The 144,179-nt window shown below is 45.3% G+C and overlaps 4 protein-coding genes and 1 pseudogene across 6 annotated transcripts; 2 read left to right on the forward strand and 3 right to left on the reverse strand.

Moving 5' to 3' along the window:
- Positions 1-13,086: 13,086 nt before the first annotated feature.
- On the reverse strand, positions 13,087-18,378 carry LOC127303016 (potassium transporter 18). 2 transcript variants are annotated; one of them, XM_051333758.2, is made up of 10 exons: positions 18,074-18,378; positions 17,703-17,868; positions 17,271-17,496; positions 16,493-16,738; positions 15,715-15,765; positions 15,175-15,432; positions 15,035-15,087; positions 14,746-14,860; positions 14,418-14,672; positions 13,087-14,318 (listed from the first exon to the last, which is right to left on the reverse strand). In XM_051333758.2, the coding sequence occupies exons 2-10, from the start codon at positions 17,820-17,822 to the stop codon at positions 13,303-13,305; spliced, it is 2,340 nt and encodes a 779-aa protein (XP_051189718.1). In that variant the 5' UTR covers positions 17,823-17,868; positions 18,074-18,378; the 3' UTR covers positions 13,087-13,302. The 2 variants fall into 2 exon arrangements, with proteins under 2 accessions (XP_051189718.1, XP_051189717.1); XM_051333757.2 differs by having other exon boundaries at positions 18,035-18,378.
- Positions 18,379-23,884: 5,506 nt separating this feature from the next.
- On the forward strand, positions 23,885-27,433 carry LOC127303017 (WD40 repeat-containing protein HOS15). Its single transcript, XM_051333759.2, has 2 exons — positions 23,885-24,038; positions 25,587-27,433. The coding sequence occupies exons 1-2, from the start codon at positions 23,978-23,980 to the stop codon at positions 27,197-27,199; spliced, it is 1,674 nt and encodes a 557-aa protein (XP_051189719.1). The 5' UTR covers positions 23,885-23,977; the 3' UTR covers positions 27,200-27,433.
- A 6,442-nt stretch (positions 27,434-33,875) lies between these two features.
- On the forward strand, positions 33,876-40,938 carry LOC127303018 (probable protein S-acyltransferase 19). 2 transcript variants are annotated; one of them, XM_051333762.2, is made up of 10 exons: positions 33,876-34,012; positions 34,096-34,202; positions 37,372-37,485; positions 37,597-37,998; positions 38,076-38,144; positions 38,223-38,294; positions 38,452-38,577; positions 39,025-39,105; positions 39,197-39,385; positions 39,518-40,938. In XM_051333762.2, exons 2-10 carry the CDS (start codon positions 34,158-34,160, stop codon positions 40,481-40,483), a joined length of 2,064 nt encoding a protein of 687 aa, XP_051189722.1. In that variant the 5' UTR covers positions 33,876-34,012; positions 34,096-34,157; the 3' UTR covers positions 40,484-40,938. The 2 variants fall into 2 exon arrangements, with proteins under 2 accessions (XP_051189722.1, XP_051189721.1); XM_051333761.1 differs by lacking the exon at positions 33,876-34,012 and having other exon boundaries at positions 34,034-34,202.
- A 756-nt stretch (positions 40,939-41,694) lies between these two features.
- LOC127304434 (senescence-induced receptor-like serine/threonine-protein kinase) lies at positions 41,695-47,600 on the reverse strand. The gene is made up of 14 exons (XM_051335123.2): positions 47,510-47,600; positions 46,848-47,403; positions 46,544-46,768; positions 46,172-46,449; positions 44,203-44,341; positions 43,866-43,937; positions 43,715-43,786; positions 43,514-43,594; positions 43,267-43,430; positions 42,926-43,131; positions 42,706-42,832; positions 42,552-42,620; positions 42,241-42,433; positions 41,695-42,133 (listed from the first exon to the last, which is right to left on the reverse strand). Exons 1-14 carry the CDS (start codon positions 47,598-47,600, stop codon positions 41,737-41,739), a joined length of 2,670 nt encoding a protein of 889 aa, XP_051191083.1. The 3' UTR covers positions 41,695-41,736.
- Positions 47,601-50,024: 2,424 nt separating this feature from the next.
- LOC127303019 (putative leucine-rich repeat receptor-like serine/threonine-protein kinase At2g19230) lies at positions 50,025-81,465 on the reverse strand (annotated as a pseudogene).
- Positions 81,466-144,179: the final 62,714 nt, after the last annotated feature.

Genomic DNA, 144,179 nt, shown 5'->3' on the forward strand with positions numbered 1-144,179 from the left:
TCTTTTCAAGTCGGAGACCTAGTTTTGCGACTCAATCAAGAGCGCACTGAAAAACTCGAGTCGCCATGGCTTGGCCCCTACGTCATAACGGAAGTAATTGAAGGAGGAGCGTACAGGATAAAGGACAAGAAGACAGGGATTCCCGAGAAAAACCCCTGGAACGTAGCACAGCTCAGGCGGTTCTACGCCTAGAGTCGAAATATAGTCCTTTTCTGTAAAAATACAATGTACTGAAACGCCCGCGAGTTTTCAGACGCACTCTTTTCCTTTTCGGGGCACCGAGTGGGGCCGGAAAGGTTTTTAATGAGGCGGGCTCGTGGTGCTGCAATATAATAAAGATAGTGGAGATATATTTCTTATTCTTCGACACGCTCGGGGGCTCAACGCCTTCAAGTTTCAAAATACGTACAATATAGACATATTAGACTTACCAAAATATTTCGCCTTGGTACACTAAATACCTCGCCAAATATCGGAAGTTAATAAAATCATAAACATAGTGTATGCGCCAAAGAAACTTACTGCTTTGGTCTAAGAACCTCGCAACAAAAATATAGAACTGTGATACCACGACACTCGGGGGCTTCCAACCCATCAATGAAAAAATAGAGATATCTTATTATGACAGGAGGGAAAACATCCGAGATAGAAAAACAGTATAGACTCCAGCCAAAAGCTCGGGGGCTCAGTGATCAAAAACACAGTTTGACAATATAGATTGTGTTTACAAATACACAAAAATGTATCAATGATAGAAATACAGCAAAGAAGAGGAAAACGTTTTCAAGGGAAACCTAGCACATGATCTATAGTTATCCGCTCAGTAGAAGGACGAATACTATGTTCAGCATAGCTTCCCTTCACGAAGAACTCAGAATCCATCCGAAGAAGTTCATCCATCATATCTTCAGCAACAGGAGTCACCAAATCGTCAATCTTGCCCATATTTCTCTTTTTCTTTGCCATCTTCGCCAAACAAGTAGGAACAATTCGATCTATGGGCAATTTTGGATGACAAATTTTTATCATCATCATGGCAAATCTTGCGCCAGCAGAAAGTTGAGCTCGCACAAAGCCATGGATTCGAGGAGCATCTCGAAATTTCTCCATTAAAGCTGGAAGGGTTTCTGGCATTTTGTTCCGAGGGAACATGGTCCCATAAACTAAGAATAAAGTCTTCGTACAGAAGTCAAGGAAATCGCGGACCTGAGCCACGCGATCTTGAAATCTGACGATTTGGCGGGTGCGCTCAGGAGTAACCCAAAAATTAGACCCATGTTGCGCAGCCAGTCTCAACAAAGCAGTGGTTCGAGCTTCAACACGTTGGTCTTCGGCAACGACATCCGAGAAACAGGCACGACACATCAAACAAAAAATCAAGTAACGAATGGTGAAGAATAATACCTAATATGGTTACGAGTGGGAAACATACCTGTCATGTCCAAACTGGCATCAGTCATCAGCTGAAGCATATAATTCTCGCGAGAAGAAGCTTCAGCAGACTTCAAAGATGCAGCATCCTTCGCAGCGATGGCTTCCTTTGCCTGTTGAAGAGCAATTTCCTCTCTCTCGGACGCTTGTCGAGATTTTTCCATCATCGCAAGAGTTTGTTTCTTCATGGATTGAAGTTGTTGTCGAAGTTCTTGCAAATCTTCTGACGAATGTTTGTTTGAAGAACCTTCGAGAGGGTTATCAGCGATTGGCATTTTCTTCGAGAAGGAAGAAGCGGGAGAAGCATCGGCAGAGCAAGGATTGGTCGAATAGTTGTCAAATATTAGCGGAAAAGAAAGCGCCAGGATCAATGATAGTGCCAGAGGAAATTTCATTAATTTCTAGAAACATTTACATAGGCATTACAAAAGAAGTTTCTCCTAAAGGACTACCAGGATAATTGTCGCCACAGCTAAAATTGGCGACAAGGGCAAAAGAAGCAGAGAACGAAAAAACACAGAGGCATGCAACTAGACCTCCGGCCTTGATGAGCTAGGAGTTGAAGCTGGTCTGATCCCAAGATAGGCCAGGATTTTCTTCGTGTTGGGCTTGGCTGCCTTAATCAACGACCTCCATCTTGACTGCTCTATCTGATCGGTGTCGCCAACCTTCATCCAATCAACAGATTGTTGGCTGTCAGCGACCAAGGCAACAGTACTCTCGACAGCAATCTTCATGTTTTCCTGGCGCATCTTCAGTCCAAGGTCCTCTGATGAATTGAAGCTCTTGGCAAGGGTAAGGAAAGTCGGGGGCTCCTCTTTCTTCGGGAAGAAGTAGGGGAACATCGCCGACAGTCCCGCACTAGCATTCGCCACGCCTTCACGAATTTTGGCTCCATGAAGCTCCAGATAAGAAAGTGCGTCAAGGAGAGGATCATTGTCGGGATTTTCCAGGTCAAACTCTTGGTTTGTTTGGTCTGCCACATGAAACAAAACGTTGGTCAAAAACAAGAAACAGCGGGTAGCACAAAAATAGAAGGAATCAATAATATTACTTTGAGTGCGTCGACTTTGTGATTTCAGGCGCTTGAGGATCCCCTGCTCACGATCAGCCTGTGCAGTTTTGTGCTCGTTTAAAGCAGTTTCAGCATCCTCAAGACTTTTCTGCAGATCCTCGACACGAGCAGTCTTTGCTTTGGCTTCATCAGCCTCTGCTTCGGCTTCGCTAGCAACAAGTTCGGCTTTCTTGCGGGCCGCTTCACTTTGCTCCAGGTTTTGAGCAAGTGCGTCGGCACGTTTGTTGGCCTCTGCAAGTTTCTCTATCGAAATAAAAAAAAGAGGAAAGGTCAAAAATGGCGACAAACGACAAGAGCAAGAAGTAAAAAATTATTACCTTCAGTTCTGCTGGCATATTCACGGTACCCAATGAATTGGGATCCGATGCGGATAAGCTCTTTGATCATGGGCTGTCAAAAAAGAACAAAGAAAGAGAAATATTGGTATGAAAAAAGAGTGAAGGCGTGAAAAAGCAAAATAGAGGAAATATAGATATTGGCAAGAAAATTCAAAAACTTACATCATCCAAGAGCAAAGTGGAAGAGCTACCCAATTGAGGGGCAGGCTCAATGATCGTCTCAATCCTCGTCCTTTTTGGTGAAGGAGCAAGGGGGCTTGATGGCGGAGTAGTGGTGACGACGTTTTGTTGAGGAGGCGAAGATTCTTCTCCTTCAACTAGCGTGTCCGAAGCAAGTAAAGTATGTGACGTGCTCGTACGAGGAGCCACGTCAACAGTTCGTACTTCTTCCTCGTCATCGCTGTAATTAAAAGAAGACAGCATAAAAAGCAAGACAAGACAAACATTTCAGGTACAGAAATAAGGAGAAATAAAAATAACTTACAAGCTGACGAGGGATTCAAGATAAGGATCGTAAGCTGCCTTCTGACGCGAAGGATCAACTTCTTCGGCTCTGGAAGTGCCGGAATTTTCGACATCTTTCCTCTTCCTTTTGCCTATTGGGGAGACAGCGGGAGGAGGAGATTGTGCCGACGCAGTGCCTTCGGAAGAACCCGTAGATTTTCGAGAATCCACGGGTTCATTCACAAAAGATGGGGCTTCTTGATTGTCATCAGTGACAATCGCCCTTTCTTCGACTTCTCCACCTTCAGGGAGAGGAGGAAGCGAGACAAGATCTGGATGATCCTGTGCACAAAAAAGTAGGGAGAGACGTTAGATAAGGAGTTACAAAACAGTTAGCAAAGCAACAAACAAGACAATAAGCAAAGATTACCTGGGGGAGTGGATTGGCGGCACTGAAAGGTTTTACACGACAAGAAGCAGGGATAGGATCTTTTTTGTTGAGAGATGAGATTTTTCGGACAAGCTTTTCCAAGTCTTTGACTTCCAAATCCACCGACAGACGATCTACATCCTCGCTGCCAGCATATCTCCATAGAGGATATCTGCGAGCCTGAAGCGGCTGCACTCTAGTTCTAAGAAAATATGCAGTAATTTGGATACTCGATAACTCCTTGCCGCGAGTATTTTGCAACTCGTGGATACGAGTCATCAAGGCTTCTGTCGACACCCGTTCTTCTTCGGTGGCCTCCGCGTCCCAGGAGCGGCGGCGAAAAATTTTCTCGGCACCATCAAAAGGCGGGATGTTGTCCTCTGCACATCCATGGTTTTCCTCCTGAATGTACAACCACTTCTTGCGCCATCCTTGAACTGAGTCAGGAAGCTTAACATCGAAGTAGTTGACAGTGGGTCGAACAGAAATCACAACGCCGCCTATATTATAGGCGACATTGGGCGAGCCATTACGGCGGCAGAAGAAAATGCGCTTCCAAAGCGCCCAGTTAGGCTGGACGCCAAGGAAGGCCTCGCACAAAGTGATAAAAATGGAAATGTGGAGGATTGAATTTGGCGTGAGATGGTGGAGTTGCAGACCGTAGATAAAGAGAAGTCCACGGAGAAAAGGATGAATGGGGGCGGAAAGTCCGCGGATGAGGTGGTCGACAAAACTTACCCGGTACCCCATTGGAGGGGTTGGGTAGCTTTCCTCGCTGGGGAAGCGCAATGCCTGGGGTTTCTTGCTGATCCCCAGCTTCCTCAGCATGTTGATGTCCTGAGCGGAAATCTTTGATCTTTCCCACTCCGCCGTTCCAAGATCCACGCATGGAGGATTCCGGCGTACTGTGCCTTGTTAATCGACGCGGTGGCATCAACAATGGCGCAGGATTTGCAGCTTGGAAGTGAGGAGCTTAGGAGATTGTGGATTGCAGGAGGAAATTTGCAGATGAGAAAAGGGGGGACGGCGCGAGCGGAAGTGCTCAAGGAGGAAGACGATGATCTTATATAAGGGTGCGGCGAAACGACGAACCGTTGGATAAGGAATATGTGTGACAGATGATAACCACGTGGCAACAAGGGTAAAAAAGTAACTTAACACTGGGGAAGTTACGGTGCGTGTGCCCGAAAAAGCGGAGGACGTGTGTCCCCCACCTGCACGACGTGTCAAGATGGTGAATTAATTGGGCCCGCATGGCGGCGAGAAAAGGCTTGTCGCAAATTTTTGATAGACAATCGTGGCTATCGTCAGCAACAACGTCATCTTGACAGAGGAAAAAATTCGACTCAACAGCTTTGTAAAAGGCGACACGGAAAAATAATGATGGAGCTTTTGATCAAATACAAGTTTCCGATGAAATGCTCGGGGGCTACTTTGGAAAAAAGAAAAAGATCTAGAAAGAAAAAAATAGAAGTGGCATGAGCCTATGACCAAATATGAATATTTGGTCATAGCCTCGGGGGCTACTCCCATCGGGAGCGCTGTTCGCGCACCCAAGAAATTGTAAAACTCCGGGAGAGAAAGGGAAATATGTCGGCATAAGGCGTGGAGCCTACACCCAAGTACAAGTCCTTGGCTGTAGCCTCGGGGGCTACTCCCATCGGGAACGCTGTTCGCGTGCCCGATGAAATTATAAAAGAAAGAAAGACAGAGAAAAAAGAAAGATAAAAGAGCAAAAGAGTATATTTCGAGTTATAACTAACTCTACATATACTCCCATCGGGAGAACAATATAAGTCATCTTTGAGTCGATAAAATGTGCCATTCCAACAGCCGGAAAAGCACTCGACAATATATTCTCAGAACGCCAAAGTTGCGATCAATTTCTGAATGCCGCAAATTTGCGAAGGTAAGACTCCAGATCCGTTCTGCTGGGCGTGGCATCGCCGAAGAATGCGCTCTGCTACTTTTATCCGTATCAACAGATACGAAGAAAAATCCTAACGGACGCGTTAGGTACCTGATAAATTTTACTGGGACTCGACAGAATGGTAAGACCTTAAGCGGCACCTATCGAAGTTTACACCAGTATCCCGAGGTCATGTCCAGGGACGTGATCTTGAAGTAGGTTTTTGCGGATTGCCACTAGAGCAGTTAACTAGTACCTGATCCGTCAGATGAACTAGCCCCAACTACCATTATCCCTGTACAATATAGAATTTTATGTAAAGAAATATAGAAAAGTTGAAGTTGTCGAATAAAAGTAAACAGTGGAGATTTTCCCTGACTCTACGATTCAAGAAAAATCTCGGGGGCTACTGACATAGGCATCCCAAATGGGCCTGCTGAAAATAGTACCCGGGGTTTGCTGAAGGCCCACTACCCGAAGAATAAGAAGATTCGGGAGCCCAAGATATATTAAGGAAAGTTAGAGTTGTAATAGGAAGTGTTATTTGTAATCTGGCGGGATGAATTAGAAACCGTCCCGGACTCTGTAACTTGTACAACACGAATCCCTCGGCTCCGCCTCCTATATAAAGGGGGAGTCGAGGGACGAAGAGATCATCGAATCATTGTTTCAAACCCTAGTTTTCATAATCGTCGAGTACTTTTCGGCTGAAACCTTCGAGATCTACTTGCCCTCTACTTCCAACTAAACCCTAGCCTACAATCCATAGGCATTGACAAGTTGATACCTTGTCAACAGCTGAATCTGATGAACTTACTACAACAATGTCATCAACATACACCAGCATATAAATAGTTACTCCCCCTTTGTTGTAAAAAAACAACGAAGTATCAGCCTTGGATGCAGAGAAACCAAGATCCTGAAGCTTAGAACTGAGACGAGCATACCACACACGAGGAGCTTGTTTGAGACCATAAAGAGCTTTATCAAGCTTGCAGATGTGTCCCTTTCGAGAAGGATCAAAATAACCAGGAGGTTGCTGCATATACACCTCTTCTTCCAGAACACCATGTAAGAACGCGTTCTTCACATCAAGTTGCATGAGCTTCCAATTCCAAGACACTGCCAATGACAGAATTAATCTGATAGTAGCAGACTTGACCACAGGACTAAATGTGTCCTCATAGTCTATACCATACTGCTGTTTAAATCCCTTAGCAACAAGCCTAGCTTTGTAGCGATCAACAGTACCATCAGCTGTAAGGGTATTTTACCCTTATCCATTATTTTGGTAACGATGACACCGTGCTAAATTATTTGGCCTAATATGTTTATAAGGACAATCTCAGGTATTAGGCAATGAGGCGTAAATGGTGTATCAAAGGAACAAGAAGGCTAAAGGAGACCCCCCACTTCGACAACAATCAAAAAGGGTCTACAGGAGAAATCCCGTCTGCAGCCCGGTCCAACCGGGCCAGCAACCGGCCAGTCCGGCGTGCTGGCCGGTCAACCGGGCGCCAACCGGGCTTCAAACGAAGAGCCAGCAGATCCGGTTGCCGCCCGGTCAACCAGGCTACTGACCGGCGGGTCCGGCGCTCCGTCCGGTCGACCGGGCGCCAACCGGGCGCCAACCGGTCACCAACCGAAGGAGCGCCAGGACGACACAAAGGGGATCCGGTCGCTGATCCGGTCTGACCGGCCTCACGACCGGGCTGTCCGGTCTGTGGTCCGGTCAACCGGGTTTGTCGAGGAAAATGCTGAGGTGGCAAGTTGCAACGGCCAGATTTTGAAGAACACTATAAATACCCCTTCTCCTACCTTGGAAGGGTTGGGCAACATACTACAAGCTGTTCTTGAGCTCTCTCTCTCTTACTCCATTATTAGAAACACCAAAAGCCTCCGATCTCCCTCCTCCTCCACCCAAACTCAAATCCCTCCGGGGAATCACTAGAGGAGGACCCGATCTACTGTTCTACCAAGCCAAATCTCATTCCCCCTTGTATTCATCAAGAAGCTTGCTTCCTAGGGTTCCTTGGAAATCCTAGGTGGGCAAGAGGAGTCCGGAAGCATCCGGGCTGTGGATTTGCTCCGGGCAAGATTGTGAAGGTTTGGAGGCTACCTCAAAGTCTACCACAAGTGAGTGAGCTATTCCTTCGTGGGATAGGCTCCGGAGAATAGGGTGAGCCTTCGTGGCGTGGGGAATCCTTCGTGGGACCTCCACCCCTCCAAACGTGACGTACCTTGTTGCAAAGCAAGGGAACACGGGAATACATCCTCGTCTCCGCGTGCTATCGGTTATCTCTAACCGAACTCCTTACTTGTGATTTAAACTGCCTTAGAGAGCCTTCGTGCTCGAGATAGTTGTATCTTCATATAGGTTGCTTCACCTAGTTTGCATTAGGCTCACCTTTATATGCCACAAAGCCTAATATTGCAAAGAAAGGATTAAAATCTGTAGAAACCTATTCACCCCCCTCTAGGTTTACCATCTCTATACTTTCAATTGGTATCAGAGCCTGGACTCTTATTAATTAAGGGCTTCACCGCCTTAAGAGTGAGATGGAAAAACTATTCGAGGGTCTAGATGAAAACTCTAACCTTTCGGTTAAAGAGATGAAATCTAGATTCTTGGCATATGATGCCGAGAAGAAGAAAAAGGAGGATGAGCTACAAAGCCAAATGGCAGAGATGTCTACCATGCTTAAGAAATTGACTAGTGGGCCTCCTAGTACGGCTTCGGCCTCACTAGAGAGCTATCGCGAAGTCAACCATGACTATCCCAAAAACACTTCACCCATGCCTCATATAAACCATAGTGGGAATGTTCCCCATTTTGATGGAACTCACTTTCCTTTTTGGAAATCTTCTATGGAATCTCATATTCGCAGCTGCAGCGTGGAGTTGTGGGAGATCATTGTTCATGGATACCGGGAGCCACAAGATGCCATTCGGTTGACCTCCACCGAATTCTACAACCGTCAACTCAACGCCTCCGCCCGTGACAAGATTAGGAGTGGCATCAACCGCAAGCTCCTTGATCAAGTCAATGACATAGAGTCCGCTAAAGAGTTGTGGGATCGAATCGTAGTACTCCAAGAGGGAACCGATTTGATCCAATCCGCTCTTTATGAGACCGCAAAGCAAGAGGCTCATCAATTCATGATTCGAGAAGGGGAGTCCGTGGCCGATGCTTATGCAAGACTCGGTGCCCTTAGAGTAAGGGTCAAGGGACTCGGTGCCCTTAGAGTAAGGGTCAAGGGACTCGGTGTTTTTGAGCTGAAAACTATGATTGGGGGTATGATATAAAGTTTGGCCAATGTGATGTATATCCATACCTTTACCATTCGGACCATGGATTTGTTCTTGGCCATTATAGCGCTCTCTGGTGGTCAGCTTATCCAACTCTCCAGTAATATGATCAGTAGCGCCAGAGTCAATGTACCACGTCGGATCAGCTCCATGAGTCCCTGTTGCTGAATTCGCCGATCTCTCAGGGCCTTGGTAGCCTTTATTAAACCTCTTCCAGCATCGATACGCAGGGTGCCCCTCCTTGTCACAAATCTGACACGTTACAGAGGGTCTGTTGGTCATTAGAGCGGCCTCCACCTTGGCGCTGCTGGTAGCCACCTTGATAGCCACCGCCGCCATAGTTGCCATAGTTCTGGTTGCCGCCATTGTACTGTCCACGACCACCAGGGTTTCCTCGTCCACCACCAGCGTTTCTTCCTCCCCTATTGCGGCCTCCATAGTTGCCGTGGGATGCAGCGTTGGCAGACAGTTCACCACCATCGCCGTTACCAGGTTGCTGGTCATCAAGACGGGACTCATACGCAAGAAACTGCGAATATAAATCACCAAGACTCACAGATTGATGAGCCCTAATCAGTGCGGTAATCGCTGCAACAAAGCCATTGTATTGATCATCTAGGCCGGCCAGAACATATGAAGCAATATCGTCATCGTCCTGAGGCTTTCCAGCAGTCGACATCTCATCAGCCAGAGATTTGATGCGATCAAAATAGGTTGCACCAGAGGCAAAGTTCTCCCTCTTGGTCTTGTTGATCTGGGTTCGAAGATGCACAATCCGCGCCTTCGACTGCGACGAAAACATCTCCGTCAGCTTTGCCCAGACAGCCGCGGACGTAGTCAGACCGACGAGTTGTGTAAGAATCTCCCTTGTCATGTTCCGCAAGAGATAGGAAAGCACAGTTTGATCTTGAGCGATCCACCGTGCGTAGTCTGGATTGAGGACCGAGATTTCCTTCCCGTCCTTGTCCGTGGCCTTGATCATCTTCTCAGGTTCCTTCGCCGATCCGTCCAGGTACTCTATCAGCATAGCACCACGGATATCCGGCAGCACCATAGAGTGCTAGATGAGGTAGTTTTCCCTCGTGAGTTTCTCTGAGACAACACCGTTCAGAGAGCCGCTGGTGCCGGCCGCCGACGAGGAAGAAGACGAGAAGCTCATGGCGATTTTCAGATGCGATCTAGGAAGACTAGCTCTGATACCATGTAAAAGTTTATGCTTGCGGCGTTTTTTCTAAACCGGGTCGCAAGGTGTGTATTTATATTGGACAGATTACATGATGCCTTGCAGGACAAGGACTTGTACAGATTACAGGAGATCTTATACAACTCAACTTACAACAGATATATACCACATCGAGGTCGCCCTCGCCGCGCAGCGCCTCCACTCGCACGATCAGATCGACCAGCTTGTGGAACTCCTCGCATCCAAAATCTTCAAGGAGTGCCGCATCATCGACCTGGGTGCCCGCATCGACGGCTTCATCAGGAAACCCTGGAGCGCATCATCAAGATTCAAGAAGCACGTGAAGCTCGCCGACAAAGCTGCCGCTCGTCCACCGGTCGCTGGTCCGGCGAACTGAAGCTCGCCATCAGTAATAAGCTGCAAGTATCCAATCGAAGGAGCGCGTCATCGTCTACTACTTATCTATGTACGCTATGCCTGTCAGCGATCTAGTCTATCTTAGTTACTACTAGTAGTTTTTTTTTTTTTTTTGGAAATACTAGTAGTTGCAATGGTGTTGTGTTATTGTGTACCATTGCACGCGCTCATGTGAGTCCTATTATGATTTTTCTAATGTGTGTTTGGCACCAACTTCACTTTAGTTATTAGTAATCTACTATATATTTTACAGCCTTTTCGTACTGGATTAATATGCTTCGACTTTGTGCACCTCTACTGTGTGATGATGGAAATACGCGTGTTTGGCACCAAGTTCAGCTCTCTTACTAGTTAGCTACTTTGCATGTACATTCTACGTCTCTTGTGTTCTGATGACGGCGACGCGTTGACAGAATCTAGTACATACTTGTTTCATAGTATGACCTAGTTGCCGTTGATGAACAAATGTGCCTTTATCTTTTCGCAAAAAGTAAATGTATCTTTGTCAGACATTACTATTTTGATTTGAAAGAACCAGCAACCACTGGCTTTCATTAACTAGCAGGGTGACATATTTTAGATAGACCATCCGATAAATCAATTATTATTGCGATGGATGGAAAAACCGAGAGAAAGAGAAAGAGAGCTGACCAACGGACGCCCCAGATGATCAATGAGGGCCGAGGTTAAAAAAATTCTCAACTGCAATTGCATTTTTCTCGAGCAACTTAAATTTAAGAAAATCTCATTTAACAAACTTCCAGAATGTTGGCCAGAATTATAGACACTGTCATAAAAGAATCTTATATTACTATGTTAAGGTATTAACGTGAAATAATTAACAAATTCAGGTGACGAAATATCTATCTATGAAGAAATTGCGGCAAACAAATATACATTTCAAAATTAACTTTTTCATCAACAAATATATTGCCTCGGGGGTAGGTGATCTCTGAGCTCCGCCGTCCATGTCATCTGCTCCCACCCACTGGCCACACACTTATAACCGTGTCCTAAAGAAGCACATTTCTCGCAAAGCCGCCGGTGCTTCTCCCGCCTGCCGACCACCGCCGCACAGCCGAGCTTCACCTGCAACCTCTTGTCCTCAATGCAGGCGTCATCGTCCGGCGCCACCTTGGGGACGGCAGCGAGGCACTCCTCGTGGAGGCATATGTTGATGTGCAGCCGGGCCTCGCTATGGCAGACGGGGAAGCCGACGTAGTCCTCCATGGAGAACACCTTCTCGACGGCGTTGCGCGCCGCGTGGTACGCGAACACCTTGTGGTGGCCCGTCGCGAGCAGCACGACCTTGCCGCCGGCGGTGGTGCAGAGCGGCACGACGATGTGCAGCTCATTGTCGAGCTCGTCGCGCACCGGATTGGGCAGGGTCGCCAGGTCGATGCGGCAGCGCGTCTTCCACGACGATGGCGACGGCGTCCACGTGAGGAGCTCGATCAGGCGTTCCTCGCCGCCGTGAAAACGGCGGGGGACGCCGTAGGCGACGGCGCACAGGGACCCGTCGAGCTCCGCGAGGTGGCGGATGCGGTGGTTGCGCAGCCTCATCGATACTCGCGGCGGAGTGCGTACCCAGCCGAACCGCTCGTCGGCGACGGAGAACGAGAGGATGAGAGGGTCGTGCGGGTCAACGCCGACGTTGCTGTGCGGCCAGAGGAGCCAGTAGAAAGACCCGCCGACGACCACCGGAGGCAGGCCGGAGAGGTACTTCATTAGCCCCGGCCAGGGCAGCGACGGCACGTCGCCGGCGCAGGGCCGCCACCCCCGGGACCCCAGCGTGTGCACCTGGCACTTGAGCTTCGTCTTCCGGTTCGCAAACAGCCTGACCACCTTGTGCTCGCCGGTCGCCGGGTCGAAGCCGAGCCCGGTGCTCGAGTACTCGAAGGGAGACCATGGCGCCATGGTAGGGTGGAAACGAGAATTGTAGGGGAGCTGAAAGGTCGGGAAACTGAAAGTCTTGGCCGGCTCGCACCGCGGCAGCACGGCGTGGTCGCCGGTGGAGAGGTTAAAGACGAAGTGCTCGGACGACCGGGCGTCGCGAACGAGCGTGAACCCGTGGCATGGCCTCCGGGACAGCACGACGTACTCCGCGGCGAGGTTGCCCACGGTGAGGAGCTTGCGGGAGGCGCCGCCGGCCTCCGCGACGGAGCGCGTGTAGAAGGACGTGGAGGGGCCCTCGGCCGGCGGGAAGAAGAGGATCTCCGGCTGGCGCGCGGCTGCTCTCCTGGCGTGCGCGGCGACGAAGTGGTCTTAGGTGATCGCCGCGTTCCACGCCCGGCAGACCTCCCGGAAGCGTGCGGCGGCGGCAGCCGGCAGGCGCGTGAGGATTTCATCGGTGACGAGATCGTCGGGCAGCCGCTGCTCGCTGTCCGACATGGTGATCGTGGATTCTGCAAGCTGCTCGCTGTCCATGGCTTTTAATTATGAACGCCGGCCGGACACTGATGCATATATGTGTGGAGCGCACGTCCTGTACGTAATCCGATTAGGACAGGTACATATTCAGAATTGTAATTTGACATATACTCGTATCCAGACTTCATAATATGACTCGAGTTATATTAATTTTCTGTAAAACAAGTAGTAATTTGATTCAAACACGTATTTGAATCGCAGTGGACTGAAATTTGTCCAATTTATTTACATTCTATAGCTTTCGGATATGCATAATTATCACTTCAAAATTCATCGCCGTCCAATTCCCTGTACACAATCTACACACATTGATTTACATTCGGTTTGAAGTTTGAGCTACACATAGAACACCTGCCCAACGTTCAGCAGGCTCTCATGGGGAACGTTGAAGATGGCGCTGTTCTCCCTGCAGATCTTCCTCAAGAAGGCGTACAGGTAGTCGATGGCGAACTTCTTCACAAACCCCGAGTCCCTGCGCGCCCGGATGACGGTGTTCCCAAGTATGTGAACCACCCCGGCATCCCGGCACGAGTTCAAGAACGCCACCTCGTCGCCCACCGTCTGGAACCCCGGCGTCATGGTCATCGTCGTCTGCCCCCCTGAGCCGTGGTTTGGGGTGCGCACCGGGACAATGGAGTCACGGGATGCGTAGCTGAGGTCGGCGTCGCTGCTAGCTTCATGGATCAGCTCCTGCTGATCCCGGGCGCTGTACTCGTCGGAGTCGGTGTACTCCTCCATCATGCTCTCCAGCCGGACGAAGAGCAGCAGGCTGCCGAAGAGCATCTTCTCGAAATCGTCATCCTTCCGGTGGACGTCCTTGTACCCGTACCGTGCCACACACCGGAACATGTGGAAGCTCTTGGGCCCAATCCGCTTCACGAGGAACCGCTCGTCTGGCGGCACGGTGTACACGGGCAGGTACTTGACGCAGACGAATACCAGCGTGGAGTGGATCGCCGGCAGGTTCGTGATGAAGTGCGAGAAGATGTGGGGGACGCCGCTCGCCAGCTCCGTGTACACCAGGCCCATCCCGGGGACCCTGACAAGGCCGAGGCTCGGCCCGAGGCCGAGGATCCACGCCATGGAGACCTTGCTGTGCATCTCGAATTCGTAGCGCTTGAGCGTGCCGTAATGCCACACATACATGATGATGAGGATTGCCACGGCGAACACAAGAGGAACCCAGCCTCCCTGGTCGATCTTCTGCATGACAGCAGTCAGGTACGGGATCTCGACCGCCAGTGACAGCACGGTGAAGAGGACGACCAAGCTCCAGTGGCTGCGCCATACCAGCAGCATTATGGGGATCATGAGAAATGTTGTCACGAGCATAACTATTATGACAGCAGTACCTGTTTACGCCAGAGACAAAACTCGTGTTAGGACAGAGGATGAGCGCATACCGCAATAATGAAAATTCTATATTAACAGATATACAACAGTTTGTTTACCATATGCATTTGCAATCTGGGACTGATTCTTGAATCCAGCTGTGACTGCGATGCAGAGAATCATGAGGATCCAATTGATATCTGGACTGTATATCTGGCCAAGATACTTCTTGGAAGTATGGATGATCTTCACTCTGGGGAAGCATCCCACAGCAAGTGCTTGCTTGATAATAGAATACGTCGCGGATATAGTTGCCTGGCTTGAAACTATTGCAGCAGCTGTTGCAACAACGAACGCTGGCCAAAGTATACTTTCTACAAGAAATAACTAGGTCCTTACGCGTCCTCCGGGTATGGTAACTAGGAAGTTCCAAGGTATGAATATTACCTGGAAGAGAATAATAGAAGGAATGGTTGACCTTTTTCTTGTACGTAGCTATATAGGCAGCTTGACCAGTATACTGCAGAAGAAGGCATGGGAACACAACCGTGGTGAAAGCAATCTGCATATCGAAACAATAAAAATGTCAGAAAGCAAGCAAATAGACTGATTCTAAAAGAATGTAGCTCTGACTGTAAAAAGATCTATCGAATGGATGTCTCTAAGAAATGTAATTTAGAATACTAATAGTGCTTCTGACTGTTAACAGTCACAAGTCACAACCAACAAATGGTACCTGAATAGCTTGTACAGGAAAAAATGAAAGGTCGGCAAACAGTGCTTCTGTCCCTGCAGTGTAAGCAAAAGAGTCATGTCTGGTTGTTGGCCAGTTTACAGAGTACAAGCAACCCTATAAAATTTTGGAAGATCTCGGACCTGTTATGCTGAGCATGATTCCTCCTAGGGAAGCCCAGCTAGTCTTCCCTCGCTTAAAGTAACGATATACATAAATAGGATTGAACGCCTTAAGAACTGACTTATCATATTTATAAATGTTCACCGCTCCAAGGACTCCAATAAGTATGAACCAAAGGAATACTATCGGTGCAAAAAGCCAACTGACTTTATCTGTACCATAGTGCTGCATGCTGAACAGTCCAATCAATATCACCACAGAGACTATTACAACCACATCTGCAGAAGAAACATAATTGTTCCCAGAAAACTACCATTAACAAAGTTCCACACGTAAAATAAAAATGCTTCAACTGGCAGTTAGCATGGTAGGTTTATCATTCCACAGACAAAACAATATGTTGACTTATATAAGGTTGGTATCAACAGTGCTGGTTAAGTGAACATCAACGTCAAATTTGACATCCTCCTCTGAGAAGCAATAGCAACTTGATATGAAAGAGGGCATGGTAAAGCTAACGAAAGCTGAAAACAGTACTAACTTTAACATTGCACACATACCATTTCTCATCCCAGGTACTTCAACCTGTATTCCACCAGTTGCTGAAAGAACTGTGAATTGTAAGGCAGTCGTTAATATCTATTCAATTGGGCAGAAGTTAACAGCAGAACTATGAAACCACAAACATCAGGAGCAAGATATGAAGAATACAGAATACTAAAATAGATACAAAAATAGTAAAATTTCACTGGTCTCTTGCGCTAATAAAAGGTTTAGTTGGTATGTCAGAGGCTCGGACTAATAAAGTAAGAACAGAAAGGTGCAGATAAATATCAATATAGCACAGAACGGAAGACAGAAAGTCCCTGGCCTAAGCTTTTCATCTTATTCAAGGGCATAAAGGGCTCAAGTAAGTAAGGATAAACATTAGTTACTTGTGTTAGGGTTAGGGGCAAGAGTCTACCACATCCTTTGGTTGAATTAACTAGAAAAATAAATAAATCTATTTCACAAGAGTCTCCCTCCTCTCTGCACTGGTAAGGCTGCAGCTGCGTCAACTGGGTACATGGTCACCTCGTGGACCCTAGGGCCATTATCCAATAGATTGCTGTCAAGGTAGCCTCTAAAAGGAAAATAATTGGTTCAGTGTACCCAAAGGAATTACCGACATGCATTTCTTGCCGAACGTTTCCGATAACTTATAGGCAAGGACAGGGTGTTATGACTGAAGATGCTGGTTTACCGGTTCATGTTAGGCTGATATCTCCTAGTTACGCTATGAATATGAACTTTGAGAAAATCTTACATTAAGGAATGATAAAACATGCAGGCACTCACCTGATATGGCAGGAGTGAGAATTCCATCTCCAACAGCCATGCAAGTACCAAAGAGTACAAGAATAAGAATGACATTCTTTCTGAATTGATGCCCCTCTAACCATATTTTTATCTTTGCAGCAAGAGATTTCTCGTCATATGTCTGACGGCTGTATGTTGTTAGATCTTCATCTGTTCTGTGTTGGTTGGGAATAATGTTTATCTTTGCATGCCGGCAAAGCAGCGAATAAAGAGCAAATGTTCCACCTGAAGTAACAAATAAGCCATGAGCATATTAATATTCATAGTGTAACACAGCAGGTGAGATTGGAATTGCAGTAATTTCCTAAGCATCACACCACTTTGGGACAAGGTGAGGTACTGTATCAGGTATCATAATTGTACTGTGGTGCACTAAACTTCTGTCCCTACATGAGGCAGCTGCATAGACAAAAATGCCGGAACTTACATTGATGGTTTCATAGTCTACATCCAGCATTTTCCTATGAATGGATTTCTTAAATATACAAAACGCTAATTAGTTTCGAAGAAGTTAGAATCTCTTCATATTGGGCAGGTCTAAGTTCAGAACCTAACTAACAAAGAGCCTAAGCAGCTGTTCTGTTAAATGGACTTCAGGAAGAATGTGACCTTGTCCTAATTCCCTAACAGACGAGCTTTTCATTTTCCGGTGATCTCCAGACGGTCATAGAACATGCTGTAGGTATTTACTGCATTATCTTATAGATATACGGAGTAGTTGACGCAAAACTTTTGACAGAGCAAGAAAGATTCTTACCTTGGCCGTTATCGTTCGCCCTCAATACAATGAACACATATTTGACAAGTGGAATCAGGGTAAGGGAGTAGATAATAAGCGAGAGCGCTCCAATCACTTGCTCCGTGTCTTCTATGTCCTGAGGAAAGATGTTGTAGAAAACGTAAAGAGGCGATGTGCCTAAGTCTCCAAATACCACGCCAAGGCTTTGGAAGGCTAGACGCAGCAGCAAAATTGTTGGGTATGTCTGCAAACACAAGAGAAGAAAACAGGGCAAAAAGAGAGTTAGTTATCATATACCTTAGCTATTCATTTCAAATCAACCGTGCATCTCAGGCAACATCTGGCCAGTGTTTCACAACCTTTGCGGATGTGTTAAACAAAAAAAAAATCCTAATTGGCCAAAACTGGCATCGAAACGACGAGCGTTTTTTAAATGACACTAATAATCACCTTTTCTCTGTACATATTCCTCAGTCTCCCGGCCTCTGCATCCATGGGCTGGTCGAGATTCCTTTCCAGCTCCCACATCGCGCCCTTACCGGAACCCTCGTTCGTCGAAACGGTCTCCATGAGCTCAGTTCAGACTTCAGACCAATCAGCAGCAGTATCTTACGAGCTGTAGAAATGAAGAAACTACCTTAGCTTGAATTAATCTATCTAGTGTACATAGAAACAAATGAGCAGCACATGACATAATTAATCGATCTTAAATCTGGGCACAGCTGCGCAGCTACATATAGGAGAGAACAGTAACCAAGACATCCAACTTTTTGCAGGCTTACAAATGGTCAACACTCAAATATCTACTAGCAATCGAAGACCTTCAGAAGCTATAGCACAGATATCCGTGACCAGTGACGAGTGGCAAGACGGTAGATTCGTCTGACCGGGACGGCGAGCGCGCGCCGCCGGGGACCGCCAGTGCCTTCTCGCCCATACGTGGTAAGCAGGGGAGGAAAGGAGAGACGCCGGCGGCGATAAGGATCGGTTCCGGCGGGGTGCGCGCCGCCCCTGAGAAAGAGCGAAAAGACTGGATTTTTAGGATGGAGAAAATGGAGTTCTCCTCTTCCGCTGGCTGGCTGGCTGGCGGCGCAGCTCGGCGGGAATTTGTCGGATAATGAACTAACTGACTGATTGGTTGATGTGGATCGGAGAGGTGGATGATTTCGAATTGGAACCTGTCGCTGTACGGTTTTGTTCGTTCGTTCTCAATAATTGAGGAGTAAACTGGATAACAATTGGCTAATTTGCTCGTGCGCTGTCAGAATCATACTCATTGTTTACACAAACCTTCGAAGTCAAGACTGTATTTTTTTGCGATGTCGACGTCACTGGTGTTACAGTTTAACAACACATTATCTTGTCTTAGTTTTGCACCAATGTCCCGCAACTTTGATCTCACAAGTGTAGTCGTGGCATGGCGTACATGTATCAACTTTAGGATATCTTCAGCGACCGACGCAGACAAAATAAAAATAATCGTTTATATTTGCACGGTTAAAAAAATGTGTTGCCCCTAGGCTAGTGGCTCATTTCAAAGTGACCGGCCTATCCGTGGGAACGCATTCGCGGTCCAAATTTGAGGAGGAATTGCATTGTTCGCGGATGGACGCTGTCGTATGTCCCCTCCGTGCCGCCTCGGGCCTGCTAGTAGTGGAACATGGCTTGAACCGCCGTCTCTTCTGCTGTGGTCTTCGATGGCACGCTTCTCGTTGGTTGGGGTTCTGCTCCGCCATTAACTGCACGCAACTGGATACTCGCGTCGGAAAGTGGACAACCACCCCTCGGCCGTCCTTTTTAAGCGCAAAACATCGGCAACGCTCCCTACCATCGCCCCATTGCCATCGGCTGGCTCGCGGCATCTTCGACCATCTTTTGTGACACCATTGTCCTGAATTTGTAGCATTAGAGGTCGCCTTTTGCAGCAGCATTGAGGCCAGCAGAACTATAGAGAGAGAGAGAGAGGGAGGATTTGGCAGTGGCGTTTCAGAGCAGCTCCATCGCCGCACACATAGAAACTGATGATATTTGATGGATTTGGGACCTTGGACCATAGCGGCTTCCAACGATGTGTGTCACCTTGGCTAAACGGCGCATAGCGGCATGGGCAACGACGGCCTCGAGCTCTGCGTGTTGGGAGATAATTTTCCAGCGCACGGGAGGAGAAACGAGAGGATGAGAACATAGTGGGACCCATGTTGGCCACATTCTATTCGTCCATGGCATGGACCCCAGTAATAAATATTATATATTATACTTCCTCTGTTTCATAAATCTTATCGTGGTTAGTTAAATTAAAACTACGTTTAAGAAAAGAGGGAGTACCGTAGAGTACTTAGTAGCTCTGATCTTGGTGGTGACTTTTTTTGCTTGATTTTTTTGTTCTGGGAATCCATGCCATTAATAATAGTTAACTTAAATTCGTTGTGGGTGCCTAGGTGGCGTGTAGCTAAACTTAGGCTTGGTTCGTCTTGAAGTTGTCTTGGTCGGTTAGTTGCAACTTGCAAGTGATGATGACCTACCTCGGCATGAAACAATATTTCTACCTAAAAAGGATGTAGGTTTGTTAGAATATCCACTGATACCGTCTCCGAGACGGTAACCATCACTTTCAATATAATATACACATGCCGATTCATAGACATGATAAGTACCCCTGCAAAAAAGGACATGATAAGTAGTACTAGTATGTTTTACAATGTATTAGCAATACCAACTTGATATTTAGATGCTAGTAGTAATTATTTCCGACACAGAATCGTCTCACGGATTAAGAAAAAGCTAAAATACACCTTCCATCCGTGGGAAAGAGTGTCGGCAAAATTTCTATGAGATGACTACTAAGCTAGAGCACACTAAAAATATATAACTGCAGCAGTTGCACCATTATTTTGATCACCTATTTTATTTACCTTGCATGTAGGACAAGACAAGACGGATGGAGAATCAAGTATTCAGAATAAGGAGAGATACTCACTACCAAGGTTGTCAGCAACTCAGCATCACGGTCCAATAATCAAAACAGCCTGATAACGACATTACACCAGATGAAGGACTCCACTAGGAATCTAGGATTACAATGTCTAGATGTAAAATAAGTAAACAACTATAGTCATTCACTAAGTCTAGGACGTTGATGGTCATTCTCTTTCCGCCCTAAAAACGATTGACTAATTAATCTTATCAAAGTTCTCATGGTAACACAAGAAAGAGAGAAAAAAGGGTGGCAAGAGTTTTTCCCGTGTGGCAAGAGAAACCCAATTGAAATAGTTCAGAGCGGCAAATCCGTAAATAGACAGCAACACAAACCTAATGGCGAGCATAGAAAATATCGTTCCATTTTTTTCTTGTATTTAAGAACAAGATTGGGTGGGTCCACAAGGCATGGACATGAGAACAGGCTGTTTCCTCGAAAAAACACACTGAATCCTACCACTACGTACTGCGGCCCCTGTTTGCGGCGACGCACATGGGTGATAAGTATGGCCGTATGGGTTATCTTGTATGAAACACATTTGGTTTTTCTTCGGCATTTCTTGTTTCCACGGTGTTTTCGGCTTTCATTGGTTTTAGGTGAGTTTCAGCTACATCTAGTTTCCAACTAGTTTTCTCTAGTTCTCCACGAGTTTCAATTTTTGTGAAAATGTTTAGATTTTGAAAATTTTAAATATGTTCATTTTTTAAAACCGTTCATTTTTCTGAAAAAAATTGTTTTGCATATCCAGAATGTAAAAACATTCATTTTTCAGAATGTTCGATCTAGCTAAAAGAATGCTTGGTTATGAAAAGATGTTGGAAAAATGTGCGAGTTCCTTTTTAACAGTATAATGTTTGGGTGCGTAAAATCCCGACGCAGATATGGGATTTGAAAAAGGTTCTTCATAATAAATAATTATTAAGAAGTTGAAATTTCACATGTTTGTGGACCATCAGAAGAGGCATATGACAGAGTGGAGTGGATTTTTCTTGAAAATATGATGCGCAAGTTGGGCTTCCATGAGAGATGGATTATTCTTATGATGGCTTGTGTGAGATCGGTGAGATATCAGGTCCGGTTTAATTCTGAGGAGATGGATATGTTTATTCCTACTAGGGGTCTCCGTCAGGGAGACCCTCTTTCTCCTTATTTGTTCTTGATTTGTGCAGAAGGTCTGTCTAGTCTTTTGTTGCATGAAGAAGAAGTTGGTGGCATTGATGGGGTTAGGGTGTGCAGAAATGCACCGTCAGTTTCACACCTTTTATTTGCTGACGATTCCCTAATTCTCATGAAGGCGGATATGAATAATGCGACTTCCTTGCAGCGAGTTCTGGATACCTATTGTGCGAATTCGGGACAGATGGTGAGTCTACCAAAATCTAGTATATTTTTCTCGCCAAATACTAATGTGATACTAAGAGCAGAAATTTGTGAAGAGCTTCATATCAATTCGGAGGCCCTTTCAGACAAATATCTGGGTTTGCCTGCTTTGGTTGGAGAAAATAGGAGTGATAATTTTGAGGAGTTCATTGAGCGGATTATTAAACGCATTAATGGTTGGAAGGAGAAACACCTTTCAATTGGAGGAAAGGAAATTCTGTTGAAAGCAGTGGCTCAAGCAATTCCGGTCTACGCAATGTCTGTTTTCCTTATCCTAAAGGGGGTGTGCAAAAGAATGATGGATGCAATATCAAAATTCTGGTGGGGAGATGATGATAATAGCAACAAAATGCACTGGTATGCTTGGTGGAAGCTTTGTTATCCGAAGAAGGAAGGGGGCATGAGCTTTAGGGATTTCCACTCCTTTAATTTGGCTATGTTGGGTAAACAAGTTTGGAGACTTATTTCGGACCCGACCTCACTATGTGCCCGGGTGCTTGGGGCTAAATATTTTCCTGATAATAATGTGTTGAGGGCAGGGCCGAAAGGAGGCTGTTCATTCACTTGGCAGAGCATCTCTGCTAGTATACCTACATTCAACAGAGGATATATTTGGAGGGTTGGAGATGGGGATAAGATTAACATTTGGTCTGATCCGTGGATCCCCTCAAGTCATGATCGAAAAGTTACTACTTTAAGAGGAAACACTGTTTATACAAAAGTAAGTCAACTTCTGGATCCCCTTACCGGGCAATGGGATGAAATATTGCTCAGAAGTATTTTTAATGAGCTGGATGTTAACAGAATTCTGCGGATCCCTTTGAATGTCCATGACTTTGAGGATTTTATTGCTTGGAGTTTTAGTAAGCATGACATGTATACTATCCGATCTGCCTATCACCTTCAATGGAGATATCAGTTTGGGTCCACGGGAAGACTGCTCACTAGCCCAGGGGTTTCAGCTACAAATCTAGTTTGGAAAACTGTGTGGAAATTAAAACTCCCAAGCAAAATTAAAATATTTATCTGGCGATCCTTGCATGGTATACTCCCTGTGAAAAGTACATTGGTTAACCGTCATATTGGAACGTCCGGACAGTGTCCGATTTGTAGTTCTGGACCGGAGGATATTGCCCATTTATTATTTAGATATCCAAAAGCAAAGGAAGTTTGGGTGTCGCTTGGTTTGGCTAATTCAGTCGATGATGCGACTCTGGCTGATATAGCGGGGTCTGCTATTCTTGAGCATATTTTGTGTAAGGAGGAACAAAATTTTCAAAACTTTGATCTTGGGTTGAAGGAGGTTATGATGGTCACCTGTTGGTATTTGTGGTGGCTGAGACGAAGGCGAACACATGATGAAGAGACTCCTCCGGTTAACAGGTGCAGGCTTTCCATCCTATCTATTACTTCTAATGCCAAGGGTGCTAACTCAAAACTGAATCCATTAACTGCTACTTGGGTCAAACCAATGCCTAGATGGATGAAGGTAAATGTTGATGCGTCATTTCATGTGGATTCTGGAACATGCTCGACGGCAGCAGTTCTTCGTGATTATCAAGGTCGTTTTGTTGCAGCGGCTACCAGATTTCTCCCAAGTCAGCTTCGATGGCAGAAGCCCTAGCGTTGAAGGAGGGGCTCGGTTTGGCTACCAGAAAAGGTTGTAATGCGGTTATTGCAGAATCTGATTCGTTGGAGAATATTGAGGCTCTAAATGGCGTAGCTGTCTGGTGGACGGGTTCGGCGGCAATTTTTGCTGATTGTATCGATTTGGCCCTCTCTATTGGAGAGGTATCCTATGTTCATTGTCCAAGAGAAGCCAACAAGACTGCGCATGAGCTTGCTAGAGTTTGCCATATAGATAAAGATTCTTGTAATTGGGACGATGATCCCCCTAGTTTCCTTCTCTGTAAGCTCATAGAGGATGTAACAATACATTGATGTGGGTCCAGCAAGTTTCTGACGCACTCTTTTCCTTACCAGGGTACCTAATGGGACTGGAAGTCTTTTAATGAGGCGACTTGCTGGCGTATAATATATTATGGTTTCAAAAAAAAGAAGAGGTTTCCGAGAAGACAGCCTTGATCGACTCTTGTTTTTTCTTTGGTTCCAGCGGGTCCACATGGCATGGGCAGGAGCAGCAGGCCTGCAGGATATACTCAGTATTTTTTTTAGTGGCCCGCGATATTTACCCAGTTGCCTAGTCGGCCCATGTGAGACAGCCGGCCCAATTTCTCTCAACGTAAAAAAAGAGACCTTGCAGCGATTAGTTTAAGAACAAGTCAACCCGGTCGGGGTCCCGTGAATCCATCGCTTTCCTTCCTTCACCCGACCCGAGTCCCGCTACCGCCGCCGGCGTGCTCCGGCGATGGGAGCCATCACCTCGGCGGAGCTCAACTTCCTCGTCTTCCGCTACCTCCAGGAGTCCGGTTCGTGCCTCCATCCGCCCCCTTTTCGATTTGCTTGGTTATTATTAGGTCGAGAGGATCTGGCGCGATTTGCGCCGATTTAGGGTTCAGGGTTTCTTGGTGGTGGATTCGGTGCGATTTGGTGGACGGGGTGGGTAGGGATCTGGTGATTCTTGCAGGAATCCCTTGGCATGTGGCGCCGCCGCCGTCTCCGGCGACGGTCTCGTCCCATCTAGAGCTTGGCCGGCGCCTCCGACACCCCAGGCCTCGTCCCCTCCGTCGCCACCATCTCTAGCGGTTGCCCCTCGCCTGCGCCGTCCCGTCCATCCCCGACCCCTCCCTTCCGGCGGTGGCCCCTCTGCCCGTTTCCCGTCGCTGCTTCCTATCTAGTTTTGCCCCCATGGCTGGCCCTTTCTTTTATCTCTCTCTCGTTCCTTGGGGGTTCCAGGTTGCAGCGTTCACGAATTTGGCTTGGTTGATGTTGGTGCTGTACGGGTCTGGATGGACGGGGAATCGCGTTTTCTTTCTCGAGTTCAAGCTACATTAGCTTCTGCACGTTTTCCTTCAGAGCTCAGCTTGCAGGGAGCGCTGGGTAATTGATTTAGAGGAATTCGTCCGCGTTCAAGCCCACACCACTACTTGTTCAGAAGTTCCAGCAAGCCAGTAGTAATCCGTACCAAATCAATCCATTGGCACCTGACGAACAGTTAATAATTGATGATGTTTGAAAAGGAGACTGGAAAATGATATGCGTGGTCTTTGATTTTGGTTGATTCCATCACTTCTTGTAACAGCTATTAATAATTTTTTGGGTACACATAGCTGATGAGTATAGCCTGTAAGTATCTGGAACGGATGAGTACATCTTCGAGATAGAGTACGGAAAATAGTACTTCACACGTAGAGTAAAGTAAAAACAGGGGTTTTGTGGCACTTCCACACAAAAAAACCCTCTGTAATGTGAATCTGGAGCTAACGTGCTACCCAAACCTTTTAATAGCTTCATCAGAGCTTAATAGGTGAAGTGGAGTTTAGAGACGGAGTGGAGCTCTCTCCCAAACACACCATTAGATTGGGATCCGGTTCTAGGTTATGCAGTGTTGTTTCCCTTACTAATTTCTTTTTGGAGTTTGCTTCCCTTTACATACTAGCATGTGTTAGATAATAACTTTTGCTCATGGTGGAACATGACCCCTTTTAGTTTCGTCCACCTCTGCCCTGGTATTGGTTTTTACTGCACCGCAAATGCGGAAATTCATGGACCTCATAAGTCAAACCCAGCAAGAGCTATTGGTGATTTTTTTTTATTTGGGTTCTGTTGATTTTCTGTAAGCATTTGGTACTCCGTGCATTGAGGGAAGTTTTTTTTTTCTCAGGGCCTCTCAACTTCTGTCCCGTTCTTATCATTCTCTACCGTTTCAGCTCTTTCTTATTATTCTTGATGATGTATTCCGTGCCATCTGCATTTCCATTGCGCGCTTCTAGAATTGCTATCTGTAGTAGTTATGTTTGAACGCATGGTTTTCACCTTTCACTGATAATATTGTTTCTTCCAACCAACATTTCCAGGTTTTGTTCATGCCGCGTTTACTTTAGGGTATGAAGCAGGGCTACATAAAGGTGGGATAGATGGAAATGTTGTCCCCCCTGGTGCTCTTATCACTGTCGTGCAGAAAGGCCTCCAGTACATAGAGTTAGAAGCAAATACTGATGAAAATGATGAAGAAGCTGAGAAGGATTTTGCCCTTCTGGAACCTCTTGAAATCATCACAAAAGATGTTGAAGAGTTGCAACGGATCGTCAAGAGGAAAAAAAGGGAGAGGCTTCAGATTGACGTTGACAAGGACAAGGGAAAGGAGAAAGAATGCATGATCGAGGATCATGAAAATCGTCTTGCAGGTGAACGGGAGAGAGAGCGCCATGGCAAAGAAAAAGACAAAGAGAGGGAAAAAGACAGAACCGAAAGAGACAGGGTGGAAGAGAAGGAGAAGGAAAGGGAAAAACAGAACACAGAGCGCATTGATAAGTTTAAGCATGAAGAGGATTCCCTTGCCAGTGCAGGTCCTACACCAATGGATGTAACTACAACTCCTCAGGAAATTCTTAGTGCGGATGTAACCGTTTTGGAAGGACACAGTTCGGAGGTGTTTGCTTGTGCATGGAGCCCAACCGGCTCCCTTCTAGCTTCTGGGTCAGGAGACTCAACTGCTAGAATTTGGACAATTCCTGATGGTCCATGTGGTTCCATTCAACCATCTCCTGCAAGTGTTCATGTTCTAAAAAATTTCAAGGGCAGGACTAACGAGAAGAGCAAGGATGTCACCACGCTTGACTGGAATGGGGAAGGAACACTGCTAGCCACGGGCTCCTATGATGGGCAGGCAAGAATATGGAGTAGAGATGGGGAGTTAAAGCAGACTTTGTCCAGACACAAGGGACCTATATTTTCTCTGAAATGGAATAGGAAAGGCGATTGTCTCCTAAGTGGCAGTGTGGATAAAACTGCTATTGTGTGGGATACAAAGACATGGGAGTGCAAGCAGCAATATGAATTTCATTCAGCTCCAACACTAGATGTGGATTGGCGAAACAACAGCTCTTTTGCAACATGCTCAAATGACAACATGATCTACTTTTGCAAGATTGGGGATCCACGCCCAGTTAAAACATTTGGCGGCCACCAGAAAGAAGTTAATGCTATCAAGTGGGATCCAACTGGTTCTTTGTTGGCATCTTGTTCTGATGATTGTACTGCAAAGATATGGAGTGTGAAGCAGGACAAATGTGTGTATGATTTTAAGGAGCATAGTAAGGAGGTATACACCATTAGATGGAGCCCAACAGGTCCAGGAACAAGCAATCCCAATCAACAGCTGCTTTTGGCGAGCGCATCGTTTGACTCGACTATCAAGCTATGGGATGTCGAGCAAGGACACCTTCTGTACAGCTTGGCTGGCCACGTGCAGCCAGTTTATTCTGTGGCATTTAGCCCAAATGGCGAGTACCTGGCCAGTGGGTCCCTGGACCAAAGCCTGCATATATGGTCCGTCAAAGAAGGCAGGATCGTGAAGACCTTTAGAGGGAGCGGTGGCATTTTTGAAGTGTGTTGGAACAAGGAAGGCAGCAAGTTAGCAGCCTGCTTCTCCAACAACACCGTCTGTGTCATGGATTTCAGGATGTAGCTTCACTGGAAGCTAAAGTAGGAAAGGCATGATAAGTTTCACTGAAATGTATTAAGCTGCAAAGCTAATATCTGTTCTTTCCAGTAGTGGGTCACTGCTAGCGTGCTCTAGGTGCCAGATGACTTTATATTTTGCTTGTACATGGGTTTTCTGTCGTTATGGTCTGAGCTAATGCACTCTTGCTATGCTTTGTTACTTGAGTTTATTTTCTGTCATTACATTCTGAAGCTTAAATACTGCTCTAGTATACTGCACGCTCAGCATTTTAATTTTAGATATTCAATCTTGCCTCCTGTAGGGTTTTCCTTAATATTCGAGTTGCTGATTCTGTAGAACTGATATCATAAGTCCCAGTATAACGGTTGAACTTTTTATTTGTGCTGTCAAGTTGATTGGAGTTACGATGGGGCAGCAGAGCAGTTGTATCAATTGGCTGGTTTCTGCTGATAATGGCGGTGGTGTGACCGGTCGCCGGGAGCGATAATGTTCAGCAGCAGCTTCACACGCAGGTTTCGCGGAGGAGGTTCGCACCACTGCCGTGAGCTGGGGCCAGGATCAGAGCAGTGCAGCGGCAGCTAAGTACCCACTAAACATGATGTTCTATGATTAGTACCTTGGATATTTATTAGTACTTCGACTGTTCGACACCAGCACTCAAGAGCGGTTCATGCTTGACATGCTAGAGCTTCTGAAACATCATGTCTCTATTTAGATACAACACCAATATTCGTATCAAATTATTTTTACGTTTAAAAAAATTCTTCTCACATTCCGAAATGCAAAGTCACTTGCCAATGGTCATGAATAAAATAAATTGGGGCAGTGCAAAGACTTTTGTCTTCATTTATAAATCTACAAACACTAATAGTTCATTTTTTCAAATTAAGAGGTAACTGCCTCACTACTTAAGGAATTACAGCTAGAACTGATTATGATCATGGATAAACAAGGTAAAGCTCCTGCAACTGCGCTTCAAGAATAACATGAATTACAACTAGAACTCTGACATAATGCAAATATATTAGTGTCCTTAATATAAAAAGGTAAATCACCTGAAACTGCTTCAGGTAATGTGTGACCTCTAGTATACCGCAGGCTTAGTATTTTAATTTTTGATATACTACCTTACCTTCTGTGCAGTTTTCCTTAATTTTTGAATTGCTGATTTTGTGGAACTGATATGACCAGTCTCGTTATAACGGTTGAACTTTTCATTTGCGCTATCAAGTTGATTGTCTATACCCCACGGTCCCCGCCAATTTGCATTTTTTTTGTTTGTCATCTCCATTAACAACATACATTCTGGGTGACTGATATTAAGACACTGTCTATAATGTTCATTAGCAGCAGCAGCAGCTTGGTGTTCCGTACGTGCATAACTCTTCAGAGGCAGGAGGTTCGCACCACTGCCGTGAGCTGAGGCCGTGAGTACCCTGGATATTACTTTGACACCAGCGCTCAGGAGCGCGTGGTTCACGCTCGAGGCATATCGATCGGCAAGCTGAGGCACAAGCTGCAATCAGGGCGTCAGCTTTAGATGCATCTGCTGGGGCATGGAGGTCAAAACGTAGTCCGTGCAGGGCATATTCAGGCATGATTATGATCAGCAGGGCCAATAGCAGCTAGCATGGTTCGTTGGTTAACAACATACATTCTGAGGAGTTCCTACAGTTCCGGTGATCAGCATGTTGAGAATCATGATTTACGCCGAGCCTCTGAAACCCTCTACGTACAAATTAGTTATCACGCCTAGCCTCTGGAACTCAGCTCCATGGATTATCAGACTAATACAACACGTTCGTGCCTTTTACATGTTAATACAGTAAGTGGTGGTGTGGGTCACAGCAAGGTTAGTTACAAATGTCTCGGACCTGCTAGCTATCAGAGTGCTCACAAGTGTTTTGAACCGTATAAAAGCAGTCAAAGTAGCTATGACAGTGAGAGCAAGCTGGGCTAGAGTTTGCAAAAAACATGATTTTAGCCTAGTTTGGGCCAGGTTTGTTGGGCTAGGCTAGGCTTCTCTCTGCTCAGGCCGGATTTGGGCCCGATTTGTAAGCTTGAAGGTTGGGCCAGGCCAGGCTCGGGCCTAGAAATTTATGGTCTGGCTTTTTTTTGGCCCGGCCCGAGGAATACCCAGGTGTACATCGAAGGGAAGGGCTGGGCACCCTGGGATCCCCGCCACGGTGACACATGTCCAACTTTGTCTAAAACCTGCAACAGTTTATATGTAAAAAAAACTCCTGTTTTTTACTTTTATTGTAGCAAAATAGGATTTGTCCAAGAAAAAAGTCTTCCTATGATGCAAATCTAGGGAAGATATGGTGCAAAAACCATAGAACAATTTTAAATAAAAACATTTCCTATGATGCAACAAAACGGTTGTAGCAAACATTTTCTTTCTATGATGCAAATTTAAATAACGCTTGTAGCAAAAATTAGTCGCCTCTGATGCAAATCCCATAGAATGGTGGTAGTAGCGTCCGCTCCCGCTCGGAACACCTGACTTTCGTGGTAGAAGCGCATAATGTCGTCAATGGAGACCTCGCATGGGAGCACCAAGAATTTCGGTGGGAGGAGCGGCTTTGACGGATGGAGTCATCGCCAGTAGATGCGAGACCTTAGTGGCGTCACAGTGCCTCGGCGGCGAGGCATGTGACGCTGGCGGCGGTGCTGTCGTAGCAACCATGGACGCCCTCGCGACGGCGGCAACTCCCAACCGTGCGAGCGCCCGCCCTAATCCACCACCCACTGTCGCCCCCCTAGACCGCCACACAAACCTACTACAAAACTATCATCGCGCCGCCTGCCTTCGTGCTCGCAATCCTGAATACACCGATTCTGCTCGCTACCCTGCCTCCTCTAGCGAGCAACCCAACTCAAGGCTTCACCAGCCGTGCCAAGCCGCCCCTCTTAGCTCCTCACGCACCGAGCACCAGCGATGGGAAGAATCGATTTTGGTGGAGGCGTGATGGATACGATCATGCGATGGGGACGAACGGTATTGAGTGGATAAATCAGTGCATTTTTGTGTGTGGGCTGTTGGGGCACTAAAATGATGGCCACCCTCCCCCACCCACGCGCTCGGTGGAACGCAACACATGATTCTCCAGCTGTTTAATAGTACCTCCTCCATCTTAAAATAAGCTGCTTAAAATTATCTAGATACGGTTTCATCTAAGCATGTTTTAGTTTATAGATATAACCGTTTTTAAAAACTATTGAGCAAGTTATTATTTTAAACAGAGTTGGTAGCATTTTCCTATATCGAAGCTGTCGAGATAGGGCAAGTGGATACTATTTTTGGAACAGCAGGATTTGGACACAACACTACCAGGTTTCCTTCGTGCTCACTCAAATTCTATTTCTTGGATTTACGTCATTACGTGAGTGGCTGTATGCCCGTATTATTCTGGCCCGCTCGTGTCAACTGCTCTCTCGTGATGATGTCAACTCCGTTAATTATTGTTAAGAGAAGAATGTATCCAGCTAGGTTTGGTGAGATTCTTTCTACCTGTCATCACGTGGAATGATTGGCTTAAACCTAATCCTCTTAAATTCCAAGGGGAGAAGGTGTTGCATGGCCGCTTACAAGACACTTAATTTCGAATTTTCCCGACAGTCAAACGATGTAAACTTTGATCAACTTTTTAGAAAAAACTACCAACATGTACCATGTCAAATCAATATTATCAGATCACAAGAAATGATGAAGATTATGGAATATGGATTTAGAGGCTGATCACCATCGCAGACCTTAGGGCATAATTAATTAAGGTTCAAACACTCATTGCATCATGAAATTAGACTAAAACTTTAATATTCTACATAGCACTATTTAATGAGCAAGAAAATCATGTCCTCGGTGGGAGGGCACGACCCCTCAGTGGCGACTGGTGAGACCTAGGATTTGAAGATTCATCACTCGGTCACCGAAGGCCATATAGGGAGGATGTACCATGCTCCGCCAAAGGACGTTGCCCTACTAGTTCTACCACTGTGTGCCCTAGCGGGTCTTCACTAAGCTCCGCCTTGGGTTGATGAAACAGATCTCATAGGGAAAAAAATCAAGACGAAAAGCTTAAACTTTGACAATCTAAACACACATTGCATCTTCTCTTAATCATCTACAATCATGATCCTAAATAGCTCTCAACACCTTGACACTCTTGCCATTATTCCATAGAGTATCTTCCAAGAATCCCTAGAACTAGGGACGAAGTTAGGAAAGAATCTGAGTGGGATCAGCTCAATATTATCTCTAATTCACTGGTGTCATCTTATGCAAAATAACACTACTTAGTACTACCTCCATCCCAAGGCTTAAGGCTTTTTTTTTCAGAAAGTCAAACTATGTTAAGTTTGACTAAGTTTTTATAAAAAAACATTAACATCTCAAATACAAAATTAATATTGTTAGATAGATAATAAAATATATTTTCATGTGCTATCTACAAAATATCATATTTATTGATAGTTTATTCTAAAAGTTTGGTCAAACTTTACTTGCTTTAACTTTTCCAAAAAAAAATAAGCCTTAAGCCTTGGAATGAAGGTAGTACTAATTAGTGAGTAGTTTTGCAACATTCACTAGGGTCAGCTGACCCCAATGACAATATGGCAGCTCCGTCTCTACCTAGAACCAGCCCTTTATTGACCCGACCTTCCCAACAAACCACGCCTCAGAAAAGGGTATCACAGATCACCGAGAGAGAAAACCACAGGGCAATGAAAAAGGTTAAGAGAGAGTCTAGAGAGAGGTCTGTTTCCTCCAAAAAAGAGAAAAGACATGTAAATTTACCCGAAGCATGAGAGCCCAAGTCCTGGTCGTTCCTACGCCGAGAAAGATCGTTCCGGCTATTTTTCCTATACATAAAAAATAGAGAAATACTCCAGTTTCTACGCTACCCCGTACCCCGTACATGTACAGAAGCCGTCCGGACCAAACGCAAATGCCAAGAAAATTTCGTGCAAGTGAGGACACGCAACCAATTTATACGGTTTCTCTTGGAATTACGTGAGTGGCCTTATTATCCTGACCCCGCTCACGTCACCTGCTCTCCTGATGTTTTTTCCCGATAAAGAACCTGCTCTCCTGATGATTGGAAGCATAAAAGAGATGGATGAAGAATGTGCCCGTTCGGTTGAGATTCTTCTTGCTGTCCTCCCGTGGAATGTTTGGCTCAAGCCTAATCGCCAAATTATTCAGAGAAAAAAAAAGAATAAAAGTGTCGCAGGATCACTTATAATAATCAACGACCTAGCACATTGGAAACTAGTGCCGCATGTGGCAATGTAACTAGTGCTTTTTTCTTCTTCTTCAAAGTAACCGGCGAGAGCACTATTTTTTTGTTAATTAATAAAGCTAGAGTACATACCTCCTCCGTCCTAATTATAATGCACGACTTTTTGCACGGTCTTTGATACATGACTTTCACCACTAATATGTACTACCTCCATCCCAAAGCTTAAGGCCTATATTTTATTCAGAAAGTCAAACTATGTCAAGTTTGACCAAATTTTTATCAAAAAATAGAAAGTACAAAATCAATATCATTAGATAGATAATGAAATATACTTTCATATGGTATCTACAAAATATCGTATTTATTTATAGATTGTTCTAAAAGTTTGATCAAACTTTAATTCGTTTAAGTTAAAAAAATAATATAAGCCTTAAGCCTTGAGATAGAGGTAGTATGAAATTATATGGAGTGCATATGTTTACATTGTATCCTTGCATTTGTATTGGAAATCTCTTTCATGTCATATATATTTATACAAATTTCCTGAACATATTGTAAGCATAAATCATAGTCAAAGTTGTAAGTTGTCGAGTAATGAAATTTAAGGAGCTCCTTATATTTTGGGACAAGAGTATTTTATAGAGGGGTTTATGTTTTAAAGGGAATTTCCAAGAAAACTCGCCGATGTGAATCGGGTTCCTCCTTATGCCTTTTTTTTTCTCTCACGTTCATGCTTCAATGTACACATTATTGTTTACAAAAAAAATATTTATTATGTTTTAAATATCTTATAATGTCGACGGAACGCGTGCCTTTCTGATAGAAGAAAAAAAATCCAGTCCACTAGAACACGACTATAAGGAGGGTGGAAGCGGATGGCTTGATGTGGTCTGATACTTGCCATCGGCAATAAATGACGAAGATTACAGATTATTAATTCATATGAGGCCGATTCCAGCGACGGAGCTTGGATCATAACTAGTGATGAGCCATATATTTACTGCTTCATAAATTAGACTAGAATTTCTGCGTTTAATTAGCAAATATAGTATGCTCTTTACAATGGCATTCAATACACAAGAAAATCAAATGCTGGAGGGGACTTTTCGCGCCCAATTTGCGAACCTAGGGTTTTTTAGGTTTCCCACGTTAAAACCTTCAACATGGACATAAAATCTTCGACCTAGAGCTCCATGGCCGACACCTGTTGCTGGGTTCCTTAAGGCGATACAAAAGGGGAGATGCACCTTCTCGCCACTGTGGTAGGTCCGCCGCCGCGTGTCCCGGTAGGTCCTAACTAACCACCACCTCGGATTTATGCGACAAATGCTACCAAAATCTTTTTATGACCAGAAGCATAAGGTTTGCAAATCACCAAAAACACACCTTGTATCTTCTCCAAACCCCCAAAAATCCAAATCTCTAGAACCTAGTTGACCCAATCTTCCCCAACAGACCAATAATCCCACAAAACAAACCAATACTGAAAGGGCATCACAGATCACCATCATCACTCTAGAGAGAGAAAATCACTCTGGAAAAGGCAAGCGAAAACCCAGTCTAGAGAGAGGTTTTATTTATAATTCTGTTGAAATCTTTGAGCCTGTTCTTCTCTCGTAATTACTGACACTACCAAACCCACCTCCCGAAAAGCATTTTGGGAGGCGTCCGCCGCCCGCCGCCGGCGACCGAGGAGAGAGGGAGCGCCGCCAGCCATGGCGAGGAAGCACGGGTGGCAGCTCCCGGCGCACACCTTGCAGGTTCGCCCACTCCCCTCCCTTCTCCCTCTCCGGGTCCCTGGATCGGCGCAGCCAGGACAAAGTACTGGACTTTACTCTGGTCCGTCGCCGCGATCCCGTCGCTGCGTCGTCGGTAGCCGTAGGAATTCTCTGCGCGATTCCGTCCCAGTGAGCTCGCGCCGCTGGGAATTCTCCGGTCGAAGATCTGTCGGAGGGAGAGAGCCAGCTTGGCGGTGGTTGGTTTCTCTCATTCTTCCTTTTCCCCCCCTCTTCTTCTGGTGTGTGTGTCTGCCTGTGTGGAGGCGCATGGGTAACATGAGTTCCAGAGGGGTTGAGTCCGGAAGGACTGCGAAATGGCTCAGAAATCTGTCGAATTTGTGTTAGATTTGGTAAATATTCGTCGAGCTATCTAGGGTTGTTCGTCGGTTTTGACTGGTCTGATGAAGCAGGGTTGATATGTATTCTCTGCAAAACACTTCTTTGCTGAATCACCCGTTTACCCAGGAGCGAGGTCTGAAACATGTGGTTTTTTTTTTGTCTATTTCCGGCTGCATGTAGGAAGAGGCTCCCAAAGGGATAGTTCGGACCTGGAGTGAACCAGGTTGGGTTTGCCTGTTTCTTTTATTGTACTTGTGACTAGTGATTGCCGAGAGGATATGCTGAAATGTAGTCGATCCAATGGCTAAAAATAGGTGCAGTTTTTAAGTTGGCTTGTGCACTAGTAGTGGTGCAGAATCACAATGGTTTTGTCTACTTTGTGGGTTCTGTTGCCTATGGGAGATTTAGCTCCGCGCCTCCTAAGCTTTATCCTCAACCATGGATCTTGTCCTGATTTAGCGTCGAACGTCAGGAACCTCGCGCATTCGGTAGAAAACTCTTCCTAGTTACGTGGTAGCAAAAACATTTCTCACTACATGCTAATGATAGTTTAGTTTCTATTGGGGCGAAGGGTCACCTGCGAAATATATTTGCGTAACGGTGTTGTGAGTTCCAGAGGGACTGAGTCTGGATGCAGCGGTTGTGAAATGGCTTAGAAATCCGGCGAATTCTGCCGTCTGTGTTAGTTAGATTTGGTATGGTTCGTTGAGCCATCTGGGGTTGCTCCTCAGCTTTGGGCCCTTGCGGTTGGGTAAAGCAGGGTTGATAAACTGTACTTCTGTCTGAAATGGTTGCTTGTTAATTCAGCTGGAAGTAGTAAAACCCTTTTTGCTAAATTATCCACTTATGGAGGAGTCGTGTCTGAACCTGTGAGCTTTGTGCTTATTTCGGTCTGCATGTAGGAAGCTTCCCAAAGGGACAGTTTGGCCGTGCCATTGGTTTGTTTTGTATGTCTGCTTGTTCTCCATCAGGATTGGGGATTCGGAATAATTCGGGCCGGGTGATCCCGTTGACGTTTGCCGATTTTTTTCTCGTACTAGTGGCTAGTGATTGCCAAGAAAATATGCTCAAATTTAATTGATCTGCTGGTTATGGGAGATTTAGCTCAGTAATACCCATGCTTTTTTCTTTAAACCTTGGAGATCACTGTTTAACCGGGCCGGGTGATCCCGTGAACGTTTTGCCTGTTTCCTTTCTTGTACTGGTGGCTAGTGTTTGCCGATACATTATGCTAAAATGTAGTCGATTCAACGGCTAAAAATAGGTGCAGCTTTTAAGTTGGTTTGTACACTAATAGTGGTTCAGAATCACAATGTTTCTGTCTACTTTGTGGGTTCTGTTGGATGTGGGAGATTTAGCTCCGTGCCTCCTAAGCTTTATCCTGAAACCATAGATCGTTTCCTAATTTAGCATCGGATTTTAGGAACCTCGCACATTCGGTAGAAAACTCTTCCTGGTTACGTGGTAGCAAAAACATTTCTCCTTTTAAATGCTAATAATAGTCTAGTTTCTCTTGGGGCGAAGGGTCACCCGCGAAATATATTAGCGTAACGGTGATGTGAGTTCCAGAGGGATTGAGTCTGGATGCAGAGGTTGTGAAACGGCTTAGAAATCTGGCGAATTCTGCTGTCTGTGTTATTTAGATTTGTTATGGTTCGTTGAGCCATCGATCTTGGGTTGTTCCTCCTTTTGGGCCCTTGCGGTCGGATAAAGCAGGGTTGTTAAACGGTGTACTTCTGTCTGAAACGGTTGCTTGTTAATTCAGCTGGAAGTAGTAAAACCCTCTTTGCTACATTATCCACTTATGGAGGAGTGATGTCTGAACCTGTGAGCTTTGTGCTATTTCTGTCTGCATGTAGGAAGGTTCCCAAAGGGACAGTTTGGCTGTGCCATTGGTTTGTTTTGTATGTTAGGGGTGGGGATTTGGAATAATTCGGGCCAGGTGATCCCGTGGACGTTTTGCCTGTTTTTTTTTCTGTTCTAGTGGCTACTGATTGCCAAGACAATATGCTCAAATTTAATCGATCTGCTGCTTATGGGAGATTTAGCTCAGTAACACCTAAGCTTTTTCTTTAAACCTTGGAGATTACAGTTTTTCTAATTTTGCATTGAATGTTATGGACCTCACAAATTTGGTAGAAAAACACTCATCCTGATTAAGAGCAGCGATAACTCTTCCGCTTGCAGGCTACTAATTTGGTTTCTCTTGTGGCAAAGGCCAAAGTGTCACCATTGAAATATCTTTGTGTATGGCGATTTTTGGCAACATAGGCAACTTTTCCATCTGATGTAGTCACTTGATGTTGTCAAGTGATTGTTTCATGGTTTTGGTTCTGTTCAATAAAAGGATAGCCAGTTGTTCAGGCCTCAGAAAAATATTACTGCCAAGCCGAAGCTTGTCAATCTTCAGTTACATTCCGAGAAAAATATTATTGCCAAGCCCAAGCTTGTTAATCTTCAGTTACATTTCTGTGATACATTGCTAATGTTTGTTCATATCTGCTTGTTTTTTGTAACAATGTCTGTTGTTGTATGGTTTGGAATCTTATGATTTTGCACCTACAGCCTATGCCCATCCAAGTGATTGAACCATATGAACAAACACTAAAATTGGAGAGGATCATTACTATTTAACTGTTGCAGAAGCCTTGGATTTGTAGAAAATCTAATATGCATGTAGAGAGAAGAGAAGTGAATGCACTTGTGGAATTACAGTCTATTATATAGTTGTGGGATCAGTTCTCGTACAAGTTTCACACTTTTAAGGGCCTGTTTCACATTTTTTACTAATTTATAATGTCTTTTTTGGCAGATTGTTGCAATCACTGTATTCTTCCTTCTGGTGGTTGCATTTTATGCCTTCTTTGCACCATTTCTGGGAAAGCAAGTCCTTGAGTATGTTGCGATCGGCATTTATACTCCCATTGTAAGTCTTCAAAAGTGTCCTTATTTTTATGTCTTTCTGATTATCTGAAGTGAAGAGAGGCTATCTTGTAGTATTATGAAAGATCATTTCCACTCTCCACATCATTTCCAGGCATTGGCTGTTTTCATCCTTTACGTCCGGTGCACAAGTATTAATCCTGCTGATCCTGGGATCATGTCAAAGTTTGAGGATGGATTTATCAATGTACCTGTCAACAACGATGGATCGGGAGGCATAAACTTACCCCAGAAAGCAAACAGTGGTGTTGGAACTCACTCTCCAACATCTACTTGCAGAAGCTCTCTAGATGGCCATTCTAATCAGAGAGGTTCGTCTATAGGGGAAGCAAACATAAATCTGAGCTCACAACTGCCGAAGAAAAGATCAAACTGTTACTTCCTTGGTGGGATCGTGTGCGCTTTATTTGTCAAGGAGGACTGCCGAAAGCCTGATGATTCAGAGCAACAAGCTAGTGGCGAAGAAGCTCTTTTTTGCACATTATGCAATGCTGAGGTATGCTGATTTTAGCATGCAGTAGGCTTATTTGAAGCTAATGCCCATTTAATTTTTTTAATAAATTAATTTTACAGGTTTGCAAATTCAGTAAACATTGCAGAAGTTGTGACAAGTGTGTGGATGGATTTGATCATCATTGTCGGGTGACTTTCTTGGACTGTGTTAGCATTCTACCTTCTGATATTTTAATTGCATATAGCTGATACGGGCATCTTTTGCAGTGGCTGAATAATTGTGTTGGGCGGAAGAACTACTTCACGTTTATTGCTCTGATGGCCATCAGTCTCTTATGGGTCTGTAATGCTGACCTGTTATACATATCATGTTGTTCTGAGAGCATGCAAGAGAACTGCAGTAGTTAAAACATATCATTTTTATTGCCTGTAGAGGTTCGTATAAAGTTATTATTTTCTCTTTATGGTACTGAATATTTACTCTCCTGTGTGACAGCTTGCAATTGAAGTTGGAGTGGGCATTGCTGTTCTTGTCATCTGCTTTGTCGATAAGAATTCAACAAGAAATATCCAAGAAAAGCTTGGAAATGGCTTGACTCCTGCTCCCTTTGCTGTCATTGTAGTAAGTACCATAAGGATTTGTTGCACTTTTTTATCCCCTCTTGTTTATAGTAAGTTATCTGAAGCAGGCAAGCAGCATCTTTTATCATCATCTGATGCGGTATTCCAATACTGTTTCCTTTTATTTTGCTGTAGTCCATACATGCTGATAAAAAGTTATGATGTTACTTAAGTTATTGTTTCGTATTACAGTTGCAGTCTCTTGTAAGAAACTTGGAATACAACGAATTTTTGATGTGCTTGGTAGCTCATTATTTTTACCTTGTGGAAGTGCATTAATTACTGTTTAGGATTCTTGAACTATCTTCTTACATTATCATTGCAATACCTGTGGTACATACAAATTGGGTCTAATGTATACTGAGTAGTACTCACAGGTTCTTGCTTTTTAGAATTTTTATGTCTTCTTAACCTATAATTAATTGAATTGTAAAATTCTTATGTCCAGGGTTTATTCACTTTGCTTTCATTGGTGGCCTGCGTACCTTTAGGGGAACTTTTCTTCTTCCACATGATATTGATCAGAAAGGTTCGACTCACACCTCGCACCAGAAATGTAATATATATGCAAAGTTTATCTTGCTTGCTCAGCTGCGTTCTTTGTCTATATTCTGTATCAGGGGATCACAACCTATGATTATGTGGTTGCAATGAGAGCTATGAGTGAGGGACTTCCAGAGGATGAGGAAGGAGCAAATATCATCTATTCCCCATCAAATTCAGCCACCACAGGATTCAGTGTTGGAAGTTCTCTTGGCCTTCACCACAAGGGTGCTTGGTGTACACCTCCAAGAATATTTATTGATCACGTAAGTTGCGTACTTCAAGTGCTACATCTTTGAAAGTTTAGTCATGACTTTGAGATAGAAAAATAATAATTATATTGTTGGAAGCAATCCTATGGTCATACTAAATTTAGTTGTACTGAAACCTTCAACCAGGATGAAGTGATTCCACATTTGGACCCTGGGATGGTACCTTCAACTGTGGATCCTGATGCTGCTGGATATGCTGAAAGAGCAAACAAATCCAAGAAGCCAGTGAAGATCAGTGCCCGAAGCCTTGCAAAGCTGGACAGGAACGAGGTAATGAAAGCTGCAGCCAAAGCTCGGGCATCATCCTCTGTTCTCCGGCCAATAGATGCCCGCCATGGCCATGAAGCTGACATTAGCTCCAGTGGTAATGCCAGCGTCAGGAGTAGCATGAGTGTCGACTACAACGGTACAAAGGAATCCCGGAGCGAGATGAGGCTCTCTCCTCTTCAGAACTCATACCCGCAGAGTCTTGCAAGCATGGATGACTACGAGACAGGCACACAGACTGCGAGCAGTTTAAGCAGCCCGGTCCACATCCACAAGCTCGCCACTCACTCTCAGTCTCGCGTAGCGCCTCATCCAGCTCCACCTCCCGAAAGGCCTGCGCTAGGGATTACAAGGCCACCTGTTCCCACCACACAGATAAACAACCCAATGTTTCAGTCAGCCACATCTTATGTCCGGGAGAACCGAAGAGCATCTGTTGTATGGGATCAAGAGGCTGGGCGGTACGTGTCAGTACTTGCGCAAACAAGAACAGGACCTGGTGTCGAGCTCCCCGCAAGAAACCCAGGTTTCTTGGCAAACCCAAGTGGCGAACCGGGCAACCATGGTAGAAATCTTGCGCCTGCAAACGCATCTTCAGCAGCGATTCCTCCAGGGCAGCCCTCTGAGAGGTTGACATACACAGGCCAGTCGATATTCTTTGGTGGGCCCATCTTGAGTACCACTGGCATCAACGCTGAAAGGAGTGAGGCGGGCACAAGAGCGCGCCCCGAGGCAAGCAGAGATCCGAGCGCCCAGCAGCGTGATATCCGTGGCGAGAGGGCTCGCACGGGCTCCTTCCCGCTGTTTGAGCCTGGGAAGTTTTAGAGGATCCCAGTTTATTGACGAGTGACTTTTACCTGCTGTTTTACTGCTCTATGTCACCTGCTCAAGTGCCACCGTGACAATGGGTGATGTTGTTGCACTGCACCCCACATGAAAAGCGTCAGAGAACCGGGGTTGCATCGAGGAGTGGCAGTCCTCACATGCAGGGATTACGATAATGGTTAGAGCGAGGATGGCAACTTTGTTGGATGTTACAAACTGATCGATACCTGTCGGTTTCTTTCATGTGCGTTAGGTGTCGAGCCGTGTGGTGCGCTAGACATGTAGTAGAAGGGGCCTGATCAAACTTTTCCTGATGTAAAAACCATTGGATTGGCAGCTCGCTTTCTTGCACATTGCAGGCCTTGGGAGTGTTGGTTTTATTGGTTACAGCCCACATGTATGTCTTGGCTATGTAACAACTTCAAGGCTGCCAGTTCAGGTTTTGATTGGTTTTACTTCATTTGTTCAGTGAGATTTAACATAGATGATGCTGGTTGCTGCGTGACACGTTGTGTTCATTTGATTAGCATTTTATTAATATTAACATAGTATACATATTTTTGGTCTCATGGCTTGTAAACGAGCATTAATTGCCATAAAGCCCATAAGATTAGACTAGTTTCAAGAACGGGATGTAGCTCGCTGAGCAATTGACAGAGCTACCAGCATTCAGGGATAGTGTTGGCGATGGCGCACTATTCCGCTTCAGCGCTTAAGTCAAGATGTAATATTTCAGCACTTAAGTCAAGATGTAATATAACGATCGGGGGAGCTGAGCCCTTAACTCTATCAATAGAAAAATCTTGGCGAAACTGCTTGCCCCTCCAAAGGCTGACGTACCTCATAGTTGGGATGTACCATCCTGAGATGTCCTTTGTTTGCTTCTTTTCCACCAAGCACAGAAGTTTAAGAAGAAATGTAGGTCGGTCATGTCTCAGCAACACAAACAAGGGGTTCACCGCCGAGGGGACATCAGCCTTCCTTTGGGATTTGCCTACCGACGTTCTAAAAAAGAATTCCGGCTCAGCCCCTCTACAAAGTGGGCCCCACCACAGCCCCATGCCCGATGGGTTGGTTTGTACCTTGTCACTTGAGTGTTATGTTCTTTTTAAGGAAAAAATAGAAGTTTCTATTACAGTTGAATAATACATGGCGTGTTTGTATGCCTAGAGAGTACAAGACCGGTTGTGGGAGGTGATGAAGGCTGTAGTCCTCGCAAAAGACTTTGGCCATTGGAACTAAATGGCCCTTTGTCACACTGGTAGACTATAGTCGCCAATGCTTCCATTATTCATGTCGACCCTACTATTAGCATTGCTGCTGGTGTGCCCTTCGCTCTCTAGCTCGAGGCACTCTTGGATCTGGGTCGCCACGTCAGTCATTGTTGGCCGCTGTGCCGGATCTTGCGCGGTACACTTGAGTGCAACATCCATGATCTTCCATAGGCCATTAACATTGTAGTCACCTTGCATGTGCGCATCCACCACTTCCTCGATATTTCCCCCCACAAGGTGTTGTCGTGTCCACTGGACAATATGGGTGGGCTCTATGGATTGTAGGATGGCGGAGTGTCCTGTGACCACCTCCAGTAGCACGATGCCGAAGCTATACACGTCACTCTTTTCCGTCAGTTGTCGGGTCATCGCATATCTTTACAGTTGATTTGAGTCATGTCACAAGAAGATATATATATAATGGTCAAAACATTCCATAATAAAAGGTCAAATCACACTTAGGAAAAGGTAGCTATCACTTACTCAGGTGCAATATAGCCTGGTGTGCCAATCATTCTGGCCGTGGATACATGAGTATCATCGACGTGATTGAAAGCTTTCATCAAGCCAAAGTCGGAAACCTTAGCCTCGAGATTTGCATTCAGTAGGATGTTTGATGTCTTGACATCACGGTGAACGAAGGGCGGGCTACAGGCCTTGTGTAGATACTCAAGCCCTGCATACACATCATATCATGGACAATGAAATTGTACAGATTAGCGGTATACTACAAAGTTCTAGCCAAACAGAGATATAAACATAGAAACAATATGATATTCTAAATTAAAATATACCATATGCGGATTCCAGTGCAATACGGAGTCTCTGTCTCCACGTTAAGAATACCATGTTGCCCTCTCTCCCTGGAGAAGATCATTTGACGTCAGTAATGTCTCGAACGTTGGACCAAAGTAAAAATATGTCGTTCATACAGATGGAGTAGGGCACCTCTAAGTTTATCATTGAGATTTCCTTCAGACATATGCTCATAGACAAGAGCCAAATACTCTCCATCCTTGCAATAACCAATCAAGGAGACAAGGTTCTTGTGATGAATCTTCGTTAATGTCTGAGCCTGAGCGAGACAAAGAATACATGCCATTATTTCTAAAATTTAATTGACTGAAATTGTGGTTGCTCTAGTTAATTACATTTTACTAGACAGTACCTCTGTCAAGAACTCTCTGATGCCTTGATTGGAAGACTGGGACAACAGCTTGACTGCCACATGAGTACCATCCTGCAAGAAGCCGTCATAAACAGGGCCGAAGCCACCTTGGCCAAGTACTATCTTGAAGTTGTCCGTCATGACCTCCAGTTCCTTGTATGTGAACTGGCGGTTGTCCAGCTGTCCATTGATGCCCGGGGCCGATCCTTGGAAATCAAAGTACGTAGTTGAGTGTTATCCACTATATACTGCTCTGTTCTTTATTGCAAAATATATATTGATTGCACTATATATGGAGAACTATATATATAAAACGATGTAGTGTTTATGCCAAGTGTCACCTTTCTTTTTTCCCACCCTGAAAATCAGCAGTACTATCAGTACTGCTATCACAACCACTGCAGCTATCGGAACAGCAATATAGACGGCAAGCATAGAGTTGTTTTTCTTTCTTGTGGGCTGGCAGACGCTATTGTGGCTGCAAAGGTTTGGATTTTTGTCATATCTATCAAAAAGAAGAAATCATTAACAATTTCGACCAAGCAATTCTGAAAGCAATGATAGAAGAACTAAATAGCATGAAGTTGCCTTAGAGTTAGGGTGCCATTTTGACTTCTCTTCAGAAGACCAGAAGGAATTGATCCATTAAGCTGATTTCCTGTCAAATCTCTGTAGAAGCATGTTGCATTGATAACAAAAGCAAAGGTGTCAAAAATGGTTTTAGCTAACAAAGATATCATATCTTTATTAAAAAAACAAAGATATCATATAGTAATAAGAGTTTCTTACAGCACAATAAGAGCAGGTAGTTGTGCTAGGACATTAGGAATTGATCCTGTCAAGTTGTTGTACGACAAATCCCTGAGATGAGACAAAATACACGTGAACATCTTCCCTAATAAACTTCAATGAAAAAATGGGTTTGTAATATCCTGCTTACAAATAATGGATGTCTTTGAGTTCTCCAAAATGATTTGATATGTCGCCACTTAAGACACCATAGGACATATTTCTGCAAGCGTACACAGTGATTCCAACTAAGGATTGTGTTTTGAGGATACAGCACGACAGACTGTTTATTTCTAAATGGTGCCAGACAAAAAATGAAAAAATATTTAAACAAAACACCGAATGTGATAAACTAGATTTTGGGGATCAGATCATATCATAGATTATCGACACCGGAACAAATTAAGGTACATCGACACTATGAATGCAAAGTATCTCCTCAGCCGTGAAAATTTACATGAGTGCTATCAAATTAGAACTACACTTACATGTGTGTGATTCTTGGGTGGTCAGAAATAGCATAGCTGCAGGTCAACCCATCCCACACAAATTTCTTTGGAGCGCACGGGTCACCCATCCAATTCTTCTTCACCTGATACTTAATTTTGATTGCATTGATAGCAGAAACTTTTTTCCCGCGGTAGCACACAAGACAAAGAAGCGCAGTTTTATTAGACCATGCAGATATCAAGTAAAGGCCTATGACCTACCAATGGGATGTATTCAGATCCAGTAGTTTATTTAATATGTTATATGGTGCTCCCGTGATATCTATTCGTGTCTAACCACCACCAAAAAAGCATAACAATATAAATATTTTATATGATACTGTTATAATGTGTATCCGCCACCGAAAAGTCATTTTGGATCTGGGCACCAATGCTCTTATCGTATTTAAAAAATTCGAAAATTATATTTATGTGTTTTAAAATATTATGTAACAAAATTCTAAAAGGATCCGATGATGTATCCCACTAACGTGCAAAATCTTAATTACAAATGTTTTGTTTGCTACACAAAAATGAAAAGTCTTATTTCTTTTTAGAGATTTGAATCACTATACTTAGATCCACACATTTTTTTATTTTTGTGTAGCCCAAAATACACACTACTTCTAGTTGAAAGTTCACATGATTGTGGGATACAATACTGGCTACATCATGATTTATTTTCAGATTTTTTTTCCAGAAATTTAGAAATATGATTTTAATTAATATAAAAAAAGGATCACTGGTGCCCATGTGACGGCGACTAAGGCGAGTTTGAGTTCTATTAGGTGTGGATAGGTACAAGTAGTGTTAGAGTCAGACTCTTGTGGTCTAGGCCTCCTATATAATGTGAGGGGGGTGCCACACATTGTAATCTATAATGACTTGATAGTAGCAGGCATGCAAGGAGAGTCGACAGCTTGTGCCGGTGACTAAGGAGGCCGGTGCAGCGGTAACAATGGGGATGAGCGCTCGTAGTCATGCCCCATAGAGTATGCAAGTTGCCAAATTGCGTTAGCAAATCTCGGTGTTGTCTTCGTGCTATCATTACTTGATTTCTGGTAGATCGACTATGCGCCTACGATGATAACACATAACAATATAAATATTTTATATGATTTATAATGTGTATCCGCCACCCACAAATTCTCCAATCTAAATTAAATTCATGACTCTAGAAATATTATAAAAAAGATAACTCCAAGCTAGACATACTTTTTTATGAAAGAAATGCGGTAGGATTAGCCTCTACAAGACTACAACGATTTTTAAGGAAATAATAAGAATTCAAATATGTCTCACCCCCAAATACTACCCGGTGGCACATATGGTGGAAAAAGACTGTCCACACCGGTTAACCCCCATAGCATGTGTCGGCAACTAATGGTAGAGGAGAGAGAGTGTGTTTGGTAGAGGAGAGTGCAAAATTTAAAATGTGAGAGGGAGGGTAAGTAGGGGGGGGGGGGGGGGTGGGCGAGGTTGACGCGTGGGCCGATGGCAAACTTCTTACGTGAAGTTTGTTGCTGATAGTTGCCGCTGACCCCAATGGAGGTCCTATGTATCGATGCGGTTGGGGGTTGCCGATTATTCTATTGGACGTGTGATGAGGTGGATTTTCTATTGGAGATGCCGGTGTGAGCATTTTGTTTGTTTGGACCACAATAGCCATATGGAAAACACTATGGGGGTCGCCGGTAGAGATGCTCTAAAATTGGGTGGCTGGAGAAACTATACTACTTTTCATAGTTTGATATGTCCTTTTTTTTTTCTAGAGTTGTTGATTGAATTCAATAAGAGACAAATTCATATTGTGTCAATGTTTTATCTTTGAAAGAAAATCATACTATTTTGTGGCTGAGACCTAATTAAGAGTAAAAAATGAAAAAAATAGCTGAAATGCATACTCTTTACTTATGAACCGACATCTCATAGACCAAATAAAAGTCCATAGGTAATTCGGTATACATACCATCGCGGATGACCGTGCCAAGATTGGCCGTGGACATGACAGAGAAGTACTCGAAGGCGTTGAGTATTGGCGGCAGTGTGGAGTTTTCCCCGGCTTTGATGGTGATGTTGTACCGGCTGGAGCATGGGTGAGGTTCAGGGTTGTACATGGCGTTGGTGACGAGGTACTTGGGAACGGTCACATTGTTATGCTTGCCCCCATCAGCGGCGACACTGATCTCACGGACAACATTGCCGAGCAGGATCTGTAGCTCCGCGAAATAGACAATTGCAATGCATCTATAATTAATGGGAATTAGTTCCTCGTTAATAAACCACCTCCCCTTCCACAGGCATGCATGTTACGACAATAAACGAAACAAGTGATGCGTACCCGGGCATAAGGTCGAGATGGTCCAGTTCGGTGGCCAAGGACACCTCGATGGTCTTGGACATGGAGCCGTTAAGTGTGGTGATGGCAGTCTGCATCACTGTGGAAGGGACGTAGTAGCGGAGGTCCCAGATATTGCCCAGGACCTTCTCCGTTGTGGAGATGTTGGTCCAGAGGCTGAGGTCGTTCCACGAGATCCAAGCCCGGTCATATGGGTCGTACGGGTACCTGTACATGATCATCATACTACGTTAATACCAACACGTACAAGATGGATGTGTACCCTGCTTGAGATCGAGTCACCCACCTAATTGGGTATAAGCCGGTGCCGCCCATGTTGAGTCTGTCGATGAGGATCAGCCCCTGCGTGCGGTTCACTTGCGGATACAGCGTGTTCTCGAGAGGCCTCAGAAACAGCGAGGAGATAAACGGCGTCCCCGAGCCGGTGTTGACGAGGCAGACCTGCACCGATTCGTCTGGGATCACAGCACTGACCTCGGCCATCACCGGCTGCTCGGCTTCGGAGATGTTCACCGTCCGCCACCAGTTGACGCCGAGGTAGAGGTCGAAGATGGGGAGCTTCTCCAGCCCGTCGTAGTTGCTGTACCGGAAGAAGGCCCGGAGCAGGTACTTGGAGCCGGGCACGAGGGACGGCAGCGTGTAGCAGCTGCGCTCCGTGTCGGGGAAGCTGCGCACGTTGTGGTAGCCCCTCGACAGCTGCGACTCTGGCTTCATGTACTCGGCCGAGATGTTGCGGTTGTAGCCGGCGTCTACGAATCCGGCGTCCGAAATGTGAGGTATCTTGGTGATGGGATCCACGTAGCTCGTCTGCGCCGGCAGGCCGCAGTCTATGGTGATGAAACCTGCATTCCAGCAATGCCCGCGCATATACAGTACAGATCGATCTGGACTAGCTAATTTCCCGCGCGTATATGATCGATGTTGTTGGTAACTGTAGGGACGGCTCACCTGCGGTACTTAGGGCGCGCTGTCCGCCGACATGAAGTACTCCGAGGAGGAGCGTCAAAACCGACTGGACCGCCACCGATCGCCGCCCCATTCTTCCGGCTGGCATTTACTGGATCTTTCCACTCTACAACTATATATGCCTATGTGTAGTATAGTTTGGTTCCCACACTTGGCAGGGCACTAGTACTATGAAACATCATGTGACCATGAGCCTGTAAAAATATCTGTTAATTCTGCGACGACCAAGAGTGCAGTTGACTTGCTTTATTAGAGACAGCTTGGCAACTCTCTTAACAGATTTGCACTCTGCCAATAGTGCAGACTTATTCGACGCCCCAGCTTGCAGTTGATTTGACCGAGAGTGTTGGCACGTTTTATTAAACTCTCTCGATGGTTGCACGCTACATGCAGGTGGTGTGCTCGTTATTCCGGTGTGCTCCTTATTCCCGTGTGCTAACTTATCAACTAATATTATCGACTAAGCAGATCCCCCATATCGGCCTAGAAACGCGACATCGGGCCGATATGGAGGTTTCAGCCGTTTTTGGGTCAGACCAGACCTCGCATCTGGGGTCTGGCCTGGAAAAAGGATCCAGGCCGCAGCCCAAACCGCCAAAAAATCCACATATATAGCGGTCGGCGAGGCAACCCCATCCGCTCCTCCGCCTCTCCGCCTCCCGCTGACATCAAATCCCCGCCCTTCCGCCGAGCAATCGACGCGACGGCGTGTAGATCGAGCAACCCCACCTCCCGCTGGCGATGATGGTGGCAGGGCACGGGCGCGGGGGCGGCCAGATAGGCCGCGGGGGACGCTCCACCGAGCGCGGTGGGAGCTCCACCACTCCGCCTGCCGGCGAGAAGACGGAGGCGGAGAAACTACGGCGTCGCGGCGCCGCCCTCCTTCACCAAACGCGAGTCGGAGCGCTACCGCCGTGGCCGCGCCTCCTCCGCTTCCACGGTGTCATCGTCGGGGTCGAGCTCCCGCCAGCGCCCGTCGATGGCGTTGCTGGTGAAGATGGAGATCGACGAGGAGCCGATGCTGCCGTGCCTCCCGCAGTTTGCTCCCAACGACTTCCTCGACGACGAGGAGCTGCAGCGCCGCCTCCCGCAGCTCGGGCACGCGGGGTTCGCCCCGGGCAACTTCGTCGAGGAGCGCGACCTCGCCACCGTGGTCGGCCTCATCGAGCGTTCCAGCGAGCGCGGCACAGACAAGGCCGCCGAATGGAAGCATATCGCCGAGGAGCAGGGCCGCGTCTTCGTCGACCTTGGCATCGACACGGAGTGAGGCCGCTCCGACGCATCGCCGCCACGGCACAGGGCTCCGGTGAGTATCCCGGGGCTGATTTTGCTATAATATAGTCCCATGGCGGCGGATTTCAACTCGAATTTAGGAAATTCGAGTTCCTTTTGATGTAATGTAGTCGAATTTAGGGTCAATTTTCGCACGAACTGTCCGAACGAATTGATCTTCCGTCTTGCGCATGTTTTTTTTTAGATTTGCAGTTTTATATGCCGTATCTGAACTGTGCTCGCGTTTTTCGAACCCCAAATCCGCCTTGGGGTGTCCTGGATACGCGGATTGGGGTTTGAGGTTTTCCGCATATGCTAGAGATGCTCTAATAACATGCCTGGAAACCCTTTGTTACCCTCTTGTATAAACCTTGGCTCTTGCACAAGACACAATTGTGAACTATCTCTTCTGCTGGTTATTCGCTGATTTGCACGCCGCCAATAAACGCAACCTCAGTCGCCGGTAGTGGTTGCAGTTGGCTGGACCCAGAGTTGGTATGTTTTCTTCAACTGTCTTGCTTCTATATTTTATGTTTCATAGAGGTTTGCAAAGTTCTACAAAGTTTAACCACTAGAGTCAATTTCAACTGATAGCAGATACCTCCCATTTTCTTTCTCTCCCCTGTCTCTCTCCAAGCCACCTCGTCTGGCCTTCTCCACCGATTCTCCGGGCTGGACTAGAGCTTCTCCCTACAAAGACATGATCGAGAAATCTCTCCGATCAAAGATCACCAAGGGGTTCTGGAGAACCATAATGATCCGTTTGTGTTCTACGAATATAAAGTCATTGAACCGCAAACGTCTTCCCTTTGTTATTTCGATACTAGACCTGTTATTATGAACAATTGATATATAATAATAAATACCCTTTATTATTGCCTCTAGGGTACCATATCCAACACTCCCACTTACAGTAGAGTACAAATAATCCAGTTGCTTTGGTTTACTAATCATAACATAATATAACATATGTGCTATTGACCATGCGCGCTCGTGGAAGAGGTAGTTAATAGCCTTGATCCTTTTATATCCTCATGTTCTTTGCAAATCGTATATGTCACGTTATTTGACATTACCCTATCATCAATATGATAATTTGGCAATTATACGCTTGGTAGTAGAGTGAGACTTTACTTCTGTGCCTCTATGACACATTGTTCAATCAACTTTACTTTGACACAAATTTAACCATGAAAATACTAAGTCTAGATTATCAGTGAGATTTCTTATGAAAAGTATGACATAAAATAAATTGCCAAAGGAAAACAACTAACAAGTCTTATCGAACGGCAGGACCGGTGTCCATAGTTGGCACCCTCCCAAAATTATGCTCCATCATAGTTCTGCTCTCGTTCATGTTCATGGAATGGTGCACAGGGTAAGCATCATATCTCCAGTCCAGGTCAGTTCTATCGATGGAAGTGTAGAATCCTTGATTCATGTCGCCGTCATCACGGTCCTCCTCTAGCTTGAGGCACTCCTGTAGTTGTGCCACGACATCGGTCATGGTGGGTCGATGCATTGAGGACTTTGAGGTGCACTTGAGTGCGATCTCAGCAACCTTCCATGTACTATTTATGTCGTGGTCACCATGCATGCGCACATCAACCACACCCTCGATGTTGCCTTGTGATAGTTGTTGTTGCACCCCCTCGATGATACTCATGTTTTGCGGGTTATTCAGGGTTGGTAGCTTTCCCGTAACAATCACTAGCAACACGATGCCAAAGCTGTAAACGTCACTCTTTGTCGTCAGCCTCCCTATTGTCTGATACCTACATAATGATTTAAGTACCACTTAGTATTCAAATAATGGTACACTATATAACTATTTTAGTGCATCGGTAAAGGGATCAATAGCCGTACTCTGGATCCACATATCCAAGTGTACCAACAACCGCATCCGTAGACAGAGCGGTCTCTTTACCATGATTGAAAGCCTTGGACAATCCAAAATCAGCAATCTTGGCCTCCATCCTTGAGTTCAAAAGGATATTGGATGCCTTCACATCCCTGTGAATCAAAGGTGGGTTGCACCCCTTGTGTAGGTACTCTAGCCCTGCACCCCGACACTCAAGATTATGAGAAACAACATTTAGTAGAGATAACTCACTATTCCGAATCAAAGTGAGTACCTTTAGCAGACTCGACTGCTATACGGAGTCTATGTTTCCAACGTAAGCATACTCCATTGTGGTCTCTTCCTGCATTGAAAACAGAATTGTAAATTTTAAACTAGTACACTATTCAAATTGTTATCTAGATGATTTATATTGAAAACGGAACTGTAAATTTTAAACTAGTACACTATTCAAATTGTTATCTAGATGATTTGCATTTACAAGTTGTCCATTTTACAAGGTAGCTTAAAGTCATTGAACGTATGTTGTTAAACAAATTATGTACCTGAAATGTGCTCTTCCAGGGTTCCCTCCTGCATGAACTCGTAAACAAGTGCCATGTGCTCCCCATCATTGCAGTAACCAATCACGGAGACAAGATTCTTGTGATGAATCCGGGTCAATATATGAACCTAAATAAGTAATTATGTGTTGACTTTATAAATAACATTTGGTATTGACTATAAATTTATGTTGACAAACTTATTCATTCCAAAAGTCTAGATGAATATATTGTAAACTTACCTTGACCACACATGTACAGAGAGAAATATGACACTGGAGTATGAGGACTTCGGAATATAAGGAAAGAAACAAAAAAGACAACGTGATACATAATAGCACTTATATAAACTGTACCTCTGCTAGAAATTCCTTATCACCTTGATTGGAAGATTGTGACTGTATCTTTACCGCTACTTGAGTGCCATCATCCAAGAAGCCATGGTAGACATAACCGAACCCTCCCTTGCCCAAAACTTGTTGCAGATTTTTGGTTATCCTCTTGAGTTCGATGTATGTGAACCGACGAGTCTCAAGTCCAAGTGTGTTGTTGATTGATCCTTTTGTATAGGAAAAATGAACGATTAGCATTACTAGTGTTCATGGATGTGGAAACATATCAGCTAATCAATGTGCTCATGCCAAATAGATTCACCTGGATTTTTCCGTCTCAGCAAGCATAAGAGTGTCATTGTCAGTGATACAAATAGCACAATCACAACCATAGGGACACTAACGTAGATGGCCAGCTTGCTCTTCATTTTAGCAGGATGGCATGAATTACTGTCGGTGCAAATGTTTGAGTTGTTGCCATATCTACCCAAAAAGGTTAAACAAGGTTCTTAGTGAACTTTATATCTTATCATATATAGGTTTGATTAAAAAACAAGTGGGTAAACGACCTTAATCCCCATCCCCTATATATAATAAAATAACTTTAGTAATAAATTAAAATAACCTTAGATTTAGGGAGCCATCTTGAATTCTTTTGAGAAATCCAGAGGGAATTGCTCCACTGAGCTGATTTCCAGACAAATCTCTAAATATGGGAAACACCATGTGCATGAGTCGAAGTAATGCAAGGGAAGAGCACAATTAGATAGAAATTGCCGGACTTACAAAAGTGTCAGCAAAGGTAACTGAGATAGGGTATCTAGAATTGTGCCCGTCAAGTTGTTGTTCGAAAGATCCCTACAAGAGGGCAAGATATGTATGGACTAATGTTAGTATAATCCTTTATGTGCCATATTTTGTCTCTATAAACTACAAACAAATTGAGGCCAGATTAGATCAAGGATTTAGAACATACAAGTACTGGAGAGCCTTGAGATTCGCAAAAGAAGGGGATATATCACCGTTCAGACCACTAAAGGACATGTTTCTACACAGAGCAAATATCAAGCGGATCAGTTTAAGTGCACACCAATATAATCAATATACTATATGTGTAAGTGGCAAATACCCCCGCAAGAAAAAGTGTTTATATATAGGTGTTAAACCAGTGTAATAAAAGTATAGATCTGAAAAACTGACAGGCTTGTGATCCTCGGATGGCTGGCCATGGTGTAACTGCACGTCAACCTTTCCCAGGCCATCGTCTTAGGGACGCATGGGTCACCCATCCAGTTCATCTGCACATGATACCTTGCCTTGATCGCCGTGACCGCTGATACTGGAGTTAAGCGCACCCAATTTTTCAGTAGGGGCCAAAAAAAAGTTCATGGGTAGTAATATGTGCGATGTGCGTACCGTCCCGGGAGTCCGTGGCAAGGTTGGTGGTGGACATGGAAAAGAACAACTCTATGGCGCTCAAGACGGGCGGCAGCGTCGAATTAGCGGTGACGCCGATGGAGATATTGTAGCGGCTGTCCCGGTAGGGGGCGTCTTGATTGTATACCATGTTGACCCCGAGGTAGGGTAGCCTGATGTTGTTGGCCACCTTGGCGCCATTGATGCTGACGTAGAACTCGCGCAGGGCGTTGGTGGGGAGGATCTGCAGTTCGGAGAAATGGGTGATGATGAAGTGTCCGGGCGACGGGTCGCGAGGCTGAGGCACGGGCTCCCATGAGAGATCTATGTTTTCGGAGGCGTTGGGCGTCGTGACCGCCGTCTGCATCACCACCATGGGAACCTCGTAGTTGAATTGCATCGTCTCCGTCGTCGATATCTCCCGACCTTCTTTCAGTGCGGAAGCGGTCCATACTCTGTCGTTTGGATCATCAGGGTACCTGACGATGCCTGTTTCCGGGCCGAGGTTGAGTCTGTGGGCGAGGACAAGGCCCTGCGTCAAGTTCACCTGCGGGTAGTACCTCATCTTGAGCGGCCTCAGCTCCAGCGCGGACACGAATGGCGTCCCGGTGCCGGTATTCACCAGGCAGACCTGGACGAAATCGTCCGGCACCACGACGAGAGCCTCCGCGATCACCTCCTCGCCGGGGTCCGAGGCGTTGACGGTCATCCAGTAGTTCACGCCGGCGTGGAGGTCGAAGACGGGCGGCCTGCCGAGGCCGTCGTAGTCGCCGTACAGGAACGCGGCGCGGAGGAGGTATTTGCGCCCCGACACGAGGGAGCGGAGCGTGTAGCAGTTGCGCACGCCATCCGGGAAGCTGCGCACGTCGTGGTAACGCCGCGAGAGCTGGGACGTCATGTGCTCGGCCGAGATGTTCATGTTGGTGCCGGCGGCGTCGTCGGTGAAGCCTGCGTCGGGGACATAGGAGAGCGTGGTGGTGGCGTCCTCGTAGCTCGCCTTCCCCGGTAGCCCGCAGTCTATGCTGATGAACCCTACAATAACATGCGTGCGTACAACAAGCCGGTTAGTTGCGCGAGCGCCAGCCACTGTGAATCTGTGATCCTCCCTTAGTTACGAGCATACCTTTGCTGTCAGTCTGGGCTCGAGCCCCGCCGGTGGCAGCAGCGGCGAGGAAGAGAAGCAGCAGCCATGGACTTCCCGCCGTTGATTGCTCCATTGCACGAGCAGTTGTTAATGCCTTATTGGAGCATGGCTCGATCCACTGGCCCTTGCGCTTTAAATGCTTGGGTGTGTATTGACTTCCTTGATAAACGCTGCGCGCGGCTGCACAGTACCACGGTAACGAGACCTGTAACGTATAACGATAAAGATTAGGGGTTTTGTGTTCCTTCTATTCTAATCTAAAAAAAAAACTTGGAACATATGGACAGTTGACCTGGATCTCAGGGCTCCTTTTATTAATAGGATTTATATAAAAGTAGTGTAGGATTTAGATCACACGATAATTTTTTTACATAATTTGCTTGATTCATAGCAACATATCATATAAATACTAATATTATTACATTACGAAAGTAAAGCCCACGTCGGGTGAACCGACTCATACTATAACTTGACCTCGAGGTGGACTCTGAGACCCAACCCACTATATAAGGGCCGGGAGGAGCCACCGAGAGGGGGGGGGGGGGGGGGGGGAGATTCGATCACAGAACACACCTCGTAACCGTAGTTTCAAATATTGTAATCTCGGCGATTCGGCATTGATAATAATACTCGTCAGCTGCCTACTTTGGCTAACCGGTTTGTTGATTCCTCAGTGTCCTCCTTCCTGAAACCCAAGATCATCATCATGGGTATTGACGAGGTTAACACTTCGTCACCCAATACTCCAAAGAATTATCTCCAGTATTCCCAAAAAAACTCTAGTACTAAATAAGGCTGAGGTGGAAGTACACGGGAAGTAAACAAAACCTTCCTAGCTAGAAAATAGTGCCTTCAAACGTTCGAACGAGAAGATCACCGACGCCGTACATGGACCTGATCAATTTGCCCTCGCAGCACAGCCACGACTAAGTTCAGCCATGCCCTGCCTCCGAGTATACGTGGATGTCGCAGCGCAGCTGTGTCAGCCTCCCACTGCATCTGACAATATAGCTCTTCGATGCTTTCTCCCGTTAGCGCCACTATGGCATGTTGCCCATCAGGCCCCCGCTGCTATCGCACTAGTAGGAAAACCCTTATAGGCGGAGCTTAGTTCTGTGGCGCATCACTAAAAATGCGCCACAGAATATTATTTTGTGGCGCACCATTCTGGGTGCGCCACAGAAATAGCTTAATTTTGTGGCGCACGCTTCAGTAGTGTGCCATAGAAACTATGTGGGGCCCACATCCTGCCACCACCAATTATTGCTGTAGGTATTTCTGTGGCGCACATGGCTTGCTGCGCCACAGAAATAACTCTTTCTGTGGCGCACGTGCTTCGGTGCGCCACAGAAGTAGTTGATTCTGTGGCGCACCTGCTCGGGCGCGCCACAGAATTAAGGTAACTTATGTAGGATAACGTTGCATAGAAAACAAAAAATTTCCTACCGCGAACACGCAATCCAAGCCAAGATGCAATCTAGAAGACGGTAGCAACGAGGGGGTATCGAGTCTCACCCTTGAAGAGATTCCAAAGCCTACAAGAGGAGGCTCTTGTTGCTGCGGTAGACGTTCACTTGCCGCTTGCAAAAGCGCGTAGAAGATCTTGATCACGATCGGTTCCGGCGCCACGAACGGGCAGCACCTCCGTACTCGGTCACACGTTCGGTTGTTGATGAAGACGACGTCCACCTCCCCGTTCCAGCGGGCAGCGGAAGTAGTAGCTCCTCTTGAATCCGACAGCACGACGGCATGGTGTCGGTGGCGGTGGAGAACTCCGGCGGAGCTTCGCTAAAGCTACGCGGGAGATATGGAGGAGAGGGGGCGGCTAGGGTTTGGGAGGGGGTGGCCGGCCTCAAGGGGGTGCGGCCAACTTGTGGCTTTGTGGTGGCCGGCCCCCTCCCCTATGCCCCTCATTATATAGGTGGATCCCCAAGTGTTGGTGTCCAAGTCTTCGAATAAGACCCGAACCAAAAACCTTCCATATGAGGGGGAAACCTAGCCAAGCTAGGACTCCCACTAGAGGTGGGAGTTCCACCTCCCATATGGGGGGGTTGGCCGGCCCCCTAAGGGGGAGTCCACTTGGGACTCCTCCCCCACTAGGGTTGGCCGGCCATGGAGGTGGAGTCCCATGTGGACTCCACCTTCCTTGGTGGTTTCTTCCGGACTTTTCTAGAACCTTCTAGAACCTTCCATAGAACCTTCCGCGACATTTTAATTCACATAAAATGACATCCTATATATGAATCTTATTCTCCGGACCATTCCGGAACTCCTCGTGATGTCCGGGATCTCATCCGGGACTCCGAACAAATATTCGAACTCCATTCCATATTCAAGTACTACCATTTCAACATCCAACTTTAAGTGTGTCACCCTACGGTTCGTGAACTATGCGGACATGGTTGAGTACTCACTCCGACCAATAACCAATAGCGGGATACGGAGATCCATAATTGCTCCCAGATATTCAACGATGACTTTAGTGATCGAATGAACCATTCACATACAATACCAATTCCCTTTGTCACGCGATATTTTACTTGTCCGAGGTTTGATCTTCGGTATCACTCTATACCTTGTTCAACCTCGTCTCCTGACAAGTACTCTTTACTCGTACCGTGGTATGTGGTCTCTTATGAACTCATTCATATGCTTGCAAGACATTAGACGACATTTCACCGAGAGGGCCCAGAGTATATCTATCCGTCATCGGGATGGACAAATCCCACTGTTGATCCATATGCCTCAACTCATACTTTCCGGATACTTAATCCCACCTTTATAACCACCCATTTACGCAGTGGCGTTTGGTGTAATCAAAGTACCTTTCCGGTATAAGTGATTTACATGATCTCATGGTCATAAGGACTAGGTAACTATGTATCGAAAGCTTATAGCAAATAACTTAATGACGAGATCTTATGCTATGCTTAATTGGGTGTGTCCATTACATCATTCATATAATGATATAACCTTGTTATTAATAACATCCAATGTTCATGATTATGAAACTAATCATCTATTAATCAACAAGCTAGTTAAGAGGCATACTAGGGACTTCTTTGTTGTCTACATATCACACATGTACTAATGTTTCGGTTAATACAATTATAGCATGATATATAAACATTTATCATAAACATAAAGATATAAATAATAACCACTTTATTATTGCCTCTAGGGCATATCTCCTTCAGTCTCCCACTTGCACTAGAGTCAATAATCTAGTTTACATTTGTAAAGATATAACACCTTGGCCTTCCGGTGCTTTATCATGTTTTGCTCACGGGAGAGGTTTTAGTCAACGGATTTGACACGTTCAGAAACGTATGTATTTTGTAATTCATTTGCGTCTCAACGCATCACTCATTTCCAAATGAGTCGGCATTAAATATGTTTGGTCTTCTGGTGGAACCTTAATTCCATTTGTCTGAAATATGTCACTAATATTGTCACACACAATATAGCTTCAAAGTTCTGACACTATCGGAACTACACCAAGTTCTCAAAGAACTTCTTGACTTAACATCCTTTGTCATTGTCAAAACAATGACATACTCTGCCTTCTTTTGTAGAATCCGTCACAATATTTAGAACTCTTCTAAATCTAGCATAGACAACTTCTAGCTCATTGTGCTACCTTTTAAACAACACTTAGTCTAATTTGAGATTTGAAATTTTATTTTCATATGTGACAAAATTAGTATCGGTGCAACACCTTACAGCGATTTGTTTTGTCATTTCTCCATATAAAACTATATATATATATACTTGGTTCTTCTTAAGTACTCAAGAATATTCTTACTGTTTTTCAGTGATCATCACATGAATCATGCTCATAACACTCTTAGAGCATAGGATATCTGATTGTGTACATATTATTCGTGATCTATAATCACTCATGTGTTTTTACTCATTGAGTGTCAGATACACTCAAGTCTTGTTAAAACTTCACATGACAAGAACATCTTCTTAATATTTCTATATTGAACTATTTCAGTATCCATTCTATGTACTTTGACTTAAACTTATTTTGTGTTTCAATCTATCTTCATAGATCTTGACACTAAATTTGTTTCAGTCCATATCTTTTCATTGAAGTTAATTTCTCAATGAAACCTTTTTAATCAAGTATATAATTACATTATTTATAACCAACTATATGTCACCTACATAAAGTATTATAAATATGTCTTAGCGCTCCCACTTAATTTCTTGCAAATGCAAGCCTCTTCATCGTCTCTGATGAAATCAAAAACTCTTTGACTATTTCATCTGGTGAAGATTCAAACTCCGCGATACTCACTTCATCAAATTGAAGTTTGTATACCTATCTAATATTCCACGGACCAGCAAAACTCTTGGTTGTATCTTGTATACACCTTTAATACATACTTCTGATAAGTAATGTATTTTGCCATCCTACTAGAATAATCCATATAGACTATAAGCATTTCTACGGAAGATCTAATCTTATCGTAGTTAACTCTTTGAACTTTGTCGTAAACAATTTTTCGACAAGTCGAGCTTCTTCAAGGATATTTCATCCAAGTCTATAGATCCATTTACTTTCAAAAAGTATTCATCTATTATGGATTTCATGGCGCATGGCCATTTTAACGGAGTCAGGGCCCATCATAACTTCTTTGTTTGTAGTTGGTTTATCATTGTTCAAAATCAATCCTTTGTCCACAAATCATTTATTTGATCACAAAGTAAACCATACCTACAAGGTTCAATATGTACTTCGATCTCCATGACTAAAACACTTTGTAGTCATGGGAGCCATGATCGTTGTGGCCGCTTCCGAAACCAATTCCGATGCTGCGCTACTCTGATCATTATGCTCAGGTTCATAAACCTTATCAAATTATATTGTCCTCCCACTCAAATACTTCACTAGAAACAATTCTCGGAAATAAGAAACATTGACAAACACTTTTGTCTTTGTCTCGTGGGAAGAATTCCCAATCAAATCTCTGGGATAACCAACAAAGACATTCATCCGATTTTGGTTGTATACTCTTAGACCAAAATTTAAAGAAAGGACTATTAGGGTTTATACCCATGCCATAACTCGTATGGTGTCATTTCAATGGATCATGATGATGCTCTATTCAGTGTAAAAGCGGTAGTCAATAAAGCATAATCCACACAAAAATATAATGGCGTCATAATATTTTATCTCATCATTAATCCAACAAGATTTGGATACATCTCTCGGATACTATATCATCATTATGATACTTCAAGAAACGTGAGTTGTAGAACAATTTCATGACTCTCTTTGATGTTCGCTAAATCTCGTAATTCAAATATTTCCACCATGATCCAATCATAGATATTTGACTTTTCTATTACGATGATTTCCACTTCATGCTGAAATTTATTTGAATCCATTCAAATGTTTCAAACTTCTTCCTTATTGAATATATCCACATATATACTCAATTCGTTGTTGAAAGTTTTCATGAAGTAGAAGAATCTCCCGCACACAACTATGCCCAGTGAACCGCATACATCATCATGTATTTTTCCACTAAGTTAGTTACCCGTTCAACTTTTGGCCTATGAACGGTATTTTAATCATTCTCTTTTAGAAAAGATTTGCAAGCGCCAAATGATTCAAAAATCAAATGACTCCAAAAATCCATTTGCATGGAGTTCCTTTATGCGTTCCTTTCTAACATGACCTAAATGGCGGTTCCACAAATAAGTGGAATTCAAATCATTTGCCTTATGGCATTTTAGCGCCAGTTTTATGTATGTGTGTTTCACCATTAAGATTTATAATAACTTATCCATCGTACATGGAGTAATGTCATAATTTGAACAACTCATTGTTTTCATTTGACCAGAGCAAAATAACAATTATTAAGTTCTTTATTATAAATTCTAAGGGCTAGATAGAATGCCAACGACGAACATAATAACACTTTATTTTGTTCCAGACGTGCATTCCTATCATATTCCTTGTCAGTCACTCAGGCCATTGTATTCTTGTATTGCGTTGTTTTGTATGACACTTCATACCAACCAATATGGTACTAATACCCAAGAATTTCATAGTGTGACCTAACTAGGAATACAACCATAACATGTATATCATTTATATACACCTGAGCTAGACTTTCTAGTCTTTTCTTTCTTTCTGCCAAAATAGCTTTTGCGGTTTCTCTTTTAGCTTTCCTCATTATTCAGAAAAACACTTAAACATCAATAACTTCTAGGTTTGTTGGTCTAATACCAATAACCTTGAAGTACTTATTTTGAAGTTGATCATCATATGTCAAGTGTTCTAGATTTCACTTATTAGTAACTTTTTAATACGATGAACAATTTCACTCATAATTTTATCCATCAATTCATGACAACTTTCTGAGACCATGTCTGTACATGCTAGGCTCATAAAGTTTAACCTTAGTATTCGCATGTGCAAATCTGGCTTGCACCCGTTGTATGCACACGTAGAATCTATCACACCCGATCATCACGTGATGCTTCGATACAACGAGTCTTAGCAACGGTGCATACTAAGGATGATAACTTCATGGATATGCGAATATCGTTAGTGCCCCAATAGTTGGAGGATTGTGACGCCTGGCGTCTTCAACCTTCATACATTCCCATAAAACTTATGAGTTTATGTAGTCTCACCAAATTTATATTCTATCATCTTGCAATAAGGTCTTAGATATCACATATATCTCATACCTTGATTATTTCTGAAAACTAAATTTTCAGCTCCTTACTTTTCAAACAGATTTGAACTTCAAGTTTCACGGAGACAAGATAACTTTGGGTACTAATTGAAACCATACCTCTTTGAATCAACAATGTGAGGTTTACTAAAAGTTTGCAATAGGACTTAATCAATTCTTGATTCTTTAACAATACGGTACCAATCCGTAAAGTTTCTTGTCAGATTTTAACAGTATTTCTATCTCAATAACAAGACTAGCGCATGGTAGAAAACGGATGCCAATACTACAAAATTAATTCAAAATACTACTCAGACTATGTTTATGATAATTAGTTCATGTTTTAATCTAATTACTAATGAACTACCACTTAATACAACATCCCTCATAGTTGTTAAGTGGTACACGATCCAAATTCACTACACCAAAACCGATCATCACGTGAGATGATGTAGCTTCAATGGTGAACATCAACATGTTGATCATATCATCCATATGACTCGTGTTCAACCTTTCGGTTTCCGTTGTCCCGAGGCCATGTCTGTACATGCTAGGCTCGTCAAGCAAACCCAAGTATTCCGCGTGTGCAACATTGCTTACACCCGTTGTATGTGAACGTTGAGTATATCACATCCGATCATCACGAGATGCTTCGAAACGACGAACTGTACAACGGTGCATACGAGGGGAGAACACTTTATTATCTTGATATTAATGTGAGGGATCATCTTATAATGCTACCGTCGCGATCTAAGCAAAAAAAGATGCATAAAGGATTAACATCACATGCAGTTCATATGTGATATGATATGGCCCTTTTGTCTTTGCGCTTTTGATCTTCATCTCCAAAGCACGGACATGATCTCCATCATCTTCGGGCATGATCTCCATCATCATCGGCGTAGCGTCAAGGTCCATGGCGCCGTCTTCATGATTGTTCACCTCATGTAGCAACTATTACAACTACTTTGAAATATTACTCAACATGAAATTTAAAGACAACCATAAGGCTCCTGCCGGTTGCCACAATACAATAATGATCATCTCATACATATTCATCATCACATTATGACCATATCACATCACCAAACCCTGCAAAAACAAGTTAGACGTCTCTAATTTGGTTTGCATATTTTACGTGGTTTAGGGTTTTCGAGTAAGATCTAATCTACCTACGAACATGAACCACAACGGTGATACTAATGTTGTCAATAGAAGAGTAAATTGAATCTTCACTATAGTAGGAGAGACAGACACCCGCAAAGCCTCTTATGCAATACAAGTTGCATGTCGAACGAGGAACAAGTCTCATGAACGCGGTCATGTAAAGTTAGTCCGAGCCGCTTCATCCCACTATGCCACAAAGATGCAAAGTACTCAAACTAAAAACAACAAGAGCATCAACGCCCACAAAACCATTGTGTTCTACTCGTGCAACCATCTATGCATAGACACGGCTCTGATACCACTGTAGGATAACGTTGCATAGAAAACAAAAAATTTCCTACCGCGAACACGCAATCCAAGCCAAGATGCAATCTAGAAGACGGTAGCAACGAGGGGGTATCGAGTCTCACCCTTGAAGAGATTCCAAAGCCTACAAGAGGAGGCTCTTGTTGCTGCGGTAGACGTTCACTTGCCGCTTGCAAAAGCGCGTAGAAGATCTTGATCACGATCGGTTCCGGCGCCACGAACGGGCAGCACCTCCGTACTCGGTCACACGTTCGGTTGTTGATGAAGACGACGTCCACCTCCCCGTTCCAGCGGGCAGCGGAAGTAGTAGCTCCTCTTGAATCCGACAGCACGACGGCATGGTGTCGGTGGCGGTGGAGAACTCCGGTGGAGCTTCGCTAAAGCTACGCGGGAGATATGGAGGAGAGGGGGCGGCTAGGGTTTGGGAGGGGGTGGCCGGCCTCAAGGGGGTGCGGCCAACTTGTGGCTTTGTGGTGGCCGGCCCCCTCCCCTATGCCCCTCATTATATAGGTGGATCCCCAAGTGTTGGTGTCCAAGTCTTCGAATAAGACCCGAACCAAAAACCTTCCATATGAGGGGGAAACCTAGCCAAGCTAGGACTCCCACTAGAGGTGGGAGTTCCACCTCCCATATGGGGGGGTTGGCCGGCCCCTAAGGGGGAGTCCACTTGGGACTCCTCCCCCACTAGGGTTGGCCGGCCATGGAGGTGGAGTCCCATGTGGACTCCACCTTCCTTGGTGGTTTCTTCCGGACTTTTCTAGAACCTTCTAGAACCTTCCATAGAACCTTCCGCGACATTTTAATTCACATAAAATGACATCCTATATATGAATCTTATTCTCCGGACCATTCCGGAACTTCTCGTGATGTCCGGGATCTCATCCGGGACTCCGAACAAATATTCGAACTCCATTCCATATTCAAGTACTACCATTTCAACATCCAACTTTAAGTGTGTCACCCTACGGTTCGTGAACTATGCGGACATGGTTGAGTACTCACTCCGACCAATAACCAATAGCGGGATCTGGAGATCCATAATGACTCCCACATATTCAACGATGACTTTAGTGATCGAATGAACCATTCACATACAATACCAATTCCCTTTGTCACGCGATATTTTACTTGTCCGAGGTTTGATCTTCGGTATCACTCTATACCTTGTTCAACCTCGTCTCCCGACAAGTACTCTTTACTCGTACCGTGGTATGTGGTCTCTTATGAACTCATTCATATGCTTGCAAGACATTAGACGACATTTCACCGAGAGGGCCCAGAGTATATCTATCCGTCATCGGGATGGACAAATCCCACTGTTGATCCATATGCCTCAACTCATACTTTTCGGATACTTAATCCCACCTTTATAACCACCCATTTACGCAGTGGCGTTTGGTGTAATCAAAGTACCTTTCCGGTATATGTGATTTACATGATCTCATGGTCATAAGGACTAGGTAACTATGTATCGAAAGCTTATAGCAAATAACTTAATGACGAGATCTTATGCTATGCTTAATTGGGTGTGTCCATTACATCATTCATATAATGATATAACCTTGTTATTAATAACATCCAATGTTCATGATTATGAAACTAATCATCTATTAATCAACAAGCTAGTTAAGAGGCATACTAGGGACTTCTTTGTTGTCTACATATCACACATGTACTAATGTTTCGGTTAATACAATTATAGCATGATATATAAACATTTATCATAAACATAAAGATATAAATAATAACCACTTTATTATTGCCTCTAGGGCATATCTCCTTCAACTTATATCATCTCGATCGCCCGTGCCCTCCCCCGCCTGTTCACCTCTTCCCTCTCCCGAGCCCATCCCCTCTCCCCTCTCCCCTCTCCTCCGTCGCCGCGATTCTGTTCGCCTGGATACGCCACGCGCTGCCATGGTCGTCGCCATCGCCGTCGCCATCGCCGTCGCCGCCGCCTTCCTCCACGAGGGGCGCATGCCGCCACGGTCCTCCCATCCCCGCCACCTGCAGCACAAGCTGCCCCTACTGCGAGGAGGGGCCGCCGCGAGGAGGGGCCGCCGTCGCGGCAAGGTGGAGGAGCCGCCGCCTCCTCCTCCTCCTCCACCCCTGCCGTCATCTTCAACCTCGTCCTCCACCCCTGTCATCGGTGATCTCTCTCCCCTCCCCTCCTCTCCCTCTTAATTCCTCTCCTGCGCGCTGATGTCTACGTTCCCCCTCCTTTCCTGTAGACAGTGTTGGGCCTCCAAGAGCAGAGGTTTGTAGAACAGCAGCAAGTTTTCCCTTAAGTGGATCACCCAAGGTTTATCGAACTCAGGGAGGATGAGGTCAAAGATATCCCTCTCATGCAACCCTGCAACCATAAAGCAAGAAGTCTCTTGTGTCCCCAACACACCTAATAGGTGCACTAGTTCGGCGAAGAGATAGTGAAATACAGGTGGTATGAATAAGTATGAGCAGTAGCAATGGTGCCAGAAAATAGCTTGCTGGCGTGTAGTTGATGGTGGTAGTATTGCAGCAGTAGTAGCACAGTAAAACAGTAAACAAGCAGTAGTAACGCAGCAGTATTTAGGAACAAGGCCTAGGGATTAGACTTTCACTAGTGGACACTCTCAACATTGATCACATAACAGAATAGATAAATGCATACTCTACACTTTTGTTGGATGATGAACGCATTGCGTAGGATTACACGAACCCTCAATGCCGGAGTTAACAAGCTCCACAATAATGCTCATGTTTAAGTAACCTTATAGTGTAAGATAGATCAATATAACCAGATAGATCACATCAATACCATCATAATGATAATTAACTCCACAATCTACAAGAGATCATGATCATAGCCTACGACAAGAACCACACGGTGCACACACTAGTCACCTTTACACACGTGCAGGAGGAATAGAACTACTTTAATAACATCACTAGAGTAGCACATAGATGAATTGTGATACAAAACTCATATGAATCTCAATCATGTAAAGCAGCTCATGAGATCATTGTATTGAAGTACATGGAGAGAGATTAACCACATAGCTACCGGTACAGCCCCGAGCCTCGATGGAGAACTACTCCCTCCTCATGGGAGCAGCAGCGGTGATGAAGATGGCGGTGGAGATGGCAGCGGTGTCGATGGAGAAGCCTTCCGGGGGCACTTCCCCGCTCCGGCAGCGTGCCGGAACAGAGACTCCTGTCCCCCAGATCTTGGCCTCGCGATGGCGGTGGCTCTGGAAGGTTTTTGTGGTTTTCGTCGAACGTATCAGGGTTTTCGATCCAGGGGCTTTATATAGGCGAAGAGGCGGCGCAGGAGGGCTGACAGGGGGGCCAAACTATAGGGCGGCGCGGCCCCCCCTCTGGCCACGCCAGCCTGTAGTTTGGTGGGCCTGTGGCCCCCCTCTGACCTCTCTGGTGTGTTCTGGATGCTTCCGGGGATTCTAAGATCTTTGGCGTTGATTTCGTCCGATTCCGAGAATATTTCGTTACTAGGATTTACGAAACCAAAAACAGCGAGAAAAGAGGAACTGCACTTCGGCATCTTGTTAATAGGTTAGTTCCAGAAAATGCACGAATATGACATAAAGTGAGCATAAAACATGTAGATAACATCAATAATGTGGCATGGAACATAAGAAATTATCGATACGTCGGAGACGTATCAGCATCCCCAAGCTTAGTTCTGCTCGTCCCGAGCAGGTAAAACGATAACACAGATAATTTCTGGAGTGACATGCCATCATAACCTTGATCAAACTATTTGTAAAGCATATGTAATGAATGCAATGATCAAAACAATGGTAATGACATGAGTAAACAACTGAATCATAAAGCAAAGACTTTTCATGAATAGCACTTCAAGACAAGCATCAATAAGTCTTGCATAAGAGTTAACTCATAAAGCAATAATTCAAAGTAAAGGCATTGAAGCAACACAAAAGAAGATTAAGTTTCAGCGGTTGCTTTCAACTTGTAACATGTATATCTCATGGATATTGTCAACATAGAGTAACATAATAAGTGCAATAAGCAAGTATGTAGGAATCAATGCACAGTTCACACAAGTGTTTGCTTCTTGAGGTGGAGAGAAATAGGTGAACTGACTCAACATTGAAAGTAAAAGAATGGTCCTCCATAGAGGAAAAGCATCGATTGCTATATTTGTGCTAGAGCTTTGATTTTGAAAACATGAAACAATTTTGTCAACGGTAGTAATAAAGCATATGTATCATGTAAATTATATCTTACAAGTTGCAAGCCTCATGCATAGTATACTAATAGTGCCCGCACCTTGTCCTAATTAGCTTGGACTACCGGATCATCACAATGCACATGTTTTTACCAAGTGTCACAAAGGGGTACCTCTATGCCGCATGTACAAAGGTCTAAGGAGAAAGCTCGCATTGGATTTCTCGCTATTGATTATTCTTCAACTTAGACATCCATACCGGGACAACATAGACAACAGATAATGGACTCCTCTTTTATGCATAAGCATGTAACAACAATTAATAATTTTCTCATTTGAGATTGAGGATATATGTCCAAAACTGAAACTTCCACCATGGATCATGGCTTTAGTTAGCGGCCCAATGCTCTTCTCTAACAATATGCATGCTTAACCATAAGGTGGTAGATCTCTCTTACTTCAGACAAGACGGACATGCATAGCAACTCACATGAAATTCAACAAGGAATAGTTGATGGCGTCCCCAGTGAACATGGTTATCGCACAACAAGCAACTTAATAAGAGATAAAGTGCATAATTACATATTCAATACCACAATAGTTTTTAAGCTATTTGTCCCATGAGCTATATATTGCAAAGGTGATGATGGAATTTTAAAGGTAGCACTCAAGCAATTTACTTTGGAATGGCGGAAAATACCATGTAGTAGGTAGGTATGGTGGACACAAATGGCATAGTGGTTGGCTCAAGTATTTTGGATGCATGAGAAGTATTCCCTCTCGATACAAGGTTTAAGCTAGCAAGGCTTATTTGAAACAAACACAAGGATGAACCGGTGCAGCAAAACTCACATAAAAGACATATTGTAAACATTATAAGACTCTACACCGTCTTCCTTGTTGTTCAAACTCAATACTAGAAATTATCTAGACCTTAGAGAGACCAAATATGCAAACCAAATTTTAGCATGCTCTATGTATTTCTTCATTAATAGGTGCAAAGCATATGATGCAAGAGCTTAAACATGAGCACAACAATTGCCAAGTATCACATTACCCAAGACATTTATAGCAATTACTACATGTATCATTTTCCAATTCCAACCATATAACAATTTAACAAAGAACTTCGCCATGAATATTATGAGCTAAGAACACATGTGTTCATACGAACCAGCGGAGCGTGTCTCTCTCCCACACAAGCATTTATTCAAACAAAAACAAAAACAAGAAACATACAGACGCTCCAAGTAAAGTGCATAAGATGTGATGGAATAAAAATATAGTTTCAGGGGAGGAACCTGATAATGTTGTCGATGAAGAAGGGGATGCCTTGGGCATCCCCAAGCTTAGACGCTTGAGTCTTCTTGATGTATGCAGGGGTGAACCACCGGGTGCATCCCCAAGCTTAGAGCTTTCACTCTCCTTGATCATGTTGCATCATACTCCTCTCTTGATCCTTGAAAACTTCCTCCACACCAAACTCGAAACAACTCATTAGAGGGTTAGTGCACAATATAAATTGACATATTCAGAGGTGACACAATCATTCTTAACACTTCTGGACATTGCATAATACTACTGGACATTAATGGATCAAAGAAATTTATCCAACATAGCGAAAGAGGCAATGCGAAATAAAAGGCAGAATCTGTCAAAACAGAATAGTTCGTATTGACGAATTTTAAAATGGCACCAGACTTGCTCAAATGAAAATGCTCAAATTGAATGAAAGTTGCGTACATATCTGAGGATCATGCACGTAAATTGCCTTAATTTTCTGAGCTACCTACAGGGAGGTAGACCCAGATTCGTGACAGCAAAGAAATCTGGGACTGCGCAGTAATCCAAATCTAGTACTTACTTTACTATCAAAGACTTTACTTGGCACAACAAAACACAAAACTAAGATAAGGAGAGGTTGCTACAGTAGTAAACAACTTCCAAGACACAAATATAAAACAAAGTACTGTAGCAAAATAACACATGGGTTATCTCCCAAGAAGTTCTTTCTTTATAGCCATTAAGATGGGCTCAGCAGTTTTAATGATGCACTCATAAGAAATAGTATTTGAAGCAAAAGAGAGCATCAAGAGGCAAATTCAAAACACATTTAAGTCTAACATGCTTCCTATGCAAAGGAATCTTGTAAATAAACAAGTTCATGAAGAGCAAAGTAACAAGCATAGGAAGATAAAACAAGTGTAGCTTCAAAAATTTCAGCACATAGAGAGGTGTTTTAGTAACATGAAAATTTCTACAACCATATTTTCCTCTCTCATAATAACTTTCAGTAGTAACATTAGCAAACTCAACAATATAACTACCACATAAAGCATTCTTATCATGAGTCTCATGCATAAAATTATTACTCTCCACATAGGCATAATCAATTTTATTAGTTGTAGTGGGAGCAAATTCAACAAAGTAGCTATCATTATTATTCTCATCAAGTGTTGGAGGCATAGTATAATCACAACAAAATTTACTCTCCATAGTAGGTGGTACCAAAAGACTACTATCATTATAATCATCATAAATAGGAGGCAAAGTATCATCAAAGAAAATTTTCTCCTCAATGCTTGGTGGACTAAAAATATCATGCTCATCAAAGCCAGCTTCCCCAAGCTTAGAATTTTCCATATCATTAGCAACAATGGTGTTCAAAGTATTCATGCTAACATGTTCCATGGGTTTTTTAATTTTCGCATTAAACCATTCATGTCTTGACTCAGGAAATAGTACAAAGAGCTCACAGATGTTTTCCATTATGCCTAACTAGTGTAAACAAGAAACAAAAAGATGCAATTGCAGGATCTAAAGGAAATAGCTTCGAGCACAAACACAATGGCGCCAGAAAAGTACTTTACCTGGAACCGAAGTATGAGTGCCTTTTACCTTTCCTCCCCGGCAACGGCGCCGAGAAAAGTGCTTGATGTCTACGTTCCCCCTCCTTTCCTGTAGACAGTGTTGGGCCTCCAAGAGCAGAGGTTTGTAGAACAGCAGCAAGTTTTCCCTTAAGTGGATCACCCAAGGTTTATCGAACTCAGGGAGGAAGAGGTCAAAGATATCCCTCTCATGCAACCCTGCAACCACAAAGCAAGAAGTCTCTTGTGTCCCCAACACACCTAGTAGGTGCACTAGTTCGGCGAAGAGATAGTGAAATACAGGTGGTATGAATAAGTATGAGCAGTAGCAATGGTGCCAGAAAATAGCTTGCTGGCGTGTAGTTGATGGTGGTAGTATTGCAGCAGTAGTAGCACAGTAAAACAGTAAACAAGCAGTAGTAACGCAGCAGTATTTAGGAACAAGGCCTAGGGATTAGACTTTCACTAGTGGACACTCTCAACATTGATCACATAACAGAATAGATAAATGCATACTCTACACTTTTGTTGGATGATGAACGCATTGCGTAGGATTACACGAACCCTCAATGCCGGAGTTAACAAGCTCCACAATAATGCTCATGTTTAAGTAACCTTATAGTGTAAGATAGATCAATATAACCAGATAGATCACATCAATACCATCATAATGATAATTAACTCCACAATCTACAAGAGATCATGATCATAGCCTACGACAAGAACCACACGGTGCACACACTAGTCACCTTTACACACGTGCAGGAGGAATAGAACTACTTTAATAACATCACTAGAGTAGCACATAGATGAATTGTGATACAAAACTCATATGAATCTCAATCATGTAAAGCAGCTCATGAGATCATTGTATTGAAGTACATGGAGAGAGATTAACCACATAGCTACCGGTACAGCCCCGAGCCTCGATGGAGAACTACTCCCTCCTCATGGGAGCAGCAGCGGTGATGAAGATGGCGGTGGAGATGGCAGCGGTGTCGATGGAGAAGCCTTCCGGGGGCACTTCCCCGCTCCGGCAGCGTGCCGGAACAGAGACTCCTGTCCCCCAGATCTTGGCCTCGCGATGGCGGCGGCTCTGGAAGGTTTTTGTGGTTTTCGTCGAACGTATCAGGGTTTTCGATCCAGGGGCTTTATATAGGCGAAGAGGCGGCGCAGGAGGGCTGACAGGGGGGCCAAACTATAGGGCGGCGCGGCCCCCCCTCTGGCCGCGCCAGCCTGTAGTTTGGTGGGCCTGTGGCCCCCTCGACCTCTCACGGTGTGTTCTGGATGCTTCCGGGGATTCTAAGATCTTTGGCGTTGATTTCGTCCGATTCCGAGAATATTTCGTTACTAGGATTTCTGAAACCAAAAACAGCAGAAAACAGGAACTGGCACTTCGGCATCTTGTTAATAGGTTAGTTCCAGAAAATGCACGAATATGACATAAAGTGAGCATAAAACATGTAGATAACATCAATAATGTGGCATGGAACATAAGAAATTATCGATACGTCGGAGACGTATCACGCGCGCACAAGGTGCTCGACGAAATGCTGATGTGCTGTGCTTGCTGCTGCAATGTGCTGTGCTACTGCTGTTGCTGTGCTGTGCTTGCTGCTGTTGGCTCATTGTTGTTGCTGTGCCGAAGTTGCTGTGTTGTGCTGAAGTTGCTGTGCCGAAGTTGCTTTTGGCTCATTCTTTATTCTTTGTGCGAAGTTGCTATCTTCTTTCTTTGTTCTTTGTGCGATTCTTCTTGTTGGCTGTGCTCATTGCTGTTGGCTATGCTCATTGCTGTTGGCTCATTGCTATTGGCTGTGCTCATTGTTGTTGGCTCATTGCTGTTGGCTATGCTCATTGCTGTTGCTGTTGGCTCATTGCTCATTGCTGTTGGCTCATTGTTGTTGCTATGTCTCTGTACATATTTACTTGATGAATTCTTGTGAGCTTATGGTATGCTACTATGCTACTGGTGGGCTTGTATACATACATATTTGTAGTTGCTCTTGGTTGGCCTAAGAATGCTCCCTGGCCAGATGCTTGATGTCTTGGCTCAGCCAATGATGCAAAGGCTGAGGCAAAAACTTGGATAAGAACAGATACTAAAATGTGTGATTTAAATGGAATGCTTATGATGGTATACTAAAATAGAGATATCCACAGTAGGGGATCATGTAAATGAATGCCACTGTGGTATCCTTTGAAGAAAATGGGAAGTTTCTGATGGTTTAAAAGACTAGGTGATGCTAGGTTATTAAGTTGGCTGTCAAGGTTGGTTTTATCTGGTTAACTTGGATAGGCTATGTGTTCTTGCTTACTTATGCATATCCATCTCTACTGGATTGACTAGCTCAGGCTTGGCCTCTCTCTTGCCAGCATCACTTGGTTACTACCAAGTGATGAATAATCCCTTATGGTACCCCAGCTTTGTTTTGAACTCAACTGAGTAATGATAAATTTCTATTTCTTGTTGGCTTTGATGAAAATAGAGATATCCACAGTAGGGGATCATGTAAATGAATGCCACTTTGGTATCCTTTGAAGAAAAAGGACTGTTTCTGATGGTTTTAAAAGGCTAGGTGGTGCTAGGTGATTCAGTTGGCTACCAAGACTTGTCTCATCTGGTTAGCTGGGACATGCTATGTGTTGTTGCTTGTTTAGGCATATCTATCACTTACTGGATTTACTGGTTCTTGATTGGCCTCTCTTTTGCCAGCATCACTTGGTCTATATACCAAGTGATGAATAATCCCTTTGGAGCATCTGCTCCATGCATGCTATGTGTGTTTGAGCATCTTGACTTATGTCACCATGGTTGCTGGTTTGTTGGTGTTTTTGTACTTGCCGATGATTAGATGGTTGATCGATCACTCGTACACTCGGGGGTGGAGCAAGTGAGCCTGGTGTGATGGCACAAATATCAATATCTTGTGCATCCTACCTGGCCTCACTTACTCCATCCCTGGATGTTAATATTTGTTTCGACCAACAAAGTATGAGGCATTCCATTTAGTTGATACCACTTGGCTCTTTCTTCCATTTTAGTGCCGATGATTAGAATGTTCGGTCAACTGTACACTCCGGGGTGTCGCTAGTGAGCCTGGTGTGATGGCACAAATATCAATCTCTTGTGCATCCTACCTGGCCTCACTAACGCCATCCCGGGATGTTCATATTTGTTTCGACCAACAAAGTATGAGGCATTCCATTTAGTTCATACTAGCTACTTCTTTCCCTGGCCTGCCGATGATTAGAATGTTTGGTCACCTATACGCCGCAATATACTTTGTAGACGAGCCCCCCTTTCCCTGGCCGCCGTTCCGTGAACGAGTCCTTGACGAGACAACAACGCCGACATGCCTCTCCGGCGCAGCACCACTTTTCTTCTCTCGCCGTCCAGTACGTGAACGAGTCCTTAATGCCAAGACGGTGCCAGCCTCCCTAGCATCATGCCGACCCCTGTTGTCGCGCTTCAGGCCGTGTCGATCACGCGCCCTGCACTCTTCGCCTTTTTGCCCGGTGAACGAATAGACTGATCGTTGGAATAAGGAAGCCGATGACGGCCGATCGCAATTTAATCTTGCGACCGGCTGTCATCGGTTTCCTTATTCCAACGATCAGCCTATTGGTTCACCGGGCAAGAAGGCGAACAGTACAGGGCGCGGGACACACGGCTTGAAGCGCGGCAACACGGCCCGGCATAATGCTGGGCAGGCCGGCACGGTCTTTGCATCAAGGACTCGTTCAGCTGACGACGAGGACTGGCGTGGTTCTGCGCCGGAGATGCAGATCGGCGTTGTTGTGTCGTCAAGCACCCGTTGACGGAACGCCGACCGGGGAAAGGGGCCCTTACGCAAAGTATACGGCGGTGTATCTGCAACTATGGTTTACTGACCATAGTATTTGTGTTGACCAACAATGTATGAGGCACATATTCTATTTTGTCATTCCATTTGCTTTGAGATTTTCAAAATGCCGATGATTAAAATGTTTGGTCACCGTACACTCGGGGGTGGCGTAAGTGAGCCTGGTAAGATAGCACAAATATCAATCTCTTGTGCATCCTACCTGGCCTCGCTTACACCATCCCTAAATGTTAATATTTGTGTTGACCAACAATGTATGAGGCACTTATTCCATTTTGTCATTCCATTTGCTTTGAGATTTTCAAAATGCCGATGATTAAAATGTTTGGTCACCGTACACTCGGGGGCGGCGTAAGTGAGGCTGGTAAGATAGCACAAATATCAATCTCTTGTGCATCGGACTTGGTCTCACTTACACCGTCCCTGAATGTTAATATTTGTGTTGACCAACAATGTATGAGGCATTTATTCCATTTCTCTTGTGCATCAGACTTGTTGGTCTCACTTTCTTCCATTTTCATCATAGTAGGAACTGGATGAAGGACCCCGATGCAAGCGAGCCTGGTGGGTAGAGATGACGGAGCAAAGGAGGAACCGGATGAAGACTACTTTGTATCTCGAAATTGTGAATTTTGTATGAATTAAGAGTTGTATGCAAAACATTTGACACTTGCCACTATATATGTATCTCGATCGGGCTCTAAGTAATGTGATGATGATGTCTATGTTATATATGTGCAATGTACATGATATTTATATTATATCTGAATGTTGCTGTATATAACCTGTGTATCTGTATTGCTGTATATAAACTGCATGTGTATAGCAGGCAGCACAAAATCGTGTATAATACAAGCAAATTCTGTGGCGCACTAAAAACCAATTCTGTGGCGCACGCTTTTCTGTGGCGCACCTAAGAACAAGTGCGCCACAGAAACCTTAATTCTGTGGCGCATGGGCAGGTGCGCCACAGAAACCTTATTTTTGTGGCGACGTTTCTGTGGCGCACCTCCCATGCGCCACAGAATCCATTTTTGGTGCGCCACTGATGAGGCTTTTCCTACTAGTGTCGACTCCGATGCCGGTGTCGGCGCCCCACCCGTCGAAGGATGGAGGGATGGAGAGGGCTCTGCGATGACGCTTCATGGGAGGCGGTGGGGCGCATGCTAGGGATGCCGGGTGGCATGGCCATGGTGGCCGCGGCCCGATGCACTTCGCTGGTCAATGTTGAGGAGTGGGTGGCTCGAGGTGGCAGTCGTCTTTGACAGCTGTTCCGCGGTGGTAGCACAATCTAGGATAGATCTGGGCCATCTTGGGCCCAGCCGGCGCAGTAGGACCATGGCTTCGGCAAAGCCATCGTCAGTGCTCCGTGCTACCTTATTCTTCTCTACTGGTTTGGCAGGGGTGACTGGAGGTGTGGGGGCTGCCGGTCTCACAAATAATACCAGGGTAGCTTACCTCCTGGTGTGACCTTTTTGTGTATAAACATTACATACAATCTGTCAAGTTTGTAAACAACCTTCAGCTTTACCTTTTCTTGAAAATGGGGAATGAGACTCTGCTTCTTCGAAGAGATGCATACAGTCTTCATTTAGGTCTCAAGTTTTATATCAGGTACAAATAGTGGCGGGGGGGGGGGGGGGGGTTAATACAAAGTTCTGAAGGATTTTATTTTGTATGGAAGGGCTCCTGTAATAAGCTATTCGACTCAGGAAGAATAATGATATCAAGGTAGCTTACATCCGGTGTGATTTTTTTGTGTGTGGAAGGGCTCCTTAAATAAGCTACTCAGCTCAGGAAAGAATATTGAAACTATAGCTTACCTCATGGTATCAAAGTGGATGGATCAGAACACCACTAACTTCCAAACAATGGTTAAGAGTAAAATTGCTATTATCCAACAAACTGTTTTATAATAGAATAATAAAGTCGCACAAGATGTAGTATACTATACATCCTATGTATTGCTTGCATAAAGTTTACATATGATGTGTCAAGTTTGTAAACTACCTTCAGTTTTACTTTTTTTCCTAAAATGGAGGAGGAGACCCCTGGCCTCTACATTGAAGGTATGTATACGTCAATTGTCTAGATTCTCAGTCAAATTCATATCAGGTACAAATACAAAAGCTCAGTACATGTTGGGGTTGTTGGGGGGGGGGGGGGGGGGCACCACCCCCAGCTTTGTCAAAGTCGTGAAGAATTTTTGTGTGGAAGAGCGTAGGCAAAACATTTGCAGTAAATGCCATTATTATACCACTTGAAAATAATCCCACCTCCCCATTCATGCCAACCAGCAAATCATCAGGTTCCAAATGTTTGCGTGCAGGCCTATCTGGCACCTGCAAGGACAGAATTGTCTAGTTTTAGCATGCGCAATACAAAGATACAATAAAACAAGTAGCAACCGGAGTGAAAAATAAAATATATATTCAGAAATAACACAACTAAAAAGCAAACACTCCCACATAATCAACAACATACATTCAGTCTCACCAGCTAGAGAAACAGGTCTTACCATCTATACAACATAAATTTTAAGATGCAATTAGTCACATGGCATGGAGCCATGGAAAGACAAATATAGACCTTTTTCCAAACTAGGAAAAAAAGGACATGAAGAACATACCTGTTCGGTTTCATTCCTGGGTCGAATACACCGAGTTTCTTCAAAATCTTGTGTTAAAAAGTCACCTTTCAAAGGCACATGAAAATATATTGTGGATGATCTGAGTTCGAGGATACATGGAAAAGGTAAAAGAAAACAACTACTCGCTTCATCCAGAAATGTAGGTCGCCATGGGATGTGCCGCTAACCTTTTGAAACTTCAACCAAAAATATGTGTGAATGAATATGGACATAGCCATATGAAAATAATGTCACCGGATTTGTTTGGAATATTTTTTCATTGTATGTACTTTTTGTTACTTCTGGCAATATATGTTTAACTGCAAATCATAGTCAAATGACCAATCTATGTTTCTTGATATGGTAGTACATACATTTCTGGGCTAGGGAATAGAAAGCTGTGTGTGTGTGTGGGGGGGGGGGGGGGGGGGGATTGCCCCCTGACTTCTACTAAGCTCCGCCACTGGGTAGAGCGACCTTTAGTTCCATGTTGAATTATGAGCACCGCCAACAAGACAACAATTGACGTCAAAGCAATTAACAATCAAATTATTATCGACAAACCGCATCACCAAACACTACTTCAGATGCATGGGCAACACCAATTGGAATTGCATATAGAATGTGGTCAATCATTGTACCCATCCCTATCATGAAGTAAAACAAGGTTAGAACTTCGAATTACACAGCAATACATAATGATTCATGCATTAGTAATTTAGTACACAAGATTGGAGTAGCTAGCTGCTCAATTTCAATGGAGAACGTGAAGAGAATATGGATAGAAAAGTATCCTTCTAGTCTATTATTATATACTAAAAGCACAAAACGGAGGCCTCAAATAAAATCACCATGTGATTCCACATAGACAAAAGAAATATTAACCTAGATGGCTCAGATAGCTTTGTTTCTTTTCAGTACAACTTAAGTAGGAGATATCCAATTTATCTCGTGGCTGCATATGAATTAATATATTATGTGCAAACAAATTTTAAAATGTCAACTAATATTGGTTTTTTTTAATATACAACTATTCTATGTTTGTACACAAGTTTCGAGAAAAATAATACTATTATGCCATATAAAATATTTTCCCCCAAAAAACTTATGTGCGGACATAGACTGTCCGGATGTACAAGCCAAAATTTTATTTCAAGTTTTTGATACTTTTTATTAAAAATATTTATGTATTTTTTATAATAGTTCATGCACCTATGAGCAAGAGCACACTTCCCTCAAGTAGTTTCAAAAATTAAAAAGCATTTGTACAGTTGGACTAGCTTGTCAAGGTCTTTCCGCGTTGTGAAAAGTCCTTGCCATACATGGTCGCACAGATGTAGGTACGCAAGTCTTCTACAAATGATCAATAGGAAATATTTTTCCTATTCAAAATACTACGTAGTGTTGAACATTGGACTCTTACAAATGAAATATACATGGCCGTGACATGAAAAATACATGTACGATGTATAATAAAATTAGGATGTACAAATATATATATAGATATAAATCTCCTACTTCCAACGAGGAGGACGAAGCGCAAGCGGAGAGGCAGGCCCATGCTGGAGACCTTCGATAGTAAGCGGGGTCAGGTCGGGTGACCTTCGGGGAGCCTTCCGACAATGAGCGGAGATGCGAGCGGCGGAAAGGACGGATGCTGAGAAGATTTAAAAAGGACCGAGGCGGAGAAGATCTGAATTTGAAATTTAAATTTGCAGGATGATTTGGTAACAAGTTCTCTTAAAAAATATGCATCCGAGAGACGGATTATCTCAGACAAGATTAAGTACGATTTTTTTACAAAAGTACCACTGAAAACTCAATGAAGAGATGCTTAAAGTGTTTAGTTTACCCATGGCATTTATTAGCATATCATTATCCATTCACAATTAGTTTGTAGTATTGGCTTAATCAAAGTTAGACTAAATATTTAGAAAGAATATAAACATCTGCTATGTAAAAGTTATATGGAGCTTCAAAAAAAGGTTATACCAACATAATCGACATAAGCTATATATTTATACTATATGCATTTGCTGTTACAGTTGTTAATATTTTCTAGATATCCCCAGGACATGGACTTCTCCGGGATCGACCTCGTGCTCATGAGGAGAACGTACCAACTAACATCGAGGTGCGGGAAATCGCTCGCTGGCGCGCGCGCGCTACTGACCGTCATTTCGCTGAAGGGTTATGAACTTGGGCTCGGCCCATTTAGTTGGTTAGCTTCCCTTCGCTGGTTTCGTCCGAAACGAGCAAAAGTTACACGTACATAATCCAGTGTTCCAACCCGCGTCTGAGACAATAACTGGAATAGAATAGAACCAGTGGACCAAGTAACGATTCGTGTTGTTGGTCGAAGTCTATCTACCTTGCGCAGTTGTTTTCTTTTTCTTTTATTTCTCCACTTGTTCGTATCTTTTTCTTCTTCCATTCTATTTTCTATTTTCTTCCTCCTTATTCTTTATCCGTTCTTCTTTTATTTCCTTCTTTTCATGTACGGAGTATTTCTTTTCTATTTACCTGTTTTCCTTTTTTTCTTCTTTCGTGATTTCTTTCTTTTCTTTCTTTATTTCTTTTTCTTCTCTTTTCATTCTTTTATTTTTCCGTTCTTAATATTATTTATTATGGTTCTTTTTTGTTAATATAGTTGTTCCTCATCGTCCAAATTGTTCCCAGCTTTGCTGATGTAGTTGTTCCCTGCCGTGTAGATAGTTGTTCCCTGTCGTGTAGATAGTTGTTCCCCGCGGTGTAGATAGTTGTTCCCTGCTGTGTAGATAGTTGTTCCCTGTCGTGTAGATAGTTGTTCCCTGTTGTGTAGATAGTTGTTCCCCGCCGTGTAGATAGTTGTTCCCCGCGGTGTAGATAGTTGTTCCCTGTCGTGTAGATAGTTGTTCCCTGTCGTGTAGATAGTTGTTCCTCGCGGTGTAGATAGTTGTTCCCCGCCGTGTAGATAGTTGTTCCCTGCCGTGTAGATAGTTGTTCCCCGCGGTGTAGATAGTTGTTCCTTGCTGTGTAGATAGTTGTTCCCCGCGGTGTAGATAGTTGTTCCCTGCTGTGTAGATAGTTGTTCCCTGCCGTGTAGATAGTTGTTCCCCGCGGTGTAGATAGTTGTTCCCTGCCGTGTAGATAGTTGTTTCCCGCGGTGTAGATAGTTGTTCCCTATCGTGTAGATAGTTTTTTCCTCTTACTCTACAAAATTAGTTCCACTAATTTCGTGTTCCGATGTGTATAATTAGTTTTCCCCCGGTGAATAATTTGTTTGTTCCGTAGTGTATGTGTATTTGTTCCTTCATTCAAAATAATTGTTCCTAAATTATTTCCACTATATTTTACCCGGTGAATAATTAGTTGTTCCCCACCGAATAATGATGTAGTTGATATTTGCTCCATTGAATAATGACTTGTTCTGGGATATTTTTTCACAACATTAATTTCACAAATTTATAGTTTATATAGTCGGCGACCGATTTTAGTTTTGAACTGATCGCTAAGCATTTTTTTTCCAAACTACGCATGTGTTGGTACACTGGGCAGCACATTTGCTAACTACGTGATGAGAGTGCATGTGCATGGATTTTGCGGCAAGGTGCGCATGCTGATGTGAGGATGACGTTATGGTGATGCGCATGCCATACACGTACATGGATTTAGTGTGATCAGGCTAACTACACCGATTGATACTAGCTGTGGAGAGCGTACCAGCCAGCGACATCCGCACCCGCGCAGACAGCGACATCCTGTAACGCGCCCACGCCTGCGCTCGGATCAGCATCTGGTGCAGCCGGTTGTGTCCTATTTTTAGTCCCACCTCGAGACTTTAGAATGAAACGAACCGGTTTATATACCCGGCTATGTCCAACGTCGTACGAGCGGAATTGGCGACTGAATTAGCGATGACTGAAAGCAGACCACGCGGAGAACTCGTAGTACATGGGCCGCCGAAGAAAAGCCCATTACGCTGATTGTTCGAGCGATAGGAGGGATCTGTGGCGCGCGAGCGCTAGGGAGGAGGACCCGAGGTGCGGCGATATCGTGGCATCGTATCGTCGAAAGGAAACGCACAAGCCAACAAGCTAGGTGGGCCAAGGTCAGTTCCCTTTCATTAGGCAAACTAGGTGGGCCTAGCTGGACACGGGTTTGGAGAGGCAGGGCTTGTGTGCGGGATCAAAATGTGACGTCAGTTCCCTTTCATTAGGTAAACTAGGTGGGATTAGCACCCATAATCACGGCCATACGTCAGCCTGCTTTGGAAAACATGCAGAAAAAGTCTCGGAAAGCATATGGGCAAAACCCCTAAATGTTTTACGAGTTGGCCTCCACAACTCCTAAAAACACTCGTCCACCAACCCCGACCTCCTAAAATTCTGATCCTCCAATTCCCTCCCCACCAGGCCAATTGGCCTCCAATTTGTCCTTGGAGGCGACGGAGGAGAGCTCATGGGCAACCAATGTCGGGCTCCGAGCAAGGGCATCCGCTCCCAAGCTCGGCGCAGCCCTCGGGGAGTTCAACAGACTGTCTACCACTGGCCTCGTCTCCAGTCGTCGGATTCGAGTAGGGGATTTATGGGTGCCGCGCGCAGCACCCCCACCTTAGTGTGCATCTGGAACATGGCCTGCACTTTCATCCTGCAACATCTATTTGTCATACGCGCCGGCACATGTCACCGGCCTTGCTTACCTGCCGCTATCAAGTCGTCATAGGTTACAATGTGTGGGTATCACGACATTATAGCGTGGGCTATTAGCGTTCGCCTCCAAACACCACTCGTAGACTACCTAGACATATTGCAACTCAAGAGTTTAACACAACTCATATATAATAGTATTCAACAAAAACTCAACATATATCATCAACTGACCCAATCCCACTGCTGTTTAGAAATTCTTTCATTCATTAGCTCTAGTTACCATTAAGCTATAGTAGATGATGACCCTATAAGTTTAGAAATCTTTACGTAATCTCAACACTAGAAATACTTGTCTTTTCCTTGCAGCAAATACGTACTACCCGACGGGATCTGAAATTTCAGTAGCTTTCCTAGAAGAACTTAACATTAATTTCTTTGTTCACTGAATTAGGGTCAGATCGCAACTTTTTTTTTTTCAAAACCTATACATGAACAAAGAAACAAAGACCAGATTAGTTTTCATCAAGCATCCACTACTCGATTAATTTGAAAGTTAAGCAGATGAATAAGGTGGCCATATGGGGCAAAGTAAAACATACTATAAGCACCGATAGATATCAACTCCACACATATATTGCCTATTAATTAATTTATAAAAACAACTCGTGATGGTGACCATCGATCTGTCTACGAAGAAAACACTAGAGTAATTTTGACACTTATCCACAAGGTAGTCATCTTCTGCAGCAGCATCCATCATTGTTTTCCTCTTCCCATGCAGCATCAGTTCTTGTAATTGTCTGCACGTCGCAAGGGGCCGACGATTCCTCGGCGACACCACCGACACGCCTACCCGTACAAACCACCAGCTTCTCATGGTCGCAAAGATGCCACGGTGGAATCCGCTCCGCAGCGAGACGTCGAACACCGCCAGCCCTCGCCGCTCGTCCGCCGCAAGACTTTTCAACACGGCGCCGCCGGCAGGTAAGGTAGCGTGTGCGACGACGGGCACACTCACCATCCGCTCCGGCTTCGAATCCGGAGCGCAGACCTGGGCACTTGTGCTAGCTGCCGTCGGCGATCTGGACGCCGAGGTAGGTGACGGTGACAATCGCGCCAGGCTGGAAGAAACCCCTCAAGAAGGGATTCCTCGACTTCACGCCAACAGTGAGGTTGAACTCAACCTGCTGCGCCGGCGGTTTGCTGAGATTATTCGTCGCCGGCAGGTCTAGGCCCGAGATGGCGTCTATCGCGACGTAGTATTGTGGATTCATACTGGCCAAGAAGCTGACGACCACGATGCTCGCCGCGAGAATCAGCATTGCGAATATGAATAACAAGATGATACCGATGTAACAACACCAACCTAAACCCAAACCTTTTGAAAGAGCCCCCGCGTCGCCTAGCTCTGGGCGACACGAGGGGCGACCCCGGCCGCCGGCGCTCAGACTCCCCTCACCTCGTCTCCTCCTCCTCCGCCGCCGCCGGAGGACCCGCCGGGCGAAGCCCAGGCAGCGACGGCGGGGGCCTTCTCCTTCGCGCGGTGGTGGCGTTTGCTCCTCTGGCGGCGGCGGCATGGTTCCCGGCGACGTTCGGCGGCGAGGCGCTGCGGAGCTCAACGGTGAGCGCGCCATGGCGTCGGCTGGTGGGTGGCGCGGCCTCCCTGCGGTGGAGGCGCCCCCGTTGCCATGGTTGTGAGCTCCAGCCCGCTAAGCCCATCTGGGCCTGTGCGGGCCTGTAGATCTGGGCTATGGTGGCGGGCTTGCGCGGTGGCGCCTTCGGCATCGATTGCTGGGCTCCGTGGTGGTGCCAGCGGCCGGCCAGGCGAAGGCGGGCTGGGATCTCGTCGCAGGTCGTCGTGGTGGCCGTCCGTCCTCCAGTGCCGGTGGTGGACGGAGCTGTTGCTCCGGTTGCGGCGGTTTGTCTCTTGCCCCGATCTTACCATCTCGGTCTCGGTTCGGCGAGCGGTGGCTGCTGCGGTGGCTTTTGGTGCGTCTCGCCCTTCTCCGTCGACCCCTAGTTGCCTCCTGCTACGGTGGTTCAGGCCGGCTTTTAGCGCGTCCCCATCTTGCCGTTGGGCGGTCTTTGGCCCGGGTGAAAACCCTGCTCGGTTCTTCCGGTGCGGACCACGGTGACACCTGTGGGTGCCATCTCCCTCCTTGGAGGCGTGGTTTTGGATCCTAACCGTTTCTACCCTCGACGCCAGGGGAAACCCTAGGTCTGACTTGCCGGACCGGGCAGCGGCGGCGCAGCAGCGGCGTCCCCTTCTTGAAGGCGCTGTTTTGGCTGCGAGGGATGGCTCTTGGTGATGGTAGCCTCGCCGGTGTCTGCTACTGCTCAAGGTGTGAGTCTCTGGAGCGCAATGTACGCCATCGCCAACGCGCTTGTCGACCCATTTCCAAGTTTTGGCCACACCCTGCCAATCGCGTGCTTCATCTTCTAGGCGTATGATGTGGTACGTTGGTCTGGGCAGCTTGGGAAGTTGGTCGTGTTGCTGGAGTTGGTTGTGACGCGGTTTGGAGACTCTATGCCCCGCCGCCTCGTCATTCTTGGGGTGAGGTTGGGCAAGGTGTGCTTGGGCATCGGTGTTGTAGGAGTGTGTTGTGAGCCAAAAGGCATGTGTGGTGTTGTAGCCATTCTTGGCGTTTCTTGTCAGCTTAATAGAATGACGCGCACGCTGTTGCGGGTTCTCGAAAAAAAAAACACCGACCTGGTCCTTGCTTTTTGGGGGCACCTCGATCGCCATGTTTTAATTGTCGCTCGTCGAGTACTATATAGATCGGCATGGCCTAAAAACCTTCCATTGCTCGACAGATATTAAAGCTTCCCTAAAATGACCCATACCTTTCCATGCCAGCCGTGTGTTTCTACAGACGGAGTAGGTTGTCTGGATCCCGGCCGATGTAGACGCAAATCACATCATGGCTCGAGTTGATACACGGCACCCACGCCTTGTCGATAGAGAGATGCAAAGCGAAATCTCTCCATATTCTTGCCACGTAATGAAAGGATATCAGACGGAGTAGTACACTCATTTGGGGCATTGCTTAAGGCTGGTGCCAATGCATTATAGGTTATAGCTTCGCCACGTCAGGTTTTACCCTCACTCTCACCCCACTCTCATCCCACGGTGCCAGTGCACGGGCTATAGTCCCAGCTCTCACTTCTCCCTCCTCCACATCACCCAACGGCTTGCTGACGTGGACGAATCAAATCGCGCCACCCGCTACCGCCCCCACCCGCCAGCGCGCCGCTCCCGCTCTCGCCCCCTTCTCGCCCCCCTCTCGGCGCCAGCGCGGGCGGCAGCCGGGCGGTAGCGGGCGCTACCGCCGGGCGGTGGATCCACCGCCCCGCGTGTCGTCTCGCCTCACTATCGCCCCGCTCTCGCCTCCGGGCGGGCGGTACCGCCCGCTCTAACGCCCGCGTTGGCACTAGCCTAAGACCACAAGTTAGGGCATGTACAATGTAGAGAAAAGACATGTCTTCCCTTATCCCGCGACGTCCTCTAGAGATGACAATTGGTATAAGTCCTACATTGCGTTATCTCTTGTAGCCATATCTAGCAATTAATGATAATTAATTAAATTTAGTAGGAAATTATGGTTTCTAAGGGAAGACATGTTCTACAATGGAGAAAATAGTCTTCCCTTATTTTCTAAGAGATGATCTCTTAGCCAAGAAAAGACAACCTTCTCTCCCTTCATTCTCTCTCCTCCAACTAAGAAAAAATCTGACATGGCACCTCTAAAGAAAGGCTGACATCACCCATTGTACGTGCCCTTAGGGTCCTCCAGGGGTCCAAGAAATTTCGGTTGGATTTATTTCATTTTGCTTTCAGTTAGTTGGATGTAAAAGTCTTGTTTCAAGATTCGACTTGTGTGGCGTCTCCACGCTGTTTACGTGCATGATAGGAGATATAGGACATCATTTTATCTTGGAGAGAGCCGATGTACAACTAGTGCAACAGGGCTAGGCTAGGCTGTGAATCTCCTCAAAGACAACACCTGCCGTGCTTCGATCCAGTTGAACCGCCGCATCAAGATCTCTACTGCGACCACCTCATCTCCAACAACTGCATGCATCTGCGGCTACCTGCGATGTCATCGACTATATGTCTTGAACTCTTGATCAGGCTGACCCATAGTTTAGGCAAAGAGCTGGAGTGCCCCGAACCTGGTACAAAGAGGGTCCCAATAATAAAGGGTACTAGTAATTAACCTCCGTGTTATGAAAATTCAACGTTCAACATACTATTAAATAACTAAAATAGGGTTAATTTGATGGGGATCACTTCAGAGGTACCAAGCCACCAAGGAGGAGTTGTCATCCGGGACAGTTCAGGATGTGTCACCGCTGCAAGTAACATGGAGTTGGGCTTTTGTCCATGATGCTCTTTCAGCTCAAGCTCAAGCTCTAAAGCAAGGTCTTATGCTTGCGTAATCTATTGGATGCAACAAATTGATCGTGGAATCTGCCTACCTATAAGTGGTCAATACAATGCTTGATGGTGCCCAATCCACTGAATTGCTAACGCAATTTTCGGAAATACATTTGTACACCCAAGCATGGGTGTGAGTGTTGTCTTAGCCGTCCGATTCTTCAAGATTCGGAAAAGTTAGCTGGTGAGAGAAATCCTTTTAAACTAATTTCTCCAATTTTTACACAGTACGTGGGTCCAAGTAGAATAGTCAGAAAGCCTCCCGGCACGCCTTTGACATGCAAGATGTCGTTGCCTAATCGACGGTACCTCGGAAGAGGGATCCTCACGAGGGGGAGAAGAAGTAGGGGCCATAGGGCGGAGTGCACACGGGACGGTGGTACGCGAGTTACCCAGCTTCGGAACACCTGCACGATGACAGGGCCTACTGCTGCTTGTCTGGAATTATACGGCGCTTTCGCGTTGTTACAATGAGTTGTGGTTGTGCCTCTAGGGCTCCCGGGATCCGGCTTATAAAGGCGCACGGATCTAGGGTTTACATGGAGAGTCCTAGCCGGATTACAGATAGCCTAGCTACGGTACAATATCTTGCCGTGCACGCCACGGATCCGCCTCCCATACACGTAAATCTTTGGATCCGGGTTCCTCGTGGACCTCCATGGATCCGGGTTACTCCTATGTCGGTACGGATCCGGCCTGCTGATCCTGGGCTGGACTTCTTCCTTCATGATCAACAGCAACTGGGCCGCCCGATGGGCCACATGCCTCATCACCGTCTGTGGGCCACCCGGACTTGCCGGATCTAGGCACTGTCGATGGTACACCCATGAAGTATACCCACAACAGTAGCCCCCAGAGTTCTCCGAGTTTCACCTGCAGTTTCCGCCATGCTTGTTCCTTAAGTTTCCGGCATCGTCGGCAACGCGGAGAAACTTGAAGAGCTCCAACTTTGCATTTTCTTCTTTTTCCAACTTACAGCCGGAAAATGCTCTCATCCTGCGGGACTTCACCCATCGACGTTCCAAAGAACATTTCCGGGTTACTCCCTGCGCGCGAACGAGAGCCAACTTATCTTCACGCACTTTCCCGGAATCTTAAAAGACTCAAACGGTTCCGCCAATTCTGGCGCCATTTTTGCGCGATTCGTGCGGTAACTTATCTCTAGCCATTTTTACCGCTAGGGTTTGGGACACGTGTCACGCATCCAACGGCGCGACGCTTGCGTTCCGACCACAGGATGCGGAACACGAATCTTATCCCCTCAGCCTATAAATATCAGCCGTCGACCCCTTTACCCCATTCACCCCCCTATTCATCTCTCTGCCGAGCGCCGCCCGTGAGCCCTTCCTCCGCCGCGCCGGAACCTGCCGGAAAGTCACCGGAGCATCGCCGGAGCAGGCCCTCCGCCGCAGTGTTCTTCGTGTTCTTAACTCCGGCGAACCACCGCACGGAAAACTCCCCGCCGATCAGCTCCGTCCACCGCACGCACCATTACGGTAACCTTCGAGCTTTACTTTCGCGCCGTAGTTGGTAGGGATGAACTTGGGGAAGACAACGTGGGATCCGACTAAGAAAAGTTTCCGCCAACCTTTTTCTTCAGATGTCTTCAACGACTCCGCCTCCGAGCTCGGAGCCAATCATGGCGACGCCAATCTCCTCCCTTTGTCCCAATCAGGCTGGATCCTTCAAAGGATTCCGGCAAGGAGACTGAGGGGACCTCCGCTCACCCGGAGAAAACCTCCGGGGCGGGCCGATCGGAGCAGCAAACGAAGAAGCTGCCAAGAAATCGAAAGCTCGGAAGCGCGACCCCGAAGCTAAGGGAAAATGGTGGCCTGCACCACCACCGAGATGGAATTGAAGAATCTCGAGTCGGAGGGCTTCCTGCAACCCGGAAGCTGGAGGTCGATTCCAAATGAACCTGCTCCGGCTCCAAGGGACGACGAGATGGTCTTGACGAAGGCCTTGGTGGAGCGCGGATTTTCATTTCCGCCTTCGGATTTCTTCCGGGAGATTCTGAAGACGTATGGACTCCAACCCCACAACATATCTCCGAACAGCGTGCTCGCCATCAGCAACCACGTCGCTCTCTGCGAAGGCCACCTCCGGGTAACTCCAGAGCTTTCCCTCTTCCAATACTATTTCTCTGTCAAGAAGGAGAAGATCCGCCAAACTTCCGAGTTGGCGACTTGCGGATCTGTCACCTTCATCATCCGCCCGGGCCGCGTCTACCCCCCCACCGACCGCCACGAATCCGCGAGATACTGGTCTGGGGGTTTCTTCTATCTGAAGGACGTCTCCGACCCCGCGAGCGACAAGAAGCTACCACCTTTCAAGAACTGCCCCGCCACCGAGCTTCCGTCATGGACGCCTGCCCCCACTTCTCCGACTCGCCTCAGCTGACCCGCGTTGTCAGGCGGATCTGCAAGCTCACGGAGGAGGGGCTGACGGGGAAAGACCTAACCCTCTCCTGGTTCACGAAGCGGATCCAGCCGCTGCAACATAGAGACCGCCTGATGTTTGAATACACAGGGCGCGACGATCCGATGCGCGCCACCAAGGATAATCTCTCCGCCGACGCCATCGACAAGAGGATCCGGGTCCTCATCAAAATCCCACGTGAACTCCACGTTCACGTATGCAACAAAGACATCCACACGGAGGGATCCGGAACTGCGGTACGTCGTCTTGACTTTGGTTTATCGTTTTTCTTCAAACTTTTGGCTAAGTGTAACTTTGAACTAGCTCGAGGCGCTTGAGGAAAATGAGCTCGGAACTCTCCTCCGAGTCCCATCCACCGGCCACGCGGATCCGGAAGCCACGTCAGAGGCGGAAGCTCCTGAAGCTCCACGTCCCGCGAAGAGGAAGAAGCCAGCCCCTTCCAGCCCTTACGCGAAACGCCCCCGCGAAACGCTCAGCATCGCGGCTACCCGGAAAGCTGAGGCGGAAAAGAAGCGCCTCGCGCTGATTAATACCAGCAACAAAGGGCAGCCTGCCATCCAGCACTTTTTCAAGCCTTCGGGTAAGCGTCTTCTTCCGAGACCCAAGTTCTGGTTTAACACTCGCTCTTATATTTGTATGTTTTTCCTGAAGTTTCGGAAGCCAGCCTCCCAAGGCCCCAAGGGTCATCAAGAAGAAGGCCAAACCATCTCCGGCTTCTTTCCCTATCACTCCTGAGGTGGAAGTTCCGCCCAAGGCTTCTTCTGCCAGCAAGCCGGATCCGAAGGACATCATTGACCTTGAAGACCTTCCTGAAGACCCTGCTCACCATGGCGACTCCGCCCAGGGGGCTTCCTCACCCATTCCTCCACGGATCAACCAAGTTCCGCTTTCGCGGGGCCTGCGATGAAGAGCAAGAGCAAAGGTCAAGCTTCTCCAAGTTACCAATGCGACCCGAGTCAGCCTCGAGCCAACTCCGTCCCTCCAAAAACTTACCCTCGCAGAGCGTCACGCGGAAGTTTCCGCCATGCTGAACAAGGTATGGGGAAGCCGGAGGAGGAGGTGGGTTATCTAGCCGAGCTGGAAGACAGCCTTTGAAGGAATTTTCGCCAAGCACAAGGAAGTGCGGCAGGTAATACTAGCCCCCAAGCATTGGGTGATATAGTTCCGTGTAACATGTATTAGCCAATGCTTTCTCAAAATGTACTGTTAGGCGGAAATTTGAAATTTTTATCCAAGTCTTTGAAATCTTCGCCAGCCCCCCAGATTTTAATATCCGACTAACTCTCTGCTGCTTCTCAGTCCACGCGGAGCGCACGAAGATTTGCGCATACACGTCTTTGGAGCAAATCACGGAGATCGAGGAGCTGCGCCAACACGCGGAAAATAGCCGAAAGGCTATCCAGCTGCTTGAGACCCGACTTCAAGGTACGAGATCCGGATCTTCACTTTTTTATGCGACGGTTGTTCGGGGTGCATAATATGTTCAACTCTGCTTTCGAAGAAAGCGCCAAGCATTCCTCGCTTGATGAACTATCTGCCAAGGTCAAGGTGCTTGAGGCGGAGAACGAGTCCCTCAGAAACTTCATGAAAGAATCCTCAAGCAAAGAGACTGAGGCGAGGAAGGAGCTCTCCGAGAAGCATGCCCGTGAGCAGGCGGAGCTGATTGACAAGCTGGAGAAAAGCCAGGGCCGCGTGATCTCCACAATTGCCAAAAACAAAGCCACAGAAGCGGAGGCGGAAGCCATTGACAAGCTTATCTTCCGTAAGCATTTTTCCGCGTCGTTGCTCCGACCACCTTGCATGTTTTCTCTGACGGAACTGAACCTCTTTCTTTCACAGCAAGCCTTGGCTTTGAGTGGACAAAAGATTCAAACCTGACGAGGACGGAGGCGTACGATGAAGCGCGGATGTCAATTGATGCGCTGTTTGAAGCTGTCGCGGAATCGCCACGGCTCTGTCGCTAAAGAAGGCCAAAACCACGGTCATCGATACGATGACCAAACTTATGCGACAGTGCCGGAGTTCATCAAGGCGGCAGAAGTCTTCGACGCGCGGAGCCGCCTCCTTAGTCCTGGCCACTGCAAGGCTTTCTTCCCCTCACTCAACCTGGCGCAAGTTGCACGCGGAGCCCCCGAGAGTTCCGACATGAGCGCCCTCCTCGCGGAAACTGAAGGCTATGAAGAGCTGTTTGTTAGGCGAGTGGATCACTCGTTCTGGTACAACAAGCACAATCTGCCCGAAGGTTTTTCCGATGCAGAGGAGGAAGCAGGCGAGCCAGAGTATTATGGGGAAGGATCCGGGTCCAGCAGCGAGCACTCCAGAGAAAATTCTGGAGACGACTGCGAAGCCGGATACTGGTGGCAGCGACAACGGCTCCAGCTACCAGCAATCTGAAGAGGAGGACTCCGAGTAGAGTTCCTGTTTGAAACAATGAAACAAGTTGCATCATTTTGGCCCCAGCGAGGGTTTGTAATAAGACTTTAAATTCTTAAGTAGCTAGGAACGAAACGATTATGCATGGGGCGGAAACACTTATCCTGCTATCCGTTAAATATTATGTGCATGTTTCGTTTTATGTCGGAAAGCAAGTGCTGACTTCGTTATTTTCTGGCTTGCCCGCTTGACCTTCCACGAGCCGGAAAACCTTAGCCGGAAACGCTCGCCAGCGGCAGCGAAGCCCAATGGCAGTCCGTCCATAACCGCGGAAACAAGCCCCCGAGGCATAGGTGCCGGAAATCGCTACTAGGAATCCACGAGTTCGCAACAGATAACAACTTAATCAGAAAACTTAAGCTTACGTCCTAAAGGACGATTTTGAAAATCACAACTTTCATACACGCCTAGGCGGAAATATCCAGCTCTGCGGTTTTAGTCGGAAAAAAACATACACGATCTAAAATGAACAAGTAAAGGAGGTAAAAGACTCAAAGAGTGAACCATAAGCTTTATTTCATTGATCATGTATAACTATTACAGAGTTTAGAACTCGGAAAATATATGCTAAGTGTAGAAAGGACGTAGCTGTGCAATGTTCCAAGGGCGATCTGTTTCATCGTAGATGTCATCCGGATCCTCGCGCTTGCGTTTCCGGTGCCAGTTAGCAGGTCTATCCCTTAGCTCACGGAAATCAACAAGGTAGTACGACCCGTTATGAAGCACTTTGCTAACGACGAAGGGTCCTTCCCATGGAGATTGCAGCTTATGGTCTTTCACCTGTCGAAGGCGGAGGACTAGGTCTCCTGCCATGAAGGAGCGTTTCCGAACTCGGCTTGGCTTGTGATAACGTCGGAGCTTTTGCTGGTAGATGGCGGATCTCTGGTCTGCTAAGTTCCGAGCTTCCTCGATCAGGTCCACGAGATAGCTATCGGCCTCGTCATTGTTTCTTCATTGTGGCGGAAACTTCGTGGTGAATCGTGGATGATGTCGGAGGGAAGCACGGCTTCGGATCCGTATACCAGGAAAAAGGGGTAAACCTGTCGATACGGTAGGGGTAGTTCGTAAACTCCACGAACAGCTTCCAACTCATCAGCCCAAGCTCCAGCTGCTCGTCGCAGCGGTCCTTCAAGGCGTGGTTTAATTCACGATAATATTAGGCCGTTAGCCCTTTCAACCTGACCATTGGACTGTGGGTGAGCCACGGATGCGAGGTCCGATCGTATCCCCATTGTTTCACAATAGTCCCTCAATTCTCCTTGAGCGAAGTTCGTGCCATTATCTGTGATTATCTTGTGTGGGATGCCGAATCTCATCACGAGGCTGCGAGGCAATTTTAGTGCCGTAGCACCATCGGCTTTTCTCACTGGCTTAGCCTCGATCCATTTCTTTGAACTTGTCAACAGCGACCAGGAGGTACTCAAAATCGCCAGGAGATGATCTTTTTAACTTACCAACCATATCGAGGCCCCATACCGCAAATGGCCAGGTGATAGGTATGGTCTTCAGCTCTTGGGCTGGAGCGTTTGGTTGAGTAGCGTAGTACTGACAACCTCGGCAGGTCTTGACTATTTTATCAGCGTCTTCTTTAGCTGTAAGCCAATAGAAACCTAACCGAAAAGCTTTTGCAACGAGTGATGCGGGAGCGGCGTGATACCCGCAATCCCCTGCGTGGATATCTCTGAGGATTTCAATGCCATCTTGATTGGAGACGCATTTAAGAAATACCCCTGCTGCACTTCGTTTGTAGAGCTGTCCATCAACTATTGTGTAGGTTCTTGCTCGTCTGACGATCTGTCGTGCGAGGACCTCGTCCTCTGACAACTTCTGATCGATGAGGTAGTCCGGGAAAGGCTGTGTCCAAGCCGGAATGATAGCCATCACTTCCCCGGCCGGAGATCGCCACCTCTGGGTTTTCCGGGTTAGCGCCCTTAGCGAGGGTATCCGGAGATGCTCGAGGAAAATGCCGGGCGGAATTGGTTTCCTGCCGGATCCGAGCTTGGATAGCATGTCTGCCGCTGTGTTATCGTCTCTCCTGACGTACTTGACTTCGTATCCGAGGAAGCTCTTGGCGATCTCGTCAACTTCGTCTCTGTAGGCCGCCATGACGGAATTTCTGGCGTTCCAGGTTCCGGCTACTTGTTGTGCCACCAGGTCGGAATCTCCACAGCATATGATGTGCTTGATCCCAAGTTCCTTAGCGATGCGCAGACCGTGTAATAGAGCCTCATATTCCGCCATGTTGTTAGTAGCTTCGAAGTGGATGCAGAACATCTGCGGTTCTTCTCCGGTGGGGACTTCGGGTGACTCCGGCTCCCGAGCCTTGATGCTGCTTGGATCCGTCGAAGTGCATGACCCATGTCTCTGGTTCCGGCTCCAGACTTGCATCCGGAGCTTGTCCAATCTGCAACGAAATCTGCCGAGAACACGGGATTTTACCGCAGTCCTTGGCTTGTAAGGGATGTCGAAGGCGGATAATTCGATGCCCCATTTAGCCGTACGTCCTGTTGCGTCGGCGTTGTTTGAGAATTGTTGACAGCGGAGCCTTGCTCACGGCTATTCTTGGATGCTCTTGGAAAAAATGCCTCAGCTACCGGCTGCATATGAACACGCCATAAGCTAGTTTCTGAAAGTGAGGATATCTCTGTTTTGATTCCGTCAGCACCTCGCTAATGTAGTAGACAGGTCTCTGGACGTCATATTCATGAACTTCTTCCTTTCGCTCCACCACGATGACGAGGCTGACGACTTTGTTGGTAGCTGCCAGATAAAGGAGCATTGGCTCTGACTCTACTGGAGCTGCCAAGATAGGAGGGGAGGTAAGTATTTCCTTCAACCCTCGAAGAGCTGCGTCGGCTGCGTCATCCCAGACAAATTTGTCTGTTTTCTTCAGCAACTTGTACAGAGGTAATGCCTTCTCGCCAAGACGGCTAACAAACCTACTGATTGCTGCGACACAACCAGTTAGTCGTTGCACATCTTTGAGACAAGTTGGCCTTTTGATACACAGAATTGCCTTGATCTTTTCCGGGTTAACCTCAATGCCCCTGTGAGAGACTATGAAGCCAAGGAGTTTTCCGGCTGGCACGCCAAAGATGCACTTCAGCGGATTCAACATCATCTTGTACCTGCGGAGGTTGTCGAAGGTTTCCGTGAGATCGCTGATCAAGTCGGATCCTTTCCGGGTCATGACCGCGATGTCGTCGACGTAAGCGTGCATGTTCCGGCCAATTTGGTCCTTCAGGCACCGCTGCATCGTACGTTGGTAGGTAGCACCTGCATTTTTCAAACCAAAGGGCATAGTAACATAGCAGTAAGTACCGAACGGGGTAATGAATGAAGTCGCCTTTTGGTCGGATTCCTTCATCGGATCTGATGATACCGGAATACGCATCAAGAAAACACGAAGTTCCGCCCCGCCGTCGAATCAATGACTTGGTCAATGCGCGGCAAGGGGAACGGATCCTTCGGGCAATGTTTGTTCAAGCCAGAGTAATCGATGCACATTCTTAGTATTTCAGTGTTCTTTTTGGGTACAAGGACGGGATTCGCGACCCAATCGGTATGGATAACTTCTATTACAAAACCTGCTTCTAGTAACTTTGCTAGTTCCATTCCTATGGCGCGGCGCTTCTTATCTCCAAAGCGTCGCATAGCTTGCTTCACTGGTTTGGCCCCCGGATTTATGTTGAGGTAGTGCTCGGCGAGTTCCCTAGGTACTCCGGACATGTCGGAAGGTTGCCATGCGAAGATATCCATGTTAGCGCGGAGGAACTCGACGAGCGCTTTCCTATTTGGGGTCCATGTTGGCTCCGTGAAACCTGCTTGGAAGAGTCACACAGGGATGAGGTCATGCTTCTTGGTTTCTATCGCGGGCTTGAAGGAGGTTTTCTGCTCGGAGATTTGCTTCTTGGTGGTCTGCATCTCGATCGGATCCACCGCGGCTCTGTAGCCTTTCGGCTCTTCTCCGGATATCACAGACTACTGCGAAGGCGGCTTCACCTAACTCGCACTCATGAGCCTTTTTGTAGTCTCCGGATACGGTAATCATACCTTTAGGACCCGGAATCTTGAGCTTGTTGTAGATGTAGCACGCTCTTGCGTGGAACTTGTGGTAGGTGGGCCTGCCGAAGATGACGTGATAGGAGCTCTTGAAGGGCACAACCGAACGTGATCTTCTCTTCGCGGAAATTATGAACATCGCCAAAAGCCACGGGAAGTGTGATGCTGCCGAGGAGTTCGTCTTCTTACCGGAACCACGCCATGAAACTCGGTGTTGCTGTGTTTGAGCTGTTCCTTGGTGAGGTTCATCCGCTCTAGAGTCTCCGGGTACATGATGTTCAAGCTGGCTCCGCCATCCATGAGGCACTTGGAGAAGTCATACCCGTCTATGCGGGGACTTACAACCAAGGCGTAGCATTCTTTTGGCACAATTGCGGGGTGATCCTTCTGTCAAATGTGCACGGGATTTCCGACCACGACGTCTGCGGCACAGCCGGAACTATGGCGTTCGGGATCCGGGTAGCTGACTTGGAGGCGCGTCTTGTTGGGGTTCCGAGGAAAGTGTGGTAAGCCCCCACGCTCTTTTTGTCGAATGGATTGGATTTACTGCGGCTCCTGCCTTGGGATCCGGCGAGTTATCATCCTCATCCATCGCCTCGGAACTATCGTCCTCCTTGTCTTTGTTCTTGCCCTTGCCACCTTTTCCGCGAGGGCGGTGCTTCGAGCGCGCTTGTATCCGGCCTCCGGGTCGTTCTTTAGATCATTGACCCACTTGCGATTGCGGTTGGTATGAGTGGACTTCCACGTAACCGGATCCAGATGGGCAGGGCGGGGCATGTCTCTGTATTCCTCATAGGTTTGCGGGCGCGGGATCCGGCAGCGGTGACCTCGGAGGTATGCTGCGACCCTGCCGGCTCCGCCTCCGCGTCCGCGTCCTCTTCCGCCTCTGGACCTCCGCGTTGAAACGCCATGGCGACCATCTCGGATCCGCCACTCTTGGTCATCGGGGTTCTTGCGCTTATGGCTGCTGCTGCCGCCGTTGTCACGGTTCTTCTTTTGTTGATGCGGAAGTGCGTAGCTGCGAGATCACCGCTGCGTCGTCATCGGGCGGTGTGATCGCTAGCGATGGTGATCATGTCATCCAACGTCAATTTATTTGCATTGACCAAGCAGGTTAGCTTGTGTCACGGCAATCCTCCTCGCTGAGCCCCCAATGAAGGCGTGCATTGCTGTGCGGTTGTCAACGTTCTCGCACTCGTTTGCATGCCAACCATCGGGTGAGGAAATTCCTCGATGTTTCGCCCTTCTTACGGATGCAAGCACATTTGTAGGTCGCTTGTTGTGGCAGGTCTCTTGTAGGTACCCCTGAAGTGTTTCTCAAAAGCGTTCTTCAGGTCGAACCAGCAAAAGATGGAGTTCTTCTCGAGGTCGCTGAGCCAGATCCGGGCTGGACCTACAAGGTACAACTGGAGCATGCGGCAGGCGATGTTAGGGGTTCCTCCAGCGAAGGTTACAGCATTGTAGTAATCCTCGATCCAGGTATCCGGCCTTTCGGTGCCATCATAATGCTTCAGATTTCCGGGTAGCTTGAGGTTCATCCTTGGCTTTGGTTCCTCTCGAATCATCCTGCCAAAGCACTTCGGGCCAATGTAGTCGGTTACGTACTCGTTAAGGCGGTCCCGCGCGTCGCGCGAGCCGTGGCGAGAGACTTTGAGCGAGAGCGAGATCTCCGGCCATTGCCTCCGCCTCCACCTCCGCCGCCACCGCTAGGTGGTGGTGAGAGACCTGCGAGGTGGGCGGTCGACTTCTTGCTTCCGCCATCTGAATCTCCTCGGCCTTCCTGGTGCTGACTCCGGCTCCTGTGGCTGCCTTCGCCTTGGCGCTGGCTGCCCTGGTCGTTCCGGCGAGGCTCCGGGTCACGGCTCCGACGAGGCTCTGGGTCCCGGCTCGGGCGAGATTCTGGGTCGCGGCTCCGACGAGGTTCTGGATCACGGTTCCGGCGAGGCTCTGGACCGCGGTCTTCATTCCGACTCCTCCTGGGCTCGGGCTCATGAACATTGTTCTGATTCCGGCGAGGTTCCGGCGAGCGCTCACTGTTCTGTTTCTTGGCAGCACGTTGTCGCGGATAACAAGCGCACCATGCCCTATGGGCCTGGTGTTTCCGGCTGGACTACGGCGGCGAGGGGTCGCGGGTAACCGTTGGGCGGAGGAGAGGGGTTGCGGTATTTGTCTCTTCCGGAGTACATCGCATCCTTTCCCTTTCTTGGATCCGACGGAGGCGTACGTGACGGAACGGGGATCGGATTTGGGTGCTCCCTGGCCCTTTTTCTGCGCTCCGAGGATCCGGTGTGCGATTCATCGTCCTTCTGCGCGGTAGATACACAGTTATCCGGATTGGATTCCAACCTACGCGAAGTATCTGCCTTGCTCTGCTGCTGCATTGCTGAAGCGACAAGTGTGCGGAGATAGTTGATGTCAACTTCTTCGTCCTTCTTCTTCAGCAATTCCGCTGCTTTCTGCATGTTGTCCTTTGGAGTTTCCAGTGGCTGGTGATCTGCGGGCGTATTGAAGGGTATCTGCGAGGCGGAATTGCTTCTCTAACAATACGATCGGCCTCTGCGCATAGATCATCTTTACTTCCCACTCAGCCCTCATGTTCTTGACCTGCTCGAGTGTGGCGGTGATCTCGCGGTCCTGTCTGTCGAAGTTCTCGGCCAGGCTGCATGATCTGCCCTTCCTACCTTTAACGCAGCTTCGGTATGGGCGAGTCTCTTGGCTGTAGCCAGCATTTCCTTTCTGGCGGTCTCTAGAGCCTCCAGATCTGCGGCGTCGCCCGGGGTTATAGGCGTGTTAAGAACTGCACGCGCGGCCACCTCCTCTGCTGACAGGATTTCCTCCGAGGAAGGATCCCTGTGGGGTCGCACCCGCGACATTGGAGATCCGTGTTGGGATGGTTGAGGGTCAGATTGGCTGGTTGGCTCTTCAGATCCGGTTTGTCCACTGCGCTGCTATCGTTGCGAGAACTTGCTTAGGCTGGGCGGAGTCGACTTCGGGCTGATCACCGTATCCGTATTCCCTTATCTTGCGAATGAAGTCATCAGACTCCATGGAGGTGTTATCTCCGGAAATTGGGCTCAGATTGCCCAAAATCGACTCTTCAACCGGAGCTTCGCTTTTTCCGACAGGCTGAGCCTGATCCGGATCTGCGCCGTTTTCCGGTGCCTCTACTGCTCGGGACCAGCTCCGGCTTCTTGAGGGGCGGTTCCGGCGGTATGGGCCAAGAAGTGTACGAAGTGGCACCTCTGCTTTTCTAACACACAGGGAGACCCGGGCGGATCTGCATTGGTCTTCCACCGTTGTTTCCTGCTCAGGGGCGGATTGGGTGGGCTTTGAAATTTCCAGATCTAAGGCGGAATCTTCCTTGGGGAGCTCCTGCATCTCAGATCGGATCTTCGCGACAGCGTCCAGCTCTGCGGCGGTCGCGTCTGCGTTACTTACCAGTGGGTTTCCGTCGGAATCGACGGTTTCCCCGATGAAGATGTGTATGCCGCCTATAGGGACGATGGAGAGCTTGACGGGGTTTGTCCTAGCCGGAATCCAGCACTCATCCGGAGGGACGATCGGCAGATTCCCGGCGTAAAGGACGCGCCCCACAGCGATGGTGTCGTCGTAGCTTCCCATGGCGGAACCCTCCCGGTTCCGGCCTCCGACGCCACGAGCCCCACGGTGGCGCCAACTGTCGTTGCCTAATCGACGGTACCTCGGAAGAGGGATCCTCACGAGGGGGAGAAGAAGTAGGGGCCATAGGGCGGAGTGCACACGGGACGGTGGTACGCGAGTTACCCAGCTTCGGAACACCTGCACGATGACAGGGCCTACTGCTGCTTATCTGGAATTATCTGGGCGCTTTCGCGTTGTTACAATGAGTTGTGGTTGTGCCTCTAGGGCTCCCGGGATCCGGCTTATAAAGGCGCACGGATCTAGGGTTTACATGGAGAGTCCTAGCCGGATTACAGATAGCCTAGCTACGGTACAATATCTTGCCGTGCACGCCACGGATCCGCCTCCCATACACGTCGTACTGGATCCGGGTTCCTCGTGGACCTCCATGGATCCGGGTTACTCCTATGTCGGTACGGATCCGGCCTGCTGATCCTGGGCTGGACTTCTTCCTTCATGATCAACAGCAACTGGGCCGCCCGATGGGCCACATGCCTCATCACCGTCTGTGGGCCACCCGGGCTTGCCGGATCTAGGCACTGTCGATGGTACACCCATGAAGTATACCCACAACACAAGATTCGCGCATCCTGTCGGGCAGGTGGTTCTGGTTCTTCTCCACCTTCCCTCCTCCACTCCTTCCTCCCCTAGCTGCAACGCATCTAGCCACCACTCCGGCGGCTGCTCGGTGGCGACACCGACAGCGCATGGCGGCTGCTTCGACGGCTGCTCGGTGGCGACGCCAACGGCACACGACGGCTGCTCCGACGGCGGCTCGGTGGCGACGCCGACGGTGCACATTTTTTAAAGAGAAGGCCTAAGCCCTGCGTTAAATTAATAACGCCCGACGGGACGGAAACCAGTACAACGACGCTTACAAGGACCTGCTGGGGTTACCAGCTCAACATGACAGCAAAGGAGGACAACAGGAGAAACAAAAAGGGGAACAAGCAGCTCTAACTAGAAACTAGGTAGAGATCTTGAGTCCAGCGAAGAGGCGAAGAATCCTGCTGAGAGGGCGCGGCGCCGACACTGTCCAGACTAACAGACCTCCCGAGCAGAAACAGAGCACGCCCATGACCGAAGGAGCTTGGTTGACTTCATGATTCGAGATTCTAAAGGAGGAGGGCTTGAATGCGACGCCTCCAAGGAGGAAGACGGCGCCCAAGGGCGTCGACGTCGCCTGCACTGGCCAAGGCCTTGCCGAGCTTTCGCCCTAGCCCAAACACCACCCCAAAGACGCAACCTTGACGCTTGTCGAACGACACACTGAGTCCACGGCTTGAAGAAGATATCATCGGCGTCACCCGTGGCAAGACGCCAAGCTAGACAACCACCCCTGGGTTTCTAGGTATCCGACCGAACCGGGATAACCACCGTGTAACTGTAACCAGGGGCAGTGGCGGCGAGAAGCGCAAGGAGGGTGAGAGGGTGAGCCTAGAGTCGATGAAGATAGACTTCGCCCCGACCGAAGAAGCACGCAAGTTTTGCAAGGAGGCGTGATCCAGCCACACGAAAGGAGGGAAATTTGGTGGCGCCTCCAAGAAGGTAAATGGCGTCAAGGACGTCATCGTCACCCGCACCGGCCGTAGCCTTGCACGGCTTTCGCCGGTTTCCCGTCCCGTACCAGTAGCCGGCCAACGCCATGAGACCGTAGAAAGGAACCAGAAACCAGACACCGCCGACAACACCTCCTCAAGTGTTGCCAGCCCAAGGAGATGGGGAGACTTAAACCCAAGAGTCACCAACTCCAAGCTCATCGCCGACACCGATCGCACCAATCAAGCAAGCAAGAGCTCCAAGATCGCGCGATGGTCTGTCCACTCCGCCTTAGTTCATCCCATCTCAGAGAATGACCCAACAATCTCAGATCTGGAGAAAAATGGTTCATTTTCCGCGGAAATGGCCCAGCACCTCGTCAAGATCCTGGCGAGGCGACAGCGAGAGACAGGTGCTACACACCACCACCTCCGCATCACCCAAGTGACCGCGGCCGGTGACAGTCCAGCACCAGGCAACGCTGTCCACCCCTGGAGCAGCGCCGCCGCCCGAGCTCACCCCTGGAGCCGAGCCCACCAGATTGCCCAGGGCCACCGCCCGGCATCCAAGGCCACGCCGCCCCGCCGCCCTCACGGCCGGAGATACGAGCCAACACGGCCGCCGCGCGAGGCAACGCCGAAGACCGCCGCCCGGAGCCGCCGCTCCGGCGCCCAAAAGCCCCCACCGAGTCTCCCCCAACAACCCCACCCGCGCCAGCACCTACCCCAACCCCGGCAAAGAGGAGCCGCCGGCTGGAGAGACGTACCTGGACCGGGGCGACCGTGGGAGGCGACAGCAGCACAGGCGAGCCTCGCGCGGCAACCTCCCTCCCTGTGGCCGCGTAGAGGAGCCGGGGGCCGAGATCCGAGATCCCCGCCGTCCCCTTCACCGGCGCCGTGGTCTTCGACCGGCAGCGCCTCCGGGGGCGGCGAGGGGCGAGGGAGTGAGGAGGGGGCGGCGGCGGGGTGGGGTTAGGGTTTCGCCCCCCGCGTCGCCTGGAGGAGACGACGCGAGGCGCGGGGGCCATCAACGTAGTTCTCAAAATGCCCCCGGTCCCAAGAGGGGGCTGACAAGCACCCCGACGGTGCACATCGCCTGCTCCGGCGGCGGCTCGGTGGCGACGTCGACGGCACGGGGGCTGCACGGCGGCTGCTCCGTCGGCGGCTTCGGCGGCTGCTCCGAGGCAGAGCTGGGCAGGCATGGAGTCACCACCGCAGCCATGAGGAAGACGTATCCGATCCTATTTTGATGCCGCAGCTGCTATGCGCTTCCAAAATCCCACTCAGACAAAAAAAATCCCATACAGTGAGGAATCCACATCCAGACTACTATAGCGCCGCATCAAAATCGAAGGAAACGTAAGCATTCCCCCTTTTCAGTTGTGTTTTTCGTTCCTGCTCTTTTGGTTGCTTTTTGTTGCTCAATTTTCTTCTCCCTATCTTACTTCGGTCACTGCTGCAGGAACCATACTCGTGAAAGGCATAGTTATGGGTTGATCTCGTGGCCGATTATATCGACAAGATGGTCAAGTTCTGAACAAGATTTTCTTCAGGAGGAGCACGAACGGAAGCCGGCGGCCGTACAGGAAGAGCTTGACCAGAAGGCCCAGGCTCTCATCAGGATTGAGAGACATATGAGTGATCAGAGTCTAGCACATCAGTTAGAGACTAGTGAGTTACAGTCACGGATTTTGTCTCTACAATACCAGATCAAGTTAATAAGCTCATCTGCCTCAGAAGTTTAGGAAGCTCCGCATGGTGATGATGTTCTTTGTTGCCATGTGCTGGTTATCAGCTTCCAGCTCAATTCTGATTACACTTGCTGCAACTGCCATAGCAGCTTTGATGTTTCTAGTTTAGGCTGGCATGCATTGTGGAGTGCAATTTGCAGCTTTGGTATTTCTACTAGTCTGCTTCTGTAGTTGTAGTTTTTAGGATGGCATGTATTCAAGTGGTACCTCTGAAATGTTCTTAGCTTAAATGAGAAGTCAAGTTTCCACTTTTGGGTGTGATTTTTTTTATCTCTCTTTGGGAGTTGCTGCTTTCTTTGCAGAGGAACAGTAGGCCTTTTTAATTCCAGATCATGCTCTCCATTTGTTGCCTTTTTCATGGCTCATCCATGGCTAAATGAACACTAATTTTGCTGCATTTTTGCTCAAGAACACTAAGCCTTTTTAATATCACATCATGAAACTGTGTTTGTGTTTGCTAACATGTTTTTACACATGTACAGAAAACAGGAGCATCATTGTTCCTAATTTTCTGGCTTTCTCCATCCCTATTTACACGGTGGACCATTTTCCTTAATTCGTGTTGTCAGGTCATGTAGTGGCATGGGTAGTCTGGGTGCAGGGCATGTGACATTTTTTTCCAGCAGCCACATGTTTCTCCACCTCCAGATACAGTCACTTCCTCTCTCACACCAGAGGGAGCATCGCCATGGATCTGAGCAGTGGGAAGAACCCATGCATATCAGCTGTAAGTGCTGACCTCAGTCGTCAGCATGATCTAAGCAGTGCTACGAGAGGAAGAAGAAGGCGTGCTGTGCCTGCACGTTGGCGGTGCAGAGTAGACGGCGATGGCGTACTGTGACTGCGCGTCGGCGGCGCGGTGTAGACGGCTCTACTGCAGGGCTCCCGGCGGATGGGTTGAGTTAGCTGGTACGCCAGAGCTCTGGCCGCACCTGGGGAAGATGGCCGGTGCAGGGGAAAATGAGGAGTCTCGCCAGCGGCAACATCACGAGAAAATCTGGAAATAATGGGGGAATGGATCACCGGTCGAGTAGTACTTCTTGGACAGTGGCAGCAACTGTACATAGGTCAACCTCCCAACATGAAAACAGAGGCTACACTCGTACAGGCTGAAAAGCCAAGGAAAAAGGAGTTTGATGTGACTAGAAAATTGCCGATGCTATACAAAATGTCCAATGCACCTCCAGTTTGCACGGATCTCAAGGTTCAGACGAACGGTCGAGAAGACACCCATACTCATGCTTGGGTGTACAAAATCCACACTCCGCAATTTTTGATGACTGTTACTATCTCTCAAGTGAATTTACGATGATCGAGTTTGAACATGTACCTCGATATTCGAATAGCGTAGCTCATGACTTGGCCAAACTAGCTCGGGCTTCAGTCCAAAGTGTCTGCCTGGATGAACTGACGATTTCGATTAAACCTCTTATGGTGTCCGATGTAAGATTTATTACAAATGGTGAAGTTATCAAAAAAAACTCCATTAGTAGGAGCAAGTCCACGAGGTGCACTACTAGAATGTACTCCCTTCTTGCTACAATGTAGTGCATATAAGATTTTTCAAAAGTCAAATAATGCAAAGTTTGATCGATTTTATTGTGAAAATTATTTATATCTACAATACCAAGTGTAACCATGTGAAGATATATGTGTCACGATTAATCTAATGCTATTGATTTGTTAGTAAAATTTCACATCATTTGACTTTTCAAAAACTTATATGAACTATATTTTAGCAAGGAGGAATCTCATGTATGTAGGAACACTACAATCTAAAACACCACAGAACTTTGCCAACATCTCAGTTAACGCTCTCGAAGTTTCTGAGAATAATAACACTTTTCGATGGCATCTTTCTGAGTCGGGTCAGTTCTCGGTTAAGTCTATGTACATTGATATGCTAGATGGCCATGTTGGGGATTTTAAGAAGTATATTTGGAAGATTAAAGTTCCACTAAAAATCAGATTATTTATGTGGTTGCTTTTCAATAAGGTCATTCTCACAAAATATAATCTCAAAAGGCGTAATTGGAAGGGATGTTCTAAATGTTGCTTTTGTGATCATCATGAGAAAATCCATCATTTATTTTTTGATTGCCCGTTTGTAAACATCTTGTGGCGCATTATCAATATGAATTTCGATATCACTGCGCCCGCAAATGTGACTAATCTGTTTGGTAATTGGCTAAATGGACTTTCAAAGAAAGATAAAAGCCACATTCGAGTGGGTGTGTTGCCTTGCTTTGGGCAATTTCCAATGTTCGTAATGATTTCATCTTTAACAAAAAATATTTCCCATCTTTCCTGCAGGTTGTTCCTTTGGTTACCCACTGGATCCATATGTGGTCTTATATATAGCCGGAGAATATGCGCCAGGACATGGATATTGGGTGCAACCGCTTAGCGATGGTAGCACGGGATTTTTATAGCCGGTGTGGTTGGCGGTCTAACAAGCGGATCACATGAGATCTTGTGGAGGCTTGTTTTTCTTTTTCAGTTTTAGATGGCTGGTTCATGTCGAAACCCTGAGTGATCCATGACTTCTAAATATGCCACGATGAGGACGAGGAGGGTGCTTTCCAGATGCGACACGCGTGCAGGAAGAGCGTCGGTCCAGCTGCTATCCGCTTCTTCCTCTTCCGGGCAGATAGAATGCACGCACGCCCTCTCTTCCATATAAGAGAAACTCAATGCAACCATTAGTCCATAGGGATTGTCATCAAATACCAAAACCATAAATGGGGGCTCCATGTTCTTTCGGGGGGTCTATATATAGTGATTTTTAGGTCAAACTCGTCAGTTTGAGATCAAAACGGACGTCTGAAGACGCTCTAGGAGGGAACGAGACATGGTGGCGCGACCTAAGGTGTGGGGCCCGCATCACCTATGCTCGTTTGGTACTTGTGGGTCCTCTCGGTTTTCTTCTTCTCATATTGTGTCTCCGGAATTGACTCTAGAAAAATCCTCGCTCCGTTTGAGTTTCGTAAGGTTCATGAAACTTAAAAATACACAAAACAGGGTTTCCTGTTTTGTATAGTTATAAATCAATAAAAGGGGATAATTGAAAATCTCTATAAATCAATGCAAACCATGAATATAACATCTTATAACATGCAAATATGTTTGAATATATGACAATAAACTACAAATTTCATGTATGAATTTTACATGCATCAGATGTTGGGTAGGCCTCATCATGTAGGGAGGTGCGGTCGGTTTGGGAGGTGGAGGGAGAGCGGACGAGACGGGAGGGAGAGGGTGGAGCATGATGGTGAGATGCAGGACATGAATGAGGTGTACATGTCCAGATGCGGATCTATAGGGGTGTGATTGTGTGCATGGTACATGTTGAAATTGTAAAAAAAAAATTACTAACACGAATCCTGATATATTGTTGGTTGTTGGATAAGACATGGACCCCACAACTATGTAGAATCGCTGCATTGCAAGCAAAAGAAGCCTGATGACCGGGTGTATACGTGAGCACGCATCCGCAAAGCGACACGTGTCTAACTCCGTTAATTCTTCCGTGAGCTGATACTTCTTATTAAATGAATAAATGGAAACCCCTCCGTTTGGTGTGGGTCTCAGCCCCTTCGATGACGCATAGGGACAAAAGATGGAAGAGAAAAAGCAATGGGCGTGGGACGTCGAGACTGCATTTTTAGGCAGGTTACAGTACATGGACCCCATGGAGCATTAAATTTCTGCCGTGACCTTGTGACCCTCTTTCTCACTGAGTCACTGCCCGCTCATGGAGCTCGGGACTGGCACCGTGCGGCTTTACTTCTGCGAGGTCCGCGACTCCCAGGACAAGGGCGACCGCGTTCCGCTGCGGCTCACCGTCCACCTTCACTGAGCACAGAGGGCTCGAGGCGGGGCCCTGTTCGGGGGTGTTCGACGGCCACGGCGGGCAGATCGCGGCGGAGTTCGCCACTGCGGCCTCCTCGACGGCGGCGGCCTCCCCCAGCGCTTTCTCGGCATAGGAGGCTTCCCTCGACGGCTGGCCCGACGGCGGCGGCTCCCCCGGCGTTTTCTCGGTGGAGGCGGTCGGCGAGAGTCCCCGCCTGCTGTAGTCACGCCTCGCCACCGCCGCTGCAGTCTCGGCCAGAGACCACCGGCAAGAGCCCCCGCCGCTGCCCGCCTGCTGTATTGGCGACCGCTTCTGCAGTCGCGGCTGTCGCCCGCATGCGGTAGTCCCTACCGGCGCTGTAGTCTCCATCGCCACCAGCCTGCTTTAGTCGTCGTCGCCGGCCTGCTGTAATCACGGATTGGTAGTTGTTTTTTACCCGTGACCCACATAGAGGCCAAGAACTATTCTGGTGTAGCAGTTCTTTATGCCGATGCCAGATCCGGCGGCTCCCTGTTTCTAATCGATCCCAGTTCCTTAAATCCCTCTTTGATTCATGCAGTTTTCTCCAAGAAAAAATAATACCGATTTGCCTCTACTATTTCTAATCGATCCCAGTTCCTTAAATCCCTCCTTTGATCCGGAGTATTTCTGTTTGGGTCTTTGGGAGTAGTTGATTTGATTTATATGGAAGTCTTTTTGGGAGTAGTTGATTTATATGATACTGCTAAAGATGCGCTCTAATTAACGACGCTTCTGGTGATTCTCCAGACGGTGGCGCCTACTCTGCCGATGGCGATGTACATGTGGCGCCCTGTCTACTCTGATTTTGGGCGGCGTCGGTGAGCTTGGACGGGATGAGCGGAACACTGCCGCCGCACGCCATCGAGCGGAACCGAGCCCTTGACGCTCGCAGTCGGAGTAGAGTAAGGACGGCGCCAGTTGGGCCAGCTGCCGCACTTCAGGTGGCTCAACGGCGAGCTCGCCGGACCGCGACAAGGCGGCTGGGCCAGTTCGAGCGCCACCCATTGCGCCGCGCCGCGCATCCATCTCCCCGCGCCCTGGACTGACCGCCCCAAACCGGAATCGACCACTGCGATCCCCAATTTTTCCCAAATCACTTGCCCCCGGGAGAAGCTGAGAGGTGCGGCAGTGTGTTTGTACCGCGCAGTGGCAGCACAGAGCGGCTACGCGCCGGCGGCAGCTGCATGAGCAGCTCTGCCCTGTTCTAAACCGGGGAGAAGAAGATAAGCTAATTCTATTCCCCTGTGTACTGACAGATGGAGGCATGCCAGAATCGAATTAGTAGTTGTTTGTTGTCTACCCGTGACCCACACACAGTCCAAGTCACGCCGTTTGGGTTCTGTTTGTCAGGCCAGCATCTTAAAGCGAATCCGATGGTGATGACCGCGTGCTCACGTATACACCCGGTTACCAAATCCACTCGCAAGAATGCTTTATGTGATACTTATATTGTTGAGTTTGTTCATGATGCCTCTGAAAATTATTATGAGAGAGGAAAATATGGTTCTAGAAATTTTCATGTTACTAAAATGCCTCTCTATGTGCTGAAATTTTTGAAGCTACACTTGTTTTATCTTCCTGATCTTGTCATTTTGCTCTTCATGAATTTAATTGTGTACAAGGTTCCTTTTCATAGGAAGCATTGTAGACTTAAATGTGTTTTGAATTTGCCTCTTGATGATTCTCTTTTGCTTCAAATACTATTTCTTGCGAGTGCATCATTAAAATTGCTGAGCCCATCTTAATGGCTATAAAGAAAGAACTTCTTGGGAGATAACCCATGTGTTATTTTACCTACAGTACTTTGTTTTCATTTTGTGTCTTGGAAGTTGTTTACTACTGTAGCAACCTCTCCTTATCTTAGTTTTGTGTTTTGTTGTGCCAAGTTAAGCCGTTGATAGAAAAGTAAGTACTAGATTTGGATTACTGCGCAGTTCCAGATTTCTTTGCTGTCACGAATTTGGGTCCACCTCTCTGTAGGTAACTCAGAAAATTATGCCAATTTACGTGAGTAATCCTCAGATATGTACGCAACTTTCATTCAATTTGAGCATTTTCATTTGAGCAAGTCTGGTGCCATTTTAAAATTCGTCAATACGAACTGTTCTGTTTTGACAGATTCTGCCTTTTATTTCGCATTGCCTCTTTCGCTATGTTGGATGAATTTCTTTGATCCACTAATGTCCAGTAGCATTATGCAATGTCCAGAAGTGTTAAGAATGATTGTGTCACCTCTGAATATGTCAATTTATATTGTGCACTAACCCTCTAATGAGTTGTTTCGAGTTTGGTGTGGAGGAAGTTTTCAAGGATCAAGAGAGGAGTATGATGCAACATGATCAAGGAGAGTGAAAGCTCTAAGCTTGGGGATGCCCCGGTGGTTCACCCCTGCATATATCAAGAAGACTCAAGCGTCTAAGCTTGGGGATGCCCAAGGCATCCCCTTCTTCATCGACAACATTATCAGGTTCCTCCCCTGAAACTATATTTTTATTCCATCACATCTTATGTGCTTTTTCTTGGAGCGTCGGTTTGTTTTTGTTTTTTGTTTTGTTTGAATAAAATGGATCCTAGCATTCACTTTATGGGAGAGAGACACGCTCCGCTGTAGCATATGGACAAGTATGTCCTTGGTTTCTACTCATAGTATTCATGGCGAAGTTTCTCCTTCGTTAAATTGTTATATGGTTGGAATTGGAAAATGATACATGTAGTAATTGCTATAAATGTCTTGGGTAATGTGATACTTGGCAATTGTTGTGCTCATGATTAAGCTCTTGCATCATATGCTTTGCACCCATTAATGAAGAAATACATAGAGCATGCTAAAATCTGGTTTGCATATTTGGTTTCTCTAAGGTCTAGATAATTTCTAGTATTGAGTTTGAACAACAAGGAAGACGATGTAGATTCTTATAATGTTTACAATATGTCTTTTATGTGAGTTTTGCTGCACCGGTTCATCCTTGTGTTTGTTTCAAATAACCTTGCTAGCCTAAACCTTGTATCGAGAGGGAATACTTCTGATGCATCCAAAATACTTGAGCCAACCACTATGCCATTTGTGTCCACCATACCTACCTACTACATGGTATTTTCCGCCATTCCAAAGTAAATTGCTTGAGTGCTACCTTTAAAATTCCATTCTTCACCTTTGCAATATATAGCTCATGGGACAAATAGCTTAAAAACTATTGTGGTATTGAATATGTAATTATGCACTTTATCTCTTATTAAGTTGCTTGTTGTGCGATAACCATGTTTACTGGGGACGCCATCAACTATTCATTGTTGAATTTCATGTGAGTTGCTATGCATGTCCGTCTTGTTTAAAGTAAGAGCGATCTACCACCTTATGGTTAAGCATGCATATGTTAGAGAAGAACATTGGGCCGCTAACTAAAGCCATGATCCATGGTGGAAGTTCCAGTTTTGGACATATATCCTCAATCTCAAATGAGAAAATTATTAATTGTTGTTACATGCTTATATGCATAAAAGAGGAGTCCATTATCTGTTGTCTATGTTGTCCCGGTATGGATGTCTAAGTTGAAGAATAATCAATAGCGAGAAATCCAATGCGAGCTTTCTCCTTAGACCTTTGTACAGGCGGCATAGAGGTACCCCTTTGTGACACTTGGTTAAAACAGTGCATTGTGATGATCCGGTAGTCCAAGCTAATTAGGACAAGGTGCGGGCACTATTAGTACACTATGCATGAGGCTTGCAACTTATAAGATATAATTTACATGATGCATATGCTTTATTACTACCGTTGACAAAATTGTTTCATGTTTTCAAAATCAAAGCTCTAGCACAAATATAGCAATCGATGCTTTTCCTCTATGGAGGACCATTCTTTTACTTTCAATGTTGAGTCAGTTCACCTATTTCTCTCCACCTCAAGAAGCAAACACTTGTGTGAACTATGCATTGATTCCTACATACTTGCTTATTGCACTTATTATATTACTCTATGTTGACAATATCCATGAGATATACATGTTACAAGTTGAAAGCAACCGCTGAAACTTAATCTTCTTTTGTGTTGCTTCAATGCTTTTACTATGAATTGTTGCTTTATGAGTTAACTCTTATGCAAGACTTATTGATGCTTGTCTTGAAGTGCTATTCATGAAAAGTCTTTGCTTTATGATTCACTTGTTTACTCATGTCATATACATTGTTTTGATCGCTGCATTCACTACATATGCTTTACAAATAGTATGATCAAGATTATGATGGCATGTCACTCCAGAAATTATCTGTGTTATCGTTTTACCTGCTCGGGACGAGCAGAACTAAGCTTGGGGATGCTGATACGTCTCCGACGTATCGATAATTTCTTATGATCCATGCCACATTATTGATGTTATCTACATGTTTTATGCACACTTTATGTCATATTCGTGCATTTTCTGGAACTAACCTATTAACAAGATGCCGAAGTGCCGATTCTTTGTTTCTCGCTGTTTTTGGTTTCAGAAATCCTAGTAACGAAATATTCTCGGAATTGGACGAAATCAACGCCCAGGTCCCTATTTTTCCACGAAGCTTCCAGAAGTCCGAAGACGAGACGAAGAGGGGCCACGAGGGGGCCACACCCTAGGGCGGCGCGGCCCCCCCCTTGGCCGGGCGGCCCTGTGGTGTGGGGCCCTCGTGCCGCCTCTTGACCTACCCTTCCGCCTACTTAAAGCCTCCGTGACGAAACCCCCAGTACCGAGAGCCACGATACGAGAAAACATACTGAGACGCCGCCGCCGCCAATCCCATCTCGGGGGATTCTGGAGATTGCCTCCGGCACCCTGCCGGAGAGGGGAATCATCTCCCGGAAGACTCTACACCGCCATGGTCGCCTCCGGAGTGATGAGTGAGTAGTCTACCCCTGGACTATGGGTCCATAGCAGTAGCTAGATGGTTGTCTTCTCCCCATTGTGCTTTCATTGTTGGATCTTGTGAGCTGCCTAACATGATCAAGATCATCTATCTGTAATTCTATATGTTGCGTTTGTTGGGATCCGATGAATAGAGAATACTTGTTATGTTGATTATCAAAGTTATATCTACGTGTTGTTTATGATCTTGCATGCTTTCCGTTACTAGTAGATGCTCTGGCCAAGTAGATGCTTGTAACTCCAAGAGGGAGTAATTATGCTCGATAGTGGGTTCATGCCTGCATTGACACACAGGACGATGTGACGAAAGTTCTAAGGTTGTGTTGTCTTGTTGCCACTAGGGATAAAACATTGATGCTATGTCTAAGGATGTAGTTGTTGATTACATTACGCACCATACTTAATGCAATTGTCTGTTGCTTTGCAACTTAATACTGGAAGGGGTTCGGATGATAACCTGAAGGTGGACTTTTTAGGCATAGATGCAGTTGGATGACGGTCTATGTACTTTGTCGTAATGCCCAATTAAATCTCACTATAATCATCATGATATGTATGTGCATGGTCATGCTCTCTTTATTTGTCAATTGCCCAACTGTAATTTGTTCACCCAACATGCTGTTCGTCTTATGGGAGAGACACCTCTAGTGAACTGTGGACCCCGGTCCAATTCTCTTTACTGAAATACAATCTACTACAATACTTGTTCTCTTGTTTCTGCAAACAATCATCTTCCACACAATACGGTTAATCCTTTGTTACAGCAAGCCGGTGAGATTGACAACCTCAGCATTTCGTTGGGGCAAAGTACTTTGGTTGTGTTGTGCAGGTTCCACGTTGGCGCGGAATCTGCGGTGTTGCGCCGCACTACATCCCGCCGCCATCAACCTTCAACGTGCTTCTTGACTCCTACTGGTTCGATTAAACCTTGGTTTCTTACTGAGGGAAACTTGCCGCTGTGCGCATCACACCTTCCTCTTGGGGTTCCCAACGGACGTGTCAACTACACGCATCACACGCCTGAGTAATTCAGAAGCATATTTGCGCTGTGTCAGAAGGAGACCACCATCGAGAGCTTTCACCTCAATACCAAGAAAATAATTAAGCTGTCCAAGATCCTTAAGGGCAAAGGAGCTCCGCATCTGCTGGATGAGCCGATCAATAGCAGCAGGAGACGAACTGACAACAATAATATCATCCACATAAACCAAGAGATAAAGAGTGATGTCAGGACGACGAAGAATGAAGAGTGAGGTGTCAGCTGTAGATGACTTGAAACCAAGACCACCAAGAACGGAGCAAAGACGTGAATGCCATGCCCTGGGAGCCTGCTTAAGACCATAAAGCGCTTTGTCAAGACGACACAGATGCGTGGGCTGACTAGGATCCTCAAATCCAGGTGGCTGGCGCATGTATACCTCCTCTTCAAGAATTCCATGCAAGAATGCATTTTGAATGTCCAACTGCCGTAGACACCAACCATGTGTAAGTGCCATAGATAACAATAAGCGAATGGTAGTGGGCTTGACAACAGGACTGAAGGTATCTTCGTAGTCCAGGCCATATCGCTGTTTGAATCCCTTAGCAACTAGGCGAGCTTTATATCGCTCAATAGACCCATCAGATTTTTGCTTCACTTTGAACACCCATTTAGAATCAATAATATTTGCTCCAGGTACTGGATGAACAAGACGCCATGTCTGATTAGCTTGAAGAGCATTGAATTCCATCTCCATGGCTGCACGCCAATGAGGACATGACATAGCTTCGCGGTGATCACGGGGTTCAGTATGTGTAAGATCGACAGTATGAGCCAATCGAAGAGTAGACCATGCAACAGTTCCGTCGGTTCTTTGTTTGGGTCGGCGAATCCCACGCTGTAGGCGAGTAGTAATACCAGGTGCAGGTACTGGAACAATTGATTCATCCACTGTTTGTGCAGGTGATCCATGAGGCACTGAAGGCACTGAAGGTAACACTGTCGCGGGCGAGCCAGCATCTGGCAACGAAGACGGGCCAGATGGGCCATCAGACACCGAACTGGGAAGACGAGGCCGGGGAGGAGTGATGAACCCAGCGTCAGGTTGGGCTGCATGGGGGTGTAGCATCACCCCATGCAGATCGATGTCAGGAGTCGAGCGATCGACGTGTTCCGCAGGTATGTCCTCAGCACTTTCATCAAGTAGCTCGAACCGAGCACCGCGATGTTTCCCTGCATCATGATTAGCTAATAGAGGAGTATATGCGACATCATCAAATTGGTCAGGAGTAGGAATATGTGGAGATGAAGTAGGCGAATTGGATGTGGAGGGTAGTTGTGAAAAGGGGAATACATTCTCGTCAAACACCACATCACGAGAAATATACATGCGATTGGTAGGAACATGAAGGCACTTGTAACCTTTGTGTATGGAACTGTAGCCAAGAAAAACACATTTCTTGGAGCGAAACTCAAGTTTATGTTTATTGTATGGACGAAGATGGGGCCAACATGCACACCCAAAGACTTTGAGAAAAGTATAATCAGGTGTTTCCCCTAAGAGGCGTTGGAGAGGAGTCTGCATATCTATGACTCGACTAGGCAACCTATTAATGAGAAAACACGCTGTGGAGAAGGCATCACTCCAAAATCTGAAGGGAACAGCAGCATGTGCAAGAAGAGTTAACCCCATTTCTACAATGTGTCTATGTTTGCGTTCAGCAGTGCCGTTTTGTTGATGTGTATGAGGACATGATACTCGATGAGAAATGCCAATGTCATGGAAAAATTTATCAAGGCGATGATACTCGCCCCCCCAGTCAGATTGCACATGAATGATCTTTCTACCCAATAAGCGCTCAACGTGTTGTTGAAACTGAAGGAATACTTGAAACACATCAGATTTGCGTTTGAGGAGGTAAAGCCATGTAAATCGACTATATCCATCCACAAAGCTAACATAATACTCATGACCACTAACGGATTTTTGGGCAGGACCCCAAACATCAGAAAATATGAACTCAAGTGGTGATGTAAAAACACGGGTAGAAAGAGAAAAAGGTAGTTGATGACTCTTGCCTTGTTGGCAAGCGAGTCACAGATTATTACATCTTTATTATTCAACTCTGACGGAAGTTCATTGTGATGTAAAACATGCTGAACAATCTGACTAGCTGGATGACCTAAACGAGAATGCCACCGCGAGCGGGGCACCTTGACACTGCTGAAGACACGCTTGATTGCAGAAACATCTAGATTATAGAGACCTCCACGGCATCTCCCTCTAAGAAGAACCTCCCTCGTACTTCGATCCTTAATAAAGAAATACCAAGGGTGAAACTCAAAGAAGACATTATTATCAAGAGAGAATTTTTTGACAGATAAAAGATTGCGAGTAACAGATGGGACGTGGAGGATATCTTTTAAGTATAATGGATGAGATGATGTATGAAGGGTAGATTGACCAATATGAGTAATGCGCATACCTGCTCCATTGGCTGTGTGAACATGATCCTTGCCGTTGTACTGTTCCTTCACCTGAAGCTTGTCGAGCTCGTTGGTGAGATGATCCGTTGCACCAGTATCAGCATACCAGCTGGGATCCACGGGAAAGGATGCTGTAGACCCGTGGTGGTGCGTGGAGACGGAGAAGGCAGCAATTTGTTTCTCCATGTTCCGGCCATCATTGCCAGCACCGAGGAAATTCTTGTCATATCTCTTAAAGCAGCAAGAGGCGACGTGTCCTGTCTTGGTACAGATTTGACAAATAGGGCGGGTGCTTGATCCACCATTAGTAGGGACTCCGCGGTACTGTCCCGACGGCGGTTGTGAGGAGAAGTTGCTTTTCGGCCGATAGGTCTGCTGCTGCTGCTGATTTCCTTTGTAACCTGGAGAAGGTGCTTTGGAACCAGCAAGGTTTGCTGACATCTGAATATCGGACTGAAGATCAGCTTTCCTCTCATCCATGCGCTGCTCGGTGCCTAGCATCTGGGCATATATATCCTTCAGCGGCATGGGATCTGTAAGAGCACGAGCTGAGACAAGTTGCACAAGAGAATCATAGTCTTGATCGAGCCCGTGCATGAGATAACCGGTGAACTCCGCAGTGGTAAGAGGCTGTCCAATGGACATCAGTGAATCTGCGAGAGCTTTCACCTCATTGTAGTAGACGGAGATCTTCTTGTCCTCCTTCTTGCACTTCTGGAGAGCACCACGAATCTGCATGGAGCGAGAGACAGTCTGCGAGGTAAAGCTGGCCTCAAGAGTGCTCCACGCATCAGCAGAGGAGGTGGCAAACAAGATGATTCCCTGGATGTCTTCAGTCGAGGTGGTCATAATCGCCGAGAGTAGCGCTGCATCCTGCTGGTGCCAGGCGGTAAACGCCGGGTTGTACATCAGCGGAGGAGCCTTGTCATCCGTCGCCAATGCAGGGTTGGCGATCGACTCGGATGGACATGGGAAGGTTCCATCGACGAACCCAGTAAGGAGGTGACTGCGGAGCACGTTGAGAACCTGTGCCCGCCAGTAGAGGTAGTTGCCACCATTGAGGCGTATGGTGACGTAGGGGGCGAAATTAAACGGCCCCGACGAGCCGCCGGTGGAGGAGCCACTCCCGCCGCCACCAAAGTTGAGGACGGGATCAGAGAGCTTGGGCGCAGATGCGGACACGGTTTTTGAACTGACCGAGCCCGCGGAAGACAGCGAGGACATCGCCATCGATTTGCAGCGGAAGAGGAGTCGCCGGCGTGAAACCGATCTAGGTCAGCCGCCGGGCTCTGATACCATGAACGAAAGTAGGGTAGAAGTGTTTGGTAGGGTAAGAGCCGTGCCTCATACGGGCGGCCAGGTATCCATTATATATAGGGTAGCACATTACAAATACATGATACAATACGTACATACGTATACAACCTATACACGGTAGTTTAACACGCCTATCCTCTGCGACTTTGACCTGTGTGCTGACAATTGGGATAATTTTATGCCCCACCACTAGTAGAAAAACCCCCCTTTAGTATCGGTTCCAAAGGGCCTTTAGTACCGGTTTTGGAACCGGTACTAATTATCCGGTACTAAAAGCCTTTCACCTTTAGTACCGGTTCCTTACGAACCGGTACTAAAGGTGCCTCCACGTGGGCACGGAGGAACCCGTGGGGCTGGAGACCTTTGGTACCGGTTCGTAACACGAACCGGTATTAAAGCCTATTTCGTTTAATTTTTTTTTTCCATTTTTTCTAATTATTTTTCACACCCTTTTTTTCACGGCCTCTTTTTTTTTATTTTTTTCAGAATTACTAGTATTCCCGTTAGTCTCTAACTACACTTAATCTCTAGTCAAATTACTTACCCGTAGTCAAACTTCCCGGTCGGTCACCCATCCTCACACTACTCCCGCACTAGCACGCTTAACTTCCAAGTTCCATCCCGTTCCACTTCCAAGTGCTTCGCGCACATGTATGTGATAGTAGTATCATATCAATCCTATTAACATGTTGGTCGATGTCACACTTTTTATCGTTTGAATTCCAAATAATTCTTTTAATAAACAAAAGTAATGATGTAATAATAATGTTGAATAAATAAATAAAATTAACTTTTTTAATTTTTATTATTTTAAATTATTTTTTAAAAATTTAATATTTTTTGCAAAACCTAAAACTTGAAATAATTTGATAAAAGTAATAGTAATATGTTAGGACTCAAAAAATCTTATAATTAATATTTTAATTTTAAAAAAATATATATAAAATTCTAAATTTCTGGAAAAAAAACTAAAATCTTCCTGCTTTCATATTTTCATTTGGAATTTTGAGAATCTAAAAATTGGCTAACCGGGTAAACCCTGGTGAAATCGGATGTAAATAGTTCCCAGGATTTTTTTGATATATTATACGTTTTTTTTCGACGTCGTATGCAAAAGTTATTGCGGTTTTACCATTTTTCAAAACATTTTTGCAAAAAAAGTGAAAATTTAAATTTGTTAATTTTCCCTAATAGTAGGTTGCATAACATACAAGAATCTGAAAACATTTTATTTTTTGAATTTTCTATCATTTTCTTTTCTATTTTACAGTGTCAAAAAAGGCGATCCACGGGGGGGGGTGGAGCTGCGTGGGGAAGCAGAAAAACCTTTAATACCGGTTCGTGTCACGAACCGGTACTAAAGGTCTACCCTTTAGTACCGGTTCGTGTCACGAACCGGTACTAAAGGTTTTTCAGCTGACGCGAACCCTTTAGTATCGGTTCGTGTCACGAACCGGTATTAAAGGTCCTTACGAACCGGTACTAAAGGTCTGGGCAGTGCAACCGGTACTAATGCACCCTTTAGTACCGGTTCGTAAGGGAACCGGTATTTATGGCTTAGACGGATGAGAGGTTTTCTACTAGTGCACGAGCTCGCTATCACGAGCGTCGCCTTTTTTCGACGCGACAGACTGAATCTAGGTGGCGTTGCCCTCCGCTACAGCATCGTCTTCACCATGACCATCTGGGCCGACATCATCTACAACGAGCCCAAGGCGTTGTTTCTTGCGTGCATGCACGACGCCACCACAGCACCCGCATCAACGATGCCTTCCACTGACTGCTCTGTATGTATGGAGGACGAGGACTTGACAGCAGCTCAAGACACGGTCGTGCTACCGTGCTCTCACTCCTTCCACCGCGAGTGTATCGGCCCGTGGTTTTACAAGGCGGCCACATATGCCCAATGTGTCGCCGTGATATGAGCAACCACCTTGTTGCTCTCACCAACACACCAAAGGGCAAATTTCCAGGTCTCACAACCTCCTCCTCCTCCTGATCATCAACACGCTTGTCGAATTTCTAGGAAGGTCACCGAGGCCGCTAGTATGCGCTCCAAGTATCAAGCAAACATTATTGTAATGTGCATGCGTGTTGCATGTAATCCTGTCCTAAATAGCTAATTCGATTGGTCGTAGCGTCCAAGTTTGCAATATATTTTCATATTTCCAGTTTATTTTTAAATTTTGTTTGATCTATTCCGTATGCAAACGTGTGAAAATGTTGTTTTTCGCACGGCTTTTAGCGCGTCTGCAAATGGAGCAATTTGGCGCTGTAATTTAGCACGGCCGTTTAGCGCGTAAAAGCAGTCAACAGCGCCGCGCGCTGCATTCACGTACCCTGCGAGCTAAACACAAATTTACAGCGTTCCATTTAGAATTGTTGGCACTGGTGAAGCTATGTAGGGGCCGACCTGGGCCATGGCCCACCCAGGATTTTCACCAAAAGCTTTTATACCTATGTGTTGTTAGCCCAGTCCTGTAGAATTGGTAGAGCTAAGCCATCTAACGAGCAAGCGCACAAACATGACGGCAGGCTTGTGGAGATTCAGAGCGACCCAGTAACCCGATGAGCAGGCCTATTGCCCACTAAGAAGGCAGATGCACGTGGTACTCAGTTGCGAATTGCGATAGAAAGCCCAACAAGAGAATAGTTCAAGATCACACACTACACTGCTTGTGCTTGGACTGCTTGGTTCAGCAAGTTGTCGCAGGTAGCAGCCCTGAAAAAAATACGTCGCTATTAGCAAAGCTACCTAGATTTGTTAGTCCTCATCTCAATTTTGTTTTGTTAACCCTAGTTTAAAAGATCATGTATATTCGCTAGACTGTTACGTGTAAATTTTTCTATCCCCAAATTCCTAGTTAGTTGTTTAATAGCACGATTTTCTACCCTCCCTCAAAAAAGCATGATTTTCTTACCCAAATTTCCCCAAAGTCTTAGTTAGTTAAATAAAAAAGTCTGCCCTTTAGTCTGGCCCGCCCAACTATATCGTTGTAGCTCCGCCACTGCTTGTTGGTTTGAAATGCTTTAGTTTAGTGCATGATTGGGTGAGGGTTTATAACTGTATCGTTGCATGATGTAGACTTCCTCTCAAAACACATCTTCTTGTTCTTGGTCTGATTGTGTAGAGGAGTATTAGTGTTATGACAGGAACTGGTCATATGCGCATCATTTTCAACAAGGTACTGGTCATATGCACATCATTTTCAACAAGGTACTAGTCACATGCACATCATTTTCAACAAGGTACAATACTCATGCTGATGTTGCAACTGAATATTGTTAAACAAAGCTTTCTGAATATTGTTTATCAAACAAAGCTCTCTGAATGTAGACGAGGAGAAGCCGGCGAGCAGGAGCTGCAGAGGAGCACGGCGAGCAGGAGAAGCCGGCGAGCAGGAGCTTGCGCAGGAGCAACTGTGAGCTGCCGAGGAGCACAATGAGCTAGCGAGGAGCGGTGAGCTGCAGAGGATCACATCAAACTGCCGAGGAGGGGTGAGACACGAGCACTGCGAGGACGCGGAGCTCGGCACTCGCAGACAGCGGCGCAACGATCGGCTGAGGAGCACAAAGGGAGGTTCCAACGATCTGTCGGAGCTGTGGGCACGTACTGCCGGACGAGCTGCCGGATGATTTGTGGCCTCCTCGGCGGAGCGGTCAATCAACGGCCTCGGAGAGGTCGGAGGTGAGCCGGCGCAGGAAGACGATGATCTGCCGGAGGTGTGGACAGAGGCGGAGCGGCGACGGCGAGGGAGCTGCGCAGGCCTCCGGCGAGCAGAAGCTGATTGCAAGCGGAGGCGATGCGATCCTGCGCATGGGCGTGGGATCAAAGGAGTTGATCGTGGGCGGGCGGGCAGGCGCCTGCGCTGAGGCAGAGCTACGCACAGATCGCGGCGGGCTGATTGCCGGCTAGATTTGTGATGGATTCATTTTATGTGGATTGATTTGCAATTTGTAAATCCTATAGACACCCCGCAGCTTATTTCGGTTCGGGCGGAGTATTTTCGCGGGCCACGGATGCAAAAAATTGGCTGTGGAATCTGTGTCTGCCTAGAAGTGGTCAATACAATGCTTGATGGTGCCCAATCCACTGAATTGCTAACGCAATGTTTTTTTTTTTGACAACACAGCGCTTTATTGATCAAATAATGTCAATACAAATTGCTGCCCGAATACACTCCGGGGCAGAATGAAAAACCTCCGGGGAGGCTAAGCTAAAACACGACTTAGCTAAAATATGCGCTGCTTCATTCAGGCTTCGATTCACATGGACGAACGAAGCTGAGATAAAATCCTTCACCCTGATCTTGATATCATCAACCACCATCCCCACATCGGATAGATCCAACTGAGGTGACTTGAGCCGTTGAACAAGCGAGAGGCAATCAGTCGCAAGACTGTTACTATCTCTCAACAGAATTTACGAATTCTGCATGTCAATATACCCATACATACCCCACGTCGCCTAACCCTAGGCGACCCGGGGGCGATCCCCCGCCGCCGGCCGCTGCCACCTCCCTCCTCGCCCCGTCCTCCTCACTACCGCCGGAAGACCCACAGGGCAAAGCCCTGGCGGCGACGGCGGCCGCATGGGCTTCGTCCCTCACGCGGTGGGGGCTCTCCTGGCGGCGGCGGCGTGCATCTTCGGCGGCTCCGGCATCGAGCTGGCGCGGGTGTGCGGCGACGTGGACGTCTCCACGGTGGTGGAGCAGCTTCCTACGCGATGGATCACCCTACTGGCGGCGGATCTTCGGATCGCCGATGGTAGGGGCCCCTAGGGTCTCGGGAGGTGCTGTCGAGATGGTGGAGGCGGCGGCGCGTCAGAATAAAGGTGCTGGAGCTCGGTCCCCATCTCGGCAAGGCCACGTGTGGCGGCGCCGGTGTTACGCGTACAACACGCGTCCGTTGGGAACCCCAAGTGGAAGGTGTGATGTGTACAGCAGCAAGTTTTTCTCAGTAAGAAACCAAGGTTTATCGAACCAGTAGGAGCCAAGAAGCACGTTGAAGGTTGATGGCGGCGAGATGTAATGCGGCGCAACACCAGGGATTTCGGCGCCAACGTGGAACGTGCACAACACAACCAAAGTACTTTGCCCCAACGAAACAGTGAGGTTGTCAATCTCACCGGCTTGCTGTAACAAAGGATTAGATGTATACTGTGGATGATGATTGTTTGCAAAGAACAGTAGAACAAGTATTGCAGTAGATTGTATTCGATTAAAAGAATGGACCGGGGTCCACAGTTCACTAGAGGTGTCTCTCCCATAAGAAATAACATATTGGGTAAACAAATTACAGTTGGGCAATTGACAAATAGAGAGGGCATGACAATGCACATACATGACATGATGAGTATTGTGAGATTTAATTGGGCATTACGACAAAGTACATAGACCGCTATCCAGCATGCATCTATGCCTAAAAAGTCCACTTTCAGGTTATCATCCGAACCCCTTCCGGTATTAAGTTGCAAACAACAGACAATTGCATTAAGTATGGTGCGTAATGTAATCAATAACTACATCCTCGGACATAGCATCAATGTTTTATCCCTAGTGGCAACAGCACATCCACAACCTTAGAACTTTCTGTCACTGTCCCAGATTTAATGGAGGCATGAACCCACTATCGAGCATAAATACTCCCTCTTGGAGTTAAGAGTAAAAACTTGGCCAGAGCCTCTACTAATAACGGAGAGCATGCAAGATCATAAACAACACATAGGTAATAGATTGATAATCAACATAACATAGTATTCTCTATCCATCGGATCCCAGCAAACGCACATGTAGCTTTACAGATAGATGATCTTGATCATGATAGGCAGCTCACAAGATCAGACAATGATAGCACAATGGGGAGAAGACAACCATCTAGCTACTGCTATGGACCCATAGTCCAGGGGTGAACTACTCACACATCAATCCGGAGGCGACCATGGCGGTGTAGAGTCCTCCGGAAGATGATTCCCCTCTCCGGCAGGGTGCCGGAGGAGATCTCCTGAATCCCCCGAGATGGGATTGGCGGCGGCGGCGTCTCTGAAAGGTTTTCCGTATCGTGGCTCTCGGTACTGGGGGTTTCGCGACGAAGGCTTTAAGTAGGCGGAAGGGCAACGCGGGGGGCCACACGAGGGCCCCACACAACAGGTCGGCGCGGCCAAGGGCCAAGCCGCGCCGCCCTAGTGTTTGGGCGCCTCGTGGCCCCACTTCCTTTCCCCCTCGGTCTTCTGGAAGCTTCGTGCAAAAATAGGACCCTGGGCGTTGATTTCGTCCAATTCTGAGAATATTTCCTTAGTAGGATTTCTGAAACCAATAATAGCAGAAAACAGCAACTAGCACTTCGGCATCTCGTTAATAGGTTAGTGCCGGAAAATGCATAATAATGACATATAACGTGTATAAAACATGTGAGTATCATCATAAAAGTAGCATGGAACATAAGAAATTATAGATACGTTTGAGATGTATCAAGCATCCCCAAGCTTAGTTCCAACTCGTCCCGAGTAGGTAAACGATAACAAAGATAATTTCTTAGTGACAATGCTACCAACATAATCTTGATCAATACTATTGTAAGCACATGTAATGAATGCAGCGATTTGAAACAATGGTAAATGACATGAGTAAACAATTGAATCATAAAGCAAAGACTTTTCATGAATAGTACTTCAAGACAAGCATCAATAAGTCTTGCATAAGAGTTAACTCATAAAGCAATAATTCAAAGTAAAGGTATTGAAGCAACACAAAGGAAGATGAAGTTTCAGCGGTTGCTTTCAACTTGTAACATGTATATCTCATGGATATTGTCAATGTAAAGTAATATAACAAGTGCAATATGCAAGTATGTAGGAATCAATGCACAGTTCACACAAGTGTTTGCTTCTTGAGGTGGAGAGAAATAGGTGAACTGACTCAACACAAAAGTAAAAGAAAGATTCTTCAAAGAGGAAAGCATCGATTGCTATATTTGTGCTAGAGCTTTGGTTTTGAAAACAAGAAACAATTTTGTCAACGGTAGTAATAAAGCATATGAGTTATGTAAATTATATTATCCTCAACTTAGACATTCATACCGGGACAACATAGACAACAGATAATGGACTCCTCTTTAATGCATAAGCATTCAACAACAGATAATATTCTCATAAGAGATTGAGGTTTGTTGTCCAGACTGAAACTTCCACCATGGATCATGGCTTTAGTTAGCGGCCCAATATTCTTCTCTAACAATATGCATACTCAAACCATTTGATCATGATAAATCACTCTTACTTCAGACAAGACGAACATGCATAGCAACTCACATGATATCCAACAAAGAAATAGTTGATGGCGTTCCCAGGAACATGGTTATCGCTCAACAAGCAACTTATAAGAGATAAGATGCATAAGTACATATTCAATATCACGATAGTTTTTAAGCTATTTGTCCCATGAGCTATATATTGCAAAGATAAAGAATGGAAATTTTAAAGGTAGCACTCAAGCAATTTACTTTGAAATGGCGGAGAAATACCATGTGGTAGGTAGGTATGTTGGACACAAATGGCATAGTGGTTGGCTCAAGGATTTTGGATGCATGAGAAGTATTCCCTCTCGATACAAGGTTTAGGCTAGCAAGGTTTATTTGAAACAAACACAAGGATGAAGCGGTGCAGCAAAACTCACATAAAAGACATATTGTAAACATTATAAGACTCTACACCGTCTTCCTTGTTGTTCAAACTCAATACTAGAAATTATCTAGACCTTAGAGAAACCAAACATGCAAATCAGATTTTAGCATGCTCTATGTATTTCTTCATTAATAGGTGCAAAGTATATGATGCAAGAGCTTAAACATGAACACAACAATTGCCAAGTATCACATTATTCAAGATATTATACCAATTACCACATATATCATTTTCCAATTCCAACCATATAACAATTTAACGAAGAAGAAACTTTCGCCATGAATACTATGAGTAAAGCCTAAGGACATATTTGTCCATATGCAACAGCGGAGCGTGTCTCTCTCCCACACAATGAATGCTAGGATCCATTTTATTCGAACAAAACAAAAACAAAAACAAACAGACGCTCCAAGCAAAGTACATAAGATATGATGGAATAAAAATATAGTTTCAGGGGAGGAACCTGATAATGTTGTCGATGAAGAAGGGGATGCCTTGGGCATCCCCAAGCTTAGACACTTGAGTCTTCTTGATATATGCAGGGGTGAACCACCGGGGCATCCCCAAGCTTAGAGCTTTCACTCTCCTTGATCATAGTGTATATCATCCTCCTCTCTTGATCCTTGAAAATTTCCTCCACACCAAACTCGAAACAAACTCATTGGAGGGTTAGTGCACAATCAAAATTCACATATTCAGAGGTGACACAATCATTCTTTATACTTCTGGACATTGCACAAAGCTACTGAAAGTTAATGGAATCGAAAAATCCATCAAGCATGGCAAAACAGGCAATGCGAATAAAAGGCAGAATCTGTCAAAACAGAACAGTTCGTAAAGACTTATTTTTAACAGGCACCAGACTTGCTCAGATGAGAAAACTTAAAACTAATGAAAGTTGCGTACATATCTGAGGATCACTCACGTAAATTGGCATAATTTTCTGAGTTACCTACAGAGAATTAGACCCAGATTCGTGACATTAAAGAAAACTGTTTCTGCGCAGTAATCCAAATCTAGTATCATACTTCTATTAGAGACTTTACTTGGAACAATAATGCAATAAAACTAAGATAAGAAGAGGTTGCTACAGTAGTAAACAACTTCCAAGATTCAAATATAAAACAAAAGTATTGTAGTAAAAACATGGGTTGTCTCCCATAAGCGCTTTTCTTTAACGCCTTTCAGCTAGGCGCAGAAAGTGTGTATCAAGTATTATCAAGTGGTGGAGCATCAACAGCGGTGTTCGGGGTTTTCTCAACTATGCATTGTATCTTATCTATGTAAGTTTCAGAGGCTCCTTTTACATTACTCTTAGGCTTGCTATTCTCATCAAACAAATTTTCAGGAACAATCCAATCAAAATTCTTTTCTAATGCTTCATGCATTCCTAGGAGCTTAATTGGTATCGGTACTTTAATCTCCCTACCATCATTAACATTATTAGTGTACCTTATTCTATCCATATCCATTTTTTCAAGGATACTAGCAAAGTTGGTATAAGAGCCAAGCATATTATATTTAGTAAAAACTTTTCTAGCTTCTCTTGCTATACCTCCAAATTCTTTGAGAAGGGTTTCTAAAACAAAATCTTTCTTTTCTCCTTCTTCCATATCTCCTAGTGTAAGAAACATATGTTGCATTATAGGATTAAGATTAACAAATTTAGCTTCTATCATGTGTACTAAAGAAGCAGCAGCAATTTCATAAGTAGGAGCAAGTTCTACCAAGTGTCTATCTTCAAAATCTTCAACCATACTAACATGAGTGAAAAATTCCTCTATATTATCTCTCCCAATAATAGACCCTTGTCCTACCGGTATGTCTTTTAGAGTGAACTTAGGAGGAAACATGATGAAATAAGTAAAGTAAATGCAAGTAACTAATTTTTTGTGTTTTTAATATGGCAAACAAGATAGTAAATAAAGTAAAACTAGTGCTACCCAGGATTGGCGTGGGCGTAGTAGCTTCCTTGTGACGGTAAAGCACTCGTCCGTTGGGAACCCCAAGAGGAAGGTATGATGTGTACAGCAGCAAGTTTTCCCTCAGTAAGAAACCAAGGTTTATCGAACCAGTAGGAGTCAAGAAGCACGTTGAAGGTTGTTGGTGACGGAGTGTAGTGCGGCGCAACACCAGGGATTCCGGCGCCAACGTGGAACCTGCACAACACAACCAAAGTACTTTGCCCCAACGAAACAGTGAGGTTGTCAATCTCACCGGCTTGCTGTAACAAAGGATTAGATGTATAGTGTGGATGATGATTGTTTGCAGAAAACAGTAGAACAAGTATTGCAGTAGATTGTATTCGATGTAAAAAATGGACCGGGGTCCACAGTTCACTAGAGGTGTCTCTCCCATAAGAAATAGCATATTGGGTAAACAAATTACAGTTGGGCAATTGACAAATAGAGAGGGCATGACAATGCACATACATGACATGATGAGTATTGTGAGATTTAATTGGGCATTACGACAAAGTACATAGACCGCTATCCAGCATGCATCTATGCCTAAAAAGTTCACTTTCAGGTTATCATCCGAACCCCTTCCGGTATTAAGTTGTAAACAACAGACAATTGCATTAAGTATGGTGCGTAATGTAATCAATAACTACATCCTCGGACATAGCATCAATGTTTTATCCCTAGTGGCAACAGCACATCCATAATCTTAGAGGTTGCTGTCACTCCCCCAGATTCACGGAGACATGAACCCACTATCGAGCATAAATAGTCCCTCTTGGAGTTACAAGTAATGACTTGGCCAGAGCCTCTACTAGCAACGGAGAGCATGCAAGATCATAAACAACACATAGATAGATTGATAATCAACATAACATAGTATTCTCTATTCATCGGATCCCAACAAACACACATGTAGCATTACAAATAGATATTCTTGATCATGATAGGCAGCTCACAAGATCAGACAATGAAGCACATGAGGAGAAGACAACCATCTAGCTACTGCTATGTGTAGGATAACGTTGCATAGAAAACAAAAAATTTCCTACCGCGAACACGCAATCCAAGCCAAGATGCAATCTAGAAGACGGTAGCAACGAGGGGTTTATCGAGTCTCACCCTTGAAGAGATTCCAAAGCCTACAAGAGTAGGCTCTTGTTGCTGCGGTAGACGTTCACTTGCCGCTTGCAAAAGCGCGTAGAAGATCTTGATCACGATTGCTTCCGGCGCCACGAACGGGCAGCACCTCCGTACTCGGTCACACGTTCGGTTGTTGATGAAGACGACGTCCACCTCCCCGTTCCAGCGGTCAGCGGAAGTAGTAGCTCCTCTTGAATCCGACAGCACGACGGCGTGGTGTCGGTGGTGGTGGAGAAATCCGGCGGAGCTTCGCTTAAGCGTGCGGGATGTGGTGGAGGAGAGAGACCGCTAGGGTTTGGGGAGAGAGGGGGGTTGGGCGCCGGCCCTCTAAGGGGTGCGGCCAAGGCTGAGGCTTGAAGTGGTCAGCCCCCTCTCCTATGCCCCTCATTATATAGGTGGAAGCCCCAAGAGTTCTAGTCCAAGTCTTCGAATAAGACCCCAACACTAAAACCTCCCATATGTGGGAAACCTACTCAAGGAGGGAGTCCTACCCAAGGTGGGACTCCCACCTTTCCTTGAGGTGGGTTGGCCGGCCACCCTAGGGGAGTCCACCTTGGACTTCTCCCCTTTAGGGTTGGCTGGTCATGCAAGGTGGAGTCCCTCCGAGACTCTACTTTCCATGGTGATTTCTTCCGGACTTTTCTAGAACCTGCCATAAATGCACCGGATCATTTCCAAACTTGGAATATGACTTCCTATATATGAATCTTATTCTCCGGACCATTCCGGAACTCCTCGTGATGTCCGGGATCTCATCCGGGACTCCGAACAAATATTCGAACTCCATTCCATATTCAAGTTCTACCATTTCAACATCAAACCTTAAGTGTGTCACCCTACGGTTCGCGAACTATGCGGACATGGTTGAGTACTCACTCCGACCAATAACCAATAGCGGGATCTGGAGATCCATAATGGCTCCCACATATTCAACGATGACTTCAGTGATCGAATGAACCATTCACATACGATACCAATTCCCTTTGTCACGCGATATTTTACTTGTCCGAGGTTTGATCATCGGTATCACTCTATACCTTGTTCAACCTCGTCTCCTGACAAGTACTCTTTACTCGTACCGTGGTATGTGGTCTCTTATGAACTTATTCATATGCTTGCAAGACATTAGACGACATTCCACCGAGAGGGCCCAGAGTATATCTATCCGTCATCGGGATGGACAAATCCCACTGTTGATCCATATGCATCAACTCATACTTTCCGAATACTTAATCCCACCTTTATAACCACCCATTTACGCAGTGGCGTTTGATGTAATTAAAGTACCTTTCCGGTATAAGTGATTTATATGATCTCATGGTCATAAGGACTAGGTAACTATGTATCGAAAGCTTATAGCAAATAACTTAATGACGAGATCTTATGCTACGCTTAATTGGGTGTGTCCATTACATCATTCATATAATGATATAACCTTGTTATTAATAACATCCAATGTTCATGATTATGAAACTAATCATCTATTAATCAACAAGCTAGTTAAGAGGCATACTAGGGACTCTTTGTTATTTACATATCACACATGTATCAATGTTTCGGTTAATACAATTATAGCATGGTATATAAACATTATCATAAACACAAAGATATATAATAACCATTTATTATTGCCTCTTGGGCATATCTCCAACAGTCTCCCACTTGCACTAGAGTCAATAATCTAGTTTACATTTGTAAAGATATAACACCTTGGCCTTCTGGTGCTTTATCATGTTTTGCTCACGGGAGAGGTTTTAGTCAACGGATCTGACACGCTCAGAAACGTATGTATTTTGTAATTCATTTGCGTCTCAATGCATCACTCATTTTCTAAATGAGTCGGCATTAAATATGTTTGGTCTTTTGGTGGAACCTTAATTCCGCGGTCTGAAATATGTCACCAATATTGTCACACACAATATAGCTTCAAAGTTCTGACACTATCGGAACTACACCAAGTTCTTAAAGAACTTCTTGACTTAACATCCTCAATCATTGTCAAAACAATGATATACTGTGCCTTCTTCTGTAGAATCCGTCACAATATTTAGAACACATCTAAATCTAGCATAGACTTATTCTAGCTCATTGTGTTACCTTTTAAACAACACTTAGTCTAATTTGAGATTGAAATTTTATTTTCATATGTGACAAAACAAATATCGGTGCAACACCTTACATCGATTTGTTTGTCATTTCTCCATACAAAACTATATATATATATCCTTGGTTCTTCTTAAGTACTCAAGGATATTCTTACTGTTATCCAATGATCATCACACGAATCATTCTGGTATATGCTCATAACTCTTTAGAGCACAGGACATCTGATTTTGTACATATAATTCGTGATCCAAAATCACTCATGTGGTTTTACTCATTTAGTGTCAAAAACACTCAAGTCTTGTTAAACCTTGAAAATAACACCTTCTTAATATTTTATATTGAACTACTTCAATATTCATTCTATGTACTTTTAACTTAAACTTATTATGTGTTTCAATCTATCTTCATAGATCTTGACACTAAATATTTTTCAGTTCATATCCTTTCATTGAAGTTAATTATCAATGAAACCTTTTTAATCAATTATATAATTACATTATTTATAATCAACGATATGTCATCTACATAAAGTATTACAAATATGTTTTAGCGCTCCCACTTAATTTCATTCGGTGAAGATTCCAACTCCGCGATACTCACTTCATCCAATTGAAGTTTGTATACCTATCTAGTATTCCACGGATTAGCAAAACTCTTGGTTTGTATCTTGTATACACCTTTAATACACACTTCTGTTAAGTAATGTATTTTGCCATCCTACTAGCATAATCCACATAGATTATAAGCATTGCTACGGAAGATCTAATCTTATCGTAGTCAACTCTTTGAACTTTGTCGTAAACAACTTTTCGACAAGTCAAGCTTCTTCAAGGATATTCCATCCAAGTCCATCAATTTTATAGATCCGTTCACTTTCAAAAAAGTATTCATCTATCTTGGATTTCATGGCGTATAGCCATTTTAACGGAGTCAGGGCCCATCATAACTTCTTTGTTTGTAGTTGGTTTATCATTATTCAAAATCAATCCTTTGTCCACAAATCATTTATTTGATCACAAAGTAAACCATACCTACAAGGTTCAATATGTACTTCGATCTCCATGGCTAAAACACTTTGTAGTCATGGGAGCCATGATCATCGTGGCCGCTTCCGGAACAAATTTCCGATGCTGCGCTACTCTGATCATTATACTCAGGTTCATAAACCTTATCAAGTTCTATTGTCCTCCCACTCAAATACTTCGCTAGAAAACAATTTCTTGGAAATAAGCAAGTAACATTGACAAACACTTTTGTCTTTTACTTCATAGTGGAAAGAATTCCCAATCAATTCTTTGGGATAACCAACAAAGACATTCATCCGATTTTGGTTAAAAACTCTTAGACCAAAATTTAAAGAAAGGACTATTAGGGTTTATACCCATGCCATAACTTGTATGGTGTCATTTCAACGGATCATGATGATGCTCTTATTTAGTGTAAAAGCGATAGTCTCTAAAGCATAATCCACAAAAATATAATGGCATCAATATTTTATCTCATCATTGACCCAACAAGGTTTGGATACATCTCTTGGATACTCCATCATCACTATGATACTCCAAGAAATGTGAGTTGTAGAACATTTTCATAACTCTCTTAGATATTCGCTAAAACTCGTAATTCAAATATTTTCCCAATGATCTAATCATAGATATTTGACTACGATGATTTCTACTTCATGCTGAAAATTATTTGAATCCATTCAAATGTTTCAAACTTCTTCCTTATTGAATATATCCACATATATATACTCAATTCATTGTTAGAAGTTTTCATGAAGTAGAAGAATTTCCCGCACACAACTATGCCTAGTGAACCACATATATCATCATGTATGTTTTCACTAAGTTAGTTGCCCGTTCAAATCTTGGCATATGAACGGTATTTTAGTCATTCTCTTTAGAAAAGATTTGCAAGCGCCAAATGATTCAAAAATCAAATGACTCCAAAAATCCATTTGCATGGAGTTTCTTCATGCGTTCCTCTATAACATGACCTAAATGGCGGTTCCACAAATAAGTGGAATTCAAATCATTTGCCTTATGGCATTTTAGCGTCAATGTTTATGTATGTGTGTTTCACCATTAAGATTTATAATAACTTATCCATCGTATATGGAGTAACGTCACAATTTGAACAACTCATTGTTTTCATTTGACTAGAGCAAAATAACAATTATTAAGTTCTTTATTATAAATTCTAAGGGTTAGATAGAATGCCAACGATGAACATAATAACACTTTATTTTTGTTCCAGACGTGCATTCCTATCATATTCCTTATCAGTCACTTAGGCCATTGTATTCTTGTATTGCGTTGTTTTGTATGACACTTCATACCAACCAATATGGTACAAATACCCAAGAATTTTATTATGTGACTAAGCAAGGAATACATCCATAACATGTATATCATTTATATACACCTGAACTAGACTTTCTAGTATTTTCTTTCTTTCTGCCAAAATATCTTTTGTAGTTTCTCTTTTAGCTTTCCTCATTCTCAGAAAACACTTCACCTTTTAATAACTTCTAGGTTTGTTGGTCAAATATCAATAACCTTGAGGTTCTTACTTTGAAGTTGATCATCATATGACAAGTGTTTCAGATTTCACTATTAGTAACTTTGTAATATGATGAACAATTTTCACTCATAATTTTATCCATTATATCATGACGACTTTCTGAGACCATGTCTGTACATGCTAGGCTCGTAAAGTTTAACCTCAGTATTCGCATGTGCAAATCTGGCTTGCACCCGTTGTATGCACACGTAGAATCTATAACACCCGATCATCACGTGATGCTTCGAAACGACGAGTCTTAGCAACGGTGCATACTAAGGATGATAACTTCATGGATATGCGAATATTGTTAGTGCTCCAATAGTTTGGAGGATTGGGACGCATGGCGTCTTCAACCTTCGTACATTCCCATAAAACTTATGAGTTTATGTAGTCTCACCAAATTATATTCTATCATCTTGCAATAAGGTCTTAGATATCACATATATCTCATACCTTGCTTATTTCTGAAAACTATTTTCAGCTCCTTACTTTTCAAACAGATTTGAACTTCAAGTTTCACGGAGACAAGATATCTTTAGGTACTAATTGAAACCATAGCTCTTTGAACCAACAATGTGAGGTTTACTAAAAGTTTGCAATAGGACTTAATAATTTCTTGATTCTTTAACAATACGGTACCAGTCCGTAAAGTTTCTTGTCAGATTTTAACAGTATTTCTATCTCAATAACAAGACTAGCGCTTGGTAGAAAAACGGATGCCAATACTACAAATTAATTCAAAATACTACTCAGACTATGTTTATGATAATTAGTTCATGTTTTAATCGAATTACTAATGAACTCCCACTTAATACAACATCCCTCATAGTTGTTAAGTGGTACACAATCCACATCCACTACACCAAAACCGATCATCACGTGAGATGATGTAGCTTCAATGGTGAACATCAACATGTTGATCATATCATCCATATGACTCGTGTTCAACCTTTCGGTTTCCGTTGTCCCGAGGCCATGTCTGTACATGCTAGGCTCGTCAAGCAAACCCAAGTATTCCGCGTGTGCAACATGGCTTACACCCGTTGTATATGAACGTTGAGTCTATCACATCCGATCATCACGAGATGCTTCGAAACGACAAACCTTGGCAACGGTGCATACGAGGGGAGAACACTTTATTATCTTGATATTAATGTGAGGGATCATCTTATAATGCTACCGTCGCGATCTAAGCAAAATAAGATGCATAAAGGATTAACATCACATGCAATTCATATGTGATATGATATGGCCCTTTATTCTTTGCGTCTTCGATCTTCATCTCCAAAGCACGGACATGATCTCCATCATCAACGGGCATGATCTCCATCATCGTTGGCGTAGCGTCAAGGTCCATGGCGCCATCTTCATGGTTGTTCACCTCATATAGCAACTATTACAACTACTTTGAAATACTACTCAACATGAAATTTAAAGACAACCATAAGGCTCCTGCCAGTTGCCACAATACAATAATGATCATCTCATACATATTCATCATCACATTATGGCCATATCACATCACCAAACCCTGCAAAAACAAGTTAGACGTCTCTAATTTGGTTTGCATATTTTACGTGGTTTAGGGTTTTCGATAGAGATCTAATCTACCTACGAACATGAACCACAACGGTGATACTAGTGTTGTCAATAGAAGAGTAAATTGAATCTTCACTATAGTAGGAGAGACAGACACCCGCAAAGCCACTTATGCAATACAAGTTGCATGTCGAGCGTGGAGCAAATCTCATGAACGCGGTCATGTAAAGTTAGCCCGAGCCGCTTCATCCCACTATGCCACAAAGATGCAAAGTACTCAAACTAAAGATAACATAAGCATCAACGCCCACAAACCATTGTGTTCTACTCGTGCAACCATCTATGCATAGACACGGCTCTGATACCACTGTAGGATAACGTTGCATAGAAAACAAAAATTTTCCTACCGCGAACACGCAATCCAAGCCAAGATGCAATCTAGAAGACGGTAGCAACGAGGGGTTTATCGAGTCTCACCCTTGAAGAGATTCCAAAGCCTACAAGAGTAGGCTCTTGTTGCTGCGGTAGACGTTCACTTGCCGCTTGCAAAAGCGCGTAGAAGATCTTGATCACGATTGCTTCCGGCGCCACGAACGGGCAGCACCCCCGTACTCGGTCACACGTTCGGTTGTTGATGAAGACGACGTCCACCTCCCCGTTCCAGCGGGCAGCGGAAGTAGTAGCTCCTCTTGAATCCGACAGCACGACGGCGTGGTGTCGGTGGTGGTGGAGAAATCCGGCGGAGCTTCGCTTAAGCGTGCGGGATGTGGTGGAGGAGAGAGACCGCTAGGGTTTGGGGAGAGAGGGGGGTTGGGCGCCGGCCCTCTAAGGGGTGCGGCCAAGGCTGAGGCTTGAAGTGGTCAGCCCCCTCTCCTATGCCCCTCATTATATAGGTGGAAGCCCCAAGAGTTCTAGTCCAAGTCTTCGAATAAGACCCCAACACTAAAACCTCCCATATGTGGGAAACCTTTCCTTGAGGTGGGTTGGCCGGCCACCCTAGGGGAGTCCACCTTGGACTCCTCCCCTTTAGGGTTGGCTGGTCATGCAAGGTGGAGTCCCTCCGAGACTCTACTTTCCATGGTGATTTCTTCCGGACTTTTCTAGAACCTGCCATAAATGCACCGGATCATTTCCAAACTTGGAATATGACTTCCTATATATGAATCTTATTCTCCGGACCATTCCGGAACTCCTCGTGATGTCCGGGATCTCATCCGGGACTCCGAACAAATATTCGAACTCCATTCCATATTCAAGTTCTACCATTTCAACATCAAACCTTAAGTGTGTCACCCTACGGTTCGCGAACTATGCGGACATGGTTGAGTACTCACTCCGACCAATAACCAATAGCGGGATCTGGAGATCCATAATGGCTCCCACATATTCAACGATGACTTCAGTGATCGAATGAACCATTCACATACGATACCAATTCCCTTTGTCACGCGATATTTTACTTGTCCGAGGTTTGATCATCGGTATCACTCTATACCTTGTTCAACCTCGTCTCCTGACAAGTACTCTTTACTCGTACCGTGGTATGTGGTCTCTTATGAACTTATTCATATGCTTGCAAGACATTAGACGACATTCCACCGAGAGGGCCCAGAGTATATCTATCCGTCATCGGGATGGACAAATCCCACTGTTGATCCATATGCCTCAACTCATACTTTCCGAATACTTAATCCCACCTTTATAACCACCCATTTACGCAGTGGCGTTTGATGTAATCAAAGTACCTTTCCGGTATAAGTGATTTATATGATCTCATGGTCATAAGGACTAGGTAACTATGTATCGAAAGCTTATAGCAAATAACTTAATGGCGAGATCTTATGCTACGCTTAATTGGGTGTGTCCATTACATCATTCATATAATGATATAACCTTGTTATTAATAACATCCAATGTTCATGATTATGAAACTAATCATCTATTAATCAACAAGCTAGTTAAGAGGCATACTAGGGACTCTTTGTTGTTTACATATCACACATGTATCAATGTTTCGGTTAATACAATTATAGCATGGTATATAAACATTATCATAAACACAAAGATATATAATAACCATTTATTATTGCCTCTTGGGCATATCTCCAACACTATGGACCCATAGTCCAGGGGTGAACTACTCACTCATCAATCCGGAGGCGACCATGGCGGTGTAGAGTCCTCCGGGAGATGATTCCCCTCTCCGGCAGGGTGCCGGAGGTGATCTCCAGAATCCCCCGAGATGGGATTGGCGGCGGCGGCGTCTCAGTATGTTTTCTCGTATCGTGGCTCTCGGTACTGGGGGTTTCTCGACGAAGGCTTTAAGTAGGCGGAGGAATTAGGTCAGGGGGGCGCCCGAGGGGCCCACACCATAGGCTGGCGCGGCCAGGGCCCAGGCCGCGCCGCCTGGTGGTGTGGCCACCTCGTGGCCCCACTTCGTCTCTCCTCAGGTGTTCTGGAAGCTTCGTGGAAAAATAGGACCCTGGGCGTTGATTTCGTCCAATTCCGAGAATATTTCCTTACTAGGATTTCTGAAACCAAAAACAGCAGAAAACAGCAACTGGCTCTTCGGCATCTCGTTAATAGGTTAGTGCCGGAAAATGCATAATAATGACATATAATGTGTATAAAACATGTGAGTATCATCATAAAAGTAGCATGGAACATAAGAAATTATAGATACGTTTGAGACGTATCAAGCATCCCCAAGCTTAGTTCCTACTCGTCCCGAGTAGGTAAACGATAACAAAGATAATTTCTTAAGTGACAATGCTACCAACATAATCTTGATCATACTATTGTAAGCACATGTAATGAATGCAGCGATCAAAACAATGGTAAATGACATGAGTAAACAACTGAATCATAAAGCAAAGACTTTTCATGAATAGTACTTAAAGACAAGCATCAATAAGTCTTGCATAAGAGTTAACTCATAAAGTAATAATTCAAAGTAGAAAGTATTGAAGCAACACAAAGGAAGATGAAGTTTCAGCGGTTGCTTTCAACTTGTAACATGTATATCTCATGGATATTGTCAATGTAAAGTAATATAACAAGTGCAATATGCAAGTATGTAAGAATCAATGCACAGTTCACACAAGTGTTTGCTTCTTGAGGTAGAGAGAAATAGGTGAACTGACTCAACAATAAAAGTAGAAGAAAGGTCCTTCAAAGAGGAAAGCATCGATTGCTATATTTGTGCTAGAGCTTTTATTTTGAAAACAAGAAACAATTTTGTTAACGGTAGTAATAAAGCATATGAGTTATGTAAGTTATATCTTACAAGTTGCAAGCCTCATGCATAGTATACTAATAGTGCCCGCACCTTGTCCTAATTAGCTTGGACTACCGGATCATTGCAATACACATGTTTTAACCAAGTGTCACAATGGGGTACCTCTATGCCGCCTGTACAAAGGTCTAAGGAGAAAGTTCACATTGGATTTCTCGCTTTTGATTATTCTCAACTTAGACATCCATACCGGGAAAACATAGACAACAGATAATGGACTCCTCTTTAATGCATAAGCATGTAGCAACAGTTAATGTTCTCATATGCGATTGAGGATATATGTCCAAAACTGAAACTTCCACCATGATTCATGGCTTTAGTTAGCGGCCCAATGTTCTTCTCTAACAATATGCATGCTTAACCATAAGGTGGTAGATCTCTCTTACTTCAGACAAGACGGACATGCATAGCAACTCACATGATATTCAACAAAGAAATAGTTGATGGCGTCCCCAGAAACATGGTTATCGCACAACGAGCAACTTAATAAGAGATAAAGTGCATAAGTACATATTCAATACCACAATAGTTTTTAAGCTATTTGTCCCATGAGCTATATATTGTAAAGGTAAAGAATGGAAATTTTAAAGGTAGCACTCAAGCAATATACTTTGGAATGGCGGAGAAATACCATGTGGTAGGTAGGTATGGTGGACACAAATGGCATAGTGGTTGGCTCAAGGATTTTGGATGCATGAGAAGTATTCCCTCTCGATACAAGGTTTAGGCTAGCAAGGTTATTTGAAACAAACACAAGGATGAACCGGTACAGCAAAACTTACATAAAAGACATATTGTAAACATTATAAGACTCTATACCGTCTTCCTTGTTGTTCAAACTCAATACTAGAAATTACCTAGACCTTAGAGAAACCAAACATGCAAATCAGATTTTAGCATGCTCTATGTATTTCTTCATTAATAGGTGCAAAGTATATGATGCAAGAGCTTAAACATGAGCACAACAATTGCCAAGTATCACATTATTCAAGGTGTTATACCAATTACCACATATATCATTTTCCAATTCCAACCATATAACAATTTAACGAAGAAGAAACTTCGCCATGAATACTATGAGTAAAGCCTAAGGACATATTTGTCCATATGCAACAGCGGAGCGTGTCTCTCTCCCATACAATGAATGCTAGGATCAATTTTATTCAAACAAAACAAAAACAAAAACAAGCAGACGCTCCAAGCAAAGTACATAAGATGTGACAGAATAAAAATATAGTTTCAGGGGAGGAACCTGATAATGTTGTCGATGAAGAAGGGGATGCCTTGGGCATCCCCAAGCTTAGATGCTTGAGTCTTCTTAATATATGCTGGGGTGAACCACCGGGGCATCCCCAAGCTTAGAGCTTTCACTCTCCTTGATCATGGTGTATATCATCCTCCTCTCTTGATCCTTGAAAACTTCCTGCACACCAAACTTAAAGCAACTCATTAGAGGGTTAGTGCACAATTAAAATTCACATATTCAGAGGTGACACAATCATTCTTTATACTTCTGGACATTGCAAAAAGCTACTGAAAGTCAATGGAATAAAGAAATCCATCAAGCATGACAAAACGGGCAATGCAAAATAAAAGGCAGAATCTGTCAAAATAGAAAAGTTCGTAAAGACGAATTTCTAACAGGCACCAGACTTGCTCAAATGAAAAAACTTAAAACTAATGAAAGTTGCGTACATATCTGAGGATCACTCACGTAAATTGGCATAATTTTCTGAGTTTCCTACAGAGAATTAGACCCAGATTCGTGACAGCGAAGAAAACTGTTTCTGCGCAGTAATCCAAATCTAGTATCATACTTTTATTAGAGACTTTACTTGGCACAACAATGCAATAAAACTAAGATAAGGAGAGGTTGCTACAGTAGTAAACAACTTCCAAGACTCAAATATAAAACAAAAATACTGTAGTAAAAACATGGGTTGTCTCCCATAAGCGCTTTTCTTTAACGCCTTTCAGCTAGGCGCAGAAAGTGTGTATCAAGTATTATCAAGTGGTGGAGCATCAACATCAGTGTTTGGAGTTTTCTCAACTATGCATTGTATCTTATCTATGTAAGTTTCAGAGGCTCCCTTTTCATTAGTCTTGGGCTTGCTATTTTCATCAAACAAATTTTCAGGAACAAGCCAAGCATAGTTATTTTCTAGTGCCTCACACATCCCTAAGAGCTTACAAGGTATTGATGTTTTAATATCCCCCTCATAATTAACTTGATTAGTGTACTTTTGTCTATCCTTTTCCATCTTTTCAAGGATACTAGAAAAGTTGGTATAAGAGCCAAGCATATTATATTTAATGAAAACCTTTCTAGCTTCTCTAGCAATACCCCCAAATTCTTTGAGAAGGGTTTCTAAAACAAAATCTTTCTTTTCTCCTTCTTCCATATTACTTAGTGTAAGAAACATATGTTGGATCACGGGATTAAGATTAACAAATCTAGCTTCTAATGCGTGTACTAAAGAAGCAACAGCAATTTCATAAGTAGGAGCAAGTTCTACCAAGTGTCTATCTTCAAAATCTTCAACCGTACTAATATGAGTGAAAAAGTCTTCTATATTATCTTTTTCAAGGATAGATCCTCGGCCTACCGGTACATCTTTTAGAATAAAATTAGGAGGAAACATGATGAACTAAGTAAAGTAAATGCAAGTAACTAATTTTTTTTTTGTGTTTTTGATATAGAGTGCAAGACAGTAAATAAAGTAAAGCTAGCAACTAATTTTTTTTGTGTTTTGATATAATGCAGCAAACAAAGTAGTAAATAAAATAAAGCAAGACAAAAACAAAGTAAAGAGATTGCGATGTGAAGACTCCCCTTGCAGCGTGTCTTGATCTCCCCGGCAACGGCGCCAGAAAAAAGAGCTGCTACCCAGGATTGGCGTGGGCGTAGTAGCTTCCTTGTGACGGTAAAGCACTCGTCCGTTGGGAACCCCAAGAGGAAGGTATGATGTGTACAGCAGCAAGTTTTCCCTCAGTAAGAAACCAAGGTTTATCGAACCAGTAGGAGTCAAGAAGCACGTTGAAGGTTGTTGGTGACGGAGTGTAGTGCGGCGTAACACCAGGGATTCCGGCGCCAACGTGGAACCTGCACAACACAACCAAAGTACTTTGCCCCAACGAAACAGTGAGGTTGTCAATCTCACCGGCTTGCTGTAACAAAGGATTAGATGTATACTGTGGATGATGATTGTTTGCAGAGAACAGTAGAACAAGTATTGCAGTAGATTGTATTCGATTAAAAGAATGGACCGGGGTCCACAGTTCACTAGAGGTGTCTCTCCCATAAGAAATAGCATATTGGGTAAACAAATTACAGTTGGGCAATTGACAAATAGAGAGGGCATGACAATGCACATACATGACATGATGAGTATTGTGAGATTTAATTGGGCATTACGACAAAGTACATAGACCGCTATCCAGCATGCATCTATGCCTAAAAAGTCCACTTTCAGGTTATCATCCGAACCCCTTCCGGTATTAAGTTGCAAACAACAGACAATTGCATTAAGTATGGTGCGTAATGTAATCAATAACTACATCCTCGGACATAGCATCAATGTTTTATCCCTAGTGGCAACAGCACATCCACAACCTTAGAACTTTCTGTCACTGTCCCAGATTTAATGGAGGCATGAACCCACTATCGAGCATAAATACTCCCTCTTGGAGTTAAGAGTAAAAAACTTGGCCAGAGCCTCTACTAATAACGGAGAGCATGCAAGATCATAAACAGCACATAGATAGATTGATAATCAACATAACATAGTATTCTCTATTCATCGGATCCCAACAAACACACATGTAGCATTACAAATAGATGATCTTGATCATGATAGGCAGCTCACAAGATCAGACAATAAAGCACATGAGGAGAAGACAACCATCTAGCTACTGCTATGGACCCATAGTCCAGGGGTGAACTACTCACTCATCAATCCGGAGGCGACCATGGCGGTGTAGAGTCCTCCGGGAGATGATTCCCCTCTCCGGCAGGGTGCCGGAGGTGATCTCCAGAATCCCCCGAGATGGGATTGGCGGCGGCGGCGTCTCAGTATGTTTTCTCGTATCGTGGCTCTCGGTACTGGGGGTTTCTCGACGAAGGCTTTAAGTAGGCGGAGGAATTAGGTCAGGGGGCGCCCGAGGGGCCCACACCATAGGTTGGCGCGGCCAGGGCCCAGGCCGCGCCGCCTGGTGGTGTGGCTGCCTCATGGCCCCACTTCGTCTCTCCTCAGGTGTTCTGGAAGATTCGTGGAAAAATAGGACCCTGGGCGTTGATTTCGTCCAATTCCGAGAATATTTCCTTACTAGGATTTCTGAAACCAAAAACATCAGAAAACAGCAACTGGCTCTTCGGCATCTCGTTAATAGGTTAGTGCCGGAAAATGCATAATAATGACATATAATGTGTATAAAACATGTGAGTATCATCATAAAAGTAGCATGGAACATAAGAAATTATAGATACGTTTGAGACGTATCAACTAGCAACTAATTTTTTTGTGTTTTGTTTTAGTGCAGCAAACAAAGTAGTAAATAAAATAAAGCAAGACAAAAACAAAGTAAAGAGATTGGATTGTGAAGACTCCCCTTGCAGCGTGTCTTGATCTCCCCGGCAACGGCGCCAGAAATTTAGCTTGATACGCGTACAACACGCATCCGTTGGGAACCCCAAGTGGAAGGTGTGATGCGTACAGCAGCAAGTTTCCCTCAGTAAGAAACCAAGGTTTATCGAACCAGTAGGAGCCAAGAAGCACGTTGAAGGTTGATGGCGGCGAGATGTAGTGCGGCGCAACACCAGGGATTCCGGCGCCAACGTGGAACGTGCACAACACAACCAAAGTACTTTGCCCCAACGAAACAGTGAGGTTGTCAATCTCACCGGCTTGCTGTAACAAAGGATTAGATGTATAGTGTGGATGATGATTGTTTGCAGAGAATAGTAGAACAAGTATTGCAGTAGATTGTATTCGATTAAAAGAATGGACCGGGGTCCACGGTTCACTAGAGGTGTCTCTCCCATAAGAAATAGCATATTGGGTAAACAAATTACAGTTGGGCAATTGACAAATAGAGAGGGCATGACAATGCACATACATGACATGATGAGTATTGTGAGATTTAATTGGGCATTACGACAAAGTACATAGACCGCTATCCAGCATGCATCTATGCCTAAAAAGTCCACTTTCAGGTTATCATCCGAACCCCTTCCGGTATTAAGTTGCAAACAACAGACAATTGCATTAAGTATGGTGCGTAATGTAATCAATAACTACATCCTCGGACATAGCATCAATGTTTTATCCCTAGTGGCAACATCACATCCACAACCTTAGAACTTTCTGTCACTGTCCCAGATTTAATGGAGGCATGAACCCACTATCGAGCATAAATACTCCCTCTTGGAGTTAAGAGTAAAAACTTGGCCAGAGCCTCTACTAATAACGGAGAGCATGCAAGATCATAAACAACACATAGGTAATAGATTGATATTCAACATAACATAGTATTCTCTATCCATCGGATCCCAGCAAACGCACATGTAGCTTTACAGATAGATGATCTTGATCATGATAGGCAGCTCACAAGATCAGACAATGATAGCACAATGGGGAGAAGACAACCATCTAGCTACTGCTATGGACCCATAGTCCAGGGGTGAACTACTCACACATTGATGTCTACGGGAGCTTCTATTCTTGTAGACAGTGTTGGGCCTCCAAGAGCAGAGGTTTGTAGAACAGCAGCAAGTTTCCCTTAAGTGGATCACCCAAGGTTTATCGATCTCAGGGAGGAAGAGGTCAAAGATATCCCTCTCAAGCAACCCTGCAACCACAAAGCAAGAAGTCTCTTGTGTCCCCAACACACCTAATACAATATGTGCACTAGTTCGGCGAAGAGATAGTGAAATACAAGTAATATGGATGTATATGAGTAGTAATAGCAATCTGAATAAAATATGGCTGCGAGTAAACATGCAACAAAACAGTAAACAAACGGAGATTCGATGCTTGGAAGCAAGGCCCAGGGATCCTGCTTTCACTAGTGGACACTCTCAACAATGATCACATAATAGGACTACTCTACACCCTCTTGTTGGATGATGAACACCATTGTGTAGGATTACATGAACCCTCAATGCCGGAGTTAACAAGCTCCACAATATTCAATGTTCATATTTAAATAACCTTAGAGTGCAAGAGAGATCAACACAACCAGACCAAGTACTAACATAGCATGCACACTTCTACCATCACACTATGAAAGGAGGAATATGTCGCATCAATATCATCATAGTAATAGTTAACTTCATAATCTACAAGAGATCACAATCATAGCATAAACCAAGTACTTCATGATGCACACACTGCCAACATTACATCATGGAGGAGGAATAGACTACTTTAATAACATCACTAGAGTAGCACATAGATGATATTCAACTAGATCACATAAAGAGAGAGATGAACCACATACAGGGCCGGTCCTGAGATTTCGAAGGCCCGGGGCGGAACTAAAATTTTGGGCCCTTCTTATTATAATTTTTTCCGGTATGATGATGAAAAATAAATACTTTAAGTATACCCAACTACAATATTTATATAAAAATAACAATCGTCCTCTATATCTACATCATCTTCTACATCAACATTATTATGTGCCCCCATACCAACTAGCGCCAACTAATCTGGATTGCTCGAAGTGATCGAGCTGTTTTTCAAAAATTAAACATAGACCCTTTGTGATTTTATTAATTTATGTTATTGATATATCCTTCTTATTTTCTTAGCACCGGGTCCAGGCACTATAATCAGTTAACCTCGCTCCTAAAAATAAGAACAACTACTACTAATCAAAATTTAGAACCCGAATTAGAGCATATAGTAGAATTCCAAGAGAATTGTGACGGGTGTTCTTACCTTCTATCTTAATCTTCTATGCAAATTGGGTGATTGCCTGATTGGGGACATGGGACTGCCAGACTGGCACTGGGAATCTTGGGAATCTGGGACTGCGGCGGCCGGCGGACGAGTAGGCAGGGCAGCAGATCGTCGCGCGCAATCGCCAGTCACGATCGGGAGAGCAAGAGCAGCCGAGCAGGAAACCGCCTGGGCGAGGGGATAGCCGCGACATTTCCGTTTCGTATCGAACCAACTATCGATCAAAGGCGAGTGAAGTCCTGACCGGCCGGATCGGAAACGAAAATAAAAATAAAAGATCCAAAGTATAGATCCAAGCCCATCTAAAAACGTTTACTGTTTTCTTCTACAATGTATAATAAGCTTATATAAAAAATTTGGACCCCTAATTTTTCTGGGCCCGGGGCGGCCGCCCCGCCTGACCCCCCCAAGGGCCGGCCCTGACCACATAGCTACAGCGGAGCCCTCAGCCCCGGGGGTGAATTACTCCCTCCTCATCATGGAGACAGCGATGGCGGTGAAGATGGCGGTGGAGACGGCGGTGGAGATGACTCCGGGGGCAATTCCCCGTCCCGGCAGGGTGCCGGAACAGAGAGTTATGTCCCCCGAATTGGACTTTCGCGATGGCGGCGGCTCTGGATGGTTTTCTCTGTTTTCGTCGAACTCCCCGATGTTTTTAGGTCACGAGGCATCTTATAGGCGAAGAGGCGGCGCAAGGAGGCGGCTGGGGCCCCCACACCATAGGCTGGCGCGACCAGGGGCCACCCGCGCCGCCTTATGGTGTGGGCCCCCTGCTGCCCGCCTCCGACTCTCCTTCGGTGTTCCGGAAGCTTCCGGGAATTCTAAGACTTTCGGTGTTGATTTCGTCCGATTCCGAAAATATTTCCTTACTAGGATTTCTGAAACCAAAAACAGCAGAAAACAGCAACTGGCTTTTCGGCATCTCGTCAATAGGTTAGTTCCGGAAAACGCATAAAAATGATATAAAGTGTGAACAAAACATGTTGGTATTGTCATAAAACAAGCATGGAACATCAGAAATTATAGATACGTTGGAGACGTATCAGCATCCCCAAGCTTAGTTCCTACTCGTCCCGAGTAGGTAAACGATAACAAAGATAATTTCTGAAGTGACATGCTACCAACATAATCTTAATCATACTACTGTAAAGCATATGAGATGAATGCAGCGATTCGAAGCAATGTAAATGCAATGAGTAAACAATTGAATCATATAGCAAAGACTTTTCATGAATAGTACTTTCAAGACAAGCATCAATAAGACTTGCATAAGAGTTACTCATAAAGCAATAAATTCAAAGTAAAGCGTTGAAGCAACACAAAGGAAGATTAAGTTTCAGCGGTTGCTTTCAACTTGTAACATGTATATCTCATGGATAGTTGTCAATGCAAAGCAATATAACAAGTGCAATATGCAAATATGTAGGAATCAATGCACAGTTCACACAAGTGTTTGCTTCTTGAGATGGAGAGAAATAGGTGAACTGACTCATCAATAAAAGTAAAAGAATGGTCCTTCAAAGAGGAAAGCATCGATTGCTATATTTGTGCTAGAGCTTTGATTTTGAAAACAAGAAACAATTTTGTCAACGGTAGTAATAAAGCATATGTATCATGTAAATTATATCCTACAAGTTGCAAGCCTCATGCATAGTATACTAATAGTGCCCGCACCTTGTCCTAATTAGCTTGGACTACCGGATTATCACAATGCACATGTTTTAACCAAGTGTCACAAAGGGGTACCTCTATGCCGCCTGTACAAAGGTCTAAGGAGAAAGCTCGCATTGGATTTCTCGCTATTGATTATCCTCAACTTAGACATCCATACCGGGACAACATAGACAACAGATAATGGACTCCTCTTTTATGCATAAGCATGTAGCAACAATTAATTTTCTCATTTGAGATTGAGGATATATGTCCAAAACTGAAACTTCCACCATGGATCATGGCTTTAGTTAGCGGCCCAATGTTCTTCTCTAACAATATGCACGCTCTAATCATAAGGTGGTAGATCACTCTTACTTCAGACAAGACGAACATGCATAGCAACTCACATGAAATTCAACAAAAGGTAGTTGATGGCGTCCCCAGGAACATGGTTATCGCACAACAAGCAACTTAATAAGAGATAAAGTGCATAAGTAAATATTCAATACCACAATAGTTTTTAAGGCTATTTGTCCCATGAGCTATGTATTGCAAAGGTGAATGATGGAAATTTTAAAGGTAGCACTCAAGCAATTTACTTTGGAATGGCAGGAAATACCATGTAGTAGGTATGTATGGTGGACACAAATGGCATAGTGTTGTTTGGCTCAAGGATTTGGATGCATGAGAAGTATTCCCTCTCGATACAAGGTTTAGGCTAGCAAGGTTGTTTGAAGCAAACACAAGCACGAACTAGTACAGCAAAAATCACATAAAAGACATATTACAAGCATTATAAGACTATACATCGTCTTTCTTGTTGTTCAAACACCTCACTAGAAAATATCTAGACTCTAGAGAAACCACTCATGCAAACCAAATTTTAACAAGCTCTATGTATTTCTTCACTAATAGGTGCAAAGTATATGATGCAAGAGCTTAAACAAGAGG

Source organism: Lolium perenne, chromosome 5, assembly GCF_019359855.2.
Source record: "Lolium perenne isolate Kyuss_39 chromosome 5, Kyuss_2.0, whole genome shotgun sequence".
Classification (NCBI taxonomy): Eukaryota; Viridiplantae; Streptophyta; class Magnoliopsida; order Poales; family Poaceae; genus Lolium; species Lolium perenne.

Bases quoted from the DNA above. Each gene is read 5' to 3' on its own strand.
- LOC127303017 (XM_051333759.2), top strand. From the start codon at position 23,978: ATGGGAGCCATCACCTCGGCGGAGCTCAACTTCCTCGTCTTCCGCTAC. The intron at 24,039-25,586 runs GTTCGTGCCTCC...CAACATTTCCAG, and splicing joins CCGCTACCTCCAGGAGTCCG to GTTTTGTTCATGCCGCGTTT.
- LOC127303018 (XM_051333762.2), top strand. From the start codon at position 34,158: ATGGCGAGGAAGCACGGGTGGCAGCTCCCGGCGCACACCTTGCAG. The intron at 37,999-38,075 runs GTATGCTGATTT...TTAATTTTACAG, and splicing joins GCACATTATGCAATGCTGAG to GTTTGCAAATTCAGTAAACA. The intron at 39,386-39,517 runs GTAAGTTGCGTA...ACCTTCAACCAG, and splicing joins CAAGAATATTTATTGATCAC to GATGAAGTGATTCCACATTT.
- LOC127303016 (XM_051333758.2), bottom strand. From the start codon at position 17,822: ATGGAGACCGTTTCGACGAACGAGGGTTCCGGTAAGGGCGCGATGTGG. The intron at 15,433-15,714 runs GTATGTGTGCAA...TTTCTTCTGCAG, and splicing joins AGTACCTGGGATGAGAAATG to ATGTGGTTGTAATAGTCTCT. The intron at 14,673-14,745 runs GTAATATTCATA...TATTTCTTGTAG, and splicing joins CTTCTATTATTCTCTTCCAG to AAAGTATACTTTGGCCAGCG.
- LOC127304434 (XM_051335123.2), bottom strand. From the start codon at position 47,600: ATGGGGCGGCGATCGGTGGCGGTCCAGTCGGTTTTGACGCTCCTCCTC. The intron at 47,404-47,509 runs GTGAGCCGTCCC...GCTGGAATGCAG, and splicing joins GCGCGCCCTAAGTACCGCAG to GTTTCATCACCATAGACTGC. The intron at 43,431-43,513 runs GCAACTTCATGC...TCTTTTTGATAG, and splicing joins AATGGCACCCTAACTCTAAG to ATATGACAAAAATCCAAACC.